At 39.9% G+C, this 144,179-nt stretch overlaps 6 protein-coding genes across 8 annotated transcripts in view; 3 read left to right on the top strand and 3 right to left on the bottom strand.

Moving 5' to 3' along the window:
• The window catches only part of LOC117497729 (basic immunoglobulin-like variable motif-containing protein), a 17,757-nt gene extending 9,166 nt beyond the window's left edge, over positions 1 to 8,591 (top strand). The window contains exons 9-11 of one of the 3 annotated variants that reach the window (XM_034149736.1): positions 1,532 to 1,628; positions 4,023 to 4,311; positions 8,220 to 8,591. In XM_034149736.1, the coding sequence (XP_034005627.1) occupies positions 1,532 to 1,628; positions 4,023 to 4,304 (379 nt within the window). In that variant the 3' untranslated portion in view covers positions 4,305 to 4,311; positions 8,220 to 8,591. Of the gene's footprint in view, positions 1 to 1,531; positions 1,629 to 4,022; positions 4,530 to 8,219 lie in introns of those variants that run through there. The other 2 variants (XM_034149735.1, XM_034149734.1) reach the window with 2 other exon arrangements.
• A 1,686-nt stretch (positions 8,592 to 10,277) lies between these two features.
• Positions 10,278 to 21,398, bottom strand: zgc:172121 (uncharacterized protein LOC337599 homolog). The gene is made up of 8 exons (XM_034149733.1): positions 21,155 to 21,398; positions 20,544 to 20,611; positions 19,121 to 19,293; positions 17,954 to 18,057; positions 16,732 to 16,893; positions 14,632 to 14,834; positions 13,111 to 13,190; positions 10,278 to 10,555 (listed from the first exon to the last, which is right to left on the bottom strand). Exons 1-8 carry the CDS (start codon positions 21,260 to 21,262, stop codon positions 10,476 to 10,478), a joined length of 978 nt encoding a protein of 325 aa, XP_034005624.1. The 5' UTR covers positions 21,263 to 21,398; the 3' UTR covers positions 10,278 to 10,475.
• A 4,292-nt stretch (positions 21,399 to 25,690) lies between these two features.
• Positions 25,691 to 73,296, top strand: nme7 (NME/NM23 family member 7). Its single transcript, XM_034149728.1, has 12 exons — positions 25,691 to 25,789; positions 27,237 to 27,338; positions 27,741 to 27,907; positions 29,376 to 29,486; positions 31,794 to 31,844; positions 34,024 to 34,231; positions 35,674 to 35,779; positions 44,463 to 44,527; positions 48,080 to 48,148; positions 48,811 to 48,912; positions 69,394 to 69,501; positions 72,945 to 73,296. The coding sequence occupies exons 1-12, from the start codon at positions 25,787 to 25,789 to the stop codon at positions 72,975 to 72,977; spliced, it is 1,125 nt and encodes a 374-aa protein (XP_034005619.1). The 5' UTR covers positions 25,691 to 25,786; the 3' UTR covers positions 72,978 to 73,296.
• On the bottom strand, positions 56,455 to 57,733 carry LOC117497726. The gene is made up of 2 exons (XM_034149731.1): positions 57,232 to 57,733; positions 56,455 to 57,005 (listed from the first exon to the last, which is right to left on the bottom strand). Exons 1-2 carry the CDS (start codon positions 57,670 to 57,672, stop codon positions 56,625 to 56,627), a joined length of 822 nt encoding a protein of 273 aa, XP_034005622.1. The 5' UTR covers positions 57,673 to 57,733; the 3' UTR covers positions 56,455 to 56,624.
• Positions 73,025 to 86,517, bottom strand: atp1b1a (ATPase Na+/K+ transporting subunit beta 1a). Its single transcript, XM_034149729.1, has 6 exons — positions 86,232 to 86,517; positions 81,191 to 81,319; positions 78,646 to 78,801; positions 76,599 to 76,786; positions 75,747 to 75,830; positions 73,025 to 74,376 (listed from the first exon to the last, which is right to left on the bottom strand). The coding sequence occupies exons 1-6, from the start codon at positions 86,323 to 86,325 to the stop codon at positions 74,119 to 74,121; spliced, it is 909 nt and encodes a 302-aa protein (XP_034005620.1). The 5' UTR covers positions 86,326 to 86,517; the 3' UTR covers positions 73,025 to 74,118.
• Positions 86,518 to 116,430: 29,913 nt separating this feature from the next.
• Positions 116,431 to 123,991, top strand: dpt (dermatopontin). Its single transcript, XM_034149732.1, has 4 exons — positions 116,431 to 116,761; positions 121,421 to 121,546; positions 122,548 to 122,655; positions 122,879 to 123,991. Exons 1-4 carry the CDS (start codon positions 116,487 to 116,489, stop codon positions 122,943 to 122,945), a joined length of 576 nt encoding a protein of 191 aa, XP_034005623.1. The 5' UTR covers positions 116,431 to 116,486; the 3' UTR covers positions 122,946 to 123,991.
• The last annotated feature ends 20,188 nt before the right edge of the window (positions 123,992 to 144,179 follow it).

Genomic DNA, 144,179 nt, shown 5'->3' with positions numbered 1-144,179 from the left:
AAGGAGAGGTACTCAGATCTTGATTAAAAGTAGAAGTACTCAGGTCTTGTACTTGAGTAAAAGTAGAAGTACTCAGGTCTTGTACTTGAGTAAAAGTAGAAGTACTCAGATCTTGATTAAAAGTAGAAGTACTCAGGTCTTGTACTTGAGTAAAAGTAGAAGTACTCAGATCTTGAGTAAAAGTAGAAGTACTCAGATCTTGTACTTGAGTAAAAGTAGAAGTACTCAGATCTAGTACTTGAGTAAAAGTAGAAGTACCCAGGTCTTGTACTTGAGTAAAAATAGAAGTACTCAGATCTTGTACTTGAGTAAAAGTAGAAGTACTCAGATCTTGTACTTGAGTAAAAGTAGAAGTACTCAGATTTTGTACTTGAGTAAAAGTAGAAGTACTCAGATCTTGTACTTGAGTAAAAGTAGAAGCACTCAGATCTTGTACTTAAGTAAAAGTAGAAGTACTGAGACCTTGTACTTGAGTAAAAGTAGAAGTACTCAGGTCTTGTACTTGAGTAAAAGTAGAAGTACTCAGGTCTTGTACTTGAGTAAAAGTAGAAGTACTCAGATCTTGATTAAAAGTAGAAGTACTCAGGTCTTGTACTTGAGTAAAAGTAGAAGTACTCAGATCTTGAGTAAAAGTAGAAGTACTCAGATCTAGTACTTGAGTAAAAGTAGAAGTACCCAGGTCTTGTACTTGAGTAAAAGTAGAAGTACTCAGATCTTGTCCTTGAGTAAAAGTAGAAGTACTCAGATCTTGTACTTGAGTAAAAGTAGAAGTACTCAGATCTTGTACTTGAGTAAAAGTAGAAGTAGTCAGGTCTTGTACTTGAGTAAAAGTAGAAGTACTCAGATCTTGTCCTTGAGTAAAAGTAGAAGTACTCAGATCTTGTACTTGAGTAAAAGTAGAAGTACTCAGATCTTGTACTTGAGTAAAAGTAGAAGTACTCAGGTCTTGTACTTGAGTAAAAGTAGAAGTACTTAGATCTTGTACTTGAGTAAAAGTAGAAGTACTCGGGTCTTGTATTTGAGTAAAAGTAGAAGTACCAGAGTGTAGGAATACTCTGTTACAGTAAAAGTCCTGCATTCAAAATGTTCCTCAATTAAAAGTAGAAAAGTATTCTCATCAAAGTATAGTGAAAGTAGCGACAGTAAAAGTAGTCATTGTGCAGATTGGTCCATTTCAGAATAATATATATGATATGTTTTATAATGATTGATCATGAAAGTGTTCTCAAAGCTGGTAAAGGTGCAGCTAGTTTGAATGACTTTGTATACTGCAGGGTAGCTTGTGAATTTACTCCAGGTGGAACTACAGTCTGATTTAACACTTGATTATATTTCACATCATTCATCCACATCTGTAAAGTAACTAAAGGTATTAAATAAATGTTTTAAAAAAGTACAAAATTGTACTTAAGTACAGTACTTGAGTAAATGTGCCTAGTTACTTAACACCATTGGAACTATATTTAACTTATTCAGTTCATATTTAATGGTCTACTGTAGTGGAATTTTTAATCATGAATGGTGTTTCCAGATGGCTGGACATTGTGACGGACCTGAACACTCAGAATCCAGAATATCTGGACATCCGTCACACAGAGAGAGGGATTCAGCGCCGCAAAACCAAAAAGGTTCCTAACTCACACACTACAAAACAAAAAACATACATATTATTAATCAATGGGACCTTAGAAATGTATGTCTTCTCTCCAATATATATATATATATATATATATATATATATATATATATATATAAATAATGGGACAGAAAAGCACTCGGCTTGTGCAAAACAATCATGTAAAAAGACTCAACATGAATGTCTCTTCCAGAAAACATGACCCCATTACTCAAGATAATCCACCTAAACCTTGTTGATAGCAGTTTTATGTAGTTACTGCTTTCGTCAACAAGGTTGTGTTTCAGCAGAATTAAAGCAGATTTTCATGGAACTTGGTGTGAGGGTGTAGCATAGGCCAAAGAAGACTCCATATCATTTTGGAACAGTTGAGATTACTCAAAGGATAAAGGCATTGTGTTTTTAGAACATTGTGAGATAGGGTGCTTCTGCTGCATTCATGTAGTGTTGGGACATTTGTTAAAGAGTCCTCTCCTGCTGATGTTCAGGTGTATATCAGTATGTAGTGTCTCTACTTTAAAGAGTCCTCTCCTGCTGATGTTCAGGTGTATATCAGTATGTAGTGTCTCTACTTTAAAGAGTCCTCTCCTGCTGATGTTCAGGTGTATATCAGTATGTAGTGTCTCTACTTTAAAGAGTCCTCTCCTGCTGATGTTCAGGTGTATATCAGTATGTAGTGTCTCTACTTTAAAGAGTCCTCTCCTGCTAATGTTCAGGTGTATATCAGTATGTAGTGTCTCTACTTTAAAGAGTCCTCTCCTGCTGATGTTCAGGTGTATATCAGTATGTAGTGTCTCTACTTTAAAGAGTCCTCTCCTGCTGATGTTCAGGTGTATATCAGTATGTAGTGTCTCTACTTTAAAGAGTCCTCTCCTGCTGATGTTCAGGTGTATATCAGTATGTAGTGTCTCTACTTTAAAGAGTCCTCTCCTGCTGATGTTCAGGTGTATATCAGTATGTAGTGTCTCTACTTTAAAGAGTCCTCTCCTGCTGATGTTCAGGTGTATATCAGTATGTAGTGTCTCTACTTTAAAGAGTCCTCTCCTGCTGATGTTCAGGTGTATATCAGTATGTAGTGTCTCTACTTTAAAGAGTCCTCTCCTGCTGATGTTCAGGTGTATATCAGTATGTAGTGTCTCTACTTTAAAGAGTCCTCTCCTGCTGATGTTCAGGTGTATATCAGTATGTAGTGTCTCTACTTTAAAGAGTCCTCTCCTGCTGATGTTCAGGTGTATATCAGTATGTAGTGTCTCTACTTTAAAGAGTCCTCTCCAGCTGATGTTCAGGTGTATATCAGTATGTAGTGTCTCTACTTTAAAGAGTCCTCTCCTGCTGATGTTCAGGTGTATATCAGTATGTAGTGTCTCTACTTTAAAGAGTCCTCTCCTGCTCATGTTCAGGTGTATATCAGTATGTAGTGTCTCTACTTTAAAGAGTCCTCTCCTGCTGATGTTCAGGTGTATATCAGTATGTAGTGTCTCTACTTTAAAGAGTCCTCTCCTGCTGATGTTCAGGTGTATATCAGTATGTAGTGTTTCTACTTTAAAGAGTCCTCTCCTGCTGATGTTCAGGTGTATATCAGTATGTAGTGTCTCTACTTTAAAGAGTCCTCTCCTGCTGATGTTCAGGTGTATATCAGTATGTAGTGTCTCTACTTTAAAGAGTCCTCTCCTGCTGATGTTCAGGTGTATATCAGTATGTAGTGTCTCTACTTTAAAGAGTCCTCTCCTGCTGATGTTCAGGTGTATATCAGTATGTAGTGTCTCTACTTTAAAGAGTCCTCTCCTGCTGATGTTCAGGTGTATATCAGTATGTAGTGTCTCTACATGTCTCCATGCTTTAATGTTCAAAAAGCTCTTTATTTCTCTCATACTGCCTGTGCTGCAGCACCTCTTTTCACCCTCTGCCTGAAACCAGAGCCCAGTCTGCTCTGATTGGTTAGCTGGCCGGCTCTGTTGTGATTGGTCAACCACTTAGGCTAAGGGGCGGGTCATCTCTATCACGTACAATGTGTTGGAGCGCTAGCCAATAGGAGCGTGAGTGTTACATAGTGATGTAGGAAGAGAAACACAGGGATTTTATCCTTTGCATCCCCATGCACAAAAACCTATATAACACACTACAGGAAAGGAAAACATGACCCCAGTACTCAAGATAATCCACCTTAACCTTGATTTGATAGCAGTTTTATGTAGTTACTGTTTACCTTCGTCAACAAGGTTGTGTTTCAGCAGGATTAAAGCAGATTTTCGTGGAACTTGGTGTAAGAAAAAGCACTGCGAGCAAAACATGTTTCAGATTTTAAGGAGAGCTGTCCTTTTTATTTGTTGCTGAATATATATTAAAATGTCTTTGTCAGAAACTAACCTCAGACAACTTCCCCCAGGTGGGGGGTAACCTGCACTGCATCATGGCCTTCCAACGGCTGAACTGGCAGAAGCTCGGGCCCTGGGCTCTGAACCTGGAGAACCTGCGGCACGACGCGGGTCACAGCAGCTCCGTGGAGGACGTGGAAGAAGAGAGAACGACCTCCAAACGCCTTGCCAACATCGGCCGCTCCAACAGCACCGGCAGCCAGAAAGACTCCAGCTGGAAACGCCTGTCCAACAGCAGCGAGTACAGACAGAGATCCCCCGACAGAGACCTGGAGGAGGACATCGCAGACTGAGGGAAAGGTTAAATAACAAGACGTTAAAGTACAGAAACACTTAGATTAACAGGATAAGTCTGGTTTTGTATTTTACTACCAACTAATCCCATGCAAAGACAAAAACCAACCATGTGTTAAAGGTCACCTATTATGCAAAATCCACGTGTGTCCCCTCTGTGTAAAAAAGATTCTCTCTCTTTTTGTCCTGATCCATTTCTATAAAAACCTGTCTGAAAATGAGCTGATCAGATTTTGGCCACGTTGTGATGTCATAACGATGTTTTGGCTTGTGTAATCATTAGCCAATCACCAACCAAGGTAACCCCCCCCCACCTTATCACCTGAATCTCCTCCTAGAGCACCATTAGGCGCTTTCACACCGGAGTACTTTTCCTGTTTAGTTCCGATAGTTCCTGGGATTTTGCGTTCACACCAACAAGAGAACTTAGTTCATGAGAAATGTTACCCCCTTTTTAGTCCCTGCTAGAGAGGTGGTACTTTCCTGGGGAGAAAAAAAGTTCCAATTTCTGATTGGCTGGGCGAATTGCAAACCACGCCCCGTAAAACTCGAAAACGTTTTTTGAAGCCGCCATTGTATTTGCTGGCATTAGCATTATTAGCATTAGCATTAGCCCCGAGCACCAACGTAGAGAGAATAACTTATGGCAACACAAAATAAAACATGGGAGCGGTGGAGTGATGAGGAGGTGTTGGTGTTCTGGCGATTTACTCGGAAGGCTTCAGTCGAAGCTGCTGGGAGTCCCAGCAGCTTCTACTGAAGCCAGTCCCCAACTCCGGGGACTTCCGGCCGGGGACTTCGGGTGGCAGTATACGCCGTGAAGTGGTTTGCGGCCTGCCAGTAAACCCAAAGCAGAAGAAGAAGAAGAAGAAGTGACGTCAGCGGCTTCATTTGCGTAATCTTCCCTCAGGGAACTTATTCCGGTGTGAACACGATCGGCTCTTTAGTTCCATGGGGGAAATAAGTGCTGGGAACTAAGTACGGCAAAGTACTTGGTGTGAAAGCGGCTAATGTGTTCTTTTTAACCAAATATCTCTCTGAGGGGCGTGGGGAGTGGCTCCTTATTTTCATCTAGAGTAACAGAGAGAGAATCAGCACTTTGGAAACAGGGCTGAAACAGAGGGGATTATGGGATGCTGCAATGATCTGTTTGGTGTTTGCAGCCAAACACTTCAGAGACATGTTTTGTATATGTCCGAGACCTATAATATATTGATGAAAAACAGTATAATAGGGGACCTTTAAGTTTTAAGTGCCATGTTTGAGAGCAAGCTGTTCTCTCATTGGTCATCCTTGTTACCGGGAAGATTTGCCTCCAAAAACGTCCTTCTCTTTCTTAATCTTCCTTCTTCTTGAGTGGTGTAGAAGTTAGCATCTCACTGGTTCCCTCTACTACAACTTTTTGGATTATTAGCTCTGTTTATGATATTTACATATTTTGTCAAGCAGGATAATCTCCACATATTAACACCACTTTTATAAATATGCGTAAATGCTATCTTTAGAAGTAAAAAGCTAACGTTAGGCTATGCAGGAACTACAGCACGGTCACATGACTTCACTTTAATACCGCTAAGCTAATGGCGGCTAATTTAGACACTTGTTATCAACTGCTGACACATAGCACCAGTGGGGTATTTACTGACATATTTGATATTATATAGAACAGAATGTTAACATCTCTTAACGTTGTACACCTTAGTTCAGGCTTTTAACCAAAAACATGTTCTAAAAACCACTGACTTCTAGACGAGCGACCAGGAAGTGCCAAAATGCTTCATAACACATGACATTAAAGTATTTAAACATGTCACACAGTAGAGGCACAAAATACAAATATTCACCTGAACATGTGCAGAATAGGTCCCTTTTTTAAAGATAATACCTCACGCTCCATCACATCTATAAAGCACATGAACAGTCAGGTAATGAGCTGAAACTCGCAATTAAACTTAAATAAAATCTCAAGGTTTTGGTCTTCTTGTGGGATTTGTTGACAGTAAGAAAAACAGTGTTACCACCATGTATATATAATATCGGTGAATTCATGACTTTTAGGATTCTCAGACGTGGATTCGAATCATTTTTGGGGTCATATTTAAGTTGTTTATTTCTTAGTCTTTTATAACTCGTTGTACAGGTAAGTGGGCTTGTGTTGTGGATCTCAGTGGAAATGCTTAAAAGTTCAAGTGTTGTGAACGCAGCTGACATGATGTTGATCTTTGTGAAACCTCCAATAAGATTGTTTTGCGTAGATAATCCCAGATTTTGAAGTGAATCGTTGAAAAAATGGAACTAGAGAAAGTGATGAATGCATGTTATTTATTTGTTATGTTTGTGTACAGCCACAGTTTGTCTCTGACCCAATACAGATGTCATTGTGCAATTTAGATGTACTGCTTTATTTATTATTGCTTTTCCAATAAATTAAGATTTTTATAAACTGGTGGAAAAATCATCTTCATTTAATTCAGGCAAAAAATACACACACTACATATTGATATACACCTGAACATCAGCAGGAGAGGACTCTTTAAAGTAGAGACACTACATACTGATATACACCTGAACATCAGCAGGAGAGGACTCTTTAAAGTAGAGACACTACATACTGATATACACCTGAACATCAGCAGGAGAGGACTCTTTAAAGTAGAGACACTACATACTGATATACACCTGAACATCAGCAGGAGAGAACTCTTTAAAGTAGAGACACTACATACTGATATACACCTGAACATCAGCAGGAGAGGACTCTTTAAAGTAGAGGCACTACATACTGATATACACCTGAACATCAGCAGGAGAGGACTCTTTAAAGTAGAGACACTACATACTGATATACACCTGAACATCAGCAGGAGAGGACTCTTTAAAGTAGAGACACTACATACTGATATACACCTGAACATCAGCAGGAGAGGACTCTTTAAAGTAGAGACACTACATACTGATATACACCTGAACATCAGCAGGAGAGGACTCTTTAAAGTAGAGACACTACATACTGATATACACCTGAACATCAGCAGGAGAGGACTCTTTAAAGTAGAGACACTACATACTGATATACACCTGAACATCAGCAGGAGAGAACTCTTTAAAGTAGAGACACTACATACTGATATACACCTGAACATCAGCAGGAGAGGACTCTTTAAAGTAGAGGCACTACATACTGATATACACCTGAACATCAGCAGGAGAGGACTCTTTAAAGTAGAGACACTACATACTGATATACACCTGAACATCAGCAGGAGAGGACTCTTTAAATTAGAGACACTACACACTGATATACACCTGAACATCAGCAGGAGAGGACTCTTTAAAGTAGAGACACTACATAATTGAAATATATTGGATTTTTCCAAAAGAAAAGGCATGGCAATTAAATTGTAGAGGCAGGGGAGGGGTACAATCTCGATTTCCTAAAGTTGTACATTCATGATAAAACAAATTGGATAATCTCTAAAATAAGTGGTAAATTCACATAAAAAAAGTTGAATATTCTTTTACTATAAAGTCAACATTTGCTAGAAAAATATCACCAATTCTCTGAGGTCCAAATACATTTCTTTTGAATTTTGTGACTTTGAGAAATGTAAAGTTTTCCCTAATGTATGATCCAATAATTTCAGAGAATATTCTAGTTTTCTTGTTATTCTTTTCACGGTTATTTACGTACCCCTTTAATCACGGAGAATAACTAAGATGTTTTCTCTTAAATTTACTACTTTAATCTTAGATTTTCTTCCCGGAGTTTTCTGAACAGTACTCCCCTCTTCAAGGCTTTCTAAATTAATTTTGATTGATTTGAACTGAATAGTTCTTCATTGAACATTGAATATAGATATTTTAACCAACACAATCATTGTTTTTATTAACGTGGGAACGTTTTTTTCATCCAGTGAATTCTCGGTGGAGAATGTTCAGGCGTGTCATTACCACCAGCCCGGAGGTAACAGAGTTGTGTCTGAAGGCCGTCTGTGTGTTGCACAACTTCCTCTGCAGGATGACAATAGGAAGGAAATCACACACATCTGTCGAGGAGTCCACGGATGAAGCTCCAGATACTCCAACCCTGTGTGATGTACCGAGGATGGGCTCCAACAATGCCACACGCAGATTGCTCCAACTGCGGGACAACTTCTGCTCCTATTTTAATGAGGAGGGTGCAGTGCCATGGCAGCAGAATGTGGTGTAGGGTCACCATGGCTCTTCACCAAACCAAAAGCTCTTTTAAGAGCTACCCATATTTTCTTTAAAAAGCAAATATTCCAAATGAGCCATTTAAAAATAAAACATTCCTAATAAACATGTTTCTTGAATTGATATGATATTACTAAGAACCTTTTTCCTTCAGCCCTGTTTTTACTGATAAACCACTCATAATTTCAATAGGTTTTCACATGGACAATTGTACAGAAGACAGCACATTATATATCAACATACATGAAGCGTCTGGTATGTTGCAACTGACAAACCACATGAACAAGTGAAGACACAGTAGAGCCATAACATACTTTTAAATAACTTTTATTTATGTAAGATTGTGTGTGATGAGTGATGAGTGGATAAGTGTAAAACATGTAGTGTGGTGTAGTGTAGTATGTGTGTGAATTACAAAAAAAAAATCAGTTCTCTTCCATCTCCTGCTCTGCCTCAAAAATGGCTTTGTGGATTTCAAATCGCACTCTTGCCCTCTTTGAAATGGACAGCCTTCGCATGGAAGGCAAGAGGCTCTTGAAAAATAACTCGTCCTGATCCTCCACCAACACCACTACTGGTGGGGGTGGTGGAGGATGAGGTTGAGGTGGTGGCATTAACCAAGGACTGATGGCTGACATCAACTCTTTTTCGAAGGAGGACATCTCCCTTCCCCTTCTCCTTCTCCTTTTTCCCCGTTCCCGGTCCTCAACAATCGCCTCCTCCTGTCCTGTCTCCCCTGCCTGGGCTTGCTGACTGTTGGCTGGCTGACTTTCTAGCTGGCTTTCCTGGCTCTCTTCCTCTGGCACCAGGTTGGATGGAGGCAGGGTTTGCCGGGGGACATTGCTGGACGTCTCACGGTCAAAGATAAATGGGGTTAAAAAACCCATCACTGCCGTGAAACGCCAGGGCTTATATCCCCCTGACGACCCTGCCCCGCTTCTTTTTGCCTCTTTCTCCTTAGCTTTTTCCTTCAGGAACCTGTCCCACAAAGACTTCCATTGAGTCCTGCATACTTCCTCTAATGAAATGAAATGAAATAATAAAGTTCATTTCTTGAATTACTTGAAGAATTTACTAAATTGTTCCTCCATTAATGAAAACCAAATCCCTTTATCACTGTCAATTGCATAAACGGTTTTACATGTCACACTTATATGATGAACATTTATGACATTAATGTCTATGGTGCTATTTTACGCAACATTCCATGCTGGCTAAATATACTGTCTGCCTGCTAGCTGTCCATTCAAACGAAGTACACTGGATATAAACTCCACAAACAAGGCACAGTCACAGTTTGTCGTGAAACTGTTGAAATATAAGACTATGAAAAATACGCAACTAGAAAGACTACAAATCCCAGAATCCCGGTCCCGCATGCTGGCTCTTACGGAACCGACTAACTCCCCTTGTGTGTATGTACAGCTCTCAACATGCCCAGACTTGGAGTGATTTTCACCTCTTTTAATACTTTTCGCCTCATTCTGAAAGAAAGAAGTGAAATGTGCCAACGTGACGGCCGTCTTGGTGTGTGGTGCGAGACGGGAGATGTAGTTCATTCAGAGGTTTCACACAAAAAAAGTGTTACTTCACATTTTTACGACACATTTTAATTTTTTTGACTTGTAAAAGTATATTTTAAATTGACAAACATCATATGTGTAATTCGTGGCACAATTGAAACGGGATCGAAAGATAATCTTTCTCTCTCCATTGACTTCAATGCATAACTTTTCCGAAATAAGGTCCCATGGAGCTCAACCGGAAGGGGAGGGACTTCGCCTCTCTATCGCCAAGCCCCCCATTTTATTTTTGAAATTGGGAATATAACATTGTTCATATTTTCCCTGTAAAGCCTGAACAAGGGAAATCAGAAAAGCTGGTGTGTGATTGATGTCTGTGATTTATACACTTATTTATTTATCAAAGTTTCGGACATCTTTCTGTCGTTACAGTCACTCTGCAGTCGTGCTGCTTCCCTTCAACTCCCGTCGTAACTCTGCGATCTCATCAGGGCCGATACGGCAGCAACCGCCTGAGGAAGAAAATAACAAATAAATATGAGTAAATGAAGCTCAGCGCAAGTTCTTTCAGGAAGACTGGTATACAGGGCCGCCCCTCCCTACAGGCCAATCACGCAGGCTGCATGGGGTCCCGCCTTGCGCAGGGGTCCCCGCCCAGAGGGCCTCAGCTGCTGTGCGCAGTTCTCCGCGCACCCCCACATGAAGAAACTAGAGCATCACTGGAAGGTGGGTTATTGTATGAGTCAAATGTACAACTTGCGAATGTTGTATGAGTCAAATTGCCAATTGCCATATTAAAACATCAGCTGCAATTCACGACATGAAGAAGGCAGTCTCTGCATAGCATATAGGCAGAGTTGGGTCGTTACTTTTATAAAATCAGTCATAATCACACTGACAGACAAGAGGGGTTTCCGCCGCAGGTTTATATGTACGTAATCTGCGCGACTTGCGCGTCCACATCTCCACGTGCAGTGCTGCATAAACATGGCTGAGTCAGCGATAACTTTCGAGGGGTGGAGGTATGCCCATTATTTTGAGTTCGTCCGAAGAATAGACAGGAATGTGACGGTGAGGTGCAAACTGTGTCCAGGCCAGAAGCTGTTATCCACTGCTGCAAACACCACGTCAAACCTCAACAAACACCTGCAAAGAACACATGCTAAGGTGAAGCTAATAGCTAAGGACCCCCGAACCCAGAGTGAGGATGTTGTGAGTGCGCCGCCGCCGACTCTGAAGCAGCACAAATTAGAATTTGGAGGACCGGTAACCAAAGCAGAGATGGACAGGCTTGTAGCATCCTTCATAGTAGAGGTAATGTTGCCCATTTGCACAGTGGAATCACCATCGCATCGTTCAGAGATATACTGCGCAAAATACAGATAGCAGGAGACAGAGGACAGCCATAGTCAGAGCTATCTGGATCAGTCTTATGCGACAATGGAAACTGAACTAAAGAGAACATTTGAAAGCAGTCTGCGTGATCTGCCTGTAGGGAGGGGCGGGCCGGCCCTGCGAGTAAAGTAACGAGTAAAGTAACGAGTAAAGTAACGAGTTACTTTATGTAGAGAGTAACAAAGTAGTGTAATATATTACTTTTTTTTAGTAACGACCCCATCTCTGCATATAGGCTAATGGAGATGCAGTTATTTCCAGCATTCTTTATTTACCATTCATTCAAGTATGTTATGCCTTTTATCTGCTAATGTACAGGAGGGACAGTGATAAACTGTCTGTCTAGTTGGCTTACATAACAGTTAAAGTTTACAGCCTAAAAAACATGGAGCATTTTTTCTCCTTTTATTCATTTTTATGTCAATTTGCACATTTCATGGTGATGCTCAGCCTCTCCCCCTAACTCCTAACAGTCATCATCATGTCAACCACAACACAGAGAAATACTGATAGAAATGTGTGTGTAGTTGTTGATACATTGCTGACAGAGGGAACTACATTTGAATACAGATTTAAGAAATATCAGTTTTTGAGCATGCAATAAGCATGTTTTGTCTTGACTATATCACAACTATATTATAATAAAATAATATAGTATTTATATTATTGAATTGATTATTATTATTATTAGTAGTAGTAGTTTATTTGCATTAATTATATTTTAATCTTTTTGAGGCTAGTATTTGGCAGGAAATGCAGACGTATTCACCTGTAAACGCATACTGAACGACATACATGCACATTTACCATTTACCTCACTGTATAAAAAAGTAACTGTGTTGATAATGATAATAAACAGGAATTATATTTGCAAAGTAGCCTACTTTGTTTCCAAAAAAAATGGTTTCACTCCTGTCGGTTGGGGGGGGGGGGGGGCCTCATCTCACAATGTCGCTTGGGGCCCCAAGTTGGTCTGGGGCGGCCCTGCTGGTATACATTCACTCCGCAGCTGCTTATAATCAGCTCATCACGGGCTTCCTGTTAACTTATTAGATTCCCCTCAATCTCAGCAGCCAATCATCGTGCTGCAGCCAAACTTTAAAATGGTTCTCCTCTCTCCTGCAGTCAGCGTGATTTCAGGTGTTCATGCTGTCGCCCGCCTCCTCCCCATCCACCTCCTTTCATCACATCCAATGCCAGGAGAGCTAATCCAAAGACCTCATCCCACCTCCTCTTCATCCACCTCCTTTCATCACATCCAATGCCAGGAGAGCTAATCCAAAGACCTCATCCCACCTCCTCCCCATCCACCTCCTTTCATCACATCCAATGCCAGGAGAGCTAATCCAAAGACCTCATCCCACCTCCTCTTCATCCCATCTCCTCATCAAATCCAGATCTTCAGCATCATCACCAGTGTCTAGACCCTGGGGGGGGTTCCCTATATGCTCACGGCTGCATTTCCCCCTTTAGATATACGATTTCAGGATCGGGGTCTAATCACCAAAGACTTAACATTCATCATATGGCATGTGTCAATAAATGTTCTTTAAACAAAATGAAGTCTCTCCTGATTGAAATAATACAAAATAATAATCAATAAAAAATAAAACAAGGAATTATTAGAGAAAACTCAGGAGGAAATTCTTCTTAAAAAACCAGTCCACCTCACCGATCAAAGCGGCTCCTTGCTTCCTCCACGTGTGACTCAGTTTGGGGATCGATGATGAGGCTGTCTTTGATGTTCGCCACCTTTGTGAGGAAAAAGAAAACGACCGACTTTATTATATTTCTTTAGACTTTTTATGATTTTTCGGATATTATTCAATCATTTTTGGGGTTATTGGTGTTGTTTTTTTGTACATTTATGACTTAATTTATCTCAGAATACTAATTTTTATAATGATTTCTTCTCACAAATACATATCCCTGAGAATATACCAGTTTTTTATTGTAAATGTGAGTTTCTTCTTTATTACTAACCACTTATCTCCACTATTATTACCACCGATCTGCGAGTAGATTGAGGTGTTATTTCCTTTTTCAAAAATCTATGACTTTAAAGTCCAATAAAATATCAAAGTATTTTCCCCTTAAATGTATGAGTTTGTTTTGCAAATGTATAGCTTCACAATCTCAGTAGAGCCACGTTTTTTCTTTCCAAATTATGATTGCACTGAATTCATGAACAGTCAACAGTGGTAAAAGTAAACTAAAACGATCAATACCACATTGTGGAAATACTCAATTACTAGTAACCATCCAGCATTCATATCATGAATCTTGAATCATATATATAAATGTAGGTACAATGTACATTAAGAATATTCTAATTGTTTAATTATTAGACTCCATTCATAATAATAATAATACATTTGATTTATATAGCACTTTTCCTCGTGCTCAAAGCGCTTTACAAGCAAGTAAAGAAGAACAATAACAACATAGTCAAAAGTGCTAAGCTAGGTGGAATAAGGGCGAGGGGTTACGCACATGTGTCAAACTCAAGGCCCGGGGGCCAAATCAGGCCCTTGGTGGATTTAATTTCGGCCCGCAGGATAATTTGTAATTAGTATTAGATCTGGCCCGCCGGTATTTTGCACCTTCACTCCATCCTGAGGGTCTCCTCAGCTCAGAGCCTGACCCCAAACATTGATGAACTAGCACCCAAGATGAGATGCCAAGTATCTGGCTTGAACTAGCATCACAGAGCAGCACACTGAGTTTACATGGATGTTTCCTTCTGCACTTTTTCTCTCACGACAACAGGGCATGTTTGGTTTGTTCTTTGAGGGGAAATAGTTTTGTTGAAGCTGTTGTTGGCCTGTGGAGAAATGTGATCATAAGAAATGACTCTGGAAAAGCTGCAGATAGAGACATGAGAAATTAATGCAACTGATTATTTAATGTTTAATGTTGAAATAATTATATGGCAATAGTTTAAGCTTTGTTAGTTCCAGGTTTAATATGTGCAATAAGTTCATTTCAATACGTTTTGCAATAAACATTGAACCAGTCCGGCCCTCGACTAGTACCCATCTTTTTATTTTGGCCCACTGTGTATTTGGGTTTGACCCCCCTGGGTGAGAGGATTAGGAGTTGAAGGCAAGAGTGAAAAGGTGAGTTTTGAGAGATTGTTTGAGTGATATGAGAGTGTTTGCAGATGGGACATTTAGATCGGCATTACACTGACCCGTGCTCAGAGTCCCAGTCCTCTCCACTGTTGGGGTAAACCACCCAGCAGGGGTCCGTCCCCAGAGACGCAGCAGAGTCCAGGAGCGGCTGCAGCAGGGCGGGGGGGCAGCAGTTCACCCCCACCGCCACCAGCTGATCTGAACCAATCACAGCCTGCACCGCCTCCGAGAACAAGCTGCCGTCAGAGAGACTCCGCCCATCCTGAGGAGGAGGACGAGGAGGAGGACGCAAAGATTCATCAATCCTCATTAAATCATTATGTACTTGATGAAAATATCACTGGTCCCCGGCTTGAGCTTCAATCTCAGGATCCATGTATTTCTGATCCTCTCCAGAATGGAAGTAGTCATCACATACAGAGCATCAACTAGTTCCTGAACAGTGTCCTTCACATGCTGATATCCAAGAGAGGGAGTTACACAGTCACAAGATGGAGGAATATAAAGCAGTATTCAATGTTTACTTCAGATTAGCTCCACGTCAGAAATGATCATGCTTGTCATATGTCTATCTCCATAGAGGCTGAATCATCATGTTAATCACATAGCTATCATATGCCTCAAACAGTCCTGATGCTCTTCTAGGTAATCATACATCCTGTCATGCACACAGCTACAGTTGGGATACCTTTGTTATCATGTTACTCTCAGATTGGAAGAGGACATTCAGTGTTTTCCAAACAGTACCTAAGATTTGCAATCAGACTCTTAAGTTCAATTTTGAGAGACTTGTACTTTACTTGAGAATTTCCATTTTTTGCACCTTTACGATACGATAATGCTTTAATGGTCAGATCAAGTCTGAAATTTGACTTGCATCACAGCAGCTTTAATAAACACATTAATGCATTGATAATTATATTCAAGATACTGTATATAATATGTTATTCTTAAAATGGGCCAATTTGCATAATGTGTACTTTTAGTTTTGGTACTTTAAGTATATTTTTATGATTATACTCTTGTACTTGTACTTGTTCACGGAAATCCTTCTCTTATTTTCTTTCCTGGACATTAGTCTCCTCTCCAAAGGGTCTCTATTTTATTTATCTTTTATAATTTGGTCATAGATTTAAATCTGAAATGTATGTATTTATGATAAACCCCTTCTGAGGAACCATCTCGTTTTCAAGGGTTCCTAAAAATATCATCTTGATTGAACTTTAAGAATAACAAACTTAAGATGTAGAAAGTAAGATCTTGTTGAATGAAGTGTTTCAGCCCTAGTTACTTTGTATATTTGCAGTTATTATTATGTATTTATTTCAACAAGGACCATGCATACAAATACATTAATCTCAGAAAAGAGAAGAGATGCCAGATTATAGCTAATAGAGAGGCGAAGTCCCTCCCTTTCCGGGGGACCTCCATGGGACCTTATTTCGGAAAAAGTATGCATTGAAGTCAATGGAGAGAGAAAGATTATCTTTCGATCCCGTTTGAATTGAGCCATGAATTACACATATGATGTTTGTCAATTTAAAAGATAATTTTACAAGTCAAAAAAATTTAAATGTGTCGTAAAACTGTGAAGTAACACTTTTTTGTGTGTGAAACCTCTCAATGAACTACATCTCCCGTCTCGCACCACACACCAAGACGGCCGTCACGTTGGCACATTTCACCTCTTTCTTTCAGAATGAGGCGAAAAGTATTAAAAGAGGTGAAAATCACTCCAAGTCTGGGCATGTTGAGAGCTGTACATTCACACAAGGGGAGTTAGTCGGTTCCTAAGAGCCAGCATGCGGGACCGGGACTCTGGGATTTGTAGTCTTTCTAGTTGCATATTTTTCATAGTCTTATATTTCAACAGTTTTATGACAAACTGTGACTTTTTTGACATGGAAATTATTTGTTAAGATTGACAAACATCATATGTGTAATTCGTGGCACAATTCAAACGGGATCGAAAGATAATCTTTCTCTCTCCATTGACTTCAATGCATACTTTTTCCGAAATAAGGTCCCATGGGTCGGAAGTAGATGGGCGTGAATTCACCTCTCAATAGCTCATTTCCATCTGCAGTCCTTAGGCAGGTACATAACAATCAACAAACACTGAAAACATTGCATGATCTCCATCACACAGACAGTGTTACCTTACAGGAGAAGGAGAGCCAGGCTTTAACGTCGGGGAACTCTCGGAGCAGATCCACCAGAGCCTTCGCCTCCTTCAGACTCGGGATCGTCTCAAAAGCCACGAAGTCGGCTCCCGCTGCTGCGAGACACTCGATCTGAGGCCGGTGCCACACTTTAAAATCCTTCAAAGAAGCAACAAAGACACCTGAGATCATTACATATGACTTAAGCCTTTAGAAAAGATGCTCTGATGCCCCTTGAACTAACAGGTATGCATTCAAAACTGCAGAATTTAGTTAATTTCCAAGGTTTTCACACACAAGGAATTTGCTTTGGGGGATTTGAGCATAGTTGAAACACAGTAAGAGAAGTTCAATTAAAAGTTAACAATAAATATTGAGACAAAATATTATAAGAAATATTATATTTATATATATACTTAAGAAATATGAGAACTGACTGTGAAAATATATGAACTAAAGGGGAAACGCTGTGCACCTTTAGAGTCGGTAATAATGTGCAGAAATATGCAAAATATGAAAATCATTTTCTCTAAGTAAAATCTTTCAACTAACTTAAAGGTAGGGTAGGTAAGAATGGAGAAACCAGCTCGAGTGCGCGAGATAAGTTTGTGCACAGATGGAAGGCTGACAGGCAGGTAGGCCATCCAGTTATTTTAGCCGGACCGGCTCAAATGATTGGTCGTGCTTTTTACAGCGCCACGGCTTCCACAGATGACATTTTTTTATGTATTTATTGTCAAAGCATTTCATGTATTCATTGCTATCGGGATGTTAAGAGCATTCCATGGAATATAACAGAAAGTGTTTCTGAAGTGAATTACCTACCCCACCTTTAAGAGCTGAATTTAACAGCAAGTAATCTTTTTTTCCATAATGTTAACCTTTTAAATGTGTATTTATGACTTTCTTTACATAATGCTACTGTTGCTTTTAATGAAAAATAACAATGTAACTATCATCTGTAAACCTAAGGCTAAATAGATTTGTTGTCAGAGCAATGCTTAGCAACAGCATTGATCTGTTTTTTCAACAGTGTTCTTAAACAAACTTGGAAATTAAATTGCATTAATTCATGTTTAAAGAAAATTCTTATATGTTCACTTTTTTATTTGTATACACATTTAAAGAGCGCTGTTGGAGGGGGTCCGAGATTTAAGATTTGTTGAATTTGTTGTGCCTGTAAAAGATAAATAAGTTAATACCAGTACGACCAGCTCACCTCTTCACTCATTTTCTCTGCGTACGCCCCGGTGTATTCGGAGCCGTCGAGCAAAAACGCTCCGTACGGTCCGACAGAACCGGCCACCAGCGGACGCCTCCGCCCTGAGAGATGTGAACATTGGATAAAGCCAGGTTCAAAATTCATGTTTTATTTTGTTTACATATGTTGGGAAAATACTGAATGTTCTCTTCCAATATGAGAGTACACATGATAACAAAGGTATCCCAACTGTAGCTGTGAACATGACAGGATGTGTGATTACCTAGAAGAGCATCAGGACTGTTTGAGGCATATGATAGCTATGTGATTAACATGATGATTCAGCCTCTATGGAGATAGACATATGACAAGCATGATCATTTCTGACGTGGAGCTAATCTGAAGTAAACATTGAATACTGCTTTCTATTCCTCCATCTTGTGACTGTGTAACTCCCTCTCTTGGATATCAGCATGTGAAGGACACTGTTCAGGAACTAGTTGATGCTCTGTATGTGATGACTACTTCCATTCTGGAGAGGATCAGAAATACATGGATCCTGAGATTGAAGATCAAGCCGGTGACGAGTGAACATTTTCTAACAACATATAAGGGTTTAAGGTTTTTACAGAGGACCCTTTGAATATCTCTTTGTATCACTCCATAAATCTGAAAATTCGGTAACCGGGAAATCAGTTTTCTCCATGTTTTTAGTTAATAAATGACCTATAAATAAGGGTTTGAATAATCGATGATTAAAAGACTTTGTAAAAAGCTCCAGAAAATAGATAGGAATGTAACTGGGAAGTTGGGTGTATGTAAGTACTCCTGGAGTGGAGATATCTGGTGCGAGAGGAAGAGAAAATGGACTCTAAAGATATGTATTGTAATATTCATACACTGCAGGGGAATAGGGTAAAACATTTAACTAATATATATCACCATGAAACTTCCCAGGTTCATTACTAACATTAGAATAATTGCTTTTTGTATTACAACTTTTCTGAAATGTTATGTTTACATATGCAAATTAGGCATTAACTTATGTCACTTTTGGCTAATTTAGGAGAAATCTACAGACACAAATCGACTCCTACGTGTTTGGATGTTTGCTTTGCACACATCTTACAGAAGACATATAAGCAATACAGCCCAAACTGGAGTGTCTAAAGTGTAGTTTTCTACCTGTTGGATGAGTGTCAGAAACAAATTTCTCCACAGTCTCTTTAGCGAGGTGAACTCCGGACATCATCAGCTCTTTGGCTCGATCACAACTCACGTCCAGGTGATTCATGAATCCTGAAACACTCGCCTGGTACGTGGCTGTGGTGATAACATCAGCCCCACTGAGCAGAAACCTGTTGATGCACCACGTTTAAAAAACGGTGTGTTGATAGGGAGCAGAGGTGGGAAGTAGTGGAGTACAAATACTTTGTTACTGTACTCAAAGGTGGGGTAGGTAAGTTTGAGAAACCGGCTCGAGATACACTTTTTGTTATATTCCATGGAATGCTCTTAACATCCGATAGCAATGAATATCTTAAGTGCTTTGACAAAAAATACATAAAAAATGTCATCTGTGGAAGCCGTAGTACTGTAAAAAGCACGACCAATCATCTGAGCCGGCCCGGCTAAAATAACTGGATGGCCTACCTGCCTGTCAGCCTTCCATCTGTGCACAAACTTATCTCGTGCCCTCATTGGTCATGTGCGCGTTCGTGTGTGTTGGAGGAGGGGCTCTGTAAGGAAGTGGCAGATTTTTTCCGGTTGTGTATTTTCAAATTCCAGCGATCTCGAGCTGGTTTCTCCAAAATGACCTACCCCACCTTTAAGTACATCTTTCTGGTATCAGTACTTTACTCCACTACTTATTTTTCTGACGACTTTTTACTTCTACTTCTTACATTTTGAACACAAATACCTGTACTTTCTACTTCTTACATTTAGAACACAAATACCTGAACTTTCTACTTCTTTCATTTTCCAAACAGGCTGGTTCCTTTAGTTTGAATGTGTGTTTGGTGGCGTGATCATTATTATTTAGAGTCATTGCGTGCCTATTGATTTGAACACGATCCGTGTATCCAACATTTCCTGGTCTTCTCTAAAGAAGAGGGACCAATGAAAACGTTGTCATGTTGCCGTTGTTCAGCATGGAAACATTCATTAGCTAACAATGACATTATTGTTCTATTAATATAAAGGGAGGTCAGGTACTCTTTAAAACAGCTGCTAGTTATGGGTACTTTTTACTGAAGTACATTTCAAAGCCTCTTTACTTTTACTTGAGTAAAGAAGTTTAGTCAGTAATTCTACTTTTACCAGAGTATTTTTGAACACGAGTATCTGTACTTCTACTTGAGTAAAGGATGTGTGTACTTTTGCCATCTCTGATAGGGAGTGCTGTATTGTACTATTACGCTTTTGGGGGTTTTATACCTTTCCTGTCGTGTGTTATAGAGGTTGTTGTGCTTGTAAATGGTCTGCAAAAGCATTTTTTGAACATGAAAGCATGTAAACATGTCACAGTGGAGGCACAAAATGCAGATATGAACCTGTAAATGAGCATTGCATGTCCTCTTTAATATGATATTGTGCATGGATTTACCTGTAATGAGCATCTTTTATGGCCTGGGGGTTTGTGTGCAGAAGCCTGGCGTTCCACAGAGGGTCTCCCTGTGTGAGGCGCACACACACATGGACAGACATTTTATACATTTTCCAACACCTTTTCTCTTGTTTTTGTTTCAGTCTTCATTAAATACACCTTTTGGCATTTATTTGTACCTTAACATCCTTTAGATTATAATCCTAAATCCATGAAATATACATTTTAAATTCACTTTGCTATTCATTGTTTGTTGTATTGATCGTTGTTGACTACTTTTATAGCTACCTTATATATTTTTTATAGTGTATTTGATAATACTTACTAGAAAGATTTGTATGCGAGGGGGGGTTGCGGGTGCTAGTGGAGCCTCGCAGATGGGGGTGCTGCAGCCCCCTCAGCACCCCCCCTTCCCGCGTCCATGAGTATTATTATCTTTTATTACATGATATTAAATAAATCAGGTAACTTTATTTTAGTAAACAGGAAGATGTAAGCCTACTTGGTGCACAGAAATTAGTATTTGAATGACAAACTGACGGATACAGTATAAACCTTAGTAAAAGTAGTTAATCAGATAAAGATTATTGTTATTATTAATTATATTTTACCTGTAATTTGATTCCCTGCGCCTCCAGTTCAGTCGCCAGACCCCCATCCAGGATTAAAGGTCCGTTATTATCACTCATATACAGTCTGAGACCAGCAGAGGAACCCATTACAACTTTATTTAAGAGTCCCTGAAGTTATAACCTAGACTTCTACCTTTTAATTGTTTATTTTAATCTAATGCCTACTTCACAAAACACAGTTATGAGGAAGAAATACTCGACGAGACTTTGACTGTTATTTTTGTTCCGGGTACAATAAACAGGTCAAATGGTGCGTTTAAAGACAATCGGAATTTCAAATAATTATTGTGATTAGGTGCTCCACAACAGCACCATTTTCTAATTTATTGGTTATTTTGATTATTTAATACTCTGTATATTTCTAACTGTTGCCTAGTGCAATTGTATATTGTAGAGTATTTAAATATATTCAGTATTTTCTTTATATTGTGTATTATTTAGATGTATTTTCTATTGTAATGTTGTATTTGCTGTTCATGTACATTCTTTGTTTTATTGTATCTGTATCTTATTGTCTCTTTTAAATAGTTTCACTCATGTGTAATGCGTGACAACCCTGCTGCTGTGACAATGTAATTACCCATGTACTATATATTTGTAAAATGACACAATAACATATATAACACATTCATTTGTTTTGTAACTGAGTATTTTTCTCACAATAAACACAAAAGTTTGATCTTGAAGTGAAACTTAAAATAGTAGACCTTCAGCATGTGTTACATATTAACAGATTCAACCGTAAACTAAAGACAGAGAAACAGTAAAAATGCTTTTCAACATTTATTGATAACAATATAAGAGGTTGATACCATGCAGTTTTTGGTGGAGATGTTAATCGTCCAATCCGTTGCATGGTAAGCGGGAAAAACCGGAGTGAACCCGGAGAAAACCCAATATGATAAAACCCGCCCACACAAATATTTTGGGAAAACACCGGAGCGACCCCCGAGTAAATCCCAAAATGATGAAACCCACCCACACATAATTTTTCGGGACAAACCCGGAGTAAAACCCAAAATGATAAACCCACCCACACATATTTACCACCCTAACTTAAGATCCCACCCTACAATAGACCCCACATTTCAATAACCCCCTTTAAAGACCCCACATTTCAATAACCCCCTTTAAAGACCCCACATTTCAATAACCCCCTTTAAAGAATCCACACGGGCTCAGAGCTGCGTCTGAAAGGCTTACTGATGGCCTTGCCTACAGAGCGGAAGAATTTGCAGACGGCTCCAAGCTTCTTTGGTTGACGCATCAGGGGAGCTTTGAAAATGGACGCGATGCAATTTTCTTCTGACGATCCTTCCATGTTCAAGATCACGAGCACGGACTCTGCGCTGCCCCAGATCCTGACCAGGTCTTTGTAAACCACCTTGTCGAGGGTCTGAAAGGTGTCCGGGGTTACTGTGAAGCTTTCCCCCTCGACTTTGGCCCACACTTTCTCCAACAAGCTCTCAACGATGCCGACTGCGTTTCCAACGTCGTAGTTCACCTTTGCGTTTTTGAAAAGCCGTGTGACCAGTTTCTGAACCAGAACCCTGACTTCCATTTTGGCTTTCGATGACACTGACACTGGGGCTTCTTCTGTGATTGTTGGTCGCGCCTCAATGTCCTCGAAAGCCGATATTATCCTTTTAGTTTGTGTGACAGCCTTCTTGTTCACAAACCACCCGAACACTGCTAAGAAGCGACGCACTTGCCTCGTTATCGCAGATTTCACAGCCTCTAATATTTCCGTAACTCCTGGGGTTAACTCAGGAATCGTCATCTCTCTCGTGGTGTGAGTGTCGAGGAGTTCTTTGAGATCCATTTTGAACACATGGTTCTTGCGGAGGGAAATGTCTTTCATTCTCTGATTAACACAAACTTCGTCGCAATCGTGGTCTCCATCACTTTCCTCCGTGAGCAGATCATCAATATCGTTATCAAAAGCCCTCATTGAATTCACGCTGCTTGCTCTTGCTCCAGGGCAAAAGGTTTTCTTCAGCCCTGACAACATTCGATGTATGGTCAGTTTGGCAACACGTCTGGTTAAAAAGGCCTTGATCTTTCCGCATATATTTTTCTCGCCCAGCTTGATCTCGGCTTCTACTTCTTCAGTGGTAAGCGTTGAATTGCTCTTTTCTCCCAGACTCTCCTTCACGATTAATTGAGTGAGTTCAGCAATCTCCTTGACCGTGTCGGCTCTAAGAAGATCGCTCTCACTTTTGGTCATACTATCCATTAGGGGCTCTGTGATTTTTAAAAACTCTTTTGTAATTATATCCTCGACCATTCTGGATGTATCGCTTCCAATGCTGTCTTCTAATCCGCTTGAGGCGGTCCTCGACCCAGAACTGGCTGAGGTTTTAGGGAATAGAGGTACGGACCCTGATCTATTAGAGAGTGCAGGTTTGGTCTCTGAGGTTTTTGAGTGGGCAGACCCTGTCTCTGAGGTTTGAAAGAGGGGAGAACCTGAGGTTTTTGAGAGGGTAGACTCGGACCCTGAGGTTTGAAAGAGGGTATAGTCGACCTCTGAGGTTTTTGAGGGACCTGATGACTCGTGGCTCTTTTCTTCGTTGACGTCATCCCCTTTTTGACCATCAGTGGAGGTCTCCATAGCCCTCTTCTCTTTGCGTAATCTAAATCGAAACAAACTCTTCATCTTAGCCCAAATAGTTCTCAACATATGGATGGCGTGACCAACCATGACATCAAGTCTGTGGTGGGAAGTGACGTGTTCGCTTTCCATAAAACCCTCAGCCTGGGAATTGCAGCTGACTGCTGACTTGACGCTGCTTACAACTTCTTTCACCAGCAGCCTGCTTAAACTTGTGGCGCTGGCACACTCAACCGTGTCCTTAATGTCCAGAAAATTAGCGATAGTCTGAGAGAGTGTGTTGCCCAGAACGGACCAAACAACCTCCTCAGAAATGATGAAATGTTTGTTCTTCATGGCTACTAGTAGGAATTTTGTCACTACTTCTACTAGGTCCAAAATAAACTCTACCACATAAATTTTGATGTCATCATCAGATGTGCTTTTGTTCAGGGATTCCCACTTATCCACTGGCAGCCTGCTGAAGAACTTTACAATCACTGGAAGGATGTCCTCCTGACCGATTTCTGCCATGTTCTCTTCCTGTGGGCTAGCTGATTGAGACATAGTAATTTTAGATTTAATTTTAACTACTTGGTAATACTAATTATTTTGTAATAATTACTATCTTTATAAGTAATTCTGCTCTGCAGTAATAATTATTTTCTAATAATTACTATGCTCTGAATTAGTTCTTTGGTAAGTTATCCTATCCTTTTGGTGAAATAACTGTCTGTTTTTTAACGCACTGCACTCTCTGTAAGCCTCTCAAAGGGTGACCAGATGTGATAATGAGGCCCTTTGCATGTTTCAATGTGCCTTGATGCGTCACTTCGAATTATGTCACCGGATCAAAGCTATGACGTCATCATGAGATCATCAGATCAATGTTTGAACGTTCGTTCGCTAAGCCCCGCCCCTGAACAACGCTACGTGTTGTTTCTACGGAAGCCCCGTGTTGTTTTTTTAAATCAAGGCAAAAGCATCTACTGTCAAAAATGAGAAAGAACACAGAAAGAAAGGGCCGAGTTTGTGAATTCCTGATCTATAATGTGAATAATGCATTGGCTCAATGGATTTGTATCTTTAATTGATGTATACTGTTAAAAATATGTAACATTTGAACACTTAAAGTTACATTACCACAGATCCACATAAACAAAACTAGCCTAAATCTCTTTGTTTTTATGTTATGATTTTGTATTTTAAATATTTTTTATGATAATGTTCCCGATTTGATTTTCTAAATGTATTATTTATCATTATGTATTTACATTTAAATGCATTATGCACAAAAAATGTGTGAAATGTACGAATTATATCCCAGCCTGTAGTCCAGAAGATGGCAGCAGAGCTCTTCAAATATTTAATTATGATCTAATATTACCACTTTACACACTTTATGTGAGACTTGCAGAGGTCAGAGAAAAGTCTGCAAAAAGAGGAGAAAGTTATTCAAGTATAATATATATATATATATATATATATATATATATATATATATATATATATATATATATATATACATGTGACAGATATAAACAAACTGAGGTATTTACACTATGAACAATATAAGGAGGTATAAGGAGGTATAACAGCAGTATAGAAATTGAATATAGCCGATATCAGGCATACAAATATCCAGTATAATGCAGACATTGTCGACAAAATTAATATGAATATACCATATACAGTATGTTGTTATTGACATCTTAGATACTCAAGTAAAGTACAAATACCTCAAACATGTACTTAAGTACAGTACTTATAATAAAACATAATATAATAATACATAATATATAATCATAATGAAATACATAGGCTATTTTTTGATTTTCTCTTTGGACCATTTTATTTTATGACAATAGGTAGATTCCGATGTTTTTTCAGTTGTCAGTTATCGACCCTGAACGCACCTTGTCCACAGTTTCTATAGCAACGGGACACAGCACGATGGCTAATGTCTGCTAGCTGAACACAGCATCGGGACTTTAGGAATAAACGTTGTGAATTGGGCAGAAATGGTAAGTTAAAAACCCTCCGTTCAGTCCTGATTGTGTAAACACACTATCCGATGGTTAGACATTCAGCACGGTTTGGATATGAAACGCTTCAACGGACAAAACCGAAAAGTGTTTGCTAACGGAAGCATAGCAAACACAGGCTATCAGTTAGCATAAGAGTTAGCTTTACCAACCGTTAGACTCGTTAAAATAACCTTTTTTGACAACTAATTAAAAGTAAAAACAACATTTACAACTATAATAATTGGTGGCAACTAACAAGATTAGCGTTGACTGCCTAGCTTAATTTGTAACGTTTTATCGTTACCTTAAATTGAATTCTAAATACTGTTTACAATCACATACTACATTTAACTTTAAATAGACGTTGGAGAAGTACTCAGATCTTGTACTTGAGTGAAAGTAGAAGTACCAGAGTGTAGGAATACTGAATACTCTGTCCTGCATTCAAATTGTTACTCAAGTAAAAGTAGAAAAGTATTATCATCAAAATATAGTTAAAGTAGCGACAGTAAAAGTAGTCATTGAACAGATTGGTCCATTTCAGAATAATATATATGATATGTTTTATAATGATTGATCATTAAAGTGTTCTCAAAGCTGGTAAAGGTGCAGCTAGTTTGAAAGACTTCGTATACTGCAGGGTAGCTTGTGAATTTACTCCAGGTGGAACTAAAGTCTGATTTAACACTTGATTATATTTCACATCATTCATCCACATCTGTAAAGTAACTAGTAAAAGTACACCATTCACCTCTGAACTGTAGTGGAGTAGAAGTACAAAGAAATAGGAAATTGAAATACTACATTTTAACATGCCAACTACAAATGCACACATGCATTGGATGTACATACATAACAGCTAGGAACAAGCAGTGACGTTAATTAATAACTACATTTAATCATATACTGTACTTAAGTACAATTTTGAGATACTTTTTTACTTTACTTAAGTATTTAAATATTTTTGCTACTTTGTTCTTCTACCCGACTACAATTCAAAGGTTAAAAGTGTACTTGCATTACCTATAATAACTCACGCAGTCTCTACAAGTTGATGATCAAAATCAAAACACTGATAGAAGGTAGGATAACAATATCACAAATGTGAAACACTTAAACATGGAGCATCGTGAACAGATACAATCAGAAATGAAATAAAGCACCTGGGAGATGTCGTTAACGCTGGAACAGAACGTCCTCTGCAACAAATGTAAATGTTGTTGACACGGGCACAGAGACTACTTAAACTTTATAATTTAGACTTAAACTTATTCACCATTTGGGTCCATTACTTTAGACTAAGATATACACAATTATCTTTGTGACAGATTATCATAGCCTCATGTTTTAAAGTGACGTTATGATCTTTTTTTAGGTCCCTTTTGTTACCTAAAATATGGGTTATTTGTGCTTCGTTGTCCCTCTGATGTGTTCTCATTTTCAGGAGGAACGATACGCCTTTCTCACTGAGTGGTACGACCCTACTGCAGCTCTGCTGAGGCGCTACCAACTCTTCTACTACCCACAAGACAACTCAGTGGAAATGGTGAGCATTCACTACTGCTAATACTATTTATTTACATTTAATGTGACAGAGGCTGCTTCAACTTCCTTAGGCTTCTTTTGTAATTGACACAAAATATCTGTACAAATAGGACTTGAATCCCAAACGGCACATAACTACACAATTTACAACAAACATAACGCACATCAGAAGCAGTTCAAATTAAATACTAATTTAGCAGGCGATTCAAGAAGTTGAAGTGTCTCAAAATTTGAATATTCAAGAAGAATAACAGGATTTTTATTCCATGAATGTATTTTTCCGCTGCTTTACAACCCAGGTTAACCCTCTCTGGGATATTTTTCATAGTAATTTTATCCCGCTCAAGTCTACCACTATATAATATTATTAAATGACCAATGTGTTTGTTTTTTGCCTTTTTAGTTTGATGTTAAAAACCAGCGAATATTTTTGAGAAGGACCAAATATGAAGACCTCCATCAGGAGGACCTGTTCGTCGGGAATCGAGTGAACGTGTTTTCACGGCAGCTTAATCTGATCGATTATGGAGATCAATACACAGCGAACAAACTGGGCAGCAAAAAAGAAAGGTACTGCAGTCACACGCCTCACAGCCTTACATTGCTGGATTGCTCACAGACATTATTAGATTCAATTATATTTGATATACTTTATTCATCCCAATTCTTTTTGTGTGACAGCAGGATGTAAACAAGGCATTGCACATTAATTATATATTAAAATAGATACAAAATAAATAAAATAATAGAATACTAAAAAAAAAAAACACAAACAGTACATATATACCGATTGTTTACTTTCGTAACATAGGGACATCACTGTGTAACAATCGTGCTTCTATTGGCTACCGCTCCAACATATTGTACGTGATAGGCTAAGGGGCGGGACAGCTATAAGCGTTTGACCAATCACAACGTAGCCGGCCAGTTAATCATTCAGAGCAGACTGGGCTCTGATTTCAGACAGAGGGTGAAAAGAGGTGCTGCGAAAAATAAAGAGCTTTTTGAATATTAAAGCATGGAGACATGTCCCAGTAGAGACACTAAATACTGATATACACCTGAACATCAGCAGGAGAGGACTCTTTAAAGTAGAGACACTACATACTGATATACACCTGAACATCAGCAGGAGAGGACTCTTTAAAGTAGAGACACTACATACTGATATACACCTGAACATCAGCAGGAGAGGACTCTTAAAGAAGAGACACTACATACTGATATACACCTGAACATCAGCAGGAGAGGACTCTTTAAAGTAGAGACACTACATACTGATATACACCTGAACATCAGCAGGAGAGGACTCTTTAAAGTAGAGACACTACATACTGATATACACCTGACCATCAGCAGGAGAGGACTCTTTAAAGTAGAGACACTACATACTGATATACACCTGAACATCAGCAGGATAGGACTCTTTAAAGTAGAGACACTACATACTGATATACACCTGAACATCAGCAGGAGAGGACTCTTTAAAGTAGAGACACTACATACTGATATACATCTGAACATCAGCAGGAGAGGACTCTTTAAAGTAGAGACACTACATACTGATATACACCTGAACATCTGCAGGAGCGGACTCTTTAAAGTAGAGATACTACATACTGATATACACCTGAACATCAGCAGTAGAGGACTCTTTAAAGTAGAGACACTACATACTGATATACACCTGAACATCAGCAGGAGAGGACTCTTTAAAGTAGAGACACTACATACTGATATACACCTGAACATCAGCAGGAGAGGACTCTTTAAAGTAGAGACACTACATACTGATATACACCTGAACATCAGCAGGAGAGGACTCTTTAAAGTAGAGACACTACATACTGATATACACCTGAACATCAGCAGGAGAGGACTCTTTAAAGTAGAGACACTACATACTGATATGAACCTGAAAATGAGCAGAATATATCCTCTTTAAAAAGCATTCATATTGGTAAGTGTAAAACGTTGCCTTTTACTGGCTTAAATCTCTGGCTTGATACATTTTTTTTTGTTTCTCTCCATTTGCCAGAACTCTTGCTTTGATAAAGCCAGATGTTGTCACCAAGCTCGGAGATGTCCTTGAGTCGATATACTCCTCCAACCTGATCGTGACCAAAGCTAAAATGACTTCGCTAACATGGTAAGTGCACAAATGTCTGTGTGTCTGTTAAATGACTGTACACTGATTATATCTCAGTGTTGTTTACCATGTATGATTTGTATACTGATCTGAACCTATGTGTCTGCGTCTCTGCTGAGTTACTAATAATACTGCAATTCATATTGTGGAAGTGTGTGAGAGTCATGGAGGGAGACACAGGCTGTTTTGTGCCACACACACACACACACACACAGATGGATGGCATCACATTAGGAACATATGGCGTTCAAGGAGAGGACGAGGGTGCCGTTTAATCACCGCTTTATCAGCTGCTCAATAATGGGGAAAATATAATTTCACAACAATCTCAGTCTTAGATAATGAGTACAATGTGCAATTTCTACTTTGACATTTGATTATCAGGTATACTTTTAATTTGGAAGTCCTGAGATACAAGTGAGCATTCTTGAAGTCTGATTTGACTAGGTTTTCCTCCTGTGTTTATTATTTAAGAAAAGGTGAAAGAAAAATATTTTACCACGATAATCTTTCTACATTTGTGACATTTTTGTCTTTTTTGTTGTTTGTCATTTCAATACCTCTTTCGGCCACAAGAGGCTGAAGTGCACCACTAGTCTACAAGGTCCTAACGAGTCATGTCTTCTTCCCATTAGGTTTTTTCTTTCTGTGTTAGCAACTTATGTAGCATTACTTAATATTTGTATTAATTGTAAAACGCTTCCCCCCCTTTTTTCACAGATGATTTTTTTTGCTTTTATAGAAACTCAAAATTATTCTACTGTCTTTTGTTTTACTTGCACTTAAGTCATGACCACAGGAAACGTGGGAGAGCAGACTTAAAACATTATGATTGCTGGACTCGTCTGGTATAGTGTTTCTACATTTATATATATGTTAAAGAGACAAGCATAAGATAGTTTGAATCCTTCCTGTGCAAGGCTAACTACATTCTTAGTTAAAGCAGTTTTCTCCATAATTGGCACTATTTCGTAAGATTATATCTCTTTTTCTTTTTAGAAACACCCATGGGACTTATTAGTTACACACCAATAAAATAGAGTTACTTATTTTTATTACTGATTAGTCTGACCTTCTCCACACCGCCAAGCAGGGGCGCTCCTTGCGAACAGGCAAGGCAGGCAACTGCTTGGGGCCCCGGACCAGAAGGGGGCCCCCAAAGAAGGTAGATTAAGAAGGTCCACAGCAACGACAACATAAAACACCCTTTAATTTACTGCAACGACATGTCGGGAAACCCCCTCAAGGCGGCCCCATGCATAGTGCGGCGTAAAGCTGGCTACACACCAACCCGATTTTGGGAGTCAGAGGCTGTCAGAGGCAGTCGGGCATTCGCGGCGCCCTACTCAGGTTGGTGTGTCCCGCACCGTCGTCTCTTTACGACACCTTTTCACACCTCCGACTTTCTCTGACCTCCCGCGGCCGATTCAACATGTTGAATCGGCCGCGGGAGGTCAGAGAAAGTCGGCCCAAGCAATCACTCTGATTGGCTGTTCACACTACCGCTGCCTGCTGGTAAGGACAGTTATTGCCACTCGTCGACTGAAGTATTTGCGGTGTGTTCGTAGGCGGGCGGCGTAGGCGGGCGGCGTAGCCAACGCAGGCGACGTAGCTGGCGTAAAAGTCGGGATGCTGGTTCGAGGGGCCCCCAGTGAATGTTTGCCTAGGGCCCCCACCGACTCTAGGATCTCCACTGCCGCCAAGTAATAAAATACTGCCGGAAAAATACAGGGTCTAAGAAAACTCAAATGTTAACGTTAAACTTTTAACTGAAGGAAATTTCTCCCAATGTTGAGAGTTTTTGGTTGAAATGTTATTTTATTTCAGTGCATTCCTGTGATTAGTTTTTTCCCCCAAACAATTACAAAGTTGAGAACATAAATGCTATAAAAAAGTTTTTCCATTTGATCTATTAATTTATATCTTTCTCTAGTTATTTTTATTATTATTTGTGATCCAAGGAGATTTCTTCGGATAATAGAGATGTCTCGATAATACTGGAATTAAAGTTGATTTGATATTTTTGTTTGTTGGGATGTATAATTGTCAAAACAGGTGTGAGGTTCAGTATTTGAAGATGTCTTCTGTTAAACCAAGGAAAGGAAACCAAAAAGTTAAGGTTTAAATCTTACACCAGGAAGGACCATTTCTACACAGTTGCCTTTTACTCTGGAAAGAAAGGATTCAAATATTGTTGACCTCGGTAAATGTCTTTGTCAGTAGTTTGGCACAAAGTGTCTACTCAGAATACCTCAGATAATGTGGCCATTTATTAACTCCAAGGTTTATGGTTTTCTTGCATTACAGGAGGCAAGCGGCGGACTTCTATGTGGAACATCAGTCAAAGCCGTTCTTCAAGTGAGTGCCTGTAAATGATTTGCCAGTCTTGAGCCAGCAGAGAACACTTCTGGTATCCGGCCACTATCATTAACAGGATGTGTGGAAATTATCCTAATGACATTGGAGTGACATTCGGACATATTTAAAGGGATAGTTTGGATGTTTTGAAGTGTTGTAATATGAGGTAACTTTCCACTGTCAGTGTGTCGTACATGCCGTTTGTGGAAAGAGAAACAGACGTAATGGAAGGAAGCCAAGCAATGTACTGCTGTGGAAGTATTTAGATTCAAACCATTAATATCACCCAGGAATGAGTCAGCAATTTACCATTTACAGTCCCCTGGTCTCAAGGTCAACCATTTTTGGAGTGTGGTTTGGTTTAATGCTTGAAAAAAGGTCTGTGGTGGACACAAGGTAGAGAGATGTTAAGATAAATACCCCACTTGTGACTTTTGAAGCTTAAATGTGTCTTAAAAATGGCGGTCGATAACAGGCGATTAATTGGGACGACTAAATGTCATCACACTGAACATTAGCCGCCTTTAGCTTAGCGGTAGTGACGTGAAGTCATGTGACCGTGCTGTAGTTCCTTTATAGTCCAACATTAGCCGCCTTTAGCTTAGCGGTAGTGACATGGAGTCATGTGACCGTGCTGTAGTTCCTTTATAGCCCAACATTAGCCGCCTTTAGCTTAACGGTGGTGACGTGAAGTCATGTGACCGTGCTGTAGTTCCTTTATAGCCCAACATTAGCCACCTTTAGCTTAGCGGTGGTGACATGGAGTCGTGTGACCGTGCTGTAGTTCCTTTATAGCCCAACATTAGCCGCCTTTAGCTTAGCGGTGGTGACGTGAAGTCATTTGACCGTGCTGTAGTTCCTTTATAGCCCAACATTAGCCACTTTTAGCTTAGCGGTGGTGACATGGAGTCGTGTGACCGTGCTGTAGTTCCTTTATAGCCCAACATTAGCCACCTTTAGCTTAGCGGTGGTGACGTGAAGTCATTTGACCGTGCAGTAGTTCCTTTATAGCCCAACATTAGCCACCTTTAGCTTAGCGGTGGTGACATGGAGTCGTGTGACCGTGCTGTAGTTCCTTTATAGCCCAACATTAGCCACCTTTAGCTTAGCGGTGGTGACGTGAAGTCATTTGACCGTGCTGTAGTTCCTTTATAGCCCAACATTAGCCACCTTTAGCTTAGCGGTGGTGACGTGAAGTCATGTGACCGTGCTGTAGTTCCTTTATAGCCCAACATTAGCCACCTTTAGCTTAGCGGTGGTGACGTGAAGTCATGTGACCGTGCTGTAGTTCCTTTATAGCCCAACATTAGCCACCTTTAGCTTAGCGGTGGTGACATGGAGTCGTGTGACCGTGCTGTAGTTCCTTTATAGCCCAACATTAGCCACCTTTAGCTTAGCGGTGGTGACGTGAAGTCATGTGACCGTGCTGTAGTTCCTTTATAGCCCAACATTAGCCACCTTTAGCTTAGCGGTGGTGACATGGAGTCGTGTGACCGTGCTGTAGTTCCTTTATAACCCAACATTAGCCACCTTTAGCTTAGCGGTGGTGACGTGAAGTCATGCGACCGTGCTGTAGTTCCTTTATAGCCCAACATTAGCCACCTTTAGCTTAGCGGTGGTGACGTGAAGTAATTTGACCGTGCTGTAGTTCCTTTATAGCCCAACATTAGCCACCTTTAGCTTAGCGGTGGTGACATGGAGTCATGTGACCGTGCTGTAGTTCTTTAATAGCCTAACGTTAGCATTCTTCTTCTGGAGATTACATTTACTCTGCAAAGTTAGTGAAGTTACTTTCATATGTGGAGCTTTTCTTGCTAAACAAAATATGTACGTATAATAAACACTGGTTTGCAACAGAACTTATTTTCTGCAATAATCCAAACTCCAATGGAGCAGTCTGACAGCAAGGTAAAGCTGTGGAAATATTCTAAATATAGCTCGTACTTAAACTGATATAGATATTTCTAGTTGTTAAATATGTCCACAGCAGTACTTTGCTTAGCTTCCTGCCAGGTCTGTTTCTACTGTATATACTATAATACACTAACTCTTGAGAAGTAGCTACATCCAAACCCTCTTCAAACTAATTTGAATTAATCCCTTTGCTGACTTCCTGCTTGTAGGAATTCCACTTATCTGCTTTATTCCTCATGTCCTTGCTCTTTGTTTTTTTTTCCAGTAACCTGGTGCAGTTTGTGTCCTCGGGCCCCGTGGTTGCCATGGAGCTGATGGGTGATGAGGCCATGTCGATCTGGAGGAGGCTCCTGGGCCCCGGAGACTCTGCTGTGGCTCGGAAAGAGGCTCCAGAGAGCGTTCGAGCCAAGTTGGGAACAGATGGCGTCAAAAATGTTGGTCATGGCTCCGACTCAATTGCCGCAGCAGCAAGAGTAAGAGACTGGATTTAAAGAGGCCCTCTAATGCTTTTTGGGGTTTCCCTTTTCCTGTAGTGTGTTTATATGTAAATGGTCTTCAAAGTCTAAAATCTCTCTCCCACACACTCTCCCCCCCTGCCTGAAACACCTCCATTGGACTCCTTTGTTTACTTCCTGAACATAGTGCCACTTTGTAACACTCGTGCTTCTATTGGCTATCACTCCAACACATTGTACGTGATAGGCTAAGGGGCGGGACATCTTTAAGCGGTTGACCAATCACAACAGAGCACCAGACACCACTTTGTAACACTCGCGCTTCTATTGGCTAGCGCTCCAACACATTGTACGTGATAGGCTAAGGGGCGGGACATCTTTAAGCGGTTGACCAATCACAACAGAGCACCAGACACCACTTTGTAACGGCCCGTCCACACAGCGGCGTGCGTTGAAGCTTCAACGCTTCTGCCCATTCACTTTGAATGGGGTGACGTCACGTTTCGCCGAACTGCATTGTGGGAGCGAAGCGTAGCTTCAAAAGCGTTGCTCGCTGCAAAAATTGAGCAATGTTCAACTTTTGAAGCTTTGGCGGAAGCGTCAGCCAATCGAATCATATGCCAGTACAAGCTCTAGCCAATCAAACCGCGTGCTTGTGTGTCCGGGGCGGGAGATTCATGTGATTGGTTGTTGGTCGAGTTTCAGCCCCCCCCCCGCCGGCAAGCTTCAACGCACGCTGCTGTGTGGACGGGCCGTAACACTCGCGCTTCTATTGGCTTGCGCTCCAACACATTGTACGTGATAGGCTAAGGGGCGGGACATCTTTAAGCGGTTGACCAATCACAACAGAGGACCAGACACCACTTTGTAACACTCACGCTTCTATTAGCTAGCGCTCCAACACATTGTACGTGATAGGCTAAGGGGCGGGACATCTTTAAGCGGTTGACCAATCACAACAGAGGACCAGACACCACTTTGTAACACTCACGCTTCTATTGGCTAGCGCTCCAACACATTGTACGTGATAGGCTAAGGGGCGGGACATCTTTAAGCGGTTGACCAATCACAACAGAGCACCAGACATCATCACTTTGTAACACTTGCGCTTCTATTGGCTAGCGCTCCAACACATTGTACGTGATAGGCTAAGGGGCGGGACATCTTTAAGCGGTTGACCAATCACAAGAGAGCACCAGACACCACTTTGTAACACTCGCGCTTCTATTGGCTAGCGCTCCAACACATTGTATGTGATAGGCTAAGGGGCGGGACAGCTCTAAGTGGTTGACCAATCACAACAGAGCCGGCCAGCTAACCAATCAGAGCAGACTGGGCTCTGGTTTCAGACAGAGGGTGAAAAGAGGTGCTGCAGCACAGGCAGTATGAGAGAAATAAAGAGCTTTTTGAACATTAAAGCATGGAGACATGACTTGTTTTTATTATGTTTGTTTCATTAGGAGCTGGAATTCTTTTTCCCTTCAACAATTGGCCATGGACCCTCAAATACAGCCATCTTTACAGACTGCACGTGCTGCATAATCAAACCTCACGCCATATCAGCAGGTGAGGGATATTTGCATTTGAATTATTATGTGTTTGTCTCTTTGTTTCTCTTGTCTGTTTGTTTATGCATCACTAAACAGTTACAAGTACACTGAAATGTTTTTTCTCTCTTTATTTAACGTCCGATTTACAAACAACACGGCAGTATATATTAATTATATCATACATTTGTGTTACATTAAATTAACACAAAAAAATGAAGTGAAACATTATAATAAGAATAAAAAATATATAATAATATAAATTATCCACAATTTAAAGGTCACCTATCATGCTATTTTTAGGCAATAGCATAGGTCTCAGATATATAAAAATATATAAAAAACATGTCTATGAAGTGTTTTGCTCAAAATTCCAAACAGATCACCCATTCTAGCCATGCCTCATATCCCTCTATTTCACTTCCTGTTTCAAAAGTGCTGATTTGCGGTATAAAGCTTTAAAAAAAATAGAAAAGGAGGGGGCTGAGCTCATGCGGGACCCGGCAGCTAGTCTTAGCGATGCTAATGTAAACATACACCGACCATATTACGTCCAAAACAGTCGGGCATTGTTTCTGATAGCAACTTTCTGATAGTGCCGTGGGTCCACATTTCCGATATTACGTCATATCGGACGCAAATCTGTATCAGCTCCGTTGTAGCCCAGTTTTTAGAGATTTGGGTACGGAGGAAAAGAGAGAGGGTTTTATTTTCTGACGCTGCGTGAGTTCCCTGACACACCGGGGACACATCTTTATGTATAAAGGACATCAAAAGTGCATTTTGCATGATAGGTCCCCTTTAAATGAAATGTAAGTACATTGAAACTGTTAACTTGTAAAATCTTTAAAACCACATTTCAAAGCGGGCCTGCAATTAAAAAATGTTTAAGCTGATGATTATTTCCCGGATTATTGTTTATTTGTATAAAATGTCAGGAAATAGAGAAAAATGTCCATCCCAGTTTCTCAAAGTCCCAGGTGAGGTCTTTAAATGTTTCCTTGTGTCGGTCCAAAACCAAAAGATATTCCATCTAATATAATATAAAGCAGATAAAAGCAGACAAGCTCCATATTTTAAAGACTGAAAGCAGTATTTAAAAAAATGTTTGCATGAAAAAAGTTCCTTTAACCATTTCAAAATAATCAAAATAGTTAACAATTATTTTCTCTTTTTCGACTACACATTGCAGCTCTATTTTATACTCACATACTTTCAGGAAATTCCTTAAAAACAGTGGGGCTCTCATGAAGTTGGCTTTGTGTGTACAATATTCTGCCATTTTGAGAATTGTGCTAAGCAACAGTCGTTCTCCACTGACTTATATCTTCTTTCACACGTGTCTGTAAGTGTATTTCTGTCACACAAAGGGCGCTACATAGTTACCTCATTTAGCTTTTGTATTTTTCCAAATCCCTGCCCTGATCCCCGTTGGTGGAGCATGCCACTCGAGCTCTGACCTGTGAAATGTGAAATTCTTTGGACAGAGCTGAAGCCTGCACACGGGAAGCTGTTGACTGAGTTGGAAGGTTGTTCTGCACATATAAGTCCAAACGCAGCTCATTACAATAAACAAACTCACCACGGTCCCTTATAAATTAATTTAATCTTTACTTCTGATTGGATCTCTTTACTCCTCAGTGGTCGTTCGCCTGCTATCTGATCTGGACCAGGGTTATATCTAGTTTCCATGGATGTATTTGTGCTCTCTGGGCTGTGTTCTCTTTCTATTTTTAGCCATGCTAACGGCATGTCTTTAAGGGCGGCAATGTAGGTCTGTCGGTGAGTGACTTTGGAGATCCCCTGACTTTTCCATTTAGCGCCACCATCTGGTTCTATTTGTCCTGCAATGAACAAATACCTTTTAAACAAATGACATTTAGCTATTGACGATTAAGGTAAGGTAAGGTACGTTTATTTATAGAGAACATTTTCAGACACAGAGGCAATTCAAAGTGCTTTAAATCCTCATTAACACTTAATAAGAAGACAACAGAAAGGAACACAATAAATGGGGCGAAGCCTGCGAGCTAGTTCAGGCAGTCAACTCGAGTACTCATGCTGCATTCATACATAACGCCCCTTGCCACTCTACAACCAACCAAACAGAGTCTCCTTAATATGCCGCTCTATTTAACCTGCCAGATATCTCTCCATGCATTGCTTGCTGCTGCTATTGCTGCAGCTACTTCCACGTCGCTGCTGCTTGCCTGCCCCACCACCACCCCAGCTTCCACCCCAACTTCCACCTGTAGGCTCTGGGGGTTAGTTATTTAAAGTGGACCTATCATGCTATATTTGAATAATATAGTGTAGGACCATACCTATATAAGGCATATTTATACTTTTTTTTTTTTCAAAATACCAAACAGATCATGCATTTTAGCCATGCCTCATTTTGCTCAATTTGAAAAATGTTAGCTCTGTTTTAGCAAGGGTTGATTCAGTGAGAACAGCACCATCTACAGGCCTGGCATATGTACTACAGCGTCTCCAGCGTTTTCAAACAGCAATGCCGTGGTTGTCTCCTCCTGATTGGTGGAGTTGGCCCAATAGCGTAGCGCCACCGTCCTGACGTCAGGACAGTGTTCAAATCTGGATCAGTTTTTATCAGATCCGTTGCAGCCCCTTTTTTTAGAGATTTGGGTATGGAGGAAAATAGAGAGGGTTGTGTTTTCTGACACTTGGTGAGTTCCCTGGAACACCGGGGACACATATTCATGTATAAAAGACGTACAAAAGTGCATTTTGCTTGATAGGTCCCCTTTAATCATCACTCATCGTGCTATGTATATCTGTGGAGTGATGAGGCCCGAGCCTAGACGCCAAACTCAACTATATGCTGCTTCTAATAAACATGTTAAAGAAACACGTGAGTTGTCTGACTGAAATAAACATAATGGAATAACAGATTCATAAAAACCATACAGAGATACAGAATAGTTTAAAAACAATATTGTAAAGGTGCTAAAACAAGTTAAAAGGCTTCTGGGTAAGCAGCTGTAAAAAGTAGTGTTTTTTTTTTAGTTTATTCCATTTGTGGGAAGCATACAAACTAAAAGTTAAGAACATGAATCTGGTGAACATGATACTTACTTCACATCAGCATTGTCAATGTCATTGTGAGCATGAAAGCGTGTTGACGCATTGCCTTGCAGTTCTGCTGCATTTCTCCGCCCCTTATGCTGTGTTCACAACTAATGCAAAATTCATTTTCACACTTCTTTCGCAGGATGATTTTGTTTATTTGCATTACTTTACCTGGCTTAAATCATCTGGTTTACTACATTGGTTTTAACTAAAAAAACAAAAACACATTTTCAGTGATTTAGTTGCAATGAATAGTTAAAAAAGGTCCCGAAATAAAAATATGACGATGTAGATTTGAGATCCTGCTTTTTCAAGTCGGTATGCGAAACGAAAAGCAAACATCTTTTAAAATACTTGTTTTCTACAGGGTGTCCGCGGGGTCTTAAAAAGTATTAAAAGTTGATAAATCAATTTAGCGAAAATGAAGGCTATTAAAAAGTATTAAACGGCATTTTCCAAGGTATTACATTTTGTAGCTTGTTTCCAATAAGTATATGAATTATCCAAAGAGGTTGTATTCTACAGTCTGCCTGAATGTAATCATTGCGTAGGTGTGTAGTGTGATTCTGTGTAGTTTATTTATGGCATCCCGTTGGATTTGACGTCATCTGAACAGGACATCGCGCGCTCACTGCTTGATAGCGCGAAGGTCCGTTTACGCCGGTTGTTAAACAACATCGTTATGGGGAAATGCAAGTCTGCGTCCAAATGGTTGGAAGATAAGGAGGAAGGACAATCAATACTGTATATAGTCAATGTGAGGTAAAGTGTGTCGCCAATGTAACCGGTTAGAACTCAAAGTGGCGATGAGGTCTTAAAATGTATGGAAAGGGTCTTAAAAGGTTTTGACTTCAGGATTCCTACATATACCCTGTTCTAAATTGAGATTGGATAGATAAGGGCTACGCTAACATCGTCGTCAGGATATTCTCAATGCTGATGGGCTTTTGCGACATAGCATCACACAATAAATGCACATTTAACATTAGCTTTGTATATAATCGAGCCACACTAAAAATCTGATTCACTCCTGGTAACAAAACACGTTTATACCTCTTCAGAATTAATTAAATAAGTGACTGGATTATTTTACTTTGACTTGAATTAACAAGGAAGCCTTTTGATATCTTAATCCCTTCTTTGAGTTAGAGCTGATTTATGTAAATCTTTAAAACTAAATTCCACGAGACAAACATGAAAACATTGCTTTCTAGGAGGACGTTTTCAGTTGGAGACACACATCCTTGCTTGCAATGTTTATTTAAAGAACAGAAAGGAAGTAACATAATTTGAAATGACTCATCAGGTGTTCTTGTGTTATCAAAGGTTGCATAATCCCCTTCATTGCAGGACGTTTTTACCCAATGACACAAATCATTCCTGTATGATAAAGAGTGTGCGTGTGCCAGGATCCCGGTTCTCTGCAAGCTGCTCACTGTTATTAAACCCAGCCACACCTAAATGGAACGAAGCCATGTTTAATGTTTTTTTTTACTGCAGTTACACCTGTGCTTTTCCCTGCTAAGACAAGAAAACCGTGAGAAAGGTCTATGAGAGAGAGCCCATTAAAAAAACCTGCCAAAGTGTGGACATGCTTCGTTTTGCTGCAGGGCATCATTGAGCAACTGTTTAACCCTTCATCTGCTGCAGCATTTGATTCCCTCTAAAACAGAGAATGCATTGTATGAATGGTGTGAAATAATACTCGATGGTTATCACTACACCAGTTGTATTTTAATTTAGGCTTTGTCAGTTTGTCAAGTGTTACACAATCTCTACTTGTTGTTAAAGCACATGTTATTTGAACGCACTTTAGGCCTGTTTCCAAGTAGGAGTTTGTGTAACCTTCAGCCCACAAGTTTATCTCTGCTCATTCTGGTTTGGCTTTCTGAAAGGTATTTGTTTACAACATATTTCTAAGCAGGCTTTGCTGCATTTGCTCCAATATGAACCTTTTTTGGACTGCAATTTGTATTTTTCAAATAGAGATATTGTAGCTTTTGTCACGGTTTAAAAACAAATAGGCTTGCTTTGATTTGTAATGATATCACTCAGGAGCTTGCACGGTTTACTGAACAGGCACACAGTTGGCAAAGTGGTCATGGAGCAGAGACACAAGACACAAAACAACCATAAAATAACACAAAACAACTACAGAGAGATACAGAATAAACTAAAACAGGCACAGAACAACAATAAAAACACAACACTATCCCAATAAGGCACAAAGCGTCCACTAAGAGACACAAAATGATCACGAGAAACACAAAACAATATCAAAGACAAACAAAAATCAACCACAAAGGACATACAGAACAACTACACAGACACAAAACAACATAAAAGATACACAAAATAACCACAGAGAGGCACAAAACTATGTAAAAGACAAACGAAACAACTGCAAAGACATACAAGACAACCAAAAAAGACACATTAAAAACACAGTCATAAAGCGACTGCATTGAGTCACACGAAATGACCTAAAAGATAGACCATAAAGACACACAAAACAACCCAAAAAAGAAACGTTTATCACAGAGCCATACAACTACAGCAAGGAGACACAAAATGACTCAAACAATAAACGAGACAAACCACAATGTGACAGAGTTTTCTACAATAGACACAAACCACCAGTCACACAAGTCGTGTTTGTGTCTCTGATTTTCAGACACTCCTTGTTCACCTGTGACGTTTTGTGTGTCTGTTAATGTACTGTAGGAGGGGTGTGTGTGTGTGTGTTGGGGGGGGGGTTGGGGGGGGCTCCTGAGTGTCTGTGCCCAGGGGCCCATTGCCTCATAATAATCCGCCCATGCTCATGAGCTACAAACTGCGCTACAGCTACGTGCGCCGGGCCCGGCCAATCACAGCGCAGATAAGGGAAGTATAGTGGCTGAAAATGCACTCAGACATGACTGGAATAGAGAAGCTTCTGTTGCCAGGCACCCAGAATAGGATCTCCTAGCAACAGCACCAGCCGCTTTTGCTTCTGTGTGTGTGTGTGTGTGTGTGTGTCGATCCTCGGGGAGGGCACACAGGACCGGGAAGGTGATTACTTACCTAACACACATAGAGAGAGAGGAGAGAGAAATGTTTAGAGTTATACCTACTCTCTATCCTGGCTGACGGGAACACAGCCTACTTTTTATCAGGATGTCAGAGGGAGATAATGAGACTGGCGCTCTCGTTCAATTATGCGCGTCTGCAGCTGTGTGACCTTCACTGTCACCGCTGCACCTTTGTCACTGTGGATGTGACATTTCTTTTCCTTTTTTTTATAACCATAATGTACTGCGTCATGGATGAAAGGATGAGCGCTGTATCTCGCTCTGGTTACTGTCTCCTCTCTCCCACAGAAAGGACATCTGTAAGACAATATCGCTCTGACTGCACAATCTGAGGTCATGGCAACATTAGATAACATTTAACAGGAGCACGATGACGGCTTCAAAGCACATTCAGTACTTAAATATGAAGACTAATGGGATGGAAACGGTTTTACTTGAAAGGGAACCTCCAATCTGGACCCTACTTTCCCCTGTTTTTCGGTCTAAGTGTATAATAGGGATTTTTTTAATTGATCAGGCTAAAATGTGAACATTCGTCAATGTACGACCACTAAAACACATGCCTAAATAAATGCCTGACATCATTATGGAAAGCAGCCAACAGAAGTTACCTTCAACTTCACAAATAAAAAACATATGATAACATAACATAACATTTCAAGATGACGGCTTGAAAGCACATTCAGTGCTTGAATATGAAGAATAATGTGATTTGAACTTAAAATAAATCTGGTCCCTACTTTCCCCTGTGTTTCTGTCTGAGTGTATAAATGGTATTTTTTTAATTGATCAGACAAAAATGTGAAAGTTCGTCAATGTACGACCACTAAAAAACATGCCTAAATAAATGCCTGACATAACATTAATGGTTTAATAGGAGCAGGATGACGGCTTCAAAGCACATTCAGTACTTAAATATAAAGAATAATCCGATTTGAACTGTTTTATACGGTGGCCCTGAAGTGCAAGACACCACAGCATTTCACAAAACGCTGCAGCATTTCAGAAAACCATGACATAGAAAGTCTGTGGTTTGTACATATTTAACTTTTGTCCAGTTTCTGAACAGATATGAGGAGCTGTGAGCTCTGAGTGCTAACAGCTAACGGCTGATGTGTTGGGACATGTTGCGCTGTCGGGTGCTGACCAATCACGAAGCGTCATTTCTTGACTGGCAGCAAAAACAACCAATCACAGCAGTGCTTCTCTGGCTGGCTCTGTCCAATCACAAACAAGAAGTGTTCTCCCTAAAGGAATACCCTTTCCGTCCAATGTGAAATGCTGTGGTGTTTTCTGAAATGCTGCGGTGTCTTGCACTTCAGAGCCACCGTAGTTTTACTTGAAAGGGAACTTCAATCCGGACTCTATTTTTCCATGTTTTTCAGTCTAAGTGTATAATATAGGGACAACATTTTTGGAAGTTAGTCCACAATACATGCTGAAATGTAATCCTTTCGTCAATGTACGTCCACTCAAAGCTTGTTTCGCCACTTACAGGCTCAGATTGTTGTTATAAATGTCTGATAAAATTATGAAAAGCAGCCAAAAGAAGTTACCTTCAACTTCACAAACCAAAAAGATAACATCCATGTTTTAATAGGAGAAAGATGATGGTTTCAAATCACATTCCTTACTTTAATATGAAATATAATCTGATCTGAACTGTTTTACTTAAAAGGAAATCTCCAACCTAAACCATGTTTCTGGTATAAATGAATAATGAGGACAACAATTTTTGAAATTGGTTCAGCATTTACCGAGCGTTGCAGGTGCCGAACAGGCTGAAATGTAATCCTTTCATCAGTGTACGTCCACTAAAAGTGTGTTTTTGTTACTGAATCAAGGCTCTGTTGTTATACATGCTTGACAACATTATGAAAAGCAGCCAAAAGAGAAATCAAGAGGTTGTTTTATTTGTTTGTTGTCCTGTCTAGGTTTGCTCAAGTAGAAGTGGTCCAAATCAGCTAAATATTCAGCCATGACATCGAGAATATTTTAGATAACAAGTCACATTGTACAAGTTTCTGAATGAGACAATTAAAACCAGAGTGGATCAAGTGAAAGACTGAAAGTGAAAAGGTTTTATATCCCTGCTGGGTCCTCCATAATGTTGTTGTTGGCTTAAACACATTTTTAGTGAACGAACATTAATCAATGCAACTTTTTTTTATCTAGCATTTTTTATACACAAAAGTAGGTCGACAGGTGCAAACACAACGGCCCTAAACATTTTCCATTAGTAAAGAGGCTAATACAAAAACACAAATAGGCCAGTAACACATCTTCACCAACTTAACAACACAGAAAACAGACAGTCGGCTAATGGCAGCCTATTTTAGCGCAACTTTTATTGCACAATTAATCACAAAATAATCTAAAAACAAGTTCAAAGGTTTCACTTCTAAATCAACTGCGTAGGCTTTTTATAGAAGACCTTTGGTTGGTTTCACATTGAAGCGTATAGCAATAAACACCTAGCTTGCCAATCTGTGTCAACTCATAAAAAGTTGTAGATATGACCCGGCTTTCATGTGTCCGCAGGTCTGACCGGGAAGATCCTGAACTCCATATCTGCAGCTGGGTTTCAAATCTCGGCTCTTCAGATGGTAACTAATTATTCTCCTGTGCTAAAGTCTTGTAAAGTTTGTCCCATTTTGAGTCGTAAACAAAGAGGCTGTCCTATCCTTTCACCATCTTAATATGAGTTGTATGATTGATATGTATAATAAAGAGCCTTTATACAGCAGTGGGAGAAAAAAACACTTGGGTAGTGAAAAGAGATAAGTACTACACCACACTGTGAAAATACTCAATTTAAAGTAACACTACTGCACTAGGCGCTTTCACACCGGAGTACTTATACCCGTACTTTTACCGTTTAGTTCCGTTAGTGCCTGGAATTTTGCGTTCACACCAAAAAGAGAACTTAGTTCAGAGAACTTTTACCCCCATTTTTAGTGCCTGCTAGAGAGGTGGGACTAGCCTGGGGAGAAAAAAGTACCAATTTCTGATTGGCTGGGCGAATTGCAAACCACGCCCCGTAAAACTCTGAAAAGTTTTATGAAGCCGCCATTGCTGGCATTAGCATTATTAGCATTAGCATTAGCCCCGCGCACCAACGGAGAGAGAATAACTTATGGCAACACAAAAAAAAACATTGGAGCGGTGGAGTGATGAGGAGGTGTCGGCGTTCTGGCGATTTACTCGGAAGGCTTCAGTAGAAGCTGCTGGGAGTCCCAGCAGCTTCTACTGAAGCCAGTCCCCAACTCCGGGGACTTCCGGCCGGGAACTTCGGGTGGCAGTATACGCCGTGAAGTGGTTTGCGGCCTGCCAGTAAACCCAAAGCAGAAGAAGAAGAAGTGACGTCAGCGTATTCATTTGCCTAATCTTCCCTCAGGAAACTTATTCCGGTGTGAACGCGATCGGCTCTTAGTTCCATGGGGACACTAAGTGCTGGGAACTAAGTGCTGTGAACTAAGTACGGCAAAGTACTTGGTGTGAAAGCGGCTATTGAGAAAAGTACTTAAGTTAAAGTATTCAAGTAAAATGAGGAAAATGTACTCAAAATATCTGGAGGAACAGTACCCTTTGCAGAAGAACTCAAGAAATATTTTAATATTTTAAAGCAAAAGCAATAAATCTTCACATTTCCGTTTCAAATATTTTCAAAAAACTTCTTAATTCATATACATTTTCTGTCAACCCACTCATGGTTTTAGTGACTTAAATATAATGTTGGATGGTTTAATCTATGCCAAATAATCATATTGTAAAGTTTTTCTGGGTCAAAATTTGAATGTATATAAAATAAAAAAGTACAAAATTGGCTTCCAAAATGTAGTATAGTAGAAGTATAAAGTCGTATACAATCAAAAATGTTAAGTGTAAGTACCTCAAATGTGTACTTAAGTGCAGTACTAGATTAAATGTACTCAGTTAGCCTCCACCACTGCCCGTATATATCCCAGCTGTCCTTGTGTAACCAATACGTGCTCAGTATTGATTCCTGACCTGACCTCATAATTGAACCGCTGCAAACAGTGACCTCTCAGTGCATCTGTCAGAAGGGATGCATTCTGGGCTGTAGGACAGGAATAAATCAATGCCGGTTTCATCTCTGGAGCCACATTCAGAGCATGTTGTGCAATAATGGGAATTAAATAAAAAGAATATTAACAATTCATGCAGCACCTTTGTTCTGAGGACGTGATGTTCCTAAGACATTAGTTAGTCACTGTGTGGAGAAATAATCCAACACTCAGTGAGGTGTTTCTGTTTGAGTAGATCTGAATCAGGATACCTTTATTTGTCCCACATTGTTACGGCAAGTAAAGAGCCAAAGATAGCTTAAAGGTCCCCTATTATACTGTTTTTCATCAATATATTATAGGTCTCAGATATATCCAGAGCCTGTCTCTGATTGGCTGAAACACCAAACAGATCATTGCAGCATTACCCATAATCCCCTCTGTTTCAGCCCTGTTTCCAAAGTGCTGATTCTCTGTCTGTTACTTTAGATGAAAATAAGGAGCCCCTCCCCACGCCCCTCTGAGAGAGATTTGGTTAAAAAGAACTCAATGGTGCTCTAGGAGGAGATTCAGGTGATAAGGTGGGGGGGGGGGGGGTACCTTGGTTGGTGATTGGCTAATGGTTACACAAGACAAAACATCGTTATGACATCATAAAGTGGCCAAAATCTGATCAGATCATTTTAAGACAGGTTTTTATATAAATGGATCAGGACAAAAAGAGAGAGAATCTTTGTTCCTGAAACTTTCAGAGTCTCTTTACACAGAGGGGACACATGGTGATGTAGAAGAGACATGGAGAAGAGGGGACACATGTTGATGTAGCGGAGACATGGAGAAGAGGGGACACATGTTGATGTAGAAGAGACATGAAGAAGAGGGGACACATGTTGATGTAGAAGAGACATGAAGAAGAGGGGACACATGTTGATGAAGAAGAGACATGAAGAAGAGGGGACACATGTTGATGTAGAAGAGACATGAAGAAGAGGGGACACATGTTGATGTAGAAGAGACATGAAGAAGAGGGGACACATGTTGATGAAGAAGAGACATGAAGAAGAGGGGACACATGTTGATGTAGAAGAGACATGAAGAAGAGGGGACACATGTTGATGTAGAAGAGACATGAAGAAGAGGGGACACATGTTGATGTAGAAGAGACATGAAGAAGAGGGGACACATGTTGATGTAGAAGAGACATGAAGAAGAGGGGACACATGTTGATGTAGAAGAGACATGAAGAAGAGGGGACACATGTTGATGTAGAAGAGACAAGGAGAAGAGGGGACACATGTTGATGTAGAAGAGACATGAAGAAGAGGGGACACATGTTGTTGATGTAGAAGAGACATGAAGAAGAGGGGACACATGTTGTTGAAGAAGAGACATGAAGAAGAGGGGACACATGTTGATGTAGAAGAGACATGGAGAAGAGGGGACACATGTTGATGTAGAAGAGACATGAAGAAGAGGGGACACATGTTGATGAAGAAGAGACATGAAGAAGAGGGGACACATGTTGATGTAGAAGAGACATGAAGAAGAGGGGACACATGATGATGTAGAAGAGACATGAAGAAGAGAGGACACATGATGATGTAGAAGAGACCAGAAGAAGAGGGGACACATGTTGATGTAGAAGAGACATGAAGAAGAGAGGACACATGATGATGTAGAAGAGACCAGAAGAAGAGGGGACACATGTTGATGTAGAAGAGACATGAAGAAGAGAGGACACATGATGATGTAGAAGAGACATGAAGAAGAGGGGACACATGATGATGTAGAAAAGACGTGAAGAAGTGGATTTTGCATAATAGGTGACCTTTAATATGAATTAAGAAGCATGGATAAAATATTAAAACCCAATTTACAAAATACACATCCAGTACCAGTTGTTAGATAGCAGCCAGGTGTGGATATTATTATTCCAAGGGATTTGCAACAGTATACTGCACTTGGTTTTTTGGTATATCCAGATTTCATGTACATAATGTTCTATATCTTAAGTTTCAATGGTTTTTACTGTATTTTTTGGTTATTTTTTCTTACTAATTATCTTCTTTAACTGTGTTTATGTATGCACCATGTACACATTATCCATATTACCTTTCTTCTTCCTCACAGTTTAACTTGGACCGGGCGAATGCAGAGGAGTTTTATGAAGTTTACAAAGGGGTTGTCACGGAGTACGCTGTGAGTATAAACAAGTCTTTGTTTTGCCACCACTGCAAGCACCTGCACTATATATCTGTCAGTGTTACCTTTGAGAATAAAAACACACACACACACACACACACACACACACACACACACACACACACACACTGCAAAATCTCTGGTAATGATCTCAACAAGTGACAAAGATTTCACAGATTTGTTTTCAGTTGAGTCATACAGAAGCACCTCGAGATAAGTGAAAAAATAAAAGTATTATACATATTTTTCTTACCTGTGTTTATGACTTAACATCAGTTTTCAAAAAGCCTTTGCAAAGAAGGTTTTTAAATCTGTAAAACATGTGGAAAAAAGCTTTTGCCTGAGTCACCGTTCTAAAAAAATAAAAGGTGATTTTAAATCTGAAGAACAGGTAGGAAGAAAATAGTTTTGCCAGGATCATTTATCAAAGTAACTCACTCTTTCCTCTTTGAAAACATGATCAAAGAAGCAACAAATATCCTGTTTTCCACCTGTTTTTAAATCATGAAGACAGAGAGACACAAATATTCATTTCAGACTTATAAAATAGATTATGTATTACGTGTTATTATTGACTTTTTCTCTCTTGCCTCTCTGGACTTCCTTGAATATATTACCAGTATTGTCAGTACATGTTTTTAATTTCCTGTGTCCCTCAGAGCATGGTGACTGAGCTGTGCTCCGGGCCCTGCATGGTGCTGGAGATCCACGGAGAAAACACACCAAAGACCTTCAGAGACTTCTGTGGGCCCGCCGATCCAGTGAGTCAAACTATATTAAATATCATCATTATAGTCCATAGCAGAACTGTGCCTGATAAGTACTATGATCGGTTAAATGTGGTGGAAATCAATATATCATCAGCAAATAATTATCCATCTGCCATCTGTGCTTTGAAGGAATTCTCTTTACACATGTTGATGTAGAAAAGACATGAACAAGTGGATTTTGCATAATAGGTGACCTTTAAATCGAGTTTTTCATTCAATCCACCTCGCTAAAACTAATGAAGTCTGATATAAAAACCCTGCACTACATCCCAGATGTTCTAATGTTGCATTGTGTTAAACTTAGAGGTGTTTAAATGAGTTTATCCTCAGAGATGATGAAGCTATTTCTGCTGCAGTGTGAGTTTGGTTGTGTGAAAAGACAACAGTAGTGTTATTGTCTTCTGTCATTCTTAGTAATGCATGAAAATAGCGGCAGTGCAGTCATTTATGTGGTGACTTCACCCTCTTGTGTCATGCATAAGCCTGGCTTAATCGTCTGAAGTTAGTTTTCTTGTCGTCCATCCATCGCTTTCTCATGAACACAATAACCTCATTTTTTATAATTTGGCCCAAACATTCACTTGGACTAAAGGATGAACTGATTATATTTTGATGGTCAAGGGTCACTGTGACCTTTCTATATAGAGTGGTGCAGGGATAACGTATTTACCCGGAAGTAAGCTGCTGGTTCCCTCGACAAAAAAGCAATGGGATTTCTCCATAGGATTTTGGAAAATAGCTGGAAATAAGGTCTGTGGAAAACAAACCTGTTTGATAAATACACGTTTTGTTCAGCCGGATAATCTCCACATTTCTAACCTACTTTTATAATTTAGGAATCATAAATCTAATCGCCAGAAGCAAAATGCTAACGTTATGCTATAAAGGAACTACAACCGAGTACAGCAGCACGACTTCAACGTCACGCCAACTTAAGATCCATATTCAAACATACAGATTCTAAATGGTACGAGTTGAAGCGTTTGTTTGAACAGTTAGCAGGAGGCAGGTACTTGCTTTCAAGCAGAACAGGGCAAATAAACTTAGCGGAGTGTTTACGTGTTCGGCGTAATGACGTACAACGTCCTCGACAACTTCTGTAGTCCTATTCAGCCACTTGGTAACAACCATCGTTTTTCAGACACGTCAACTCTTCAGAAATCACCAGTGGGGTCACTGCTGATGGATTTAATGTCGTAGAACAAAACACGATCCGTCTCTTCAATGTGTCTCAACCACAGACCTTATTTCCAGCTATTTTCCAAAAACGAATTCAAAATCCCATTGGCTCTGAGACGAGGGAACAGGAAGTGGTAAAATGCTAACTCGCGTCCGGGTTTTAGGACTCGTCACTGCACCACTCTATGATGCCGTAACTCAAGAATTCAGTGGTGGCAGTACCTCAGTCGTTATGAATGGGAAGGTTGTCGGTTCAAGTGCCTGAACAGTCCAAGTTTGGAGTGGGCACTAGTACTTTGAAGGGTGCCAGTTCACCTCCTGAACACTGCCTAGGTGCCCTTGAGCCATGCACTAGGCCCATACTGCTCGCCAGGCGCGGTATAAAAGCTGCCAACTGCTTCAAATAATAGTGTGGGTATTCATATACTAAATATGGAAATGTGTCACTAATAATAAGGAAAAGCTCAAGTATGGTGACATTTTTAATAGACTGAAAGAATACTATTACTTCTACTGGTTGTTGGAGGCATTGAACCACGAGGCGGTAATTGTAGTTACTCTGTGAGTCTGGGATTCAAGCCGCTGCAGGTGACCAAGGAACCACATATTTGACTGGACCGCAGCTTACTGGCCCTTTAAACGCTAAAGTCTGTCACTGAGTGAGTAATAATGCGAAACCATCAGCTGTTTCTCTTTCAAAAGACTAGTAGGGAGTAGAGACAGTATTTCCGATCAATCAGGTGATCCACTTCCTCAACTCACGCCTGGGTGGAGCTTTAAAATGTGGAGCAAGGGTTTTCTTTTCCGTATTAAATGTATGTATTCCTATAAATGTGTTTCAAGCTTGGTCCAATCTTGTAGTTGTAGGGTGTTGAAGCAGTTTCAGTAAAATGTCAGGAGAGTTATTGTAAGTCTGGGTGTATCTGTGTGGAGGAGCAAACAGCTGCTGATGATGAAGTTAACAGTAAAGTTGTGAAGTTGTAGTACATTTACACTGTTGGATGAGTTTCTATATTAATAAACACTGCAGCTCCCAATATTTGAGGCTGTGGGCATGTTCATATTCGTCATGAGATGTAAACTCAGTCTGGTCTGTTTATAAAATAACGCTTTTAGTGATCCAGAAGAAACTTTTCTGAATATATTGAATTAAAGCCAATTTTTGGACTCAAACGTCGCTAAATCATGTCATCATTTGACACTTCAGCACACTTAAAGGTCCCATGTCATGCTTTTCCGGTTATTACCCGTCCCCTTGTGTGTTATGAAGGGTTTTCTGCATGTAAACGGTCTGCAGAGTCACAAACCCTCAAAGTACACCCTGTAGCGAGTAAAACTCTAACACAGAAAATACCTGTCTATGCTGCCCCAAAACGCCTCGTTGGACATTTCTCTTTTTCCATTGTTTTCTTCCTGGGTACAGTGACGTGCCCATACCCAAATGGACCCATTGTCCGTGGAGCTCCTCACACACACACACACTCTCAGCGGCGAAACTGTGACGCGCTGGTGGGGGGTGCCATCTGTTTGTCCTTACTGGTGTCATTTTCTGGTTGCTAACAAACGCCATTGTAACACATAATCACTGATGTTCCGCTGTAACGGTAGTAGACTCATCAGAACAGAGTGGGCGAGCTGACCAATCAGAGCACACTGGGCTCACAGGGAGGGGGGGGGGCAGGAGCTCCAACAAGCCGTGTAGGACAGAGAGTGAATACACATACTATACAGAGATGCTGTATGAGAAACCAATGTGAGTTTGGAACATTGAACAATATAAATCTATTCTAGTAGACCTCAACAATGGAATTATGATCAGTAGAAATGGCCATGACATGGGACCTTTAAAGAACACATTTTACTGAGAGTATTTCAGAAAATTACAGATTGATATTTAATATCCAGGAATCACATTATAGAAACAAACAATCAAACCATGTTTTAGCACATTAACAGACCATATGTTGTGTTTTGACCTGTTTCATATTGAGCAGAATGTTTGGTTTCAAGATCGATCTTTTATGATTTTTCAAAATACTAAATGATTGTGTCATTGAGCAGCGGCAGGTTATAAACCCCTTGTACAAGAGTAAAAAGTATTGTATAAACAGTAAATATGTACATATGAACAGCAGGAAGACATATGTATAAAGTATCTATAGAATAAACAATATGAACTATAAAGAAAAAGTAAGAATACACTATAATTAAAACTACAATTCAAATCAAAAACATAGAATACAATATACATTACACAGGTGTCGTTTTTTATTTATTTAATTGAAATGCAATATGGAAAACTGAACACATGAAAAGCAAGACATTTTAGTGTTCAGACAAAAATACAATCATGATGAATTAGAGAAGATGTTTCAGGACATTGCTCAGTGACATTTTGAAGATCTGGGGCGAATGTGACTAGATAAAAGTGTGTGTGTGTGTGCGTGCGTGCGTGCGTGTGTGGTCGAGAACACCCAGTCAGCTAGTATTAGCAGCGTTTAGCTTTACTCTAGCAACAGAAATAGCCTTGTGTCCATCAGGAACTTCTTTAATCTCAGGGCAGAGCATCCAGATGACATCACAGGGAACCTAGAAAAAAATGTCTCCATAAAATATGATCCAGTTTCACTAAAATCAACTTAGCGCCACAGAGCTAGAGGCACTTTTCTCGAGAGGCTGTATACGACCCGCTCTCTAAGTGCATCAGAAGGCTGACAGAGGAAATATTCTCCTTAAAGCAGGTCGGTGTAGCATCGAAATGATTTAGAAGTTGTTATTTTAAGGTAACATCTTACGTAATGTCTCCCCTCCCACACACTAGACTAGACCCATTAGCAGTTTATGATGGTCACAACCTCCTCTGTGTGTGTGTGTGTGTGTGGGTGTGTGTGTGTTGTGTGTGGTGTGTGTGTGTGTGTGTGTGTGTGTGTGTGTGTGTGTGTGTGGTGTGTGTGTGTGTGTGTGTGTGTGTGTGTGTGTGTGTGTGTGTGTGTGTGTGTGTGTGTGTGTGTGTGTGTGTGTGTGTGTGTGTGTGTGTTGTGTGTGTGTGTGTGTGTGTGTGTGTGTGTGTGTGTGTGTGTGTGTGTGTGTGTGTGTGTGTGTTGTGTGGTGTGTGTGTGTGTGTGTGTGTGTGTGTGTGTGTGTGTGTGTGTGTGTGTGTTGTGTGTGTGTGTGTGGTTGTGTGTGTGTGTGTGTGTGTGTGTGTGCTGTGAAATGATAAAACACTCAGCCAACACAGAAGTGAGCGACTGCACACCTGCACTCGTCCTTTCTTGCTCAGCAGTTGGTCCTCCATGACTCAGCTGTTACTGTTGTTAAAAATATGTTCTACTGTTTTGTGCTTTGTCATTTCCTCTGTCTCTTGTTGTTTCACTTTCTGTCCTCAAGCATCAGTCAAAATGTTTCTGATGTTGCAGCTACAGAGCAGGAAGAGGGTGGGTAATTGGCTAATGATTTCAAGGTAATGTGACACTATACACTTTGTCATGAATGGTTTTAATGACCATTCTAAATTCTGGAAAACAATTAAATTACTTCAGAACAAGAAGGTTTCTAGTTTCCCACAAAAACTGCAGGTCAGTGATTCTTTTATTTCAGATTCAGATGGTATGTCTAACGCTTTCAATGCTCACTTCAAAAAGACTGGTCACATTTTTGATGAGCAAAGTCATGACTCTCTAAATGGTCGTACTCACAGCCCTAGTCAAGAGATGAACTCCCCTGTTTTTGATTTAGCTTATTTCTCGGTCTCTGAAGTCTTACAGGGTTTGCACTCAATTGATCCTAAAAAGTCTGCCGGACCTGACGGCCTTGACCCGTTCTTTAAAAAAAATTGCAGTTCAGATTATAGCACAACCAGTAACTGATATTTTGAATCTCTCCCTGTCCACTCACACACTGCCAGCTGTGTGGAAGCAAGCTCTGGTATCGCCCCTCTTGAAAGCTGGTGATCCCACTGAGTTGAATAACTATCGCCCTATCTCAAATCTTTCTGTGTTATCAAAGATTCTTGAGTTCCTAGTTTCTACTCAGCTAAAACTTCACACAACATCCTTAACCCTATGCAATCTGGATTCAGATCAAAGCACAGTACTGTGACTGCCAGTCTGAAAGTCTTAGGCGCCGTTTACACGAGGAGAAAACGGCTTGTATCTGCATAGTTTCGCGTGCGTATAGCCCTATTATTTAGACGAGGCCGATAGAAACTGACCACACAAACGATAACGGGTCCCAAGGTGGATAGATTTGCAAACGAAACGCTCTGGGGGGTCAACCGAGTCCGTTTAATCGCCTCTATACGAATATTGCCTGAAAAAAATAACGACAGCCCCGCCTCTTCGCACCTCTTCCCACCTCTCCCCCGCCTCATTGCTGATTTGTTTCTACAACAACAACAACAAGAATGGCGGATCACAGGGTTGCTGTTGTGCTCCAGACGCTACTGACCATGATTAATATGTTAGTGCTACAACTACGGTGCTTCTACGACAACCACAAGCAACTAGTGGACATGAAGAACCACATACACGACATGTGGCTAAATCCACCGCGGAGAACAACCAGAAGGGCGACCAGGAGAAAGTTTTGGGTAAGACCGGGCAGAACTAGCAGTTGGTGGGACAATTTTGTCAATGGCGTTGTCGTGGACAATGAATGGAGGGAGAACTTCCGCATGTCCAAAGCCTCTGTCGTTGCCCTGACTGAAGAACTGCGCCCATATATCGAGAAGAAAACTACAAACATGAGGGCGCCAATTGATCCACTGAAAAGGGTTGCTGCGGTTCTTTATTACCTGAGCGACGAGGGAAGGCTACGGAAGACTGCTAACGCCTTCGGAGTTTCCCGCCCGTCTTTGTCCCTCATTATTAGGGAGACATGCAGAGCGATCACCATCCACCTGGGTCCAAAATACATCAAGCTGCCTTTTACTGAGCCCGAGACCGCGGATCTGGTTGAGGGGTTCCATTGTACACATGGCATGCCACAATCTTTAGGAGCAGTGGACGGAACCCACATCGAAATCAAGCAGCCATCTAACGACTCCACTAGTTACATCAACAGGAAAGGAAAATATTCCTTTAATGTACAGGCTGTCTGTGATTACAGGTACCGATTCATGGATGTCGTGGTAAAGTGGCCTGGGAGTGTGCATGATGCACGGGTCTTTGCTAATTCCAAGCTAAACATGTACTTAAAAACTGGAAAGATCCCTGCTCTGAAAAAACAGATTGTGGACGAAGAGGAGGCCATACCATGTATGTACATAGACTGTACATTTTTTTTAAAGGTGTTTATTAAGATGTGATAAACATTCTTTGTTACATTCCCTGTCCTCACTGTGCAGCTCCTTCAGCGACAGGCTGCTGTACAATATTCATATACCTGGCTAGGTATATGTACCTGGCTGCTAAATCTGAGGACTGTTACAGGATTTTTTGTATTATATCCTAACTGTTTTTAGTACTTTTTAATGCATGTCACATGTGTGAAACTAAGCAAATAACTATGTGATTCTCCAATGTCAAAAGTGTGAAACTAAAAATAAAATTGGCTGCAACCACTTCCAGACTTTCTTTGAACTTAATGTGCAACAAATGTCATCATCCTCATGAATGAAGTTATATGGCCCATTCTACCGAGTCAGGTTGTCCATATATATTTTGTACCGTATTTATTTACACATATAGTAAAAGAACCGTACATTTTGATATGGTATTTTCAGACTGTATTGGCCACTAGCGAAACATAGTACATACACTGTAGTAAAAAACTATTATATTAACCTGTTAAGATTATGTTACCTTCCCTTCTCTAAATAGTATTTTAACCAATATTTGAGGATTTTCAGTAAAAGTAATATAAGCAAATGTTGAATCAAAGTTGAATTTATACAATTCATAAAAATCATAATGCAAACTTTCTTTGTGAAATGCATAATACTGATCATATTGATTCCAGAGATGAAATAGAAGGGAATGAGGCTATAATGGGTAATTTTTTTGGTATTTTGAGCAAAACACTTCATAGACATGTTTTTTATATATCTGAGACTATAATATATGCCTAACAATAGTTTGGGCTTTACCATTAAGGCCCAATGTGACATATCACAGTTCAGATATTTGACACTAGGGGGGGGTTACTTTTCATAAATGTGGTGTATTTAGTCAAAATTAGGTTTACAAGGTGAAAAGGACTTATAGCCTCCCACACACTGATATAGATATCTCACTGACTGTAATGAGGGAGAAGGAAAGAGAGTGAGGAGAGTGCTTGCGGAGTACATTGACCCTTACATGAAAGACAAGACTGTTCTTTTATTTTAATAAGGTTTTTTATTAATAACATTATTTATAAATGTGTACACAGTAAAAGGGAAAAAAATACCTTTGCTAGCTAAAAAAAAAAGGCTTAAAAAAAAAGTGATTCTCCATTTGTACAAAGTCTGGTGGAGTTAAAAATAAAAATGTTTACAGACTTCCTTTGACCAAAAAGTGCTGTGAAAAAAAAAGAAGCTCACTGCTTTACTGCTCCTCCTCATCCAGTGACCGCCTGAATGAATATGGAGGAGATTGTTGCTGTGGGGTGTGTGGTACAGAGGGGTTTAATCTTGGTGTGGCCGTGTGTGGCCTTCGGGGTGGGTATGAGGGCACCTGGAAGTGTCCATATCCACTGTTGTTAGTATGAACTTGCATGAACTGGCTCATCAGGGAAAGGCCATTCTGTACAGTCACATTAATGTTGTCCATGGTGTTGTTCATACGATCCATGCTGGCTGCGCTGCGGCTGGTTGCTTCCTCCATTAAGTCCAACATCCGGCTTTTTAATCGCAGCTCTTCCTGCACCGCATGTTCAGCTGGAAGCTTCCTCTTCATGCGGTCACTTCTGTGGCCGTCCAGCCGTGCCTATAATAAACCAGAGAAAGTTTGAATTAATACACAATAGGACCATAGCCACCAGATAACAGAACACAAAAGGCATGTTGTGAAATAGCTCTCAATACATTTTACAAATAAAACAGCTCTAAATACTTTCTAATTTTACCAAGCTTAAACCGGTTCAGTTTTTTCAGTGGAAGGTACTGCATCATAGTATATAGCAAGCCCTTTAAGATTGAAATCATGAACATACCTGGAGCAGATCCCTGCGATGACTCACAACCGCAGCAGTTGGCAGAGTTCCGTTGGATCCACTCGACTCTGGCAAATCCGTGGAATGCTCCAAACTCGGGGATGAACTTGGTCCGGGCGACGACTCTTCCATGTCGAACAAGTCCCCTTGTACCTGTTTTAGTTTCGCTGTAAGCTGGCCCTGTGAAATTGTGTTCTTCTCGTGAGGGAAATCTTTTTCAGTCGGGGTCCTCGGATATTGCGCCTGAAATAAGTCGGCTATCTCCGTATATTTAGGCTTGCAGGACTCCCAGTCTACATTATCCTGTATTTTTGTCGTCTTATACTCAAGTGTTACACTTAAAAGAAGTTCCACCTCGTCGTCGGACCACGAAAATAGCTCCTTTCTTGCGCGAATAACAGCCATCTTCGTTTGTTTGTTTTGTTTGTGCCTCACACACATCCGGGGGGGATCTTATACTCGCTGCTTTTGGTGTATTTTGTGGCGGAAGTTACAGCGCCACTTACAGTCCCGCCATATGTACTACAGCTTTCGAGCGGTCTCGTGTGGAAGTACAGCGCCACTTACAGTCCCAGCATATGTACTACAGAGTTTCCAGCGGCCTCGTTTGAACAGACACGTTAAATGAAACAAATGCATGTGAACGGAAGACTTTTTTGAATACGAATACTGTGCATAAAACGCAAACGGCCTCGTGTGAGCGGGGCCTTAGACGATATTAAGGCTGCTTTGGATAAAAAATCTGTTTGTGTTGCATTGTTTATTGACCTAGCCAAAGCATTTGACACTGGAGATCACCACATTATGTCTAATGTTATGTTGGCGTCTCGTTTCGGTCATAGTGCCATTTGCTGGTTTCAGAGTTATCTAACCGACCATACTCAATGCGTCAGGTTGGGTAGTACTGTCTCTGACCCTGTCACCTTGGAGAAGGGAGTTCCACAGGGCTCTATTTTGGGCCCCTTGCTCTTTTTATTATATGTAAACAATATTTGTAATCAGATGCAATTATCTACCTATCATATGTATGCTGATGATACTATTGTATACTCATGTGCTCCTTCTCTGGATATGGCCGTTTCCAATTTAAAATCAGATTGTATCACGCTGCAGCATGCACTTCTTGATTCCAAACTGCTATTGAACAGTAAGAAAACCAAAGCAATGCTTTTTGCTCCCAAGTCAGCGTCCTCTTGCCTCTCCATTGACACCCTTGATGGCGTCTCTGTTGAGTTTGTCGATACATACAAATATCTGGGCTTTTGGTTGGACAGTAATCTGAACTTCAAACACCATATTGAAGTTCTAACAAAGAAATTGAAATTCACTCTTGGCTTCCTTTTCAGACTTAAATGTTGTTTTTCAATTTCATCCCGTAAAAGGTTGGTCTCTGGCTTATTCCTGTCCCAGCTGGACTATGGTGATACCATTTATAGATTTGCCTGTCCCACTGTTTTGGCCAAACTTGACCCACTTTACCATGCTGCACTGCGTTATATATCAAATGCACTCTATAAGACTCATCATTACACACTGTATAGCCAAACTGGATGGTCCTCACTTCAGCATTGGTTTTTATGAATGTATAACGCCATTTTAGGTAAGCTTCCAACTGTACATATGTGCCAGATTTGCTCCAGTTTGTGACTCTTACAACCTCAGATCCAGTGCCTGGATACGGTTCCAGGTTCCTGCTGTGCGGACTGAGGCTGGAAAAAGGAGTCTTTTTTTATTATGGTCCTTGGTCTTGGAATGACCTTCAATCACGCCTAAAACTAAGGGCACTTGTCTCTATAGCATGTTTTAAATTGAAGTTGTCTGAGGTCCTCACCACCAGCTGCTCTTGCAGTAATAAGTAGTGTACCTTTCTTACTGTCCTAATGTGCACAATGTAGTGACTGCTTTTTCGTCTATTGTTTTCTTAGTTATGTTCTCTGTATTTTATATGTTTGTGTTATGTGTTATGTGTAACGTTGCTGCCTTCTTGGCCAGGTCAGCATTGTAAATGAGATTTTATCTCAATGCTTTTATCTGGTTAAATAAAAAATAAAAATAAAAATAAATACACTGATGCCAAATTAATTAATCTTTTACAGCCGTCCTTTTATAAGCTACCCTCCTCTGATCTGCCTGTGGTTGGCTTTAATACTAGTAACAAATAGTGACCTGTGTGCAGGTTGTTTCTCTTCTTTGTAAAAAGAAATTAAATGATATCCACGGATAAAAATGGTCAATCAATTATGGGGAATTGCACGGGGAATGTAAGATAGGCCGCCACTAAAGATTATTTTGTATTAACAATTAAATCGCCGATCGTTTTTCATTTTTAACGTTTCAATATTAAATGTCTGAAAATAGTTGATATATTTAATGTCTTGTGTAGTCAGTCCAAAACCCAAAGATATATTAATTTGATATAATATTAAACAGAGAAAATCTCCACATTTTAGAGACATTTTCACAAGAAATAGTACTTTTAAAATAAATAATATATATATATGTCTGGTGTCCTAGTATATCGGTATTGACGCTAACTGGAAAACATGTACAAAATGTAATGTTGATATCATATAAAAACATATATTATTATTTAATTTCTATGTCTTTCCGTCCTGTACATGAGTGTTATTAATTCACATAGGATAATCGTGCAGTTAAAGTCCGATATTCAGGGATGCAAACTTGTCACCTTTCGGCGAAATTCGCCGTTTTGAATCCAAAATAGGTCGTTTGTGTGATTCATGTCGATCTGCAATAACAATATCTTTGGGGTATGGGGGGGGTCTGGGACCCGGACTAATCTGTGGCCGCGAGCTGTTATGTGCCATCATGACACGCATGGTGTTCTTTTTTTATATATTATAATGAAGCGCGAGCTGTGTGCTCGAGTCTTCCTGCCTGTCTGCTCTGCTCATGGATGTATAATAAGGCTCTGCTGCTCCGGGATGAGGGTCTAGCTTCAGCAGCTACATTACCTACGGGTGCGTTCGTTAATATTAACTGTGTGGTCCGGAGTCACTGTGGCACAGACTGGACCGCTGGTGAAGAGCTGTTAGAGCGGGCCGTTCAGGTGTTCAGATCAGAGCTCCCTGTCGGAGCGGCAGAGCGTGATGTGCACTGAAAAGTTTTCCTGTAGCAATATTATCGTTGAGCTAGCTAACTAGCATCACATATCTGCTAACGTTAGCTTTCGCCTTCGTTTTCTAATAGCTTTTTTCATAGGTTATAAACGGAGGTGGTATAAGTATAGATCTTGTACTAGAGTAAAAGTACAAGCACTCAGATCTTGTACTTGATTAAAAGTACAAGCACTCAGATCTTGTACTTGATTAAAAGTAGAAGTACTCAGATCTTGTACTTGAGTAAAAGTAGAAGTACTCAGATCTTGTACTTGAGTAAAAGTAGAAGTACTAAGATCTTGTACTTGAGTAAAAGTAGAAGTACTCAGATCTTGTACTTGAGTAAAAGTAGAAGTACTCAGATCTTGTACTTGAGTAAAAGTAGAAGTACTAAGATCTTGTACTTGAGTAAAAGTAGAAGTACTCAGATCTTGTACTTGAGTAAAAGTAGAAGTACTCAGATCTTGTACTTGAGTAAAAGTAGAAGTACTCAGATCTTGTACTTGAGTAAAAGTAGAAGTACTCAGATCTTGTACTTGAGTAAAAGTAGAAGTACTCAGATCTTGTACTTGAGTAAAAGTAGAAGTACTCAGATCTTGTACTTGAGTAAAAGTAGAAGTACCAGAGTGTAGGAATACTCTGTTACAGTAAAAGTCCTGTATTCAAAATGTTCCTCAAGTAAAAGTATAAAAGTATTATCATCAAAATATAGTGAAAGTAGCGACAGTAAAAGTAGTCATTGTGCAGATTGGTCCATTTCAGAATAATATATATGATATGTTTTATAATGATTGATCATGAAAGTGTTCTCAAAGCTGGTAAAGGTGCAGCTAGTTTGAATGACTTTGTATACTGCAGGGTAGCTTGTGAATTTACTCCAGGTGGAACTAAAGTCTGATTTAACACTTGATTATATTTCACATCATTCATCCACATCTGTAAAGTAACTAAAGGTATTAAATACATGTAGTGGAGTAAAAGTACACCATGTACCTCTGAACTGTAGAGGAGAAGAAGAACAAAGTAGCAAAACATTGAAATACTCAAGGAAAGTACAAGTATCTCAACATTGTACCCAAGTATAGTAATTGAGTTTATGAACTTAGTTACTTTACACCAGTGGCTATACAGATAGAAAGACTAAGCCTTGCACAGAGGCATGAAAATACATTTTCAAAATGCTCAACAGTATAAACTGACTGCTACACAATTAAAATAAATGCTTTTATATATTTCTATTAGATGTGACTCTTTGGCGTTTCTGTTATTATTAACTGCTGCTTTAGTTGTTCTGACTGCTAAAATCCTCTGTTATTCCTCATTTTAAAGCCGATATTCCGTGGGGTCGGGGGGCTCGGATCCTTGTCACCTTTTTCATACCTGATGAGTTTGCATCCCTGGATATTGATATAATATAATTGAATATATTAGTTTACATTACATGTCACTTGTTAGACGCTTTTATCCAAAGCGACTAACATATATCCAGTACTGTGGACAATCCCCACAGGAGCAATTTGGGGTGAAGTGTCTTGCCCACGGACACATGCTGACTGCAGTGGGGTATCATTAATTAATTGCTAGATGGTCATAAAATGTATGCAGTATGAACTGTTTAACACTCAACAATATGTGATCTAGTAGAGTATTCTCTTTCGTTGTTTTTTTACCCTTCTTTCTCTTTAAAAACCTTGCTTCAGACCTGAGTCACCGACAGGGCGTTGCAGCTGTTTCGTAACTGCGTGACCTCAGACTGACCTCGGTATTATCTGACCAATTACCTAAACATTACCACCCCTTACTCTTCAGTGGATTTCAGTCATTTGATACAGGAGATAAATGGAAATTCACAGCAGCGGCACTGAGAAAAAATGTGTTGGACCGAGGTCACTGAGGGGGCGTGTAACATTGTTCTGCGCAGGACCAAAGTACACCACGTTTTCTCTCTCAATGCAGTGTGAGAAGACTTTCCCGGCGTCACTATCAGACTGACAGGTTGGAGCCGACTGTATGAAGAGGTCGGAAAGTCTATTTATAGTCAAGAGTCCATTACTATTGATTATTTCCAGTTGATTTAATCTATAAACATCACATGAATGTCGCTGCACGGCTCCATTAGGTGAACTCAAACACACTTTCCTCACATGAGAGTTGTGAGAATGCGATATTCCTGCACATTAAAACTGCTCAATATACGACACCGTTAATTAGGCTTCATACTATATGCTTCATGCTATACAGGATCCTCATGTGTTCACACCTCCACACCCGGCCTCAGTCATGAGATTGTGCTCCGTCATGTGATGTGTCCTGATATCAGAGAGGACACACACAACGGTCCTCTGTTAGCCAATCTCACCCACACTACACTCTCCACTCTCTCCCACAGTGTTTAACTTTTGCTTTTAGTCAGCAACTTAAAGCAACTTAATGCACTTATTGGTATTTTTAGATGAACACAGTTTCAGAGTGCACTGTAATTCCACACTGCTGTCGTAAATATGGACGGCTGTAATGTGCATTTAATGTTATTACATTGCTTGAGATCCAAAAATAGCAAATTGACAGTTTTGCAACAACAGCATAATACACAACACATTATTTACACTATTTAATATAAATAATATTACTTTTTAGTCCAACAGAAAGAAGCCCAGCTCTGGATACAGCGTAAAACAAGTGTTGGTTTTATTAAATTAACTACAGGGACACTGAGGTAAATTAAACTTCTATAATTAACTTGATAAAAAATAACCAAAAATTCAAGTAACCGTCTATGCGTTAATAACAATTGTCTTTTTCCAAGATTACAAATCTTGCTGTGTGTGTGTGTGTGTGTGTGTGTGTGTGTGTGTGTGTGTGTGTGTGTGTGTGTGTGTGTGTGTGTGTGTGTGTGTGTGTGGTGTGTGTGTGTGTGTGTGTGTGTGTGTGTGTGTGTGTGTGTGTGTGTGTGTGTGTGTGTGTGTGTGTGTGTGTGTGTGTGTGTGTGTGTGTGTGTGTGTGTGTGTGTGTGTGTGTGTGTGTGTGTCAGTCCTTGTAGCATGGCTAACTGAGCTAATCGCTAACTCAATGAACCGCTAACTGAGCTACCCGCTAACTAGCTGACGGCTAACGAGCTTACAACAGCTAGTATTAGCAGCGTTTAGCTTTACTCTAGCAACATAAATAGCCTTGTGTCCATCAGGAACTTCTTTAATCTCAGGGCAGAGCATCCGGATGACATCACAGGGAACCTAGAAAACATTTTCTCCATAAAATATGATCCAGTTTCACTAAAATCAACTTAGCGCCACAGAGCTAGAGGCACTTTTCTCGAGAGGCTGTATACGACCCGCTCTCTAAGTGCATCAGAAGGCTGACAGAGGAAATATTCTCCTTAAAGCAGGTCGGTGTAGCATCGAAATGATTTAGAAGTTGTTATTTTAAGGTAACATCTTACGTAATGTCTCCCCTCCCACACACTAGACTAGACCCATTAGCAGTTTATGATGGTCACAACCTCCTGTGGTGCCTCGCTGTGTCTCAGATGAGTTTAGGAGATGATCAAATGGGGCCTGAACTTCCTCTGACACGAGGCTAAGTGTGTGTGCATCACCGAGGATAAAAATACGCCCCTGCTATTGATGTTTGACCCATCTGCGTAATGTTTTTCTGGAAAAAGATATCGGCTGTTCCTGGTGGCCACGATGCTAAATTTAGTGCACTGTAGTACACTTGAAAGAGCCGTCTGAGTAGAATAGAAATGTGAAATCATTAAAGTAACTAAAGTACAAGTTAAAGATAAGGCTTTGGCACAAGGCTTATCGGGTCAATCCTTAGGTGGAATACAAATTAAAGGGTCAATGTACAAACACAGTAGTAGTAGTTGTAGTAGTAACACATTAAAACGATGATACGACGTAATAAAAACACAAGAAATGCAACTTCAGCAAAAAAGGTGTACATTATTGTGTGTGTGTGTGTGTGTGTGTGTGTGTGTGTGTGTGTGTGTGTGTGTGTGTGTGTGTGTGTGTGTGTGTGTGTGTGTGTGTGTGTGTGTGTGTGTGTGTGTGTGTGTGTGTGTGTGTGTGTGTGTGTGTGTGTGTGTGTGTTCCTTTGATGATAACAGTGACTGAAGTGAGCCTTTTTACAGAAACACACTAGCTGTCGTTTACATGGTGACAGACTCCCTCTCGGGGGTGTGTGTGGGGGGGGGGGGGGGCGCAGCCAGCGGTGCAGCCAGCGGTGCATGAAGGATCGGACGTGAGACTTTAGGATTTCTGGACTGTCATGTGACCAGCGGGTCACTGTGTGAACTGAACTGTAGGCAGCAGCCATTACAGGAACATCAGTGGAGCACACTATGGGACTCATTAAAATCAAATTAAAGTGTGACAGCAGGTCACTCATGGGAAACTAATGCAATTACAGAGAGCAGCGCTTTGCGAATAATTCTTTTATCTCAAAGTAAATCTCCTTTACATCAGTAGCTTTAGTCTCATGTGGCACAAAGACAACAGGCTGCTGCTGTGCTTCCTGACTCAAGGACAAGGCCTGTGTTTCTACTCAATTACAATTTCTTGACTGATATTGAGTTTGCTATTCAGGATTTTGATTTTTTTTTTCATGTATCTGTTCAAAAAGACAATCTTTAATATGTCTCAATTCAAGCTGCCGCCAGAAAATCCCTGAAGCACCAAAATATTAAGTTCAGAAGATATTTTTACACATAAATTGTTGTATTTAGTCTCATGCGACTTATCTTGAAAACTAGTCCATGTTGAGATTTGGCTTTACATTTTTCAGACCTATACTAAAGTTATACATACTGCCTACTGATTTGAGTTAGTTACATCTACTTTATTTAATAATGAATCATGTTATCAAGTATGAACCAGTTACAATGTAGTTAAACAAGACAGCCACATGGAGTGAACTAGCTGATTTAACAAAACAATGGCCTCGTTGGGACAAAAATAATCCCTGTATTTTGGAAATGTGTGGCAGCATTTTACATTTTTTATAAAACCAGATCAAAGTATATTTTAAAATGAGGCTTATCGAATTTCAATGTTTGATTCCTACACAAAATATTTCATTTTATTTCCTGGCACTGATGTCCAATTTCTTAAGGAATGTTTTTTCTTTTGTTAAAAACAGATCCATCAGTTGAGAAGGTGCCCCTCGTTGAAAAATAGCACAAATCAGAATGGATTTAGTTCCAAGGTGATCCTCAGTTCCCAGGATCCTTGAACCAACAACAAGCAGCGTTTCTCTCAGAGTCACTTTAATGATTTGCAGTAAAAACCAATCATTAGAACCGGGAGACTTGTTTTTGTTTCTCCTCAAGGTTTTTGTTTGGCCTGATTTACGGCCTTGTGTTTTGTTCCTGCCCTTTGAGTGCACTCTAATAAACTCTGCACACATAAAGAAGATGTCATCGGAAGTATTTCAACCAAAACTGGCTTTGTGTGAACGTTTAAAGCACCAGATTTCACATGCTTTGCTTTTCCTCGTGTATCACATACTACACATGCTCTCTATTTGTGGCTGTTTGCATTCCTTTAGAGTTAAAGAGGTCTTGGTGAATTCATTATTCACGTGTGGCCCGGTGGGAGGCTGGTGTTTCAGGAGAAGCAAAGGGCAGAGAGACACTCTGACCTCACTGAAGGAAAGAAACTCTCCAGATACACCTGGGAAACACTGAAAAGAGAAACCAGTGTACAGTATGAGAGAATATTCACATTTAAGGACACTGTATTTGCAGTTGCGTGAAAATAAAATCTGATCCTTTACTCCAGTAAGAGTCTAAATACTATGGTCTGAAAACAATCCTCAAATTAAACTGTTAATCAGTATATACTGCAGATTTTGTTAAAGGTCACTTATCATGCTATTTTTAGGCAATAGCATAGGTCTCAGATATATAAAAATATATAAAAAACATGTCTATGAAGTGTTTTGCTCAAAATACCAAACAGATCACCCATTCTAGCCATGCCTCATATCCCTCTATTTCACTTCCTGTTTCAAAAGTGCTGATTTGGGGTATAAAGCTTTAACAAAAAACAAAAAAAAGTTGATAAAAAAAAGTAGGGGGCTGAGCTCATGCGGGACCCGGCAGCTACTGTCTAAACGAAATACTGCCGTGATGAAACGCCATATCATGGATTATCAAGGATTATTTCTGAAACAGTATGGAGCTCAAAGTATATTATATTATATATAAGTTATGTATAAAAGACATCAAAAAGTGCATTTTGCATGATAGGTCCCCTTTAAGTGTACCCACTTACAAATAAATGAACAGTCTATAATTTTAATGGTAGGTTTATTTGAACAGTGAGAGTAAGAATATCAAAAAGAAAATCCAGAAATTGACATTATATGCATTTTATATAATGTCAATTTCTGGATTTTTCTTTTCTTTTTGGAGATCAAATACTTATTTCCTCCACTGTATATATGTAACATTTTCGCATTAAAATGCCTAAAAAGCAGTGTTGGAAGAAGCACCAAATATAAGTAAAAGTAGGAGTAGTACAATTTAGAAATACTCTGTTATACATGCAAGTCCTGAATTCAATATGTCACTTAAAGAGGAACTATTCTGCTTTTTAGGGGGGTTTTCCCTTTTCTGTAGTGTGTTATAAAGTTTTTAGTGTTTGTAAATGGTCTGCAAACGCCTCCATTGGACTCCTTAGTTTACTTCCTGAACATAGTGACATCAATATGTAACACTCATGCTTCTATTAGCTAGCGCTCTAACACATTGTACGTGATAGACTAAGGGGCGGGACATCTCTAAGCTGTCGACCAATCAGAGCAGACTGGGCTCTGGTTTCAGACAGAGGGTGAAATCGTGTCAATCTGAAGGAGTGATTTGGATACTTGGTGCCGTTTGAAAGCTCCAGACTCAGGTTTTGCTGCGCTTAACAGTTCCTAACGCCTGGAAATATAAACAGGAAGTGGAGTCAGTGAGTGTTTAACCAAGTTGCTGAGTGTGAGTGTTTTGTCACTTCCTGTGCTCGAGTCACATGTGAGTTACTTACTGCTGAGTAATCACAGAGTGTCTGACATGCAACAGGACAGGGTGTTCACATTCAAACTTCACACTTAGGACATTTAACTTCATGATGTTACCTCCATGAGGCTCTGTCAAAATGCCAATAAGATGGTTTGACTGTGTTTTTAAAGAACCTTTTAAGGCCCTGACACACCAAGCAGTCACCAGAGAACTCGCCGACGCCGACTGTTGCGTCGCCGTGTTCTCCTGCGTCTTGGCCATGTGTCGCACTGGAACACACCGCAAAGACTTCAGCCGAGCACGTACGAACTGCGCATGCGTGAGTGGCAATAACTCTCCTTACCAGCAGGCGGCGGTAGTGTGTATTCGTCATTCAAAAGAGGCAACAACCGGAAGACAGAGAAGAAGAACAGACTGATATAAACAAACAACAAATAGCGTGTGCGTTCCATTTTCACTCTCGTCCATCGAAAACATGTTTCGTGCGGTACTGGAGCTATCAGCCATTGGAGTGTTGCTTGTGGAAGACATTCTCAAGCAACCGTTTCGCTTCTCATGCACTGATTCGCTAGCTGAACAGCCAATCAGAGTGATTTCTTTGTCCGACTGCCTGTGGCCAACGCACGGCCATGAAAGGCCAAATAAGGCGTGTCACGGCCGACGGTGCGGGACACACCAAATTGAGTTTGGGCGACAGGGCACGCTTCGTCGTCCGACTAACGAAAACGGCCGATTTCAGCCTGGTGTGTCAGGGCCTTTAGACTATTAGCCTAGAAAGTTGTAACCAGATATATCCATCACATTGAGCTGGTATCTTTTATTTTTAAATACCTAGGGTTTTAAATTGATAGCCACTACTACCACTAAAGGTATTTGACTCGATGTTCTCTACATTTCTGCATTAAAAGGTCAAAAAATCTGCATTCAATTCGTGAAAGTAGTCAACCTAAAGTTTTGAAATCCCCTGTTACCTGGAAACTTGTGAAATAAAATGTACTTTAGTAAAAGGTGAAAAGTATTAGCTTCAAAATATACGTAAAGTTTCAAAATAAAAAACTTCTCATGGTGCAGAATCGCGCTTTTTAGATTAAAGTATTTTTTAAATCTTACAGCTGGCTAATTTTAACTACTTTATATACTTAAAACTGATATACTACATCATACTTTAATAATTCATGTATATTTTGTAGTGAGAATCTGTAGCAAGATACTAGCTGTGATTTGCCACAAGTATAGAATTGAAGTGTCAAACCCGTACTTAAGTACAGTACTTGATAACATGTATTTAATTGACATAATGTTATGTGTTTGGTTGAGTTGTGTAGTTAAGATCGAGTGTGTTTAATCTGGTTTCCTGTAATGGTACGTATTTCCTTTGACGATCAGCGTTGCCTTGTCATATATTGACTTTCTATCCAGTTCTAAGCCACACATTTTTATCTTTGTGGTTTTTAGCTCGACATTTCAGCCAGATTTTAGTCATGTGACGTCTGGATCTGAAGTTTGGAGCGGAGCCAACAGCTTTCAGTTTCAAAAGTGAATTGATCTGCTTTACGTGCAAGAGCCCTCAGTCATTGGTCGGTTTTTATTGATCAACTCCTACCTTACTTATCTCCTCTTTCAAACCTGAAATATGACATTTGAAATCTTCGGTCAGAGGACTTTCTGTGATTTGTTTTTCCAAAAGTAAGAACAAAAATGGGAAAAGGAGCCTTAAGGTTTATCTGTAATAATAATCATCTATAATTTCTTTGAAGTGAAAGGTACAATATTTGCCTCTGATATGTTGTAGGGTAGAAGTATTAAGTTGTAGAAAATGGAAGTACTCAAGTGAAGTACAAGTACCTCAAAAGTGTATTTAAGTAAGTATACTTCGTGTTTTAGGCTTTGTTAAACTGTGTTTGTTCTGTTCTTGGCCAGGTCTCCATTATAAAACAAATGTGTGTGATCTCATTGCGATTAACCCGGTGACTTTAAGGGTAGAGAAATACAAATGTTTGAGGAAGGAATCACAGCTGAGATGTTTTCCTCCAACAGGAGATTTCCCGTCACCTCCGGCCGAACACGTTGCGTGCTCTTCACGGAAAAGACAAAGTGAAGAACGTCGTCCACTGCACGGACCTCCCTGAAGACGGTCCTCTGGAGGTGGGTGGCTCTTTTATTTACCCACCATGCACTGCTGCAGAAAACACCCACAGTGCTTCCTCTCATCTGACATGATAGGTTTCCTCTTTGTCTTCCAGGACAGAGGTGGGAAGTAGTGGAGTACAAATACTTTGTTACTTTACTCAAGTACATTTTTCTGGTATCAGTACTTTACTCCATGACTTATTTTTCTGACGACTTTTTACTTTGACTTCTTACATTTCTTACACAAATACCTGTACTTTCTACTTCTTACATTTCTTACACAAATACCTGTACTTTCTACTTCTTACATGTTGAACACAAATACCTGTACTTTCTACTTCTTACATGTTGAACACAAATACCTGTACTTTCTACTTCTTACATGTTGAACACAAATACCTGTACTTTCTACTTCTTACATTTTGAACCCAAATACCTGTACTTTCTACTTCTTACATGTTGAACACAAATACCTGTACTTTCTACTTCTTACATGTTGAACACAAATACCTGTACTTTCTACTTCTTACATGTTGAACCCAAATACCTGTACTTTCTACTTCTCACATTTTCCAAACAGGCTGGTTCCTTTAGTTTGAATGTGTGTTTGGTGGCGTGATCATTATTATTTAGAGTCATTGCGTGCCTATTGATTTGAACACGATCCGTGTATCCATCATTTCCTGGTCTTCTCTAAAGAAGAGGGACCAATGAAAACGTTGTCATGTTGCCGTTGTTCAGCATGGAAACATTCATTAGCTAACAATGACATTATTGTTCTATTAATATAAAGGGAGGTCAGGTACTCTTTAAAACAGCTGCTAGTTATGGGTACTTTTTACTGAAGTACATTTCAAAGCCCTCTTTACTTTTACTTGAGTAAAGAAGTTTAGTCAGTACTTTTTAAACATGAGTATCTGTACTTCTACTTGAGTACAGGATGTGTGTACTCTTGCCATCGTGATGCATAAACAGCTACCTTTGCATTTTTTCTATGCGAGAACAAAAAGCCCCCGACTCTCTGTGAAGTTTTGAGTCGGGTCTCATGACTCCTTCGCTCACTCTGAGGGAGAGAAGGAGGGATTTGAAACAAAACCATTGTTTCCCAGGGAGTGGGTCTGACCGCCGAGCGTCATTGTTCCCTCCTGATCTGTCGCTGCACAAATGACTCCTTGTTAAACATTAGCCGGAGACTGAGCTGCCATTTTACCATCAGGGGACACAAAGGGCAGCGGGAGAATTCACTCTGAAGCTCTTCTCTCTCTGTTCTGATGTCTACAGCTAGCGTGAGAGCAATGTAAGGGGACATGATTAACAGAGATATTATAGCAGAATTCACTCTGAAGCTCTCCTACCATCTCTCTGTTCTGATGTCTACAGCTAGCGTGAGAGCAATGTAAGGGGACATGATTAACAGAGATATTAGCAGAATTCACTCTGAACTCTTCCCTCTCTGTTCTGATGTCTACAGCTAGCGTTAGAGCAATGTGAGGGGACATGATTAACAGAGATATTATAGCAGAATTCACTCTGAACTCTTCTCTCTCTGTTCTGATGTCTACAGCTAGCGTGAGAGCAATGTGAGGGGACATGATTAACAGAGATATTAGCAGAATTCACTCTGAACTCTTCTCTCTCTGTTCTGATGTCTACAGCTAGCATTAGAGCAATGTGAGGGGACATGATTAACAGAGATATTAGCAGAATTCACTCTGAACTCTTCTCTCTCTGTTCTGATGTCTACAGCTAGCATTAGAGCAATGTGAGGGGACATGATTAACAGAGATATTAGCAGAATTCACTCTGAACTCTTCCCTCTCTGTTCTGATGTCTACAGCTAGCGTTAGAGCAATGTGAGGGGACATGATTAACAGAATTATTATAGCAGAATTCACTCTGAACTCTTCTCAAGATTCAAGGCTTTTATTGTCATTTGTGCTTAGCTACAGTGTAGTTATGACAATGAAAATCTGAGGTCACAGGCTCCTCCAACAGTGGAACACAATAAAACTGATAAAATAGTGACAATAAAAAAAAGCCTTGAATCTTCTACCATCTCTCTGTTCTGACGTCTACAGCTAGTGTTAGAGCAATATAAGGGGACATGATTAACAGAGTTATTAGCAGAATTCACTCTGAACTCTTCTCTCTCTGTTCTGATGTCTACAGCTGGTGTTAGAGCAATATAAGGGGACATGATTAACAGAGTTATTAGCAGAATTCACTCTGAACTCTTCCCTCTCTGTTCTGATGTCAGCAATGTAAGGGAACATGATTAACAGAGATATTAACAGAAGAAACTCAGAGTCTCTCAAGATAAAGTTATTCATTTAGGATTATTTAAACCTGGATAAGTGCAACTAAAATGGTAAATTAACGAGAAAATAATCAAAGTATTCTCTGAGATTATGAAGTCATTCATTTTTGCCAAGTGGTACATTTTGTTATCTCAGATATTTCATTTTATTTCCTGTATTTATTTTTTTTTTTCTCGTATAATTTGACACTTTATTCTACATTTATTTTTTGTAAATATATGTTTTTCCTTAAAGAATAATCACCTTTTTTCCTTGCAAATTTGTGGCTTAAAAAAGAAACCATCCAACCTGCTTTTCTCACATATTTGTAAATACAGTTGTGACTTTTTTTCTTGTATATTTAATACTTTATTCTTAGAGATTATTCAACAACAGTTTATCTAGTAAATATGTGTACTTTCTCTTATTTAGCAAAAATAATCTTAGAGAATAATCAACTTTATTTCCCATAATTGTGCGATTTAAATCCAACTTTTTTTTCTCGCATATTATTAGTTTGTATTCTGACAGAATAACCAACCCTTTCTTTGTATATTTGTGACTTTTTCTTGTTCATTTGAGTTTTTTAAACATCCGAGAATATCCACTTTTATTTCTTGACTTTTTCTTAATATATATTTTAAATCTTATAATATTATCCCTCTTGTAACAACCTCTGAGTTGTTGTGTTTATCATAGAGTGGCGAGTAAAGACTGGTTTATAATTAAATGTGGAGTCAGTTCTGTCACCTGAACATCAGCAGGAGAGGACTCTTTAAAGTAGAGACACTACATACTGATATACACCTGAACATGAGCAGGAGAGGACTCTTTAAAGTAGAGACACTACATACTGATATACACCTGAACATCAGCAGGAGAGGACTCTTTAAAGTAGAGACACTACATACTGATATACACCTGAACATGAGCAGGAGAGGACTCTTTAAAGTAGAGACACTACATACTGATATACACCTGAACATCAGCAGGAGAGGACTCTTTAAAGTAGAGACACTACATACTGATATACACCTGAACATGAGCAGGAGAGGACTCTTTAAAGTAGAGACACTACATACTGATATACACCTGAACATCAGCAGGAGAGGACTCTTTAAAGTAGAGACACTAAATACTAATTTCTTTCCCTTTTCACAGGTGGAGTATTTCTTCAAGATTCTGGACAGGTGAAGCGACAGGAAGTGATGTTCTGCACATTCAAAGAAAGCACAGTTGTCTCATTTTTCTGTTTATTGTTTCAGCCTTATGCAGATTAAATAAAGTGACAAGAGCAGACTCCTGACAAGTGTTTGTGATCTTCAACATTGAATTAAGTATTTTTCACACCAACTAAACATCTTATTACAACGGGATACTGCATTGCCTCTGATATTCTAACTTTTTTTTCTTTTTTTTTGACCAGCGACTTTGGTATTAGATTCATACATTTACACTTTGAAAAAAATGTACAACTGCATAAATATAAAATTCTTCCACCATGAAAATGGCTAAAAACATTCAATAGTAAGTTGCACCACGTCACGTGATGTCTCCAGCAAAACAGATTTCAAAGCACTGAGTTGCCACCGTTTCCGTGGAGATGACAGGCTTCTAGGCTGGACCCACAAAGCTCTACTCTAACGAATTAAGAAGTATCAAACAGAAATGTCATCAAACCATATCCTACAGCTAAGGTGAACAACACAGAAAAAGGTGTACAGATGTATCCTTCCACAGTGGATAAAGAAACACGCACAAAAAAAAGGTTTCCATGGAGCGCAGTCATTTACTCACACACGGGGCCGTAAAGGTTCAGAGTACCATGCTAGTATTTCAGTTAGTCAGAGCACATTAACACACACTCTCACATGAAGTAACACCTGCACACACACACACACACACACCTTGGACCACTAAAGCAGACATAAGACAGAAGAGATTACAACAGGACTGGACTACAGCACGTGACACTCCAAAAATATATAGAAACCACGTTAGGATGACACACGGGGACAACACAGCTCGCTACACGTCAGTAGTGGAATCGCGGTTTTACAGTAATACACGAACGCATCCCATGGCTCCAGGAATATTTTCATGTTCAGTAGAATAAATATTTGCTATTGCTACTCTTGTATTTTACATTCTAACCCTCGACAAACACACGGAAAAAGCTAGTGTAAAGCACACAGATTAAGTGTAGGTCCTGTATATGATGAATGTTCAAAGACTAGTGGTGTTTTTTTTTATCTGAACTCTTTTTAATTTGCTCTACATTTTATTATCGGGTGTTTCTTTTTTTCAAAATGAGAGTGCTCGTTCACGGCTGAGGTCACGAGGCGATGGTGAACTTCACGTCAAAGCGTCCCTGATAGCGGTCCTTCTCGCTGTAGTCGATGTTGGCGCCGTACACTTTGCACTCGATGCGCAGCTCCTGATCCAGGGTCAGGTTGGTGAACTGGATGGCCACCAGAGGCTGGAGGTACTGGGAGTGCAGCAGCTTGCCGTAGTACGGGTAGTATTGGAGGGGGAAGCCTTCGCCCATGCCGTAGTACTTGATCTCTCCGATCTTACTTTCATCTTCCTCTCTCTGCAAACACAAGAGTGGAAGTTAGAAATCTGACCTGTTTTTTCTAACAGCAAATCAAATCAAACTTTATTTGTATAGAGAGGCGAAGTCCCTCCCTTTCCGGGGAGCTCCATGGGACCTTATTTCAGAAAAAGTATGTATTGAAGTCAATGGAGAGAGAAAGATTATCTTTCGATCCCGTTTGAATTGTGCCACGAATTACACATACAGGGGGTCCGCGGGGTCTTAAAAAGTATTACAAGTTGATAAATCTGATAAAATGAAGGCTATTAAAAAGTATTAAAGGGCATTTTCCAAGGTATTACATTTTGTAGCTTGTTTCCAATAAGTATATAAATGGTCCAAAGAGGTTGTATTCTACAGTCTGCCTGAATGTAATCATTGCGTAGGTGTGTAGTGTGATTCTGTGTAGTTTATTTATGGCATCCCGTTGGGTTTGACGTCATCTGAACAGGACATCGCACGCTCACTGCTTGATAGCGCAAAGGTCCGTTTACGCCGGTTGTTAAACAACATTGTTATGGGGAAATGCAAGTCTGCGTCCAAATGGTTGGAAGATAAGGAGGAAGGACAATCAATACTGTATATAGTCAATGTGAGGTAAAGTGTGTCGCCAAGGTAACCGGTTAAAACTCCAAGTGGCGATGAGGTCTTAAAATGTATGGAAAGGGTCTTAAAAAAGGTCTTAAAAGGTTTTACATGTGACTTCAGGATTCCTGCAAGCAGTGAGCGCGCGATGTCCTGTTCAGATGACGTCAAACCCAACGGGATGCCATAAATAAACTACACAGAATCACACTACACACCTACGCAATGATTACATTCAGGCAGACTGTAGAATACAACCTCTTTGGACAATTCATATACTTATTGAAAACAAGCTACAAAATGTAATACCTTGGAAAATGCTGTTTAATACTTTTTAATAGCCTTAATTTTCGCACCCCGCGGACACCATGCCTGATACATGTTGTGTATAAACAACGGAAATGGAGGAAGTATTCAGATAAGATAATCCTTGATTGATCTGCTGGGGTAATCAGGTGTCTAATAACGGTGCAACACAAGATAGGAAAGCTACAAATACAAGAAACACTCTTAGTAAAAGTGGGTATGTATAATAAGCAATTTGTACTTTAAGTAATACATTATTGCAAGAAAACGAATTATTAAAGTAACGTTGAAAGTAAACCTGTAAGATGAATCAAATGCTGTTTAAGTAAAAAATACTTCCCTTCGAATTATAGTGGAGTAGAAGTGGCATGAAAAGTAAACCCAAAAGTAAACAAGTAGCTCCGATGTGCCGTACAGGGTTTGAGTTGAGTCACTAAATGACTGGCTGTATGATAGACAGAGCGGGTCAGACGTACCTTGTTCTTGCAGTAAATGGGGATCAGGTTGGGCTGAGATTTGACCTGCAGCGCCTCGGGGAGAGACTGGTTGTTGGTCGGAGCCTGAAGAGAACAGAGAGAGAGGTTAATTAAAAACACCCTGAGCATGTGAGGAGGGGGGGGGGGGGGGGAGGGTGATTCCTAGAGATGCATAGATTTAAAATCTCCTTTTTGTTTCTTTACAAATTGATATTATTGATCGTATAGTACGTCAAATATGCTACTTTCATGTTATGTTGAGTATTGCACTCTGTTGCGTCGTAAACCTTGTTAGAAAAACGATATAATATAAAAATCAATGCTCCATAAAGTCGTTTCGGTTCAACTTTACAATAAGAATATAAGGCTTAGTCATCTTGCCAAACACGACGTGACGTCACACCTCCCGCTCTCGGGGTGGACGCCCTCTCAGCCCTGGCCTGGCGGAGACACTGCTCCAAAGTGAACATTTAATGTGACACATCTGAAACAACATCAGCCAACCGTTTAGCTAATGGGTGGCTAAACACCATCAGCTAACCCTTATAACAACATGTGATCTGTGATGGGAGAGAACACAGGGATTTCAGCCTTTGCAGACCATTAACATGCACTAAAACCTATATATCACACAAGAGGAAAGGGAGAAACCCCAAAAAGCTTAATATGACCTCTTTAACAATGTCAATGAAGCTACAAAATCAAAGCTGTAGTGCTGTAAGTGTTAGGCAAGGCACGTTTATTTATATAGCACCTTTCAACACAAGGCCATTCAAAGTGCTATACAAAAATGAAAGACATTAAGAGAATGGCATTTAAAAGCAAAGATAATAAAAAGGTAGGTGAACGTACCCGTGGTTTGAAGTTGACGATCCTGTTGAGCTTCACGATGAGGCAGGGCTTCCCGTCCTTGAAGCCGTAGTGCGTGTCTTTGAGTCCGGAGCAGGCGCCCAGCAGACTGCGGCTGAAGCGGCACGCCTTCCTCTGGCCGAGTTCGCTGTCCTCCAGACCGCCGCGTTCGATGTACGTCTGAGGAGTTTCTGCGCACAGGAAACACACATTAGACCTCAAATTAAAAAGGTGAATAGAGTGCTGCACGGAAGAACTATCTTTTTGTAAGCTGACCCTGAAGGTAGCATCTCCCTGTGATACTTAAACGTTTTCAAAGATTCAAAGGTTTTATTGTCATATGCTCAAAGCTACAGTGTAGAAATGGCAATGAAAATCTTCTGACCCGAGCTCCTCCAACAATGCAACGTGTATACTAAAATACAAAATTAAAAGTAGTGCAAAAAGTCTATATACCAGAGTTCCCGTTAGCCGGTAATTACTGGACTATGACCGGTAAAATATGCTGAAGACCGGCAAATCTAAATCTCTCCGGTCAAAATAATTTTCCCTTAGCACAATACCGCATCAGTTGCGCCACTTATGTGACCGACAAGAAGAGTGTGTGACAGACAAAAGAGTATGTGACAGACAAGAAGGGTGTGTGACAGACAAAAGAGTATGTGACAGACAAGAAGAGTATGTGACAGACAAAAGAGTATGTGACAGACAAGAAGAGTGTGTGACAGACAAGAAGAGTATGTGACAGACAAGAATAGTCAATTCTAATGTCTAACACTTAATGTGGAGAAAGAGATGTCCTGTATGGGTTGATTGTGCGTTGATCTGTTGGTAATGCCTCGGGGTTCCGGTGGGCATGTAAACAAATGCATAATGCTGCGCTATACTTTGTGGCCTCACCCGGTTGCATAGCGACGCTTATTGTTGAGGTGTCTTTTAATAAGCAGGTAGTCATATCATTAGCTAGAACTAGCTGGATCTGATCGATATGGACATAAACGCGAGTGAAGTCTAATCTGACGGGAGAGAGAGATCAGCTGCTGCTGACGAGTCGACACGCAGCTCTGCATGATCACCTGCAGCGGTGAGCGGAGCAACACACACACTTCAGGTTAGAACATCACACGTAGCTATTTTAATTACCTCTCAAACCTAAACTAGTTATAGATATGTTTAGTTTTACTGTCGGGTCACTCATTACTGGGTCCGCGAGCTGCATGATACTGACGGGCTGTCAGGAGGGAGAGAGCGCTCCGTTCATTATTCCCGTGTTATCGTAAGTTACTGTACACTTTTGAATAATGGAGTTAATCTACTATAATTAGTTTGTTTAATATCGAATCATATCAATTTGTTTTAAAGCTCAATAAATGACAAAGAAGACCTTTGACCGGCACTTTTCTCATTTTGTCCGGAAGATTTCAACTTTAACGGACATTTTGACCGGCAAAAAATAAGTATATAACTATATATATATTTTGTGCAGCTGGATAGCGTCCACATATTAATACTACTTTTATAACAGTTAAATGCAATCTTAAAAGTCAAAAGCTAACTATTAAAGAACTACATCAAGGTCACATGACTTCACATCACCATTGCTGGGAGACTAATGTTGGGCGTGTTGACGTTCAGTCGTCTCATTCAGACACAACCGCAGTTTTTAAGACGTGTTAAATCCTTGAACATTCATCAGTGTGTGTTTTTTTTACGGATTAATGTTGTAGAACAAAATGTAAATCTCTTATTTACGGCGTCTAAGAAAAACCCATCAAACTAGTAGAGCTAAAGTGCTAACTCATTCCCTGGTTTAAGGACTCATTCCTGCACACACACACACACACAGAGAGTATGAATGAAGGCAGGTTACGAATCTCCATAAGGACTGGTAAATTGATTTTAGATTTGCGTGACCAATGGTTAAATCTAACACACAGAATACTAGTTAAAAAGTATACTATAATATACACACTTGCATATGTATACAACAACTTCCAGCAGTGAAATGATTCTTCATATAAAATACTAGAATAATCCCTGCACGACTCACCTCCACAGTCCTCGAAATGTCCCTCCTCCGTCTGTATATCGATGTCGTACACCTTTAGGAAGGCGTTCATGTCGTCAATGTACTTCTTGTAACTCTCCTCGTTAGATTTGGTGTAAGCAATTTCAGATTTCACTGAGCGGGGGGTGTGTGAAAGACCTGAGAATCAAAACAAATGTTTGAGAGAATTATGAATGATTTCAGGAGAAATGAATGCAACCATGTGAGAGGAAAAACAACTAGGACTGAAGAATTGAGTGTGAAGCTTCCAAGGCGGCAGAGATGTTTCATTTCATGTCGATTCAATGTGTTTAGACCTTGTATTTTTGCAGATAAGTCTACACTGAATGTCCGGCAGTGGCTCAGTCAGTAGGGGCTTGGACTGGGAGCCGTAGGGTCGCCGGTTCAAGTCCACGACCAGACCTAAATATGGAGTGCGGACTGCCACTTGGAGAGGTCCCAGTTCACCTCCTGCCTTGCCGTGATGCCCTTGAGCAAGGCACCGGACACCCCCCTTCCCCCCTCACTCCCATTGCTCCCCGGGCGCTGTACAATAGCTGCCCACTGCTCCTAGTACTAGACTCCTGGTACTAGGATGGGTTAAAAGCAGAGAACACGTGTCACCGTGTGCTGTGTGCTCTGCATGTGTGACCATTAAAAGAGGGTTTCATCCCTCCATATTCTATTCTATAAGTATTATACTGTTAGTAGAATGAGACTCCAGTAGTGGCTGATTAGCATTGCTGTTAATCCAAACATCACATTACTACAGAAAGTTTTAAAGTCCAAAGGTCCATTTTTATTAAAGATAGATGGTATCCTTTCCAAAATTCCAGAAAAATGATTTTGTATACAAACATTTTGTGTTAATCCAAATAAATTGTAGTCTTTGAAACATGTTAACAGCTCTGACAAAACTGCTTGTTGCACACAAAGGGAAACCTGCACTGGGTCTTATTTATTTAAGACAGTTGCATTTTAAAATATATATATTAACTAATTTAATCAAATTGTATTACTTTTTGACATTCAGGATATTTCTTTGAGGACTTTTAGTGTCATGGTGTCATAAAATGTGACAAAAGACAGCGAAGGACTCAGATAAAACCCATTAATGAAGCTTTAAATGTCACCAAATAACATCTGCTGCAGCCCGTTAAAACCACTCTGAACTGTTTTTTCCTGGTGAAGAGAGTTCCTCTGAGCTGCTCTTTGTTAGAGCCTCTGCTCTATTATCTTAGGACGGCTCAACGTGGGGTCTTGGGGATTTCCTCAGATGGTCTCTGTCAGTAATTTTCCACACAGAGGCATCTCAGCGAGGCGTGGCACGAGGACGGAGCAATGGCAAGTGAAAGGAAACAAGTCGTTAATGATCCTGGCGCTCGTGTCTGTTTATTTGCTGTCACAGTTCTGAGAGTTATTGAAGCAGCAGCAGCAGCAGCGTCAGAAATAACGTTTGAGTTTCAGTGGTGGCCTGTGAAAGTTCACCACGATCCCCTGCCCCCACACTCACACACTCTCTCACGTGTGTCTCTCTCACAATGGAAACTTTTAGCCTGAGAGTGAGAGGCGGGCTCCCTGCTTCCTTTATCATGCCACTACTGGAAACTTACTTCAGCTCAAAGCAGCCACACTTCCTGCTGCTCAAAGCCGGTGACAAACTAAACCCTGTGAGCATCAAGTCTTTTTACAATAGCTGCTATAAAAAAATATGACGTTGCTGGCATAACAAGAAGATATTCTGGGCACAGACTCTCGCAGGAAAACCTCAAAACGCTCCACTGCAGCAGCGGCGTTTTTACGCTCTCACAAGATTACAGATTAGAAATATTTCTGCAGAAAAACAAGCTTTACAGGCCCCTAAGCCCTGGCAAAGGTAAATCATTTTGGTACCAACATGTATGTGTGTGTGTGTGTGTGTAAACATGTCGGCTGTGGGACAATCATTTCAGTCACAATGGGTGTACCAGCCCCCTGCAGCCTGAAGGGAAACATTGACTGAGAGAGGAGTGAAGGACAAAATGGCTGAACCTATGTAAGGTCAGAGAGACGGCTGATTGAAGAGCAGCTCAAAGACACACCCCAACGGACACACACACACACACACACACACACACACACACACACACACACACACACACACACACACACACACACACACACACACACACACACACACACACACACACACACACACACACACACACACACACACACACACACACACACACACACACACACACACACACACACACACACACACACACACACACACACACACACACACACACACACACACACACACACACACACACACACACACACACACACACACACACACACACACACACACACACACACACACACACACACACACACACACACACACACACACACACACACACACACACACACACACACACACACACACACACACACACTACAGAACCCCAAAGCCTTTAGCCTCAAGTTACACATAAGTAAAGACAGCAGATCCTTTTCCTTTAAAGCAAATGTTTAATAAGATAGGTGAATGATGTTTATTTACCTGGGGGGGCGACTCTGTCCTGATAGGTGGGTTTGTAGTTGCTCAGCGTGAGCAGCAGCGCCTGAATGGTCCCAATGAAAATGCCAGCCAAGCATCCGTAGAAAATCACGTAGAACAGGAAGATTTTAACTGTAGGGGGAGAAAATGTAATGTTATTAACAATGTGAAAGGAATGGAGAGTGAATTAATCGACACATGTTATGATCATTCATGTTTTCAGTCATATATATATATATATATATATATATATATATAATCCAAACATGATCTGGTTTTTAGCCAATGTCATGTGAGTGTTTTTCTCCTGCTTGATGTCAATAAAACATTGGAATACTTAGAATTCTTTACACGGTTGGTAGGGCTTTTAAAGATTACAATTTGAGAACGTTGAAGGGTTGGAAGTCTAAAATCCACCCAGAAGCTTCTGTTGTCACATCTAAACACTGGGCTTAAAATGCAATTGCGCAATGATATCTAACCAAATGTCTTTTACCCAAAGTAAACAATGTGTTTTGTCACTTTGTTTACTTTACAGGCACTCCATTTAACTCTGATTGTATTCAAATAGTAAAAGAGTGTAGGTTTACATGAGTTCAATTCAAGCACTTTCTCAATGTTCTAAATATCACAGTAAATTGTTCTCCAAGACTTTACACCGTTAATCAGAAGGTGATTTTGAATGTTAAAGTAGAGAAACAAGTTGAATTTAATGACCACTAAACAAAAATGATCTTAATCAAGCAACATCTAAGTCAACTCCAAGTACACTAAAACAGGGGGTTAGCATTCAGGATCAAATGTGGACTGCAGGAGGCAAGAAAAACCTTGAGAACAGTTTCAACAGACCGTCCATCAACCACACCTTTCTCTCCTCATTATGGAAGCCATTTTCGAACAGTAGGGACTCCATGAAGGGGCTTTTCTTGTCAACCTAATTTAAAATGTACTCCAATTACACAACAACAGGAGCCTCCCCCCCCCCCTCCTCCTCCTCCTCAATGTGTCACCACTTACTGTCCCAACACTGTCCTGAGTTCCCGGGCTTTGTTCATGCCCTTAATGCAGACAGAAACCCGGTTAATTAGCATTTCTTGTTTGCTTACAGTTCAAAAGACACCTAGACGAGTGCTCTAAGTAGGCTGCATGTTTTATGTTGGTAATTAAGTTTCTATCACTCTGAGATTCAGCCGATTGTTCCTGTTTTGTATCCCGCTAAACAAACCTCTTTATCAATGATTAACTGTGATGTCTCCAGGAACAACATGTAAACAATAGAAGGCCTCTTGGTGATTTTCATCTTACTAAACAAGCTTGAATGAAATCCCAGATTTACAGGTTTTTGGTGTAAACTGTAAAAGCAGCCCAAAAACGTGACAAACCTATTTTTTGCAGTAGTACAAAGTCCCCGTGGATCTTTAAAATGTTTTTTTTTTTAAATGCATTGAATACTTAATATCTCAAATATAAGGAATAATGGGTATTAAAATCTCTAAATGATGTTGTTCCTGATTTTGCCTTAATTGGTTACACATATATTTATTAAATTCCTTTCACATTAAGATCACATTGTGTGTTAAATTGGTTTTAAATGTAATTCCATGTGGCTTTAAATCTTACTTGCATTAAGCTGTAAACCCTATAAAAGGCTTATCTTATCTCCCATGCACCCTTTTAGGAGTAATTATTAATATAATAATATTCCTGTTGGGCAGGGATAGGACAGGGCCTTGACATTTCTTGCATATCAGATATCATTTTGTATCTACTGCCAGATTGTTTCCTCCATCCCTGACGTACAGTTGCAGCCTTCTCCTGGCGTCTTATTGTTTCTGATTTTGGGTGCCTGAAAACCGACAGACGGCTTTCATCTCCCCGTCCCTTTCTCATGAATGTGCTGTTGTTGTGGCACCTTCCCAAAATGTCTTCCCTCTGCTTTACACGTTTGCACGTGTAAAATCAGCCCCTGAGAAACCAGTTTGCCGGGTTAACAGCAGCCCGAGCAGCACATCCTTATCTCCCGCTGCAGAGTTTGGGCGTATTCAAATATACGGAGTAGTGTTTCCAGCAGATCTGATAAATGTATACAGGCTTGATGTTGTGTGCCTATAGGCTGCCGCTGCCTCTCAGAGCACCTGCTGCTAATGTAAATGCACGGCGAGCTATTTTCCATGGAGTCTGTGTAGCAACCGTAGCAAGGCTGCGTGATGCACCTGTTGAAAGGGAAACCATACACTGACACTCCTGGAAGAATGTGCAGGGATTCGAATTAAAGCTACAACTATATGTAGAAACATCTATTGATGCAAAATGTGCTTGTTTCTTGTCATTTTAAAGCTTAAACTGTAAGCATTTGCTACTATTCTGGCTCAATATTTTATGGTCGAACGATTTAGTATGAAAACCAAGACTGTTAATCAGTGAATTCACTATAATTAAAGCAGTGATTTATTTGAGTTTTTGACATTTAAGATATCAAATTAATGTTGCATTCAGCATCTTTCGTATGGGTGAAAAGCTTATGCAAAACATATTACATTTTGGCTCATGGAGGCAGGTGAAATGCAGTCAAATAGGCGTGTCAGCCAGGCAGTGTCAAGTTACACACAGGCCTTATTTGATTTAGTCAGCCCTGTGATTTCATCTATTTAATACCAATTAGAGCTAAGGCGATCAGTCAATTGACAGAAAATAATTGGCTACTGTTTTGATAATCAATGAACCATAATACTTGTTAGTCAAGCGGGGATCATAAACTCCTTATAGTTTCTCATTTCAGCATTTAACATGAGATGATTTCTTCCTTTTTTATTGTTTTATATGATCAAATTTCTGTGTGTTATTTCGATTTTTAAACAGACAGAACAAGGCATGTTAAGAGTGGCTCGGACTAAATGATTATCCTTTAACTGAAAACATTATTGGCAGATTAATCAATAATTAAATAGATCGATAGTTGCAGGATAGTAAGTAACATTTCGAAGAATGTTAAAAGCATTATGTAGTCATTGTGATTATACATAGCCAGAGTCAATTATGTATAAATGCGCATTAGTGACAGAAGTACTAGAGCTGCAACTAAGGATTATCTTCACTATTGATTAGTATTTTAGTCTAAAACATCTTTCTAAAAGCCTTTTTAATTTCTTATGTTTGTCCAAAGGCAAAAGATATTCAGTTTAGTAAGATATAAAGCAGGACATCTCCATTTTGTTTCCATGAAAAATGACTTAAATGAAAAATCAAGTATGCCCATTTATTTCTGTTAGTTGAACAATTGATTTGACTGAAATCCATGCAGCTTTAAGAAGGACACAACACCATTTTGTAGCTGAAAATCCAGATATACTAACAGGCAGACATGTAAATAGCTGACAGAAAGAAGTGGCCTACTGGTGGTGACAGGCAGAGTTTGAATGGAGAGCACCTCCCCCACCAGACTGCTGCAGCGTGTTGTGAAGAGAAACCACATTCACACCATGTCTCTCCACTTTTACTGACTGCCTTCTTATGTTGGACTTTACCAGCTCTGCGGTGCATTTTCAGACACATTCATCTAGCTCAAAATGTCACAAAAAAACAAGAAATGAGCCACCATTGAGGTCTGACATTGAAGCAGACATTTCACCTTCTTCCTCATAATGGAAACAGCAGAAATACACACGTTAAACAACGTATAATTAAGATTATTCCAAATGTGTTGCACTCTGCAACTCAAGGGCAGACATAGTCTACCTGTTGCTTTTAGTTAGTGCGACACCAGCCTCCCTCACGACACACCAAGCCTGTAATAAATGCTATTTAACAGTATTACTACACTAAAAACGTGTTACGGTTTTACATATTTCACCTTTAAGTAGCTCGCCATTGACGATTGTTACCACAGAGCTGCGGCAGCATTACTGTGATTTTCTTCCGCCTCAGAATCAGAAAAAAACTATTTAATATGTGAGCTTTTATGATAAGCTTTTGAGGAATGAGAGCCTGTAAACTGGTAAAGAAAAGCCCACGAATGTTCCCTTTTTTCAGTGGAAATTAAGTCTGAGATGGAGGGGGGGGCCCTAGAGACATGTGAGTCGTGATCAGTCCAGCACCGTGTTACCGAGCCGTGTCTGGACCAACCTGGATGCTTTTACACACCAAAAAAGCCATTTATAACACATATAACGAGCTTAACGGGTGCTGTTTGAAAGTATGTTTCATCCTATCAAATCAACAAGCATTGCTGACCGTCTTCAAGTATTGGAAACGGGTAAAACGATTAACTGGATCCACTAATCTCTGTTTTTTTTTTGAGTGAAAGCTAAGCCTGTTAAAAACAGGAGCCAGCAGATTAGCTTGTTATTGGGAGGAATAAATGTCCTTCTCAATGTGGAGGATAAAATAAACAACTTTCACTGTTTGGATCAGTGGAAAAGTCCTGGGCCAACACACAGACGTCCTTCAGGATGACCTTTTCATAAAGGGCGTTTTTTAATACATATCTGAGCTACGCCTTTGTTAATCAGTTCCTATTACACTGTATTACTGTGTACTCTTGTAAATTGTGTAATTTCTATCTCTAATATGTTATGCTTGCCTCTTAATGAATATGTTGCCTCTTCACTTTTGGTGTAACAATGTAAATGTCCTCTATGTGGGACTAATGGAGGTGTTCTGATTAACCATACATCCAACATCTTGTCAAAAAACAGCTAAAACACGTTTTCTGTGCAAATAACTCACATATAGCACCATGTAATAGGTGTAGTTGAAAATATGTGAATGTTTGAAACACTAGTAGACATGTGGCGTGTCTTTTAGGGGCGGACTTATTCTGTTTCTGTAAATTGAGATTTGACAACTTCTAACACAGCCTCCATTGAAAAGGCGAAGTCACGACGCAGCAGCAGCAGCATGTCAGATCTAACAGGTGCTGTGTGTCTCCAGGCAGGAAATGGAGAACAGCAAATAAACTGTTTCCACTCTCTTGAGGGGGTAACCTGTTGGTTTATGTCATATTTGCAGCTGTACATTCAGTGAAATAAAAGGATTGAATACTTACGCCAACTGCTCCCTGTTCGCCCCAAAAACTCCTTTTTCTCGGAATTCCACACAAATGACTTCCAACCGCCGTCGCTGTCCTTGTTAGCCGACATATTTAAAAACTCCCCGTTATTTTTTCGAATATTTAACGGGTTTTTTTCTTCTTCTCCTTCTTCGAGCTCCGAGTGTTAACAGTCGCCCCACAGGAAATGCGAAAGGACAGTATCGTACCCGGCTCCTCCAATAATACCCACACACACAATTTATCTCTCGGGGAAACCGACTCCGCCTGCTAACTCCCGTAATAAGTTACCCCCCTCAAGAGGGAGGGCTGCAGCCAGCAAATCAAAATCTTCCTCCGCTTTTTGCGTAGAGAGAACCGAAGGGAGGGGGGCTATAGAGACAGAAAACGTCCAACAGTCGGCAATCGTTTTAAATGATGCCGGTGCCATGGAAACAGTCACCACTGCAGCCCCCTGGTTTCCAAAAACTCACGTGGCGACTAATATGTAATACTATTGTTACGTCATAGTCTCTAATAGTCTGCTATGTGAAAGCTAGATACATAATTTATGTTATTAAAAAAGAGCCATGAACTGATTCTAACTATAACTTTTCATGACAGGTGTGCAACCAATCTTTTTTTCCATATTATGTATTACAATATTTACTACAATAAAGGTGATATTGTTTATTATTTCATCTGAAGCAGAAGGTTTTAAAAGGTTTTACATTAGCCTACTTTGGCTAACTGTTGTAACTGTTTATCACCTACTTCTATCTTGCTATTTTAACTTGAACAATTATATCCATTAGCCTGACTATTACCTAACTATTTTAACTCTATATCAAAATTACTACCTAACTATTTTAACTCTATATCAAAATTATCTAACAGCTAGCTGTTTTAACTGCTTTTCCATAACTTTTAGCCAGCTAGCCTATTTTAAAAAATGTTTCCATTTGGCTACTTAAAGGTGGGGTAGGTAATTTTGGAGAAACCAGCTCGAGTGCTCTAGAATTTGAAAATGCACAGCCGGAAGAAATCTGCCACTTCCTTACAGAGCCCCTCCTCCAACACACACGAACACGCACATGAACAATGAGGGCATGAGATAAGTTTGTGCACAGATGGAAGGCTGACAGGCAGGTAGGCCATCCAGTTATTTTAGCCGAGCCGGCTAAAATGATTGGTCGTGCTTTTTACAGTAGCCTACTACGGCTTCCACAGATGAATTTTTTTTATGGATTTTTTGTCAAAGCACTTAAGATATTCATTGCTATCGGGATGTTAAGAGCATTCCATGGAATATAACAAAAAGTGTATCTCGAGCCGGTTTCTCAAACTTACCTACCCCACCTTTAAGCTAACTTTTCCAAATATTTTACTTAAGCTTACTAGCCTATCTGTTTACTTTTAGCTAACAAAATGTATATTTCCTTTGGCTAACTAGCTATTCCAACCATTTAACCCCTACTTTAAGCTATCCATTAGGCTACGTAAGCTACCCATTTCAAATCCAATACTTTGTAAACTGTTTACTTTTAGCTAATTAACTTACTTTTAGCTAACTAGCTATTTTCAACTGTTTATACCTAGCTTTAAACTAGGCTATTTCAGTGTTAACTTTTAGCTAACTATTTCAACTGTTAACTCATAACATTTAGCTAACTAGCCTGTTTACCATGTATCCAAACCTTTGTTAACCATCCATTACTTTGAGCTAGCTAGCCATTTTCAACCGATAAAGCCTTAGTTTAAGCTATCCAAACAACTTAAGCTAATTATTTCAAATCTTTTACTTTAGCTTTCTAGCCAAACTGTTTATTTTAGCTAACTATTTATTACTTTTAGCTAACGAGCTATTCCAACTGTTTATTACTTACTCTTATCTTTTAACTATTCTATTTCAGCCATTAACTTTTAGCTAGCTATTTCTACTGTTAACCCATTACATTGAGCTACCTAGCCTTTTCAACCATTTATCAATAGCCTTCAGATAGCTCTTTTAACCATCCATTGGCTTACTTTTAACTAACCAGCCTATTTCAACCGTTTATCCCTTAGGCCTACTGTTAACTGTATTGACTATAAATCCCTAACTTTTGGATAACAATCTTAAGTGTTAATCCGTTACTCTTAGCCAAATAGCCTTTTAAAATGTTGACTTTTAGCAAAATATAAAATAAAATAGGGCATTTGTAATAACTTTTTGACATTTGGGGGTCTCCCTTATGTGTGCATGCAGTCGTTGTCACTAGGGTCTGTTGATGCCAAGGGCTAAAATTAGGAGGTGTTCAAATGTCACTGTCCAGCTGTTATCATCATATTTAATTGTGTATATGTATGTACACACTCACATAGGAATGTCTAGTTTCATATTCTAGCTGAACTAACCACTGATATGGCGAAAGTTTGTGGAACAGAATACTTTTTTGTTGCTTTTGTTCTGATAAGTAGTCTATATTTAGTTGAAGTGTACTCAGAGTCACTTGGTGATGAGTCAGAAAATTATGACAATGTGTGCTGGGAAGTTAAGGGATGTGAGTTTGGTGCAACATGAACATGAGTAATAGAAAGCAGTGTTTCATATGTAATTTCATTTCTGCATTATCATAAGCAGAACAAATAAAAAATGCTAAATACTAATAGCCATCATAGCTATGCCATTCTTTTTCCATAAACATAGATAATGACATAGACAGTAGCCTACCTTTATTCTTGCTGGTAGTAATGGAAAGATTTCTGGAGAGTCACTTAAAATGTATTGCAATCCAAGAACAATTGTGTTGCTATGCAAACAGTGTTTCTAAGAAAACTGTGATATGATCAGCTGAATCAATGCCTGGCAAGTGTTAACAAGTCTCCTGTCAACTCACAGTCTAAAGTCGTGAACTCCCACATCATATAAACAAAGTTTGTACTCTCTTTGTCTGCCTTCATTCCCTAAGCCCTGTGAAGGAAGTCAAGCAAATACACAACTGCACTGCACAGTACTCATGTAGATTTCCACATAACTTTTATGTTTTGTGTGACACTTTCGACAGTTGTAAAAAAAACAGCAGTCACTGAACATACCGGTATATCTTGTACTAGGTTTTACAACATCTACCGTAGGACACACATGTGGTTATTAGACAGTGGGCCCCTGGGCACAGACAAACACAAGGCAGCACAACCTTTACTATATATAGTAGCAAGACACTCAGGATTTATAGTTGTTTAGCCACTTTGTTGATGTTTTGTGTCTTGTGGTCACTTCATGTCTCTTTAAAGTCATTTTGAGTCGATTTGTAGTCATTTTGTGCCTCTTAATGGTCATCTCTTTGAGGTTTAATACTCTGTATTATCTGTACAATTCTAGTTAGTAGTTGATGGTTTTTGGGAAATAGTTCTCTTTTTGTGTGGTGTTGGATGATGTTAGTAAAGATTTGATGTAGTGAAGTTTTACCATGATATACTGGAGAAAACTGAGACATCAAGTTACACATTTAATCAGTGCTTAGTGTCTCAGTGTGGTCATGTTGTGTCCCTTTTGGTATTTGTATGTCTCTTTATAGTTGTTGTATGTCTCTTTGTTGTGATTTTGAGTCTCTTGTGGGTTGGTACTTGTCTCTTTGAGGGGCATTTTGCTGTTAAACACTTTAGGTCCTTGGGCCTGTGCCTGTTGGCCCGCTCAGTAATCTCTTCATGAATTTACATGAATATAACAGGTGCCTACAAATCCTCTGACTCACAGGAAGTGCTTTATGCTTCTGTAGCAACAGACAGCAACAGTAGTCCGCTTGATAACATATATAAAAGGGCCATCTGTCCTTATGGCTGCCATAATGACATTAAATTCACACATTTTAGTGCAAAATACTGTTAAATTTCCTTTTTATTACAGATAATAGAAACGTTTTAGTAAAGTATGTATAGGAAGTGAGAAGTGCAAGTTTAAATTAAACAAAATAAACCAGTTTTACCGTTATTACAAACAAGGAAAGACTCTTGTATTCTTAAATTGGACGCGTTCCACAACTTCGTATGAGCAGTGATTCTGTTCAGTCCAGAATAAAACAGCCAGTGTTATTTTCCCGGGCTGTTTTCACACCATTATAAGTAAACAATGTAATACACTCCTTTGTGGGACTATTGATTCTGCAGTGATAACATAGCAGACCACTGTTTGCACAGATCAAGGGTTTGCCAAGATTACCAGGAGGTGCAGCATTCTGAGATAGGTTGTGGACGATATCTGGTATGCAGCGTGAGCCGGACCACAGTTCATCAACAATAGTGAGTCTATGCAGCGGGCCACAGGGAAACATACCATCGCAGAGCAAAACACCTCGCTGCAAAACAAACTTCTGTGGTCAGAGCATAAAGAGAGGCAGGGGGAAAAAGGAACTTAAAAACAAGTTGGTGGGGATGGATTTCCTGCATTAACTACTGTTTTCAAACGTTTATGACAAGCTTGTAAGGGAACAGTTGCCAGCAGATATAAAAAGCCCATTCGATAAGAAAGAAATGCGTATGATGGGGTTTAGATAAATAATACCAATAAATAAGCAAGCATAATATTCTTGCAAAAATAGATCTAAAATATTAGGTGTTTCATATTGTAAAGTGAACATTTTAACATATTATTTGCATACAATAGACAACAATATAAAACATTACAAAAGAAAACATGAAATTAAAAACAATTATGTTTAAAGTAGACGTATACAAATTATTCATTAGTATTTTTTTTATTTGAGAAGTCTCAATAGCTTTCTTGTTTGGTGCTATTTTAGTTTAAAACAAATACCGCGACGGATGTGGTAAATGTTAAACGGACTGCACTAATATAGCGCTTTAACCAGTCCTTACGACCCCTCAACGTGTTTACATACTACAAGTCATCTTTCACCCATTCACACCTCCTTCATACAGAGAAATGTGCCATTTGCTCAAGTAACTAACATTCATACAACAAATTCACACACCGTTAGCCATCGGGAGCAACTCTGGGTTAAATATCTTACCCAATGATACATCGACATGTTTTTCTGCAAGGGCTGGGATCAAACCCACAACCTTCTGATGGAAAGACGACCGCACTACAGCACACAGTCGCCACATCTTAGATTACGACTTAAGAGTTTTTTTCTAAATTGTAAGCCTGTAATACATTTCAGAAACAGCTTAAACTTTCACTTTGAACTCAAGAGTAGCATTTTTGTCATTTGCGCTGGAATCACAAAGTGAGTTTATCCAAGCGTTGTGATGTAAACAGAACTTCAACACTAATGAGAAAACTGAACCAAAACAGTAAAGTTATTGCTGGTATAAACACATGAAGGAGTCTGAAGCTGCTGTGTCAGCTACAGATAACACCTTTTACATTACACACAGGGGAGAATAAGACAAAAAGAAACGTGTAAATCTCCTGAAAAACGTCAAATGCACCACTTATGGCGCATTTCCACTACAGCGCGGAGCTCGCTTTAAGCGTGCCGTGCCGTGCCCGGCCCGTTTTTGGTTGCGTTTCCACTTGGCGTAGTACCGGCTAGCGGGTACTATTTCACAGTTTTTCTGGCCCCATAAAATCGTGGTTCTTTCCGGGCCAACAACCAGGCTGAGTCGGGCTGAGTATGCTAAACTAGAGAGAGAATCGCTGGCAACAAAATGAACATATTTGACCTTGATTTAATTGTAATACACGTTTCAAAATAATGCCGAAGTAACAACATACTGATACCGGTTAGTAAAAACCATGAATTAATGCTTTGACAAGTCTGCAGACAGACGGCAGGCAAAAAACCCTTTTTAAATGGAGATCGGCTAAGGCCTAACGAGGCCTAGCCACCGAGCGAGGCAGAGCGAGGCCCTGTAGTGGAAATGCGCCATTAGTGCACTGCCAGACAAATGGCCTCTTTGTGCCACTACTTAGACATATTTGAATTTTATGATATGCAGACATTTGGTGCAGATTTGACTCCTTTCTATGCAAATAAGCCTCATTTAAAAAAAGTCCAATAAATAAAGATCAAAGCGGCCACATGCGGTTACAGTGAAATTATTAGCATCTTCAGAGAGTTGGTGCTGACTGAAACACATTATTCTGACAGTCAGGTGTGATACATTCTTAAGTTTCTCTCTGTCGTGTTTAAACTCCTGTTCATGTTCTGTTGAGTGATGCCTCTGCACCTCGTCAGTCAGGGAGGGAAGCTAAGGCTCAGAAATGTAAAATGTTCATGGAGGTATCGTCTACTAACTGAAGACAGAGAAGAAACAGATACAGAAATATAAATAAGTGGACATAACATGAGACCCCACTTCCATCTAACCCTCATACCAGGACAGATCAGAAACACAGGTAAAAGAAAAAATAAACAACCAATAACCAAAAAAAGGGAATTCATGTATTTAAAATAATCCCATATCATTCATTCCATTTGACCATCTCCTTATGTCCACATAAACCTAGTAGATTATGTTAATAGCAGTTGTAATGCCACTATTACCTATCAGATATCAGAGCCATACTCCCCTTTCTGTTAAAGGAAATAGCTTATGGTCTGTATTCTGTTTTATTGGCAACTTTGTATCACTGTAGTCAGTTAGAAAATGCAACTCCATGGGTATATTTGTGCTGCGTTATCATAAGAAAAAGTGTCTTATGTGAACTTTACACAGAGTTTGAAAGGACTTTGTTAGTGCACAATTGACAAACTATGGGTTGTAAATCTGTCAGCACTTTGGAAAGAAACCTGACAAACATGACATCTCCCTGTATTTGTGAAAGGTAGGTGCACAAGACAATAACAACTTGGAAAATGTAGTCGGTGCAGTGTGCAGGAGTCTCTCACTGACCAACATTCTTACTTCTGAAGTATTTACAGACCGTCCAGTTCTCACTTTGAAGATTTATCAAGAATGTTGCAATTATTGTCTTCATAATTACAAAGATACAGCTTGGTTGTTTTAAATTGACAAACATCGCTGCTACAACCCGCTGCTGCAGATACACTCTTTACAACATCAGGAGGATACGTCCCCTCCTGACCCAGAAAGCGACGCAACTTCTGGTCCAGGCTCTCGTCATCTCACGCCTAGACTACTGCAACTCCCTCCTGGCTGGTCTACCTGCATGTGCCATCCGGCCTCTGCAGCTCATCCAGAATGCAGCGGCTCGTCTGGTCTTCAACCTTCCTACATTCTCCCACACCACACCGCTCCTCCGCTCCCTTCACTGGCTTCCAGTAACTGCTAGAATCCACTTCAAGACACTGGTACTTGCGTACCATGCTGTGAATGGATCTGGCCCTTCCTACATCCAGGACATGGTTAAACCGTACACCCCAGCACGTGCACTCCGCTCTGCATCAGCCAAACGGCTTGCTGCACCCGCACTGCGAGGGGGACCCAAGTTCAGCAAAAACATGTCGGTTTGCTATCCTGGCTCCAAAATGGTGGAATGAGCTCCCCATTGACATCAGGACAGCAGAAAGCTTACACATCTTCAGGCACAGACTGAAAACTCATCTCTTTCGACTCCACTTGGAGCGATAGAATTTCTAACAAAGCACTTACTAACTAAGCACTGGCTTATCTAAAGCCTGTTGAGTAGCACTTGAAATGTTTTGGCTTTATGAAACCTGATGTACTTATATGATTCTGTTTTCTTCAACTTTGTATCTTCTTGGTCGAATGCACTTATTGTAAGTCGCTTTGGATAAAAGCGTCAGCTAAATGCAATGTAATGTAATGTAATAAGAAGCTATCTAAAAAATATGAAACTTCTTCAAATAATAAACTTTATTAAAGTAGTGGGAAACTTTCTTAAAAAAATGTGAAAATTATTCAAACAAGACTTCAATAACAGCATTTAAACTAAATATATTTTAAGCGATTTGCTATTTTCTTTTAAACAAAATAACGAAACATTGGATAAAGTGTCATATTATTATGAGAAACCAGAAAATAACTTTAAGATATTGTAATTTTTTTGAAAGTTTCTCAATGTTTTATGGGGTTTTACTCAATTATTTCACAAAATAAAGGAATAACTTGAGAACGTTTCTCATTATTCTGAGATATTGTCATTATATTGAGAACATGTGTCATTATTTCTTAGAAAGTTGCTCGACATACCAAGTCATCAGTTATTTTAAATCACGTAGTTTGACAAAGTTTCTCATTTACTGACAAGATCTGTTTAAAAAAATGTGTTTTATTTCTCCGATTTCACTTATTGGTTTTCTCTTACTGGCACACATGTGCTTCCATACATCTTCCAGCGTTAAGTGGAAAAGAAAAGTAATGTTGTACCCATTTACCTGACTATCCTTTTCCTGTTCTGTATTCACAAACAGGCCGCTCTTTGTTCCCCGTCCTCACATTACTCTCTGCAGTTTGGCTTCTGCCGGCCTGGAAAAGTTGACTCAAACTTCTAATTTTGAAGACTTATTGGAGGAGGGGCCTTCACATCCAGTCCCTCCTCACTTCCTGAACAACATGTGGATAATCTGAGGTCATGTATGCTTTGACCTTTACATATGTAGGGCTCCCCCCCCCCTGATGCTGTCACAGGTGAATAAGCAGACCGTACCACTCCATCACAAAACCATCCACAACACACTGGAGTCACAAAAATATCCTGCAGCAGCGAGCACAGCTGAGCATTTCTCTCTAATTAACTGCAGATATCTTTTCAGTTTTTTAGGCAACAGGAGATCAAAGTGATGCTTGAGACGTCTGAGGCAAGTAAATGTAAAGTCACAGATGAAGCAGATATTTTGAGATACTACGTCTATAATTTGAGAAAGATTATTTTATAAACATTTGTCATAATATTGAGAAAAAGTCATGATTTGCAGATATTTATTTAGTTTCTTTCATGATACAGGAGATCAATACATACCATTACATATTGCTTGTGACGTCTGAACCAGGATTTTGTAAAGATTCTCATATTTTTGAGAAGTAGTGTCAATATTGAAAAAAAATCAATTTAATTTTGATATACTGAGAAAATCTTTTGAAGTACTTAGTCATTTTTTGAGGCACTTTATTATTTTAAGAGAGTTTCTCGATATTTTGAGAAAGTTTATCATCATTTTGAGATACTGAAATAGTGTGAGTGTGTCCTAAAAAATAGGGAGAATAAGTAAAGGATATATTTATTTTGTACCCAAAAAATACAGAGAAATGCAAAAACATAGATTGAGCTGCTTATGCGGCCTCTAAATCTGCATAACAGACATTTAAAAAAACCCATACGATTCTCAAAGCAACACAAATAGTTAATTCAAGATTGAAAAGATTCAAAGGTTGTAATGTCATATGCACATAAGCTACAGTGTGGAAATAGCAATACAATTCTTATGACCCGAGCTCCTCCAACAATCTAACATAGTTATATAATAAAATAAAAAAATACAAGTAAAGAAATTGTGCGAGAAATCTATATACACGTAAATAGAATATGATATAATATGATATATACAAGAACAATTGTACACAAAACTGTGCTGCTACACCAGGGGTGTCCAAACTACGGCCCGGGGGCCAAATGCGGCCCGCAGACCATTTTGCCCTCAGATAATTCAAAAAGTATAATGGAGTATGGCCCACAAATGAAACTTGAGCTTTTCTTATTGTGTACTTATTAAATATATCTGTTAACATATATTACACAGTATTCATGTGTGAATAAGATCACTTTTCAATAAGTTCAGTCAATTACATTTGAAAATATGTTCTAACAAATCTAAGTCGATAAGAAAAAAGCCCAATGACTTATATACATAACACATTTGAAATATACCCTTCCTATTTCCTCTTATGATAATCAATCTGGGGCTCCTGCTGTAAGGGATGAGCTGCTAACAAGATAAATGAAACCCTCTGGAGAGCTGTGATGTAGGCTACTTAAAAGCAGATTCAAGTAACAAGCATAATTTACCTACTTTTGATTGATTTTGCTAATTTATAACTTAACTTATGAGGCAGTATACCTCTAGAGAGTGGCCTAGCCCTTCGAATATTTTTCTGTATGTGGCCCTCGGTGAAAAAGGTTTGGACACCCCTGATCTACACGAACAGCATCTGACTGCTCTTGTGCAATTTACATTAATTGAAAGTGCACCTATCATGCTATTTTTAGGCAATAGCATATACAAATATACAAATATATATATATAAAAAACATGTCTATTAAGTGTTTTGCTTAAAATAACAAACAGATCACTGCGTGAGTTCCCTGACACACCGGGGACACATATTTATGTATAAAAGACATCAAAAAGTGCATTTTGCATGATAGGTCCCCTTTAAATGAAGTAATTTGCAGACATTTGGTGCAAAATTTGCCCTTTTTCCTCTTTGCAAGAACAGTCAACAGTCAGTGCACATACAGTAACACTGAATTTATGATAGGGTCTTGGTGCTGGCTGAATATAAAGAGCGTCACGCCCAGACTTTCCCCATTTTTTATTTAAATGAATGGTCAGTGGAGATCTGCTCTCACTGTCTGATCACAGAGGAGGAAGGGATGTCTGCTGATGGACAGTCAGCGCTGCAGGGCGAATTCGTCCGAGTTTTGTGGCCAAAAATCAATAAAGTGCACGTAACATTATTTCCCACAGTGTGAGCACAGCGAGAGTTTATCTGTTTATTTAAAGGTTTCCTCTCATGCTGATGCAATGCACTGAGCAAAGGCATTATAGGAGGATCCTTAAGTAAAAGCCAGGCGAGAAATACACATTGTTTAGTTCTTATTTATGATTCATGGGATGATTGGAGGCCAGCTGCAGATAATTAGAGAAAAAACCCTCATTTGGTTTCAAGAGAGTCCTCAGGCACAAACATGGCAGTCAACAAACATCCTTAATTATGATAATAAATTAAACAACTCAACAACATCAATAACATCAACAAGGACAGATAAATAAAGCGCTCTCTCCTGCCATTTCGAAACATAACCAGCATAACATAAAAATAATGAACATTAAAACAAAATTACATGTTATGTTTCAAGGTTGATGCACTCAAATACAAGAACAAGTATGACTGCAGTGAGGGAGGGGATTTTACAGAATTCAGTTGCTTTATTCACACGTATTAATAAAGTGACGGGTTTTTTAAGTATTTTATATTCAGAATAAGAAATTCAACGTGTTCAGCTTCAGCAGCAGAGCGTTAGAGAGGCTGTGTTGACATGCAGCTCTCGTGTCTGCCAGCTTTCACTGACCCACTTCTTCAAACACAGAATAAATAACCGCCTCTGTAGGCGGGTTATTTGGAAATCTTGGAATAATTGGTATGATACAATACAATATTGTCCCTGCAAAGAAACGTGTTCAGGACTCATACTACCCAATCAAAGATAAAATACATTATCATATTAACAAATTACTTCCGTACATATCCAAAGGCCCACTTACTGACATTAGTGATCCATTGCACACCACAAATTATTAAATAGTTAAGGAACGTTTAAATTAAATTACGGATAATTTACAGGGGTGGAATATGTACTCTTAGATCTTCTACTTAAATAGTCCTCTCCTGCTGATGTTCAGGTGTATATCAGTATGTAGTGTCTCTACTTTAAAGAGTCCTCTCCTGCTGATGTTCAGGTGTATATCAGTATGTAGTGTCTCTACTTTAAAGAGTCCTCTCCTGCTGATGTTCAGGTGTATATCAGTATGTAGTGTCTCTACTTTAAAGAGTCCTCTCCTGCTGATATTCAGGTTCATATCAGTATGTAGGGTCTCTACTTTAAAGAGTCCTCTCCTGCTGATGTTCAGGTGTATATCAGTATGTAGTGTCTCTACTTTAAAGAGTCCTCTCCTGCTGATGTTCAGGTGTATATCAGTATGTAGTGTCTCTGCTTTAAAGAGTCCTCTCCTGCTGATGTTCAGGTGTATATCAGTATGAAGTGTCTCTACTTTAAAGAGTCCTCTCCTGCTGATGTTCAGGTGTATATCAGTATGGAGTGTCTCTACTTTAAAGAGTCCTCTCCTGCTGATGTTCAGGTGCATATCAGTATGTAGTGTCTCTACTTTAAAGAGTCCTCTCCTGCTGATGTTCAGGTGCATATCAGTATGTAGTGTCTCTACTTTAAAGAGTCCTCTCCTGCTGATGTTCAGGTGTATATCAGTATGGAGTGTCTCTACTTTAAAGAGTCCTCTCCTGCTGATGTTCAGGTGCATATCAGTATGTAGTGTCTCTACTTTAAAGAGTCCTCTCCTGCTGATGTTCAGGTGTATATCAGTATGTAGTGTCTCTACTTTAAAGAGTCCTCTCCTGCTGATGTTCAGGTGTATATCAGTATGTAGTGTCTCTACTTTAAAGAGTCCTCTCCTGCTGATGTTCAGGTGTATATCAGTATGTAGTGTCTCTACTTTAAAGAGTCCTCTCCTGCTGATGTTCAGGTGTATATCAGTATGTAGTGTCTCTACTTTAAAGAGTCCTCTCCTGCTGATGTTCAGGTGTATATCAGTATGTAGTGTCTCTACTTTAAAGAGTCCTCTCCTGCTGATGTTCAGGTGTATATCAGTATGTAGTGTCTCTACTGGGACATGTCTCCATGCTTTAATGTTCAGTTAAGTTAAGTTTTTCTCATACTGCCTGTGCTGCAGCACCTCTTTTCACCCTCTGTCTGAAAGCAGAGCCCAGTCTGCTCTGATTGGTTAGCTGGCCGGCTCTGTTGTGATTGGTCCACCGCTTAGAGATGTCCCGCCCCTTAGCCTATCACGTCCAATGTGTTAATGTGTTAATGTGTAAAGCGCTAGCCAATAGAGTTGAACTACTTCACTACTTTACATAAATATTTATTTATTGTATTCTAATATGGTGCAACTGTCAGAAAACCTCATTTCCATCTCGGATCAATAAAGTGTTTTGATTGATTGATTGATTACACTTTGGTAAGTAAATGTGTATTTTGTTCTAATAATTTAAACTAATGTTGTCAGATAAGGATGCAGCAGTAAAATACATACCTCTCAAATAGTATAGTGAGAGGAAGTGTAAGAAAAGAGGCCTACTTAACTCAACTTAAATCTACTTAACATAGTTTAACGACTTAAGTAAAAGTACTGGCATGACTAATTTGCATCAAAGATACTCCGATTTTTGCTGGTAAATAAATCATTCTTATTTTCTACCGTGGGCGTGACTGAGAGTGTTATCAGACAGTGATTTGCCATGCATGAGAACTGACCTTGGTCATGGTTCACCTTGAATTTCAAACACGCTGCAACAACTGTAGCGCCGTCTGAGCCTCGGGAGGAAAATGAATACGCTGATTAGTGAAATAGCTTCTGTCCTTTTTGTCAGAGTCATTTGAATAACATCAACATCTGAGACTGAAAAACAATGCAGCATTAGCAGATTCACTGTCACTTAGCACATTTCCCCCTCCGCTCTCTGGTTTATGATCCTTTTTCAGTCCCCTTCACTCTGCTCAGATTAGATTACAGATGCTCTGCCTGTTTGTAGAGATATTCCATTAAATGACATTGAGACTGCAGCTAATCGAATTATAGAGGAAACAGAAGACCCAACAGAGTTCCCCGTTAACTTAGCTCTCTTGTAGTTAGGAAATTAAACTTAGTTTTTGCAAATAAATCAGTAAAGGCCTTTATTTATACTTGTGTACCCAACTGGGACATGTCTCCATGCTTTAATGTCCCAGCCAATCAGAAATTTGTACTTTTTTCTCCCCAGGATAGTCCCACCTCTCTAGCAGGCACTAAAAAGGGGGTAAAAGTTCTCTGAACTAAGTTCTCTTTTTGGTGTGAACGCAAAATTCCAGGCACTAACGGAACTAAACGGGTAAAAGTACTCCGGTGTGAAAGCGCCTAATGTGTTGGAGCGCTAGCCAATAGAGTTTAAGTACTTCACTACTTTACATAAATATTTATTTATTTAATTCTAATATGGTGCAACTGTCAGAAAACCTAATTTCCCTCTGGGATTAATAAAGTGTTTTGATTGATTGATTACACTTTGGTAAGTAAATGTGTATTTTGTTTTAATAATTTAAACTAATGTTGTCAGATAAGGATGCAGCAAAAAGTAAAATACATACCTCTCAAATAGTATAGTGAGAGGAAGTGTAATAGCGTGTGGCACAGTGGGTTGTGCGCAGGTGTTGGGATCAGGGAGCACAGGTTCAAACCCCACTGCAGTCAGCATGTCGTTGTGTCCCTGAGACAATTCACCCCAAATTGCTCCTGTGGGGATTGTCCACAGTATTGAGTATGTACGTTGCTTTGGATAAAAGTGTCTAACAAATAACATGTAATGTATAGCATTTAAAGAAAATAGGCCAACTTAACTCAACTTACATCTACTTAACATAGTTTAGTAAAAGTACTGGCTTAGAGATGTCCCGCCCCTTAGCCTATCACGTCCAATGTGTTGGAGCGCTAGCCAAAAGAAGCACAAGTGTTACGTAGTGTTGTCACTGTTCTTCTGAAGTAAACAACGGAGTCCCATGCGAGAGAAACTCCCTTTTGAGGAACACAGGGATTTTAGCCTTTGAAGACCATTTAAAAAAACCTTGGGAAACCCCAAAAAGCATAATGGGGCCTCTTTAACGAAAATGCACCTCGCTCCAGTCAATGTTACGATCATTTTGACCCTTTAATATCATTCTAGATAACCTTGAAGCCTTGTGGGGGACGTTGAGGGCCCACATAAATAATAACAGGGTATCAAGAGCCTGAAATACTTGTGGTGTGATTATTTTAACGGCCAATCATTTTGCGCTCTCCCATTATCACTTCTGTCAGCGAGGCTTATCTCTCAGACACAACCTCGGAGCGAAGCATCGTCCTAACGAGGTTACAGCCCGAAGCACAGTGATTTGTTTTGGAGACGTTATTATGGCTTTTTGGCTGGCCCCTTAATGTCATCAGTGAAGCACTATTAAATAGCAAAGGTCTTATGGGTAAAACGGTGCATGCTGGGAGACCTTTTGACATCCGCACAGTGGCAGTTGCGTAACCCTGCATACCAGAAATAGCTGTGCTTTAAGAAGTAAAGTTTCAGGGCTTCCTTCATTGAGACTTTCAGATTGAGTGACTTTTTAAGGTTTGTTTTGATAGATGTATGTTTTTTTAAAGGTAATTAAGTTGATGAGTCTTGTACACAGAGCTGCACGTAAGTACAAGATATTATTAAACCAAAAACAAACCGCATTCACATGGACATCTAGAAGCTTTTTGGTAGCTGTTTTCTCGAGTCTTTGTAGTGGACTGACGTGGTTGTTTTTGACTCTTTGAAGGCATATTGCGTTAATAAGGGTTAATTTCGCATCTCTTTGAAGTTGTTTTGCAACTCTTTTAGTCCATGTTCGTCTCTTTGTAGTCATTAGATGCATATTTGTAGTTAATTATCCCTTTGTAGTCAATATTTTTCAATTTGTAGTTGTTTTGCTGGAGTGTTTGAAGTCATTTGTGCATTTATCATTGCTTTGTCTTGTCATTTTTTGTCTCTTTGTAGTGACTTTGTGTCTCTCGGTCGTCATTTTGAGTTTCTACCTGGTTGGTCTCTCTTTGAGTAACATTTTGCAGGTGAAAGACAGGTTGCCCTGCTCAGTAAACTCTCCATGACTTTTGGCAGTTTGAAATCATACTATGCAGTCAATAAGTTACCACTTTGCATATTAAAATAGTCAGATCTGTGAGCATGGAGCTGCCTGGATGATATTTGCACAACCTTTTCATACTCATTCTGCATTAAGTCAAGTTGAATGATTTCCTTATTAATACACATTACTGACATTCAACATGTTGGACTTTCTGGTGTGTTTTTTTTATGAATTAATGTAGTTTTGCACTTACCCTATAAAAAGTTGTCAAAATCAAGCAGCAGAGGCCAAGATACTCAGACTTTAAAGGTCCCATGTCATGGCCATTTCTACTGATCATATTTCCATTGCTGAGGTCTACTAGAATAGATTTAAATTGTGCAATTTTCCAAAATCACTCATACAGCATCTCTGTATAGTATGTGTATTCACTCTCTGTCCTAAACGGCTTGTTGGAGCTTCTGCCCCCCCCTCCCTGTGAGCCCAGTGTGCTCTGATTGGTCGGGACGTTGCGAGGCTCATTGCTGCGAGGAGCGGACAGGTTTCCGGGTCGGCGAGACACAGCGAAACTCATCCTGAGCACACACAAACACTCACAGCCGAAGTAAAAACAATAAGTGTGGCTTGAGTAAGAAAAAGGTTTATAACGCTGTGAGAATGGGTCTGCGGAGAGCATTTCTCCGCCATCCCAACTCGTCTATTACCAGCGTTCAGGGGCTCTATACAAGTCAATGGGGACTCCCTGTTAGTTAGCCAAGGGATCCTGGTGTGTGAGGAGCTCCGCGGATTGGTCCATAGACAGCATAGACAGTAGGGATGTCCCGATCACCTTTTTTTGCTCCCGATCCGATTCCGATCATTTGATTTTGACAATCTGCCGATACCGATTTTTCCCGATCCGATCTTTATGCAATGCATTAAGAGAAAAAAAAGGTAACAGATAACGGCTGGTCATCCAACGCGATGAATTCAGCTATCTTGGCTGTTATTTTTTTGGCCTTTTCACTGTTCTGGGGCAGTTTCTCTTTCCTTTTAAAAGTCTCTGAAAGTGTCGGTTGTTTCAGTGCCGTTACCTGAGTGGCCGCTGTGTACTCGTCGTATTGTTGTTGGTGTTTGTATTAGATTGGTCGTGTTGAACGTAGCTCTGTTCTTTCCACCACGCGGAATCTCCGCCTTGCAAACATTGCATCTGGCTGTTACACTGCCTTCGCTTTCAATTTTATAATACTTCCAAACTCCTGACATTTTCTCTGTCCCGACTCCCGAGTCACCAGCTGAACGTAGCCTCTTGTTAGCTTACTGCTACTATTAGACACTGCGCCCACTCTGTTGCCAGATTTGAGAGAAATAAGCAACCAGGTCTATGAAAACAAGCCCAAAAGAAGCAACACATACATGATGTTGTGTCATTTTAAACCAAAACTAAGGCCTCAGGATGACTTTAAGACGTGAACATGGTCATTTTTGTTTTGTAACATTAAATAAAATTGTTAAAAAAAAAAAAATTAAAAAAATATTCCGATCCCCGATTTTTTTCTCCCGATTCCGATCTTTTGAAAATCACGTGATCGGCTCCGATCCCCGATCACGTGATTTTCAAAAGATCGGAATCGGGAGAAAAAAATCGGATCGGGACATCTCTAATAGACAGGTCTTTTCTGTGTTAGAGTTTTACTCGCTACAGGGTGTACTTTGAGGGTTTTTGACTCTGCAGACCGTTTACATGCAGAAAAACCTTCATAACACACAAGGGGACGGGTAATAACCGGAAAAGCATGACATGGGCCCTTTACTGTAAGTCCCTGCTGTGGGCCTACATTTCCCCATAATGCAACAATGGATTGATTTGTTTTATAATCAGTTATCATCACAACAGTAGAGAGATAACAGGAAATGAAAGACATTAAGGGAACGTTGTGGTTCAAGGCACCTTAAACCCAGAGGTGCCGGATTTGATCTGCCTTTAAGTGCCTTCTAACAAATGCTTTCTCTCATAGATTTATAGTCTGTAAAGCTTCAACTGTAGCAATAGTTGTACATTAAAAAAAAAAAAAAAGTTTAGTTTAGAGTGCATTTGCTAGTATTAGTTTAAGTTGTTGTTTTGGAAAAGTTTAGTTTTATCTTATTATTGTGAGGTCCAGGCATACAGTTTCAGAAGTATTTACATATATATATAATGTTTCAATCTTTTGATTTGTACTCCCTACCACACTGAGAAGAAGCAGACTACAATTCAAAACGAGTGTTGAGAGGTGTAATTTTTTTGTATCTTTCCCCAACATATTTCCTTTATTTGCTCGAACGCTCTCTGTGTACAAAGTGGGACGAATCACAGGTTGTTCTGTACAGACAGTCTCAACATGTCCTCATTTTTTAGAAACACTTCTGAACGGGACTATCTACTTGGCAGCTGCTCGCTGATTTGAATACAAATCTTAGATTTGCCCCGAAAAACTGTGCAGGAACAAGAGGAATGTAAAGACATGCAGAGGTGGGAAGTATTGGAGTACAAATACTTCGTTACTGTACTTAAGTACATGTTTCTGGTATCAGTACTTTACTCCACTACTTATTTTTCTGACGACTTTTTACTTTGACTTCTTACATTTTGAACCCAAATACCTGTACTTTCTACTTCTTACATTTTGAACACAAATACCTGTACTTTCTACTTCTTACATTTTGAACCCAAATACCTGTACTTTCTACTTCTTACATGTTGAACACAAATACCTGTACTTTCTACTTCTCACATTTTGAACACAAATACCTGTACTTTCTACTTCTCACATTTTGAACACAAATACCTGTACTTTCTACTTCTCACATTTTGAACACAAATACCTGTACTTTCTACTTCTTACATTTTGAACACAAATACCTGTACTTTCTACTTCTTACATTTTGAACCCAAATACCTGTACTTTCTACTTCTTACATGTTGAACACAAATACCTGTACTTTCTACTTCTCACATTTTGAACACAAATACCTGTACTTTCTACTTCTTACATGTTGAACACAAATACCTGTACTTTCTACTTCTCACATTTTGAACACAAATACCTGTACTTTCTACTTCTCACATTTTGAACACAAATACCTGTACTTTCTACTTCTCACATTTTGAACACAAATACCTGTACTTTCTACTTCTTACATTTTGAACACAAATACCTGTACTTTCTACTTCTTACATTTTGAACCCAAATACCTGTACTTTCTACTTCTTACATGTTGAACACAAATACCTGTACTTTCTACTTCTTACATGTTGAACTCAAATACCTGTACTTTCTACTTCTTACATGTTGAACACAAATACCTGTACTTTCTACTTCTTACATGTTGAACCCAAATACCTGTACTTTCTACTTCTTACATGTTGAACACAAATACCTGTACTTTCTACTTCTTACATGTTGAACACAAATACCTGTACTTTCTACTTCTTACATTTTCCAAACAGGCTGGTTCCTTTAGTTTGAATGTGTGTTTGGTGGCGTGATCATTATTATTTAGAGTCATTGCGTGCCTATTGATTTGAACACGATCCGTGTATCCATCATTTCCTGGTCTTCTCTAAAGAAGAGGGACCAATGAAAACGTTGTCATGTTGCCGTTGTTCAGCATGGAAACATTCATTAGCTAACAATGACATTATTGTTCTATTAATATAAAGGGAGGTCAGGTACTCTTTAAAACAGCTGCTAGTTATGGGTACTTTTTACTGAAGTACATTTCAAAGCCCTCTTTACTTTGACTTGAGTAAAGAAGTTTAGTCAGTACTTCTACTTTTACCAGAGTATTTTTAAACATGAGTATCTGTACTTCTACTTGAGTAAAGGATGAGTGTACTTTTGTCATCTCTGCATACATGCAACAAATACATATATTCATACACATCTACTGTATACATACACACATACATACATATGCTGCAGATAAGCTATACACCAATAGCAGATTGTTTTACAGAGGAATGCATTTAAAAAGGTTCCCAGGCTTCCTGAAATGTCCTGTTGTCCAGAATAGAAGTGAATATCTGATCTTTTCCAGTTTCATGCAGGAAATAACGTCCATCAATCAACCAAGTGTAGTAGTTTTTAGACATTGTGATGCTGAATTGTTATATATTGTACCTAAAAGTATCTCCAATGAGTTGTAAAGAGCTCCAGACCCAATGTCATGCAGACAGCTACAGATGCATATAGTGGTCTTTAGGAAAGGACTGAGTGTTGACCTGCAGCCAGGATGTATGAAAGCTGGTGCTGGATTCAATGAAAAGCAGATGTGCTCTGTCGCTCCCAAATATTTATCTTAGAAGAGAAGGACTGGCCTTCATGTGTGCAAAACATCTGACATAAAGATGTTGTGATTTTTTTGACTTGGAGAGCCCGAACAATGGAAAGGACAAAGACCAAATGTATATTCTTCCACTTATTGCTAGAAAAAAGAATGAAGGGAAACTGAATGGATTCTGAGACTGAGAACACGTCTACACAATAGAGTGCCGCAGTGACACGTCCTAAAACCCGGAAGTAAACTTCTTCCGGTTCCTTCGACAAAAACGCAATGCACTTTCTCCATAGGATTTTGGAAAATAGCTGGAAATAAGGTCTGTGGTTGAGACGCATTTAAGAGACAGATCACGTTTTGTTCAGTCGGATAATCTCCACATGTCTACCCTACTTTTATAATTTTCTAATCATAAATCTAGTCACCAGAAGCTAAATGCTAACGTTATGCTGTAAAGGAACTACAGCCGACTACAGCAGCACGACTTCAACGTCACGCCAACTTAAGATCCATATTCAAACATACAGATTCTAAATGGTACGAGTTGAAGCGTTTGTTTGAACAGTTTGCAGGAGGCAGGTACTTGCTCTCAAGCAGAACAGGGCAAACAAACTTAGTGGGAGTGTTTACGTGTTCGGCGTAATGACGTACAACGTCCTCGACAACTTCTGTAGTCCTATTCAGCCACTTGGTAACAACCATCGTTTTTCAGACACGTCAACTCTTCAGAAATCCAAACTGCATTGTCAATAGCACTTCAAGGGAAACATATTACATTTGTTTTTGACGTATTACAATTACATTTCAAATCAAATTCGGTGAATGTCAACGTAAAAAAACACATAAAGGGAACCTAAGTAGTTTGGTTGCCTTTAAATAACCAGAACGTTTTCTTTTGTTTTGTTTTAAAGGGGACCTATCATGCAAAATGCACTTTGTGATGTCTTTTATACATAAACATGTGTCCCCGGTGTGTCAGGGAACTCACGCAGCGTCAGAAAATAAAACCCTCTCTCTTTTCCTCCGTACCCAAATCTCTAAAAACGGGGCTACAACGGAGCTGATCCAGATTTGCGTCCGATATGATGTAATATCTGAAATGTGGACCCATGGCCCTATCAGAAACGTTGCTATCAGAAACAATGCCCGACTGTTTTGGGCGTAATATGGTCGGTGTTTACATTAGCATCGCTAACACTCAGAGCTAACCTGTACTGGAGAGCATGTGTGTGAAGAAGCAGGAAATAAAAAGGAACTCACCTTGTGGTATAACCGGCAAGAGAGAAAGCCTTTGAGCTCCATACTGTTTCAGAAATAATCCGTGATAATCCATGATATGGCGTTTCATCACGGCAGTATTTAGTTTAGACGGTAGCTGCCGGGTCCCGCATGAGCTCAGCCCCCTACTTTTTTTATTTTTTTATCTTTTTGTTCTAATGCGTTATACCCCAAATCAGCTCTTTTGAAACAGGAAGTGAAATAGAGGGATATGAGGCATGGCTAGAATGGGTGATCTGTTTGGCATTTTGAGCAAAACACTTCATAGACATGTTTTTTATATATTTTTATATTTCTGAGACCTATGCTATTGCCTACAAATAGCATGATAGGTCCACCTTAATTTATCATGTTTGCTCCGTGTTTAAACCTCCGACCGTCCGTCTGAAAGAAAACAAGATTAAGTTGGAAAAGGTAGCTTTCTCAGCTGTAAAATAATGAGACGAAATCTTACAAAAAAAAAATAGAAACACATAATATGAAGCATTACATATTGATCTGATATTTTAGAAACTTTTTTTACAAACTGCTGTAGAGAATAACCTCATACAACCACACTTCAAAACACGTGAACGTTCCCTTTAAAGATGCCATGTTTGTTTGATGAGGAGAGAAATGCCTGAGATCTGATTCCGTATGAGAGAGCATCTAAAAATAAATAACAGCACATGCGCGCAGGAATAGATTTTGAGTCGCTGCGTGCAGGAGTTCCACAAAAGTCAAAATGGAGCAGCACTGGGAGGTATTTATAGAAACTATTTTCTATTTAAAAATCTCTATTTGGAGCAGGGAATGTAGGGCTTCATTCATAATACCGTAAAGTCTGCACCGTGCCAAAGATCACAAACTGGAGCCAGGACACAGTATCTACAACACTCATAATACTATTAAATATGTTATTAATTATTCAAGAAGTGTAGTGAACCAGTTTGACTGCAAGTGAATGCACTCTGGTTATCAATTTTTTTACTTTTTTAATTTCAAGGTTGGTAACGACATGAAATCCTGTTAAAAAAATTCCTTGACAAACTTCCTACAAAAGTACGTTCCCATACAAATACAGAAAAACTGCATCCCTACATTCACATTGCCACCAGCTGTCTTGCTTGTTGGTAGAACTTTTGTAATTTTCCACTTGAACATACAGAAGTTGTAATGAAAACAAAGCACTGAACAAGACATACGAATATGTTTTCATGATAATTACGGTGGACGAAAGATGCCATCGTGCTACAGCGGCCAAAAACATAAATTATGCAAATATAAAAAACACCAAATGTGCCCGAACACAAATTAATCGCATTTAGAAAACATTCACCAGCTTGAAACATGCGCATCGTTTACTGAAAACAAAATGCTGCAAAAGAAAAAATATACGGGCAAGCTAACCAAGCTAATATCATAAGGAATCATCCGATCACATTGTTAAAATAAGCCGATGAATTTACACGTTTCCAGTCACAGTGACAGTTGGCCGACTTCATAATCTCTTTACTTCAGCGTTTTGTATTTGCAGAGTTTAGCTTATGCAGCTCTCTTAGTAAAAGCTGTGCAAGTGTTGTCCAGTTGGTGAACATATTTTTTCATTTGCATGTGTTTGGATGCATGTTTATTGTTTTGATTCCAATGTTTAGGAACATCCATTACATACAATCATTCCCACATGACACACCATTAATAGGTGCTTGACAAACCTACAAATATACATTCACATACAAGCAAGGGAGGGAAGTAACTGAGTACATTTACTCATGTACAATTTAGAGATACTTACCTTGAGTATTTCCATGTTATGCTACTTTGTACTTCTTCTCCTCAACAGTTCAGAGGTGAATGGTGTACTTTTCCTCCACTACATGTATTTAATACCTTTAGTTACTTTACAGAAGTGGATGAATGATGTGAAATATAATCAAGTGTTAAATCAGACTTTAGTTCCACCTGGAGTAAATTCACAAGCTACCCTGCAGTATACAAAGTCATTCAAACTAGCTGCACCTTTACCAGCTTTGAGAACACTTTCATGATCAATCATTATAAAACATATCATATATATTATTCTGAAATGGACCAATCTGCACAATGACTACTTTTACTATATTTTGATGATAATACTTTTCTACTTTTACTTGAGTAACATTTTGAATGCAGGACTTTTACTGTAACAGAGTATTCCTACACTCTGGTACTTCTACTTTTACTCAAGTACAAGATCTGAGTACTTCTACTTTTACTCAAGTACAAGACCTGAGTACTTCTACTTTTACTCAAGTACAAGACCTGAGTACTTCTACTTTTACTCAAGTACAAGGTCTGAGTACTTCTACTCAAGTACAAGATCTGAGTACTTCTACTTTTACTCAAGTACAAGGTCTGAGTACTTCTTGTTGCTTGTTGGCAGAATTGTTTTGTAATTGTCCACTACATGCAGAAAGTGTTGCATAATCTCCACTATTGATGCCGTAATGTGTGTTTCTCTGTGACGTTGGATCTAAATATTATTATTATGCTCCACTGACCTCTCCTGAGATATTGTCCAGGGACGAAATGTGGAACATCTTTTAATAGGATACAAAAATATGTAAGCATCACTAACACTGCCACTAACTATTTCAACACCACACCTCATAAATAAGATGAGCTCATTTTCTAACGGCGCCTTATTTATCGTTTTACAAGAGCGCTGCGTTTCACAGGAACAGGAGGAGATGTGGAAAATCGAAAAGCTGCTATCTTGTGATGAAGTGGAGAAAATGTGATTCAGCACTGATCCATTTATGTGTGGTTTCTACTGAATATACGGGTCATGTCAGCACTTAGTGATCTGTGCAGAACAGCTTCGTTTATAAGCCACAGGAATGATTGTATTTAATGGATGTTTCTCTGATGGTGTCGGTAAAAAGCAACGTATCATGACCTCTCTGACCTTTGTATTCACTTACTTTAAAGGGGACCTATCATGCAAAATGCACTTTTGTACGTCTTTTATACATGAATATGTGTCCCCGGTGTTCCAGGGAACTCACCAAGTGTCAGAAAACACAACCCTCTCTATTTTCCTCCATACCCAAATCTCTAAAAAAGGGGCTGCAACGGATCTGATAAAAACTGATCCAGATTTGAACACTGTCCTGACGTCAGGACGGTGGCGCTACGGCTATTGGGCCAACTCCACCAATCAGGAGGAGACAGCCACGGCCATTGCCATTCGAAAGCGCTGGAGACGCTGTAGTACATATGCCAGGCCTCTAGATGGTGCTGTTCTCACTGAATCAACCCTTGCAAAAACAGAGCTAAAAAATGTCAAATTGAGCAAAATGAGGCATGGCTAAAATGCATGATCTGTTTGGTATTTTGAAAAAAAAAAAGTATAAATATGCCTTATATAGGTATGGTCCTACACTATATTATTCAAATATAGCATGATAGGTCCACTTTAATATAGAGCTGACGTCCTGATGTGACAGAAGATCCGATTTGTTGTTCTCATTATTCTAACTTGGCAATATTGTGTCTTTTTTATGATCTTAAATGTTAGGTAACAGTTTAGGAGATGTTGTGTTATTATTTCTTTGTGTGAGAAGAACAAATTCAATCTCTCTTTCAACACTTTCTGCCTTTACAAACCTCCAAAACTAGCATTGTTTGAGACTGTGTGCTGCACTTATGGAGATGGGGAGGTTAGCCAAACGTATTTATCTTTAGCGAAACTGAAAACTACTAAAGCATGAATCTCATCTTTATCTAAGTTTGTTTTTCACAGTGGAATAGGCTTCATTTTTACCTCCCCCTAAGAGGTTATGGTTTTGTTTGGTCTGCTAGTTTGTTAGTCTGTCGGCAATAGATTATAGTAAAAACTACCAACCGTATTTTCCTGAAACTTGGTGAAGAGTTGTAGCATGGAAGAACAAAAGCCTGACTACAAAAAGTGGGCGTTGTGACTGTGACGTCACCCATTGGTTTGTGGACTACAATTTTAAGGCTTTTAGCTTAACGTTTTGGTCGTAGCCATGTCGGTTTTTGGTCGTATTTTTTGTGGTACCAGCAGTTGTACGAGAGCGTGAAGCAAAGTACTCAAAACTGTTAAAGGGTTAAAGTTGTACGACACGAAGACAATACCATGCTAGCAACCTGTCCATCACAAGGTAGCCCTGCCCTAAATCATACACTCTACATCGTCAATTTTACTCTAAATGGGACCATCATTTACTAAATAAACACTTTGCTGTATTGAAGAAGACTTAAAGGGCCCATGTCATGGCCATTTCCACTGATCATAATTCCATTGTTGAGGTCTACTAAAATAGATGTATATTGTGCAATTTTCCAAACTCACATTGGTTTCTCATACAGCATCTCTGTAAACTACGTGTATTCACTGAATTTCACACTCTGCCTTTAACGGCTCGTTGTAGCTCCAATAGCTCCAGCCCCCACCCTCCCTGTGAACACAGTGTGCTCTGATTGGTCGGGACGTTGTGAATCGCGCTGAGCTCCGTGGAGGTGTTGTTTCCTTGTTAGCGATACACAGCCAAACACAGCCAAACTCATCCTGAGCACACACAAAGTCACAGCCGAAGTAAAAACAATAAGTGTGGCTTGATATTGAGTAAGAAAAAGGTTGATAAACGCTGTGAGAATGGGTCTGCAGAGAGAATTTCGCCACGATCCCAACTGTCTGTTATCAGCCTGCAGCCAGGGAGAAGAAATCAGCTGAGCTGCCTGCTCCCTGCACACAGATGTGTGTGTGAGGAAGTCCGTGGAGCGGGGGCTTAACGTAACGGCTCCGCGGACGTAACGTAACGGCTCCACGGATTGGTCCATTTCGTTCCGGGTACGGCATGACATCATGCCGTACCCGGAACGAAATGGAAGAATCAAATGGACAATGACGTATCTCCAACGAGGCGTTTTGGGGAGGTATTTTCTGTGTTATGGCGCGTTTCCACTACACGGCCTCGCTCGGCCCCGCTCGGTATGGCTGGGCCGCGATTGGCCTCGTTAGGACCAGCTCACTTTATGGCGCGTTTCCATTACAGTTTAGGAACTGGGGTAGTATCTATAGTAACGCAGTGTAGGCGGAGCGACGCTGCTTAAAACTGCCGTGACGTCATCTTCAATGCGACACAACAATGGAGGCTGTGGAGATGTGAAAGCGATCGTTTGCTTGGTTTTTGCTGTGTGGTTTATTATCACAAGAAATAGACAAGAGTTGTTTCGAAAGAGGCGACGTATAGCAAGACGAGGTATAGAAGAAGCTGACGCGAGAGTTCGGGCAGTCCTCCTACGCCGCAGAGACTACAGGACGACTCGAATCACTACTAACTACAATGCTACTTGGTAAGCTAACGTTCGCTAACTAGCAATGTGTTTAGGCTCACGCTCCCTATACGACCAAAGTATTTCAAGTATTTAATTAATTGTAGCTACCACTTTTACGTATTAAAATATGTATGCTTTTGTTTGTGTATTTCAGAAGTTACCGACCGAGCTACCGAGTGGTGGAATGTGATTGTTCCATCTTTCACACAGACTCAGTGGGTGGAGAACTTCAGGATGCCTGAGGAAAACCTACGTCTACCAGGGGTAGCAGTGGCACAAGGTGCAGAGGAGGGCAGGGACATACGAGAGGGTCTGATGCGCTACCTGAATACCTAGAATGTATAATGTAATACCTAAATATTCATTGTATTGTATTGAACATAAATACATCTTTTCTTTTTCACATACATGTGTTTGTCAAATTATTTAAACCAAAAAAATGTTATCAGAATTGACTATTTAGTAAATATTTGAATTTCAAGCACCAGTACTGCCCCCATAATAATAATAATCTAATAAATTAAGCAAATATCAAAGCAAACTATAAACATAAATACAAAAGTGTAAAACACAACAGAACTATATTCATAAATGCAAGTGTAAAAAATTGTTAACATGGATGGAGGCTAAAGTATCCACAGCATAAAATAATATGATTATGATGGTTTGTCTGAAAGACACAGCCTCAAGGTTCAAGGTTTTTTATTTTGTCATACGAACATAGCTAGTGTAGTTATGACAATGAACATCTTAGGTCACAGGCTCCTCCAACAGTGCAACACAATAACCCAGATCAACAGAAATATAGTGCAAGTAAATATTAAGCGCTGTGCACCGCTCTCTTTGTATAGGTGTTTTCTTTTGTTCTCTTCTCTTTGAAATATATAAGCAATGTGTTTGAGTCTAGCACAACGAGGGTATTACAATTGAGTAATTTTTACTACATGTATTTATCATGTATTCTTAATACCATTACAAAATATGTAATGTTATGTTTTAGAGGAGGACCTCAAGCTAGCAAACTCAATTTCAAACAGTATGCAGAGTTGTCCTGCTAAAGAGTTCAAATGTATTATTTAACCAAGTATTTATTCTCTTATTTGCTTTAATTGCAACAGATGATAAAGGTTTCACTGTGATAAGTATTCTCTTAAATCCATAAACCCCTGTACAGTGCTTTGTGGACGATGGTGTTTATGATATTTCTGACTGCAGAGGGACGCCTAGATGATGCCATCTTTCTGTGTGATCGCTGGTGGGTGCAATTATTTATCAACAAGCAATAAGATAAGCCATGGCATTGATTCTGCTGGGCCAGTTGCCGTTCCTGCAGGGCCAGATCCTCCTCCTCGGTTTGTGCTGTTGATGCAGAGGACGTTGTTCGGAACTGTTCCTCCTCGCTAGTCCCAATGTAATCATCTAGAACAGAAACATGACTTGTAAATTCCACAAACTACTGCAGCACAATACTATAAATAGCAACAACAACTATAGAAAAGACAAACTGAACGTAAACAATGGCACATATGGTGTTAGCAAACAATAGCTCTCGCTAATGCTATCTGCCTAGCTAGCCTTCGGGGCTCCATAAAAGCATGGGTTGTCGAACATAAATGTAAGGATAAAATAGACTTATTTGTTAGAAGTGAGCTTTAGAACAGATAGGGACACAAAGCTTTCAAGCAAATAACAGAGTGTTAGCAAAAACGTACCATGCAGACTCCAGTAACGCCGTTGGAGAGTCCAGTGTCTGTGTAGAGACCTCCTGAAAGACTTTGATATTGCGAGTTGTCCCGTCAAGCACCCGCTGGACCTTATCATCTGCAATATAATGGACGTCGTCACTTCCTCGACCGACCATGGTGTGCTTTTCTTTGCCATTGTTGTAGCTCCTCTGTTAACAAAAATGCTGTTTGTAAAAATGGATTATCTCGCGCGCAGATTGTGACGATTCTCTCCGACCAATCAGCAGCCGAGAGCGTTGACGTCACAAACTCAGCCCGGTTGTCTTTGGCCCTGGCCCCACGATTTTATGAGGCCAGAAAAACTGTGAATTAGGACCCGCCGGCCGGTACTAGGCCAAGTGGAAACGCAACCACAAACGGGCCGCTGACGTCACAGCCCTCTTAAACCGGGCTGCGCGCTGTAGTGGAAACGCGCCATTAGAGTTTTACTCGCTACAGGGTGTACTTTGAGGGTTTGTGACTCTGCACACCGTTTACATGCATAAAAACCTTCATAACACACAAGGGGACGGGTAATAACCGGAAAAGCATGACATGGGCCCTTTAATATTACAGATTGAGACCATAAACTGAAAGGGAAAAGGTTTACCGTGATAATAAATCTAGTGAGAAGTAGGGTGATTTTCTCATAGACTTCTATACATCTGAATCAGTACAGTCGCCCCCTGCAGGAGATTAGAGGTAAGGCAGGTTTAAGGCACTTCTACATTGATAGGGTAGGTAAGAATGGAGAAACCAGCTCGAGTGTGCTAGAATTTGAAAGTACGCAACCGAAAAAAATCGGCCCCTTCCTTAGGCGCGTTCACACTGCAGTACTTTTCCCACTTTAGTTCCGATATAGTTCCGAAATGTTGCGTTCACACCAAAAGAATCCGGAACTAAAATTAGTTCACGAGAACCTTTTCACCCCCTTTTCCGTCCCTGCTAGAGAGCAGGGACTTTCGTGGGAGAAAAAGGTTCCTATTTCTGATTGGCTGGGCGGATTGCAAACCACGCCCCGTAAAACTCCAAAAAGGTTTTGTGAAGCCGCCATTTTATTATCCTCGCATTAGCATTATTAGCATTAGCATTCGCCCAGCGCACAAACGCAGAGAGACTAACTTATGGCAACACAAAAGAAAACATGGGAGCGGTGGAGATGAGGAGGTGTCGGCGTTCTGGCGATTTACTCGGAAGGCTTCAGTAGAAGCTGCTGGGAGTCCCAGCACATGACCGCGCACATGACCAATGAGGGCACGAGATAAGTTTGTGCACGAGATGGAAGGCTGACAGGCAGGTAGGCCATCTGCTTTTTGCAGCACCACGGCTTCCTCAGATGACATTTTTGTATGTATTTATTGTCAAAGCATTTAATGTATTCATTGCTATCGGGATGTTAAGAGCATTCCATGGAATATAACAAAAAGTGTTTCTGAAGTGAATTACCTACCCCACCTTTAACTGATAAAACCAGATGTTGCCGCTTGGAAAACCCTTGTTCAATTTGGAGTGGACCTGAATCACGGGGTGGATTCACAAATCATTTACTTAGGGAAACGACTTTAGCAAATATCTGCACTTTTCTGCATGCTATTCTTGTTGGCAATGATGCATTGGTAAAACAAATAATCAATATATTCACAAGATACTGTCACAATAAAATATTGATTGTTTGGAACTATATGTTATTTACTTGTTTTTTATGATTAAATAAAACAGTTTTATTATCCGAAACGACCCTATACAATGGAAAAATCCATTAAAAAAACCAGAGTGCTTGCTGCCAACTTAACAGTCAGAGTAATTAGATGGTTAACATTTGCAAACTATATCCAAATTGCCTATAATCTGAAAGTGCTGTGTTTTAAGGTAAACCCTTATCCACGACTCACTTCGTTAAAGCTCTGTCTCAAAGTCGACCTTAAAAATTTCCAGTGACGTCCACTCTTGGAGCAAATTACACATTACGCCTGGTAACCAAAACATCTGGATAACAAAAGAGTTGGAGGAGTTTAAAGCGAGGCAGCTGAGAGGGAAGAGCAGCAGAACGACTGATTACCTGATTCCTGCAACATGAGTCCTGCTCTGGTGCTGTTGGTCTCCTCTCTGCTGGTCTCAGTGGCCTCTCAGTCTCAGGACCACCACGACATGGGCTGGGTCAACGGGTTTCGGCAGAGCTTCAACTTCCAGTGTCCCCACGGAGAGGTGCTGGTGGCCCTCAGGAGCTTCTACAGCGAGGCCGATGGGATGGACCGGCTGTGGTCCTTCGAGTGCCAGGCGACACCCGAGGGCCTGGGGGAGCCCAGTGACTGCTGGTGGGACGACATCAACCGAGGGGGCATGGAGTGGTGCGTACTGAAGAACCAGAATCACAATCAGATAACTTTATTAGTCCCACAAAGGGGACATTTACATTTGTTACAGCAGAAAAGAGCCAAAGACAGCAAAGCATGCATAAATTAAAAAAATACTTGTTTAACCCTTGTTTTAAAGTGCATTGAGACTTTAATTACAATTGTTGGTGCACTCATTTGATTTTAAAGATCAATTTCATTGGTTTGACCTGGTGGGATGGAGTGGTGGGTGATTTATTTGAGTAACACATGCTTCCTACTTTCTTTAACTTTCCAGCTGCATTAAAACTTTAAGTACAATCGTAGTTGGACTTGTTTGATTTTTAGGGATCCAAATAATGTTACTGTTGTTTTTCCCTGGTGGGTGAATTATTTCCTTTTGAAATACCTGATTCCTAATTCCTTTGACTTTCACTTCCTTTGATTTATAGATAGATAGATAGACAGACAGACAGACAGACAGGCAGACAGACAGACAGGCAGACAGACAGACAGACAGACAGACAGACAGACAGACAGGCAGACAGACAGACAGGCAGACAGACAGACAGACAGACAGACAGACAGACAGACAGGCAGACAGACAGACAGACAGACAGACAGACAGACAGACAGACAGACAGACAGACAGACAGACAGACAGACAGACAGACAGACAGACAGACAGACAGACAGACAGACAGACAGACAGACATGGTTTTCCACGGTTGAATTGAGTGGTGGGGGAATTATTTACTTATTGAAGAACTGCTTTCTACTGTCGTTGACTTTATCAGCTAGATAAGAGTTTGGGAACATTCAAACTTAAAAATATCACATTAGTTTGACTGATTTGATTTTAAAGAATCCAAACAAATTGAATTTCATTGGTTTTCCTTGCAGGATGTCTGTCCAGGGTTCTTCCTCATGTTTGCCTTACTGCAAACATTACACTGGAGCCCCCGTTCCCACTGGACCAAAAAACCCAATCACATCTGGCTTTTGTCTTCAGTGGGAAAGTTTACAATCAGCATTCATTCCCAGGACAAACGGCTGGGTCTTATTTATCGAATTCAGCACGGAAACACCCGGAGGACACGATGATCATTTCCGTCCCTCGTGACACTAGTGCAGTGAATAATCCCTCAAACAGGGATTTAGACAATTATTATAATTTATTGATGTACAAAACAAAGAATTAATGCTCTGCTCAAAGTCACCAGAGTCCACTGATAGAAATGTTATTTGTTATTGTCAAGCAAACTTCATTTAAATACTTGAAAGAGACTGAATATGAAACAGATATATAAAAAAGGAAAAACGAACATCACTGTTTACTAAGCCTGTTTTCGGGGTGTTTGTGACCTTGAAACCCAAACTTGTTTATTGGCAATAAGAAGGGAGTTCATGGCTAATTTCCTTGTAAACAAACCCGCCTTTATGCGCTGATTTTGGAGGGAAAACGTCTTAGTCATCAGGGATTTAATCAGTGCTGATATACAGAATATAAATGATGCAGAATGATCGTGCAAAGATTGTGGCATTGACCATTTCTGCAAACATCATTAAACACATCTGTGGTTTGCATAAACGTACAATGCCAACTTGTGTCTCATTTGAGAATGGTATACGACTACAATAATTCATAAATGCACTGAAACGACATCACCATATTAGCCAGATTACACGTGTGAGTGTTGTGGAAAACTCTCTGTTGCTCTGCTCAGCAGCTGTTCTCTCATCAGATAAACATGTCTGAAGATTTGTTACAGGCACATCATTGTTAAAAACCACGTCAGAGGCACATCTTTGGACCATTTGTCCGACATTGTTCCAATTAACAAGAGGAGAAACAGATCAAAGACCTCAGTGTAGTTGCACATACTTTGACCAACAACACAGGTTGTTAAAGGTCACTATTAGCAGACAACACGGGCCCATACGAGGCGTCTGTGTGGAGTTTAACTCTGAAACTGTTGTATGAACAAAACCACCCGTGTTTTTGGAGTGGAAGATCTCCAATCTTTATCTGGAACATTACAAAAAACTGCAACCAGAGGAAGTCTTTGGTCTCATAAAGACCAGGTTGCACTGGTTCGCTAGTGGATACTCATTTTAAACTGCAGTAGTACAACCACTGCTAAAAAATATGTATGCACAATAAAAAATTAAAAAATTCATTTGTGGGTTGTGTTGGGTTCAGAATTCCAGGAAAGACAAACAACTTCTAAGTTTAACTATTTATTGTAAAGAGAGCAAAATATATATATTACTTGGCCAAGGACTCATCACGTCTTTGGGAATCACAGGCCGCAAAGCTGTAATCTGTAACCACCAAATCCGTAAAGAGCCTCCAACCTCGTGCGACAATACATTTTATTACACAGGGCGTTGCCCGTACATTTATGATTGGTCAAGACTAGCTGAAGAGATACCGCGGTTTAGACTTGGTTCTCTGTGGTTGGTGCACAGACTCAGATAGAGTCTCTTGGCAACACAATCCTCCAATCAGCATTCGGCCGGCCTGTGGAAGTCCCTCCCTACTCTGGCACCATCATACTAATTTGTTTTCTCTAACGTTTCTTCAGATATAGCGGGAAACCATAATGTTGCTTCCTAGCTTTGCGGGGGCGCGCGGCTCCCATACGAAGTCAAGGCCGGTGCGATGTGCTGTTCTGACTACCTCTTTGTGTTCTCTCAGTCTCTGCACTCCACCTTGCTACTTTCAATATTGCAAGCTAAACACTTTCTCATGTAACTTTTCCCTCCGTTCCTGTCCACAAAATCAAACATGCAGCATGATCAATAATCAACGTGAATTCGAAGGACGACAATTTTGTCCCACATTTGGTTTTGATTTTTCACAAATAAGTCACTAAACAAAGTCTAAAGGGTTCATGTGTGGAGGGTTAGGGTTACCAAAACTCAAATCCTACTTACGTTAACGTGACGTTAAACTTTATATGTGTAACTTAAGCTGGGTAAAACAGTTTTTGAGCCAAACCATGATATCTCCCAGAACCTAACCAGGTAGTTTAGCTGCGTTTTTTGCTACGTAATGGAGAATGTATTTGAGTAGTTTGGAAACATTATTTGCAAGAGACAGTTGTACTTTACTCCCTAGAAATACATTTAAACCAAGTGATGTTAGCAGTGTCTTAACATGGTCAAACTATTGTTAATAATTGCTCTTTTGGCATTATTGTTCTTAGATTGTGCAGAGAGCAAAATGTTATACAACTGTGATTTTAACTGTGCAACTAGAGATATAAAAAGTTATTGTTCTGTCCATTGTTTCCTCCGGGTCTGTAAAAATCACAATTCAATATGCAGTGTGTGTGTCTTCCTCTGACAGTTCCTGGAAACATGACTTCCTCCTCCAGTGAAACAGGCCAATCTCCAACGGGCCTTCAGAGAGTTCTCATTCTGATGCTTTTATGGACCACATGTTGCAGACTTTTCCTGGATCCGGTCATTCAGAAAAACCAGAGAGAGAGTTACAATCTCACATAAACATGTTCCTCAGGCTTTGAACTTCACAGGATGTTTGATCTAATTACGTAACTTTGAGAAAAAGCTCGATTGGAGGTAGAACTGTATCCTGACATCTCTTAAAGGTCCCCTATTATACTGTTTTTCATCAATATATCACAGGTCTCAGATATATCCAGAACCTGTCTCTGATTGGCTGAAACACCAAACAGATCATTGCAGCATTACCCATAATCCCCTCTGTTTCAGCCCTGTTTCCAAAGTGCTGATTCTCTGTCTGTTACTTCAGATGAAAATAAGGAGCCCCTCCCCACACCCCTCTGAGAGAGATTTGGTTACAAAGAACACAATGGTGCTCTAGGAGGAGATTCAGGTGATAAGGGGGGGGGGGGGGGGGGTCACCTTGGTTGGTGATTGGCTAATGGTTACACAAGCCAAAACATCGTTATGACATGGACAAGTGGATTTTGCGTAATAGGTGACCTTTAAACAGCAGCTTGAATCAAAACCAGTAACCGGCTCCAGATAACTTATTCAAGGTTTTGGGAGCTATTTCTTTGGTGCTCTTTAGATCCATTTGGAGGTAAACTCGACTGCACCCAGCCCTCAGATTGAAAGACAAACAATGATTTCTCTATTGCCGCCACACCTTCCTCTCTTTACGACTCTGTCTGTTTGAGTTACAGCAGTTTCACCCTGCAGGGACACGAATGTTTCCATGACAAACGTGGGGCAGTTCCTTCTGCTCGAACCTCGTATTGTTGGCTGTGTTGTGGTGACAGCGTAGTATATGGGTCATAAACAAACAAACTGTCAACAAACCAGTATTAACCTCAAACAATAAAGATGCATTTTTCTCTCTAATGTGTCACCTCTCAATGAAGTGAGGAAGTACTTGAAGGAGAGAGACTGACATTCTGTGTTTTTCACTGTCAATATAGTTCAAGGTTCAAGGCTTTTATTGTCATGTGTACATAGCTACAGTCACAGGCTCCTCCAACAGTGCAACACAATAAAACAGAGAATAGTGCAAGTAAATAAAATAAAATAGAATATAGTAGAAATGGTGCAGAATAGTTTATATACAAGTAACTGGAATTATTGATATATATATAAGTTGCATATAGTGAAATGTATGTTTTTTTTAAAGTAATAACTGATTGACTCACTTTTTCTTTGCAGGACTTCCACGTGCACTCGTAACGGGCTGGTGGCCGGCGTGCAGAGCAAGTACTTTGAGTCCGTTCTGGACCGAGAGTGGCAGTTCTACTGCTGCTACTACAAGCGCCGCTGCCCCTACTCCTGCATGTACGTACTCACAGGGCTTTGTTACAGGAAATATATACTAAGATACTTCTATACTTTGGGAAAAGGATCGAAACCAGACTCCTAGGAAGCAGAAGCAGACACTAACTAACTAAATAAAAGAGATACACTTAATGTGTGTACACAAACTTTAGTGTTATTTAAATACTTTGGTTTGACAGAGGTTATTTTGTGTACAAATTCTTAGAGGTCACAACTCAAAGACAAGATATAGTCCTGCACATAAATCAACTTGCACTTTATAATTTCAGTAAGGATGAAATAAACAGGATTCAACATGTTGATTAGTAAGCTGTAGGGCTTTTGTTTTGCGCTACCATTCGTAGCAATACATGCGTAACTTACACACTAAATCAATTGTTTAGTTCACATATTAGAAAAGTAGATTAGGGAAAGATATTGCATAGGAACGAGTGGTCTGGATGGACCCAAAAAACGCAGGACTATCCGAACTTGCAGGTTCATGCCATCGCATGTTCGTGAGTAGCTTTAGTACATAAGCCCTTACTGACAACTGTCACGTGACTTCAAAACTTAACTAATAGCACTTCTCCAGTTATTTTTTAAACCAAATCACAATCTTTTGTTTACCTATAGGCTTGATGTCTTAAACTTAACCAAGTGTTTCATGTGTAGTTATTTAAACCAGAAATACAATCTTTTCCTAAACCTTAGCAAGTGTTTTTGTTGCCTAAACCTCCCCGAGTAGTTTGTGTTGAAAGACTGTATGCACCTAACAAGCTCATCTTGACACGTGTTGCTGTACATTCATAAATAATTTCACACAGCTTTGACTTATAACCTATACAAATGTTTCACAAAGATACAATTTTACTGTTTTCATATGAGAATGGTGTCAATCTTCTTGTTTTAATCTTGGCAAGATAACCAAATGATCATATTTCCCAATGAGTCCAATTATACTTTTAAAGCTTCACATTGTGATACTCAACATGCCACACACGGCTAATTTGCCTCCACAGGAAGACCAGTGACGTCCCTGAGCAGTACAGAGAGGAGGGCGAGATGGTGGTCCCCAGTTATGGATTCTTCATCCGAGGAGCCGAGTCCACCTTCAGTGGAGTTCTGAGGTTTGATCACAACATCTGTTTATCTCCTAATAACTTCTGATCCCATGAGGCCACAGTTTGGATCGGAAATCCATCCAGAAATGGTTGAAATCCTCTCAATTGGAAGACAATATCTCCGGAGTTTGCCTGATGGGACCAGAATGTATTGGCACACCAAACACAAACCAGTAAAATTGTATGATTTATGATTGTTGAAGTGACAGATTTGTGTCTTTTGTTTCAGGGATCGGCAGTGGAAGTACATCCTGTGCAGAATGACAGACTTTGACTGTGAATTTGAGAATTTATAGAACTTTCCCCTCACTATATAAAAGCACAACTATATTTACTCTTACATTTAACCAAAAACATAATACTGACATTATGCATATCTGATATGATTCACAGTTTCATTTACTTTTGTTAAATGCATCGCCCACACACCCTGTATAATCACTGTTTGTAAGTCTGGCATGCACACATCACTGCTCACATACTAGTTAAATGTCTAGACAAACAAACAAACAAAGGAATTATGTCACCAAAACCCGAAACTCCAATATAAATTGTGATCCAGTCTTACATTTTTAAAGGTCCCATGTCATGGCCATTTCTACTGATCATAATTCCATTGTTGAGGTATACTGAAATAAATGTATATTGTGCAATTTTCCAAACTCACATTGGTTTCTCATACAGCATCTCTGTATAGTATGTGTATTCACTCTCTGTCCTACACGGCTTGTTGGAGCTCCTGCCCCCCCCCCCCTCCCTGTGAGCCCAGTGGCCGTCCGCGAGACAGCGAGGCACCGTGACTTGTGGTTGCTGCAGGAACTGGAAGTCATTTGGCAGCATGTGAAAGTCTTCCAAAAAACAAAGTTGATAATTGGATGCTGTGGTCATGGTGGTGGAAAACACCAACCAGGCTCCAGCCTCTCTTAGTGAAGGTCACATGGCGGTGAAGGCCATTTGGTTGGATTTTCACGGTCATAAAAACACTCAGTGGGATGCAGGGTGTGACTGATTGAGATATTGTCTTGAAGGGAACAATTGTGTTTGTGTTGAAAGAAATATAGACCTATCATATCATATATAGAGCCTCTAGCATCAGGACTTTTTGTAATGAAGAGTTTTGTAATCTGCTTTCAGCTGACTTCACATGTTATATACTGTACTGTACTGGAACTCATGTAACTATACTGTGTGGAAATGGGATTAAAAGCATCCCCTTCTTTTAAATGTGTTGTTGTGTTCATTCATTCAACATGTTGCCAAGAAAACTGTTTTGCATGTTGTTGGAAAATCTAAATAGTGGAGATCTCCATGAAGGCCTCCATGATTCGGATCCGGTTGATAAATACCGTGTAGTGTATATACTGTATTTAAACATTATTTGCACGTTAGCTATATATGATTGACAGTTGCAACTTTTTTAATTCAATCCAAATAATGTTTAAACACAGTTAACAATACTTTAAAGGTTTAAGAAATCAGTTGGGAATTTTTAACAAATACCTAAAAGGATCCAATACAAAATGCAAGAACGTGTGCAAAATATAAGTGTTAAAAAATAGTAAATGTATGCAAACTGCATATAATTGTTATCTTATTAGCTATTCAATGACACATACTTTATGAACTCATTATTTGTCATTTACTCAAACCAATGATAACATTTCCGGCCAATGGTGCATTCAAGTGTTTCTCCGGTGGTCCCGAAGTTCGGAAGTTCTTTCGATTTCGGAATGTTCATAAGCTTTAAGTTGTAAATTGAGAACAACATCTACGTTCCAAATAAGATATGTAAAGTTTTGTATTGCTCAGAGTATTTAAATAAAAATAATATCTGTGTCCAAGTTGTTCTTTCGACTTAAGTGGTGTTCATGGAAATTTTTCCAGTCATTAACCATTTCTCTGAAATATTTGTTTCCGTGCGGCGATTCAGATTTCTTCCAAAATGTAATAAGTATTTCTTTGGCCGATGCGACACCCTCTCAACTTTGCAATTTTTCTAGCAAGTCAATCAAAACACATTTTGGGGAGGGGCTTTTAAAGAGACAGGCACCTATAGAGTGGTGCAGTGACGAGTCCGAAAACCCGGAAGTGAGTCAGCATTTTACCACTACCGGTTCCCTCGTCTCAGAGCCAATAGGCGCTTTCACACCGGAGTACTTTTCCCGTTTAGTTCCGATAGTTCCTGGAATTTTGCGTTCACACCAAAAAGAGAACTTAGTTCATGAGAACTTTTATCCCCTTGTTAGTGCCTGCTAGAGAGGTGGGACTATCCTGGGGAGAAAAAAAGTACCAATTTCTGATTGGCTGGGCGAATTGCAAACCACGCCCCGTAAAACTCTGAAAAGTGTTTTGAAGCCGCCATTGTATTTGCTGGCATTAGCATTATTAGCATTAGCATTAGCCCAGCGCACCAACGGAGAGAGACTAACTTATGGCAACACAAAAAAAAAACATGGGAGCGGTGGAGTGATGAGGAGGTGTCGGCGTTCTGGCGATTTACTCGGAAGGCTTCAGTAGAAGCTGCTGGGAGTCCCAGCAGCTTCTACTGAAGCCAGTCCCCAACTCCGGGGACTTCCGGCCGTGGACTCCGGGTGGCAGTATACGCCGTGAAGTGGTTTGCGGCCTGCCAGTAAACCCAAAGCAGAAGAAGAAGAAGTGACATCAGCGGCTTCATTTGCGTAATCTTCCCTCAGGGAACTTATTCCGGTGTGAACACGATCTGTACTAATGGGGGTTGTCGAGGACGTTGTACGTCATTACGTCAAACACGTAAACACTCCCGCTAAGTTTGTTTGCCCTGTTCTGCTTGAGAGCAAGTACCTGCCTCCTGCTAACTGTTCAAACAAACGCTTCAACTTGTACCATTTTGAATCTGTAGTTTTTAATATGGATCTTAAGTTGGCGTGACGTTGATGTCGTGCTGCTGTACTCGGCTGTAGTTCCTTTACAGCATAACGTTAGCATTTTGCTTCTGGCGATTAGATTTATGATTAGAAAATTATAAAAGTAGGGTAGACATGTGGAGATTATCCGGCAAAACGTGCATTTATCAAACAGGTTCGTTTTCCACAGACCTTATTTCGAGCTATTTTCCAAAATCCTATGGAGAAATCCCGTTGCTTTTTTGTCGAGGAAACCCATGCGCAGCTTACTTCCGGGTAAATACGTCATCCCTGCACCACTCTATATGGAGCGTTGTAGTCAGAAAGTGAATACACGTATATTCAGATGGACAGTATGAGGAAAATAATGTATATTTGTTTGACTATAAAGCATGTAAGCAGGTTCCCGTAGAAATACCTAATGCAAGTATAAACCTGAAAATAAACTTTATATAGCCTCTTTAAAATGAACCCTTGGATTTGAAGGTTGTCTCTACTACAGAACACCTCTATAAGTGATCACTTATATCAGGCCAATATTTGTTCCTGCTGCAAACACCATAACAAACATAACCTCCTTGGCACAGGTAACACGAAAGTATGGGATGTTTAAAATGTCATATTGCCGTGTTTATTAAAATCTTACAAACATGTGGAGGGAAAGTGTTGTGAGAGAAAGGATAATCTCGCTATGTGAGAGTGAAAGCCCTCCAAAAACACAGCGAGGATGAAGTCAGCCATGACGTTATTCAGCAGCTTAACTTGGCTGAAGGCAAACTCAACACTTCTTTGTTTTTTCCATAACACGCCGCAGCAGGGCTCTGACATCAGGGATTACTTTATCAACCAAATCACTTTGTTACTCACGTGATAGTTAGTCGGATGTAAACAGTGGAGGAGGGAAAAGTGTTAGTTCATGCTACTTAAAGTTACAAAAAAATACATATTTCCCAAAGTGTTAGACTTTCTCTAAGTAAGTTACACATGTATGAAAAGGTGATGAACACTGAGGCATGGAAATTAATTAAAGGGCCCATGTCATGCTTTTCCAGTTATTACCCGTCATGTCATCTGTCATCTGTGGAAGCCGTGGCGCTGTAAAAAGCACGACCAATCATCTGAGCCGGCCCGGCTAAAATAACTGGATGGCCTACCTGCCTGTCAGCCTTCCATCTGTGCACAAACTTATCTCGTGCCCTCATTGGTCATATGCGCATTTGTGTGTGTTGGAGGAGGCGCTCTGTAAGGAAGTGGCAGATTTTTCCGGCTGTGTATTTTCAAATTCTGGCGCACTCGAGCCGGTTTCTCCAAAATTACCTACCCCACCTTTAAGCTACGAATGAACAGCAACCTAAATTAAAAGTCAACAGACGTTTCTTCATGACTACTTGTATGTTGTTAATGTTACATGTCTCTTGGTAGTTGTTATGTGTCTTAATATACTTTTCTTGTGTCCCTTGGTAAATGTTTTTTTGTCTCTGTAGTTTAGTTTCTCTTTTTAGTTGTTTTTTGGTCTCTTTTGTTTCACTTTGTGGTATTCTAAGCCTCTCTATTCCTTGTCTTGTGTCTCTTGGTAGTTGTGTTTTGTCTCTTTGTAGCTTTGTGTCTCTTTGTGTCCCTGTTGTGAATTGTGCCTCTTTGTAGACGTAGTTGCGTTGCGTCTCGTTGTAGTCATTTTGATTGTTTGTCCTCATTTGATCTTTCCTTGTAGTTGTTTTGAGTCTTTTGGTGGTTGTTTTGAGTCCCTGTAGTTGCTTTCCTGCTATTTTTTGTCCTTTTCGGTCTCTTTGCAGCTGTTTTGGTCTCTTTGAAGAAGTTTTTTGTCTCGTCTTGGTACACTTCTCTTTGATTGACTGGGCCACTTTGTCCTCATGTCACTTCTTTCATTTAAAATGGGTCAAGCTGCATTTCTTTACTACCCCAACTCTCCAAAGTCCTGTTAAAATGTATTGGAGCTTAATGGAGTGAGCTGGGCGAAGGTCAGGCGGCTCGTCTTGAAAAGAGCTGGGGAGCGGGCCAGTAGCTTTCAGCACTATTTGTTTATGGCAGCTGCTGTCCCGGGGCACGGGGCCAAAGCCGCGGCGACACAGCTGTCCCCGGGGCCGCCGGACGGAGGAGAGACACACGCCTGAGGAGAGGAGGGACCACAGGGATCCGATATCAAGCCTCCGAGAGGAACGAGGCTCCCAGGGTCCTACCGCCACCCCGCTCTGTGACCATGGAGAAAAGTAGTTGCTTTAGGTGTCTTTGTAGGCATTTTGAGTCACTTCGAAGTTATTTTGTGTATCTTTGTAGGCATTTTGTCTGATTTTGTACCCAACTTTTGTCTTTTTGTAGATGCTTTTATGTTTCTTTGTGGCCGCTTTGTGTCTCTTAGTTGTTATTTTGAGTCACTTTGAAGTTCATTTGTGTATCTCTGTGTCTCTGTGTCGTTATTTTGTCTTTTAATAGTATTTTTTTGCCTCTTTGAAGTCATTTTGAAACTAAGTTAACTTGTTTTTGTGCGGTTTTGTAGTACATTTTGTCTCTTTGGTTACATTTCATCTATCTTTTGGTTATTCATATTTCTTCGTCCAAGGGTCCAACTGTCACCCCGCTCTGTGACTCTGGAGGACAACACCCCAACTTTTGTCTTTTTGGAGATGATTTGTGTGTCTTCGTAGTGACTTTGTGTATGTGTATGGCCATTTTGTGTCTTTTAGTTGTTATTTTGAGTCACTTTGTAGTGATTTTGAGTATCTTTGTGCATTTTGTGTCCGTGGGTGTTTCTCAATCTCGAGTAAAGCCGCTCCAGAGCCACTATTTCAAGCATACTACGTCATCGAGTGCCGCCGAAGGACTGTTCCAATCTCCAGCATACTTGGAAATCTACCGAGCCCGGCGCACTTCGTTTGGAGAAATATCCAGTGTGCACATGAGTAGACTCCGCGGTCTTAAAATCCCCACAATGCTTTGCGCACGGACCAATTTCCCCAAATCTGTGGCGGAAGATGTAAGGCGGGGCCTCTCATATGACGCACACCTGCACACTTGCTAGCCTGTTCCACTCTTTGTTTTCCGAGGCTAAGAAGTATTCTTGCCTCGCTTCTGAAGCAAGTGACTCGGAAGACGTGTGCTACCAAGCAAGCGTACTCGACATTGAGAAACACCCTGTATATGTAGCCCTTCTCTCCCTTTGTCTTGTGTCAGTTCGTCTTGTCTCCACGTCGAGTCCATGTCTGTTATCATAGTGAATCTTTTGTTTATTATCTAAGTTTTTCCTATTAAGTGTTTTTGTTTGTAGCTTTAAGTTTGAAGCTTTAGTCTTTTATAAATAAAAGATATTTTTGAGTTAACTGAATCGTGCATCTGAGTTCCTGTGAGCCCATCGTGTCAGTTAGGCCCTATTTTGTTCCTTAATACTGCTGACAGCTCGATAAACCAACCAACAAATTGCATCAAAAACATAAAACACAGCCTTACTCATAATAGGTAAACATTGTCATTATTAATTATCATTTTTTTCCTTTTTCACAGTATTTTTAAAGTGTTACCGACCATTTAAAGCAGGGGGGTCAAACTCAAATACACAGTGGGCCAACATTTAAAAATGGGTACTAGTCGAGGGCCGGACTGGTTCAATGTTTATTGCAAAACTTATTGAAATGAACTTATTGCACATATTAAACCTGGAACTAACAAAGCTTAAATGATTGCCTATAAAAACAACATTAAATAATCAGTTGCATTCATTTCTTATGGCTCTATCTGCAGCTTTTCCAGAGTCATTTCTTATGATCACATTTCTCCACAGGCCAACAACAGCTTCAAAAAAACATTTCCCCTCAAAGAACAAAACAAACATGCCCTGTTGTCGTGAGAGAAAAAGTGCAGAAGGAAACATCCATGTAAACTCAGTGTGCTGCTCTGTGATGCTAGTTCAAGCCAGATACTTGGCATCTCATCTTGGGTGCAAGTTCATCAATGTTTGGGGTCAGGCTCTGAGCTGAGGAGACCCTCAGGATGGAGTGAAGGTGTGCGTGCAATATACCGGCGGGCCAGATCTAATAGTAATTAGAAATTATCCTGCGGGCCGAAATTAAATCCACCAAGGGCCTGATTTGGCCCCCGGGCCTTGAGTTTGACACATGTGCTTTAAAGTTTTGTCCTTTAATCAAATGTTCAGTTGCCTGTTAGAAAGTTTCAGATTTTACAGGGATTATAACCATTCAACATGCATTTAAAACATGAATTTCCTTTCGTTTTATTTGCATTTTGGACTGCATAAATAGCCCTCACCAATCTCTATAAGAGGTGAGTTTTTAGCAGGAGCTTTCTGCAGAGATGACCCAGCGGTAGCCTCTTCCTGAGCCGCTAACCATGAGGCGAGATTATCTCCCGCTCTTTCCTCCTCTCCCTCCAACACGTTTCATTACAGCTGGATAAAGAACAATCCTTTTCAAAACAAAATTCACACCGGCTGTAATTAAAGTTTATAGCCTGGGTCACAAAGCTATCAAAGTCTCCTAACTGCAATCGCTTTTACAATCTGTAGTTATCCACCATATAATCAAGACTAAAGTATATATTTATGGCAACAAAGCCCTGGAGAGTAAAAGGGATTTGACTTATGATTAAAAACCTGCTGCTGGTTTGATATACTGCATGCCTGGACTATTATCATTTAAATAGATCCTATTTTATACTCATTTTATGAAACAAACACGTCACAAATCTTTAGATATTGTATTTGTGATAAGAATGCATATAAAGGGAAAATAATGGCAACATTTATCGTTATTACTCCGGCTCAGGAGGTCATGTTTTAGGCTTGGTTTGTCTGCAGGATTTTGGGAAAACTACCAGCCTGATATTTATGAAACTTGGTGGGAGACTGAAGCATGAACCAAGGAAGAACATATTACATTTGGGAGTGGATCCAAATCGCGGTTCTGAAACCCAAATAACTTTTCTTAACATTGCAAGATATAGAGCATTTGGCCTTGGAGGAGGTTTGTGTTCTTTGAGTGCTCGTCTACTATGTCCTATTTTATTGTATTTATTGTCTAATGGGAATAGCGTAAGAAACAGACTCAAATCTTAATGTACAAATTAAACTAATCCAGAGTTGTCACAAAAAAACTTTACTTAAAACCCAACCATAAACCTAGAAATAATGTTGGCATTGTACGTTTGTGCAAAATCAGGGATACCTTAAGATAAGATAAGACCTTTATTTATCCCTGTAGGGAAATTCAGGTTTCATAGCAGGAACAGAACAAGAGTAAAACAAGGACAGTACTATAAAGAGTGCACACAAGGATAATAAAAATAGAAATATGAGTAAGTAGGTTAGCAACAGTATACATAAGAATAGCAACGATTAGATCAAGTTACACTGTGTGGCTAAATGTACATATATCCAAAAGTGCGAGTGCAAGTCTTATGTCATTGTTTCTGAACCAAAATACGTGACATGCTATCAGGAACACCACATGACTTTGTGAAATGATGGCTGTGAAACGCCTGGTTTGGTTTAGCACGTGAACAGAGGTTGTAGGAGAAACCCAAAAAACAAGTATGAGCTTGAAAATGAGCATTGTTTTGTTTTTAGCCATACAGTGGATGTCTCAATATTCTACAGAACATCCACTCTAAGTGATGAGACAAGCACTTGTTTGTATTTCATTACAGAACTTGAGATGGATCAACAACAACAACAACAACAACAACCCATAATGCCTCTTAAGTTGAGCACCAATCATCTCTGAATATCTCAGTTAGTGTCTGAGGTCATTATCTGGGATCCATTAAGGCCTCTGAGCAGCTGCAGCTCTGAATGAGGAAAATAACAGATTCTCACAATAGGAGGTAACCGTATTCATGCTCAAATCCTTTTTTTAGCATAATTTTTAGTCCTCAAAAACATGTTTGTGAACTCTACGAGATACTCAGCTAAATGCTGCCGTGATTAAATGCCATATCATGTTCCAAACCACATTTCTGAAACAGTATGGAGCTCAAATCCTTCTTTTCTTGCCGGTTTACCACAATGTGAGTTCCTTTTGTTATGTCCTGCTTCTTCACAGATACTCTCTCCAGTACAGGTTAGCTCTGAGTGTTAGCGATGCTAATGTAAACACAGACCATATTACGTCCAAAACACGTTGTGCATTGTTTCTGATAGCAACGTTTCTGATAGGACCGTGGGTCCACATTTCAGATATTACGTCATATCGGACTCAAATCTGGATCAGCTCCGTTGTAGCCCCGTTTTTAGATATGTGGGTACGGAGGAAAAGAGAGAGGGTTTTGTTTTCTGACACTTTGTGAGTTCCCGACACACCAGGGACACATATTTATGTATAAAGGACATTAAAAAGTGCATTTTGCATGATAGGAGACCTTTAAACATTGTTTTAAGTTGAGTAAAACTCTCTGATCTGGAGCAGTGGAGGCATGGGGATCTGTGTTTGTGGAGTGGGAAGGGAGCCCCCCATGCAGAGGGACCCTGACCCGCCTCAGGCTGAAACATCCACAGATAGCATGTTTATTTTAGGGAGCCTCTGGCCGCTCTCCATGCTCTCACTTGAGGACAAAAACAGCTGCCTTTTCATGTCCGAAAACAAGGGGTGCAGAGCGGGGGGAAAAGCCACCAGAACTCAGCTGGACTGACTCGTTCCTGCAGATCTGCACTGCTTTTCTAAGAAGATGTAATGGTATCCTGACACGATAGAGAAAATCAAACCAGTGGAAGTCATTTTAAGGGTCAGCTTAAGCTAAATATCTGTAGTTTTGATATCCCCCTACACCCAAATACAATTGAAGTGAATGGCAGTTTGCGTGTATTGCTTATAAGTATTTCAAAAAGCTATTTAAATTAGTTTCTGCTAAATCAGGGATACCCTAAAATAAGATTAGACCTTTATTTATCCCTGTAGGGAAATTCAGGTTTCATAGCAGGAAAAGAACAAGAGTAAAACAAGGACTGCTTTGCTAATGTGAACAATAACCTCGCTAGCTAGCTAGTGAGCTAACAGGCTAGCTAGCAACAGGCTAGTTAGCTAACAGCGGGGATTGTCACTCCTGGTGAAGTTCACAGCAGCCGAGCGCGATCTCAGACAACACTACCTTATTGAAAATCACACGCTGAACAAGTCTTTACAGTGTATGACATGGCAGTGTAGGCTACTAAGGAGAGTATCCACATTTAATAAATGCCCCTTTGTGAACATGATAATTCAAGTCTGCCTTTAGCACAAACATCCACTTGGACTCAAGGAGGTCAAAGGTCAATGTGACCTACAACCGTGATTCCCGTGTTATCCGAGGAACGCCCTGTGACGCGACGTGGACTTTTTGTGTCTATTTTATGTCTCTTTTCTCCATTAACCTTAACTTGAGGGGTTACTTTGAGGCTTAAAACTGCGAGGCGGTATTTCTAATTGCTCATACATTTCTAACAGGAGGATTGTGATTTATTTTTCTTGCAAAACATTAAACTCTCTCTCTCTTAAAGGTGGGGTAGGTAATTTTGGAGAAACCAGCTTGAGTGCGCTAGAATTTGAAAATACACAGCCGGAAGAAATCTGCTACTTCCTTACAGAGCCCCTCCTCCAACACACACGGACGCGCACATGACCAATGAGGGCACGAGATAAGTTTGTGCACAGATGGAAGGCTGACAGGCAGGTAGGCCATCCAGTTATTTTAGCCAGGCCGGCTCAGATGATTGGTCGTGCTTTTTACAGTACTACGGCTTCCACAGAAGAAGTTTTTTTATGGATTTTTTGTCAAAGCACTTAAAATATTCATTGCTATCGGGATGTTAAGAGCATTCCATGGAATATAACAAAAAGTGTATCTCGAGCCGGTTTCTCAAACGTACCTACCCCACCTTTAATAGCTGCTCTACTAGGACCTCCTACATGGATTCTCATTTCAAACCACATCATTGAATGGGAGATCTGCCCTCAGTGTGACCTGGTTTGCATGTAGCAGCATGTGAAGTACACTATGTGCTGTGTAGGTCTTTATTTGCTGGTGTGAGATTGGCAAACATTGCTGTTGTTGTCCACGAAAGTGTCTAAGACCGAAACAAACATGTGGAAACCCGCTGTGAGCAGAGCAGGTTCATAAAGCCGGGTGTGTCCATTATCTGCTCTACTCCTTCAGAATAATTTGTTTTCATTCATAACGAGGGCAGATTTTAAGTGTGCATCGCTTTTGAGAGTCTCAGGCAGCACTTCTAGTCCAATCACGTCCAAACCTCTTTGAAGAAACTCCTCATATGATGAACTGTGAATAACAATAGGATTATGAGAAAATGGGCCCCTGGACACTTACTAGCAAATGGGGCCCACTACTACCTCCTCTACTTAGGAGCAGAAAAAACGGATTTATAGTTACTAAGACTTGAATTGTTTCTGTTTGTAGTCATTTTGTGTCTTCTCTGTGTCTCTCTTGTCATTTTGTGTGTCTTTCAAACTATTTTGTGTCTCTTTGTGGTTGTTTTCGGTCTTTTCTGTGTCTCTTTTGTCATTTTGTGTGTCTTTGTAGCTATTTTGTGTCTCTTTGTGGTTGCCTTCTGTCCGTTTAATGTCTATTTTTGGTCACTTTGTGCCTCTTTTTAGTCTTTTTGTGTCATGACTGTGTTTCTGTGTAGTAATTTTGTGTCTCCTTGTGGTTGTTTAAAGTCTATTTTTGGTCTATTTTTGCCTCCTTTAAATACTTGTTTTGTCTTTTCTGTGTCTCTGTGTGGTCTTTTTGTGTCTCTTATAGTTGTTTAATGTATTTGTCTCTTTCTAGTCATTTTCTCATCTCTCTTGTTGACCCCGGACCCTTTGGGCCCCTTCACCACAAAAGACCCTTTCAGTAATCCATCCATGCCCTTGAATGTGAATTCAAACCATCATTTTGTGGGTCTTAAAAATGCAAAATAAGCTGACAGGAATCCTCTTCTTCCCAAGTGCTTCTCGCCGGCTATTGGGAAATATTCCTTGCATTGAGGACTCAGGAGGTCGCGCTCGTGTTTACACACTCCCCTCGTGATGATGGTGTCAGATAATAAAAAGCTGGTCTGAGATTTAAAGAGAAGAAAAACAACTAAAAGTTTGGCATTGTGGGAACAAGAGGTGTAAGGTGAGCTCAGTGACCCTTTGGCTTTCTCACTTTCCCTTCTCGCAGCGCACCTCCAGACAAAAGCGTCATTATTTCTCTTGGATTCCACACTGCCGAATTCTTGGTAGCGAAGCAGGATAAATTAGCCTTTTTATGGCCTGTTGTTGGAGAGAGCTGAATGGATCCGAGGGTGTTTCCCGTCATTCAGGCTCTTAGCAGGCACCACAATGTTTTTAATTTCTTCTCCCTCATTAGCCATGATGAGCTTGTGGCTACATTTCCTGGAAAAGCCTGAGAGTAAAACACACAGAGAGAGAAAAGTCTTTGTATTTTTGATGGTGTCAGACCTTATTCTGTGATTATACTGGATCTCCCTGCAGGTGATAGGTCAGAGCTGCGAGTGTGAAAGATGTTCGGAGGCTTGTGTTAATCTGTCTGTTGGCTGGAGGCCCAGGAAGAGAGGAGAGCAGGACTCTAACAGTATTGTGTTACACAAAACAGGCTCTTCTCACACCAGAGGACGTGCTCCTTTCTCAGTGTGTGTGCGTGTGTGTGTGTGCGTGTGTGTGTGTGTGTGTGTGTGTGTGTGTGTGTGTGTGTGTGTGTGTGTGTGTGTGTGTGTGTGTGTGTGTGTGTGTGTATGAGTGTGTGTGTGTGTGTGTGTGTGTGTGTGTGTGTGTGTGTGTGTGTGTGTGTGTGTGTGTGTGTGTGTGTGTGTGTGTGTGTGTGTGTGTGTGTGTGTGTGTGTGTGTGGAAACCAACCGTGACCCAGAGTTTAGAATCACTCCTGGAGTTTCTCAGGATATAGGAAATACATCACAAGGTATACAGACCTTTCTTGATGTTGGTGACAATTATTCACACAGTTTTTACATTAATTATGTGTAAATGTAAGCTTATAGAGTTCAATCTGGTTTAAGGTTTGGATTGCTTCTTACATACACTTTTAAAGAAGCACTCGTCAAATAACTTAGACACTAGATGGTGCTATTTTTTTTTTTATTAAGTCAGGAAGTAGGGTAAAACAAAGATTGTGAAATGGGCGAAAAGAAATCAGAAGTATGCCTTTAAATCTTATTTAAATGTGGACTCCCTGCATAATTTCCCCTCTGTGGGACTAATAAAGGTATTCTGATTCTGATAATGTGCTGTTAAATTATGGTAATATATCCCAATATGAATTGAATAATGTTGAAAATGGCAGTAGTTTTACAAATATAACTTAAGTATTGTGATAATATGATATTGTGACACCTCTAGCCATCAAATGATGTATATATTTATATATTAACCTGTTAAGCCCGGCTTTTTTTTCACGAAACTGTGTCTCAGGGCTTCTTAACATTTAATAACCTATTAATGTGTCATACCCACTTAACGGGAAGAAACTCAGCTAACTGACGATACGAACTATCTTTACAGAAACAAAACACAAGTCTCACAAGAAGCGTCTAAATGAGCCCTGAGCGAAAAAATGCTAACGCACTTAGCACAGAACTCACGGTAGAAATACTGTATTACTTATCGGATCTGCACAAACAAGATATCAGCTAGCAAGCTGAGATTCCACAGATTCTAGGGGTATAAGTAGCATCACTGTGCGACCAAAACACGCGGCAGAGGAAGCAAATACAGACATCACACAACGTAGCTTTACGGAGCAAAAACGGGACATTGTCTTACCTTTGCTGTTGTTCTGATCAAAAGTTGTTTTCAATGGCATTAAAACGATAAAAACGCTGCTGAATGTTAATCCATAGGTTAATCAAATGTCTCTGTGTCACTTTGAAATGATTACTGATCATCCATCATTCCATTTTTGTCAAAAACGGAGATTTCATATTAGCTGTTATTAGCACTATTAGAGCTACAACCCAGCTTCCGGTTTTGGGCATTCTGGCTAAGCATCACTCATTCACCAATGGGTAATGTTTAGATGTATTTTAGGAACTTCCCCTCAATTCTATTGGTTCTAACGGTTCAAAAGAGGTGTCAATCATCAAAATCGACCGAGGGGTTCCAGAGATATGGAAAATGCACCCAAATGACCCCAGAAGTGTTTTCTTTGTGCTAAACCTCTCTAAAAAGGTCAAATGTCACTTGTTTTGCATCAATCTTGATACAGGGTACTTATTATATGTTATAGATTGGATTCCTAAAGCTTTTAGTCTACTATCCCATCATTCAAGTAATGTCTTTTTTTTGGACGGACACTATAATTTATGTATGTATTTATGTATTTATTTATAGAAGGACCATGCATACAAATACATCTCAGCAAAGAGATGCAATATGCCAGATTATAGCTAATAACTAATTTCCATCTGTGGTCTGCAGGCAGGTTCATAACAATCAATAAACAAATAATAACATTGCATGATCTCTATCAGTCAAACAATTTTAAAACCTGATTTAAGTACAGCTCAATAAATTAATACATAGTACACTTGAAATACACTTACATGATCTCGGTCACTCAAATGTACATGTTCAATTTGAATTTACTTTAAAATAAAAAAATTCTATATTGATTCTGACTCGTCTACATCCAACTCACATGTTTATCATTGCTTTGAGAAAAAAGATTATTAATTTACCCCTTTTAGAAGTGAAGATATAGTCATTTGTTCTGGGGATGTCATTTTCGAGCCTGAGACCTGAAAAACGGGCTCGGGGGTTAACAGGTTAAAAGTGGTTAGTAGCCCTCAAACACTGCAAGCCTTCGCACGGTCACAATTAAAGATGTGCATTAAACATTACTGTTGTCACAAAGGGCAAAGGTAAGACACATGTTAGCACAGTAGCAATAATATGTATGTTAAAATGTACAATAATTACTCTCTTTTTTTTGTTAATTCTTTAATTAAATGAGAACCAGGTTTTTTGTCTCAATCTCACTTATCTGCCAAAATCTTGTATTATTGGTTTGTATGATGACCGTGTAGCCGTTAACATTGCATTCATTATATATACATTTTATTACAAAAAAACATGAATTGTCAACACTAAAATACGTATTTTGTTCAAAACATCCACAGTGTGGTTTGATTGAACCAACCGTTCTCTCACCAATCCTCCAGATTTGTTCCCAGAGAGCACAGTACATTTAAGGCGTGTGGAGAAATAAGCTGACCGGATGTATTTCCAGGCAATTTGGTGTAAATACCCATAAAATACCCATAACTCTCAGCCAGCCAGACAACAAAGCACTGGAGGATAATAAGAGTTATTACATCAGACCTCAGCAGAGCTTTTACATCATCATCATCATCCATTCACTGCAAAACGCTGATTACCAAGCGTGGGAAATAAAACCCCTCCTCATTAACTTCAGTGACTCATGAGGGACATTTTTTTTTTTTTTTATTTAAAAAGTTTCAATCATTTTGGCTGTGCTAATGCATGGGAAATGTTATGATTTAAGTCTCAGCTTCTATGATAAAGTGTGTAGCAGACAGACAGTCAAAAATGTCCCCATTGAAACCCATTAAAACCTCAATTATTGATCCCACAGCCATAACAGTACTAATTGATTTAGTATTGAACAAATACAGTACATGCTATATTCCCTTTTCCTGCATACACATCTATGTTTTTGTCATAAGTGATTAATTAATCATTGACATATCACACAAACATCCCTAAGCATTCAATATTCAGAAACATAGAAAAGGAATGGTGGTATCATGTAGAAAACTTGCTTTTAAAAGGTTTAAAGCTTATGTAGAATAGGGAGGGATGAAACCCTCTGTAATGGTCTCACATGCAGAGCACACAGCACACACAGTGAAATGTGTTCTCTGCATTTAATACCAGGAGTCTAGTACGAGCAGTGGGCAGCTATTGTTCAGCGCCTGGTATTGTATAATATTATATGATATTTAATGATAAGGACTTAAGTTGGCAAGAATAAGAGCTGAATGTTCCCTTTCCTGTATAGTGTTATAAAGGTTTCAGTGCCTGTAAATGGTCTGCAAAGGCTAAAATCTCTGTGTTCCTCGAACTTCTACTGGCTATCATTCCAACACATTGTACGTGGCTAAGGGGCGGGACATCTCTAAAGGCCCGGACACACCAGGCCGATTTTTGATAGATGTCTGGCCGTCGATGAGCGTCCTGTCGCCCTACTCAGATTGGTGTGTCCCGCACCGTCGGGTCTTTTCGGCCGTGTCGACACCTTCCGCCGCCGGCTGTCGGTAAAAGGCCGTCGGCCAAAGAAATCACTCTGATTGGCTGTTCAGTTAGCGAATCAGTGTGTGAGAAGCGAAACGGAAGTGAGGGACCCAAACAAACGATTAAGAAGGCAAATCTGAGATTTCATTTAACTCCAGCTCTCAACACAGGTTCAGGAAAGCCCCATGAGCTTCTCGCTGTAGAGTGAAAATGGAACGCACACGCTATTTGTTGTTTGTTTATATCACGCAGTCTGTTCTTCTTCTCTCGGTTATCACGCAGTCTCCGGTTCCGGTTGTTGCCTCTTTTGAATGACGAATACACACTACCGCCGCCTGCTGGTAAGGAGAGTTATTGCCACTCACGCATGCGCAGTTCGTACGTGCAACTTGGCCGTCGGCTGAAGTCTTTACGGTGTGTTCCAGTGCGACTGTTGGCCAAGACGCAGGAGACGTGAGGCGACACAACAATCGGGTCCATCGGGACGTGTTCTTTGGTGTCAGTTTGGTGTGTCTGGGCCTTAAGAGGTTGACCGATCACAATAGAGCCGGTCAGCTAACCAATCAGAGCAGACTGGGCTCTGGTTTCAGACAGAGGGTGCAAAGAGGTGCTGCAGCACAGGCAGTATGAGAACAATAAAGAGCTTTTTGAACATTAAAGCATGGAGACATGTCCCAGTAGAGACACTACATACAGATATGAACCTGGAAATTAGCAGAATTGTTTTTTGTGGTTATTCTTAGGAAGTTGGTCAAAATAATTGGTCAAAAGAATCAATGAAAGTGGATGATAATATTAATAATTAATATGTTTATTGTACCTTTCCAACGCAGATCATCAGGACACCGTACAGTTTGTTAAAAATGCTACGAGGCAACAGAGCATGATAAAAACACAAACAGGAAATCATAGAGGAGACAATCAAAGTGGACATATTTATATCTACGGACATATTTACAGAGATTCTCCCCAGCCAGTGTGTGATGGAAAAGTACTGCAGGGCCTAAAAAGAGAGTTTGTCCTTGAACACAGTGAGAACAAGACAAGTGAAGATAAGGAGGCTGTGTTTGTCCTCAGACTGTCAGACACCTTTATCTCCTCTGACTCCGGGTTACACATTGAATCTTTCTCTGAGCTCCAGTTCAGCCATTAGTGTAACACCGACAGACAGTAGATTACAAACAAACTGCACCCCAAAGACCCCAAATCAAGACCGCCGATCTACTGTAGACACAAAGTCCTAATCTTGGGCCCAAAGTCTCACATAGATAAGAGAAGTAATATGGAATTGATATAATAATAATAATGCATCGCTCCGTTCTTTTAACACTTTAGACACCCATGTCTTTAAAGGTCCCATGTCATGGCCATTTCTACTGATCATAGTTCCATTGCCGTCTGCGAGACAGCGAGACACAGCAAAACCCAGCCCGAAACCAGCCGACACCCGCAGCCTGGCTGGGAGTTTGTGTGTGTGCAGCTGAGAAAAGATTGAGTGTGTGTGTGAGGAACACGTAACGGCTCCACGGACGTAACGTAACGGCTCCACGGATTGGTCCATTTGGACCAATGTGTCCATTTGGGTATGGGCACGTCAGTATACCCAGGAAGAAAAACAATGGAAAAAGAAAAATCTCCAACGAGGCGTTCTGGGGCAGCAGACAGGTATTTTCTGTGTTAGAGTTTGACTCGCTACAGGGTGTACTTTGAGGGTTTGTGACTCTGCAGACCGTTTACATGCAGAAAAACCTACATAACACACAAGGGGACGGGTAATAACCGGAAAAGCATGACATGGGACCTTTAAAGTCATTTTTGGGATGTTTTTCGATGAGATGATAAACAATTATTCCTCACGATGAGTCATCGCTAGTGGAGCCTCGCAGATGGGGGTGCTGCAGCCCCCTCAGCGTCCATGGAGCTCAGGCTGAGTTCAGGCTGAGTTTCACGATGTCTCGCTGTCTCGCAGACCCCACACAGCAACCAGGAAACGACACCAGTAATCCAGCTCACACTGTCCGCTCCTCGAGCCTCAAAGGGCGAGCCGCGCAACGTCCCGCCAACACGGCACCCAGACCCCACGCAGCATTCTCATCTGTTTGTCATTACTGGTGTCATTTTCTGGTTGCTAACGCCATTGTAACACATACAGAGTGGGCGAGCTGACCAATCAGAGCACAGTGGGCTCACAGGGAGGGGGCAGGAGCTCCAACAAGGTGTTTAGGACAGAGAGTGAATACACATACTATACAGAGATGCTGTATGAGAAACCAATGTGAGTTTGGAAAATTGAACAATGTAAATCTATTCTAGTAGACCTCAGTAATGGAATTATGATCAGTAGAAATGGCCATGACATGGGACCTTTAATACTTTAGCTCAGAGCCATTAGTGTAACAGGACAGACAGTAGATAGCTAAAACTTTTAAAAATAAATAGGCTATAGGGTTATGAATATTATTTAAATATTTATTTTTGTTTATTTATTGTTAATATGATATCATTTTGTAGGCATTTTTAAAGAATATTCTAACACAGTTTTCATTCTTTATTTCGATTTTTAACAATGATACTTAATTAAACAAGCTTTTTAAAATATTATATTTCTATTAATTTTCAAGACTATTCTAATACTGTTTAATTTCTATATTTAGATTTTTCTACATCAATAATACCAACCAAAAAATCTTTCTTTAATATTATATATTTAATTTTACATTATATTCTCATACTTTATTTCTGTATTTAGATTTTTAACAATATTAAATACTAAATAAGATTAATAGTTTTGTTCACATACAATCCTAAAATGTATACCGACTATATAAAGTAGAAAAAGGTTCCCTAAAAACTGAAAGTCAATCAAAAATTATAATAATTCGTTTTTAAAATAAGTTCCTTTTCCTGCTAAGTATACAAATATTCAGTGTTTTGGAGTTAATTAACAAAGAAAGGGGAATTTCTACAAGGATATCAAAGATGCAATTAAATCCACAATGCCTGATTATTTAATACCAAGGTCAAAACTCCTGCTTTATGGTGGAAATATTGTGTGTACAGTCAATACCGCCTTGCTCTAACTGAGAGTGGAAAAAGATTCAACAGCAAATATACAACCGAATGCCAAATGTGCACTCATGCGGGTAACAGGGGCACTGATCACAACTATTTACTGCCCGAGGCTGTGTTTACTCCCATGTCAAGGTCAGAGAGCGAGGACAGCATCAGGGCGTCTGTGCGTCACGTGAGGTGAAATAAACTGTGACAGACGGCGTCAAAATGAGCCAATACAGGCTGTGGATGAGCGATGAAAACAGGAAACAAGGGACCATGAAGTGTGCAGTCATTCACTTTGAAGGGGGCGGGGTAAGGAGGAGGACAAAATGGAGGATACATTAGGAAAGATGGCAGTCCTTACTGGTGTACAGGGAACAGGGAAAGAGAGTTCAAGTGCAGGGGAGACCTTGGCCTATGAAATGTTCCTAAAAGAGACACAAATAGACAAGGAAGAGACTCAAAATGCGTTCAACAAAAAGGCAAAATATCTGGAAAGAGATACAAAATGACTGGGAAGACTCAAAATGATTACCAAATGCGGAAAACGACACAAAATGACCACAAACAGACTCAAAATGACTACAAAGAGACAAATACGACAAAAAAACACACTAAATTCCAACATAGAGACACAAAATGACTACAAAGAGAAACAAAATAACCCGGGGGGGATATAAAATGACTGGAAAAACCTACACAATGACTACAAAGAGATACAAATTACTACAAAGAGATACAAAATTACTAAAAAGACACAACATTTCAACAAAGCGAGACAACATAAGGACACAAAAAGACTGCAAAAACAAGTAAAATAACTGCATGGAGACACAAAATCACTATAGAGACAGACAAAACGGCCACAAAACGGCTCAAAATGACTACAAAGAGACCACCAGTAAAAGAGGCTTAACAACTATAATCTGTGTAATTTGCTTTTATATTTTGCATATTTGTCCCCTGGGGCTCTTTGACTCATATCTCATAAAAACTTCAGAAGACTGTGTGACACAAACTGAGGATAAAGAGCAGAGAGGAGGTTTCTGTAGGACAGAGAATGGGCTTTATTGTGTGAGATATGGCATGAGGATTAAAATCTGTGGAGCCTAAAGAGAAAGTCTCTGACTGGATGTGAAGTAAATATTCAAAACGTTTGTATTTAATCTCTTCCGAGCCTCCATTGGACTGCTTTGTTTACGTCAAGAACATAATGATTTCACTATGTAACACTTGAGCTCCTATTGGCTAGCACTCCAACACATTGTACGTGATAGGCTAAGGGGCGGGACATCTCTAAGCGGTTGACCAATCACAACAGACCCGGCCAGCTAACCAATCAGAGCAGACTGGGCTCTGGTTTCAGACAGAGGGTGAAAAGAGGTGCTGCAGCACAGGCAGTATGAGAAAAATAGAGAGCTTTCTAAACATTAAAGCATGGAGACATGTAGAGACACTACATACTGATATACACCTGAACATCAGCAGGAGAGGACTCTTTAAAGTAGAGACACTACATACTGATATACACCTGAACATCAGCAGGAGAGGACTCTTTAAAGTAGAGACACTACATACTGATATACACCTGAACGTCAGCAGGAGAGGACTCTTTAAAGTAGAGACACTACATACTGATATACACCTGAACATCAACAGGAGAGGACTCTTTAAAGTAGAGACACTACATACTGATATACACCTGAACATCAGCAGGAGAGAACTCTTTAAAGTAGAGACACTACATACTGATATACACCTGAACATCAGCAGGAGAGGACTCTTTAAAGTAGAGACACTACATACTGATATACACCTGAACATCAGCAGGAGAGAACTCTTTAAAGTAGAGACACTACATACTGATATACACCTGAACATCAGCAGGAGAGGACTCTTTAAAGTAGAGACACTACATACTGATATACACCTGAACATCAACAGGAGAGGACTCTTTAAAGTAGAGACACTACATACTGATATACACCTGAACATCAGCAGGAGAGGACTCTTTAAAGTAGAGACACTACATACTGATATACACCTGAACATCAGCAGGAGAGGACTCTTTAAAGTAGAGACACTACATACTGATATACACCTGAACATCAGCAGGAGAGGACTCTTTAAAGTAGAGACACTACATACTGATATACACCTGAACATCAGCAGGAGAGGACTCTTTAAAGTAGAGACACTACATACTGATATACACCTGAACATCAGCAGGAGAGAACTCTTTAAAGTAGAGACACTACATACTGATATACACCTGAACATCAGCAGGAGAGGACTCTTTAAAGTAGAGACACTACATACTGA

This window comes from Trematomus bernacchii, unplaced genomic scaffold (genome assembly GCF_902827165.1).
Source record: "Trematomus bernacchii unplaced genomic scaffold, fTreBer1.1, whole genome shotgun sequence".
NCBI lineage: Eukaryota > Metazoa > Chordata > Actinopteri > Perciformes > Nototheniidae > Trematomus > Trematomus bernacchii.
Note: the sequence above shows the minus strand (reverse complement) of the source record. Positions and strands in the feature narration are given on the sequence as shown.

Excerpts from the sequence above, each read along its gene's own strand:
- nme7 (XM_034149728.1), top strand. Across the intron at positions 31,845-34,023 it reads CAGTCAAAGCCGTTCTTCAA|TAACCTGGTGCAGTTTGTGT; the intron begins GTGAGTGCCTGT and ends TTTTTTTTCCAG. Across the intron at positions 69,502-72,944 it reads CTGAAGACGGTCCTCTGGAG|GTGGAGTATTTCTTCAAGAT; the intron begins GTGGGTGGCTCT and ends CCCTTTTCACAG.
- zgc:172121 (XM_034149733.1), bottom strand. The coding sequence starts at position 21,262 with ATGGGTTCCTCTGCTGGTCTCAGACTGTATATGAGTGATAATAACGGA. Across the intron at positions 19,294-20,543 it reads ATAAAAGATGCTCATTACAG|GTTTCTGCTCAGTGGGGCTG; the intron begins GTAAATCCATGC and ends GTGCATCAACAG. Across the intron at positions 13,191-14,631 it reads GACTGGGACTCTGAGCACGG|GTGGCGAACATCAAAGACAG; the intron begins GTCAGTGTAATG and ends TTCCTCACAAAG.
- LOC117497726 (XM_034149731.1), bottom strand. The coding sequence starts at position 57,672 with ATGTGTGTGAGGCACAAACAAAACAAACAAACGAAGATGGCTGTTATT. Across the intron at positions 57,006-57,231 it reads ATCGCAGGGATCTGCTCCAG|GCACGGCTGGACGGCCACAG; the intron begins GTATGTTCATGA and ends GGTTTATTATAG.
- dpt (XM_034149732.1), top strand. The coding sequence starts at position 116,487 with ATGAGTCCTGCTCTGGTGCTGTTGGTCTCCTCTCTGCTGGTCTCAGTG. Across the intron at positions 116,762-121,420 it reads AACCGAGGGGGCATGGAGTG|GACTTCCACGTGCACTCGTA; the intron begins GTGCGTACTGAA and ends TTTTCTTTGCAG. Across the intron at positions 121,547-122,547 it reads CGCTGCCCCTACTCCTGCAT|GAAGACCAGTGACGTCCCTG; the intron begins GTACGTACTCAC and ends TTGCCTCCACAG.
- atp1b1a (XM_034149729.1), bottom strand. The coding sequence starts at position 86,325 with ATGTCGGCTAACAAGGACAGCGACGGCGGTTGGAAGTCATTTGTGTGG. Across the intron at positions 78,802-81,190 it reads GGACAGAGTCGCCCCCCCAG|GTCTTTCACACACCCCCCGC; the intron begins GTAAATAAACAT and ends TTTGATTCTCAG. Across the intron at positions 75,831-76,598 it reads TCGTCAACTTCAAACCACGG|GCTCCGACCAACAACCAGTC; the intron begins GTACGTTCACCT and ends TGTTCTCTTCAG.